General features: G+C 50.4%; 1 protein-coding gene across 3 annotated transcripts; it reads left to right on the forward strand.

The window, feature by feature from the left end:
• Positions 1 to 35726: 35726 nt before the first annotated feature.
• Positions 35727 to 108730, forward strand: BACE2 (beta-secretase 2). Of its 3 annotated transcripts, none has more exons than XM_059686498.1 (9): positions 35727 to 36432; positions 67067 to 67155; positions 73564 to 73780; positions 77224 to 77352; positions 78774 to 78908; positions 80256 to 80357; positions 85881 to 86030; positions 91539 to 91707; positions 100311 to 100458. In XM_059686498.1, exons 1-9 carry the CDS (start codon positions 36133 to 36135, stop codon positions 100421 to 100423), a joined length of 1404 nt encoding a protein of 467 aa, XP_059542481.1. In that variant the 5' UTR covers positions 35727 to 36132; the 3' UTR covers positions 100424 to 100458. The 3 variants fall into 3 exon arrangements, with proteins under 3 accessions (XP_059542481.1, XP_059542480.1, XP_059542479.1); XM_059686496.1 differs by lacking the exon at positions 100311 to 100458 and adding an exon at positions 107047 to 108730 and having other exon boundaries at positions 35733 to 36432; XM_059686497.1 differs by lacking the exons at positions 77224 to 77352; positions 100311 to 100458 and adding an exon at positions 107047 to 108730.
• Positions 108731 to 123468: the final 14738 nt, after the last annotated feature.

A 123468-nucleotide genomic window follows, 5' to 3' on the forward strand; every position in this document is an offset into this window, starting at 1 on the left:
ACCACAGTGAGAGACCACTTTACAAACATGGTGAGTGATATCCAGAGTTGGGAAATATTTGGAGATGTGGAAAGGTTGTGTCATACATTCCTTGTTCTGTAAGATGTGTGAATATTCAAGAACATACAATAAACACATTGGAGGGGAGACTATGAGAGAGGCAGGGAGAAAAGGGGGCTGGTATAAAGAGGAAGGTAAAGAAAGATGAGCCTCCCACATGGTAATGATGAGAGTGTGCTAGGATCTTAGGAGTGTTACGACCCCAACTCTGCCCTAAAGGAACAAAACAACAGCACACATGTGACCTTGTGGGAGTCACCTACGTAACTGACAGTCCTCAATGACATAAAATCTTCCTGAATGGTGAGTGCTAGAGGCCAGCTAGAGACATACCCAACCCCTAGGTGCTTCCAAGGAAGAGCTAGGATTTCAGTGGGACCATCCCGCTAGGCTCTGGTCAATGAATGTAGGAGCGATGCCACTTCCACCCAGCCCCTAAAGCATCCCACGTGGTCTCCCATGCTCTCATTCTCTCAGCCACGGTGCCAAATGTGGATGACTCTATGGTGGCAGAGCCCCCTGATGAAGGAAACCTGGATTCTTCAGCTAGCATTTGGAAGTGAACCACCCAAGAAAGCCATCTGACCACATCAGACTCATATCAACAAGAAAGAAATAAACCCATGTTGAGCCACTGGGATGAGGGAGTGATTTGTTTTTAAAATTAGCCTATCCAGACTAGAATAGGATTCTATCAAATCTAATTTGAACCTCTTTATTGAAAATGAATAGACCCAGGATAGATAGACACATAAAAAATACATAGATACATAGATGGGTATAGATGTCTAGCATCAGGTAAGTTTGGAATCATGAGCGACTCAGGTTTTGAGATGATGGAGTTAAGGAGACATTACCTTTATGATGGTTTGGTTCTCAGAAGTAGTTAGAAGTGTTCCATTTCTTCTCACAGCAATGCTCCAGCCTGCCAGGGTCCTCATGAATGGAGCCCACGTCTCTGTGGTGAAAGGCGACACAAGGCAGTAGGGAGAGCAGTCTTCCCCAATAATTCCTCCCACAGTACCGGAAACTTCTCCAGAATCATCTTCATGCACAGGTCTGGAAGATGTTGCTGATGGTCAATGGGGCCTTCAGCTGGAGATGTTGGCCAAAGCACCTACGTGTGACTTCTCCGTGTGGCTTGGGCATCCTCAGGGCATAGCAGCCTCAGCCTTCTTACAAGCTGGCCCGGGTCTCCAAAGGTGAGTGTCTAAGAGAACCAGGTGGCAGCAGCGCTGCCTTTGATGGCCTAGTTTGGGAGGCATGTGGCATCATTTCTGCATATGTTCAAGAGAGGAAATATCAACACCCCCATTCTTGGTGGGAAGAATGCCAAAGTCACATCAAATGCGAATCTACAAAATGAGAGATTTTCATGGCTTTTAAATATATATATATTAGAGGCCTGGTGCACGAAATTCATGCAAGGGGCTCGGTTCCTGTCTGCCATGGTGACTGACTCTGCTTGGCCCCCACCACTGCAGCTTCATTTGGAAGGTCACCCAGGAGGATGTCCGGTCTAATTAACATATTACGCTTTTGTTATTATAGATAACCTTCCAAACAAGCTTAGTGAGGAAGTATTACATTGAACTTTATGAACCTGCCACTTTGTAGTCAAATGATAAAATATTAGAAATTTAATATAATTCAACATATTATTTATTTTATACATTTTATGCCTCTCCACCCCTAGCCCATACTTTGTATATGTATACGGTGACTCTCAATTTTTGTTTTATAGACTAAGTAAATGGAAAAAATATGTAATATAAAAAAGAAAAAATATGTCCTATGCCCTTCAACTTCATGTTAGTCAAAATATTAGTCTCCTGTGTTTGCTATAACACATTACCAAAACATGGTGGCTTTAAAGAACAGAAATGCATTTTCTCACTATTCTGGAAACCAGAAGTCTAGACTCAGCATCACTGGGCTGAAATCAAGGTGTTAGCATGGCTGTGGCCCTTCTGGAGTCTTTGAGGAGAATCGATTTCTTGCCTCTTCTAGCTTCGGGTGACTGCCAGCATTCCTTGGCTTGTGGCCACATCACTCTAATCTCTCCCTCCACGGTCACATGGCCTTCTCCTATTCTTACTCAAATCTCCCTTTGCTTCTCTTTTATAAGAACACTTGTCACTGTACTTAGAGCCCAGATAACCCAGAATGCTCTCCCCATGTCAAGATCCTTAACTTAATGACATCCACAAATTCTGTCATGTAAGGTAATAGGAAGGGGTTCCAGAGAGTAGGAGGTGGACATCTTGAGGGGCTATTATTCAACCCACCAGAGTCAGAAATAGAGATTTCCAAGGGCACCGGTGAGAACATTTTTGGTAGCAGTAGATAGCGTCTGACAAGCTAGAATAGAAGCCATGGCTTGGTAAGAAGCTGGAAGCCAAGCTTAGATAAAGAATTGCCTGTGAACTCTTATGTCTCCTGCACATCCCAGTATCATCTGTTTTCCTGGCTAGTGTCTCCAACACCTACACCACGAGCTCTAGAACCCTGAAGAGAATGTAGTTATGATCTGGCTTTTGTGACAGTTTTGTGGATACTTGTTTTGTTACTAAATTTTCCCAACATGTTAGTTCTACATAAAGCCCAGGATTGCACGTGAAAGACAAGGATTATCTATCATTAACCTTTATTATTCGAGGGGCAATGTGATGGGTTATTGGACTGCCCAGTGCCAGGGACCTGTGGTAGAATGAGAAAAATGTCAGACAATATGGGTTTGAGTCTTCAGTTTGCAGATTAACATTCCCATTTCCCTTCTCTTTTTCAAATCGGTTGTGTACGTTTTGGCCATTTCACACTCTCCACACATCTATAATAGCTGCCATTTTTCAGCGCCCACCATATGCCCAGAACAACCATGTGAAGATGACTCAGAGATGCTTAGGAAACTTGAGGTCTATCAGAGCATTTCTGCCTAGTATTTTGTACAATTCCCCTGGCTTTTATCCTGGTGGGAGCATCATACCTCCAACAAGGTACCTTCAACATCTCCCCCAGGAAATATGGCTCATGTCTGGCTCTGAAACCTCTACACACACACACACACACACACACACACACACACACACTCAATGTCCATGAAGACTTGCATAAAAAGTGTCAGCAAGACCTGGCTACATGTGATGCTGCAGTCACTATAATGAGAAAAGAACTGGTATGTTTTCGAGGTGAAGCGATGCACTGTAAGGCTCTTTACCTTCTGGGTCCTGATCATACTTGTGAGACCACTGATCTTCTGAACGAGGCATGAAAACGTTTACAAGGCACAATGCGAAGGGCTAAGCAGGCACCATTTGAAAGGCAAGAGACCGTCTCTTTGAAACTGTGAACCGTTTGCCTGTGGGTTCCCCAGGAAAGCCCAGTGATGCTTGGAGGAGACCCGCCCCCCCCCCAAAGAGGGGGCTTCCCCAGCAGCTATGACAGGCTCCCCGCAAGTGGGAGTGGAGAGGAGAGAGGTTAATGGGAACATATGTTGGAAGATTAAACCGGAATCCCAGCCCTCCTGCTGCCCCTGCTGTAGCGACATGCCATCACACTCAGAGGCCACCAGATGCTCAGGCTGAGCCAGGAAGCTCCCCGTTGTCCACTGTCTCCGACGGGAGCGCTCTGACCGAAGGGCACAGCCGCACACACATTGACAAGATGGAACTCTTTAGACCTGTTCACGGTGAGTGAGAGAATGGAGGTGAGGCAGGACTTTAACCCCTTTCTTCCCAACAGAGGACCACAACATGTAGGCTGTGAGCACAAATTGTCATCGTAAAGCCCCCTGCAAACTCTCACTGCTCTTTCTTTTTTATTTTATTATTTGATATCTTTATTGATTTCAGAGAGGAAGGGAGAGGGAGAGAGAGATAGAAACATCAATGATGAGAGAGAATCATCGATTGACTGCCTCCTGCACACCTCCTACTGGGGCTTGAGCCTGCAACCCCGGCGTGTGCCCTTGGTCGGAATCGAACCTGGGACCCTTCAGTCTGCAGGCCAACACTCTATCTACTGAGCCACACCAGCCGGGGCTCTCCCTGCTCTTTTAACCTCAGAGGATTCCTGCCCCGGCTGCTACTTTGGGGGACATCTCTACCTCACAGGTTGTCTCCCCTTAAAGAGAAGACTATACGAGATGTGGTCAGTGGAAAGCAACTGTCTTATTTGTGTTCCCCTGATTTTTGGGACTCTTTCCAGGAGATGGCTGAACCTAGATTCCGGGGTGAGGGGATATCTCCCCAAAACTAAGAGCGATGACTGAGATAGATACATCTGTCCGTATTCCTCTTGAATCTCACATGTCATATAACCATGAATCTGGGTTAACAGAGGAATGATAAATAATGATAACAGAGACAGCTACTAAGAGACTAGTGGGTGGGGAGTATATGCGGCATAAGATGCTAGGCAGCCCCACCAGCATGGTGCAATGGTTGAGCCTCGACCTATGAACCAGGAGGTCACGGTTCGATTCCTGGTCGGGCTCATGCCTGGATTGTGGGCTCCATCCCCAGTGTGGGGTGTGCGGAAGGCAGCCAATCAATGATTCTCTCTCATCATTGATGTTTCTATCTCCCTCTCTCTTCCTCTTTGAAATCAATGAAAATATGTTTTTAAAAAACACTCAAATGTATTCCTGTTTACATAGTAACACTCTTCCCATCCGCTAAACCAGTCCCCAGGTCACTAACTAAATGATTCTCACTTCATTGAGGTGCCACGTTCCTTCCCGTCAGAGCTAGCGGATGCTCTCCTGATGCTCTCCACGGGCCAGCGCTTTGCTATGGAAATGTAACCTACATCCGGCAGAAACTCCCTGGAACAAACACAACGTCTAGCCTTGCAGCTCTTTGCAGACAAGCCAGGTAAATGCACGCGTGACCATTGACATTCGGACCAGGGACCCCGGGACCAGAAGATTCCCTCCGAGTTGGGCTTTGCTGCTGCCAACCAGCGAACACACAAACCAGCCTCGTCTGGCTTTGTTTCTCCCAGGAGCCCACGGGGGCTGTGGCAAATCCTCACTGTCCCTGCGTGTGTCCCTGCTGAAGGGCCGCGTTGCAAGGCGGGGACCCGGTCCAGGCAGCGCTGCTAATGAGCTGGAGGGAACGCCGCCCACGGAGGCGAGGCCCTGCCTCCCACAGGCAAAGCCCGGCCATGGTCCCGTTCGCCAGACTCACCAGCCTAGAGCGGAGAACACCCGCACCGTGAATGAGGCGTGGCCTCCTGCGGGGCTGGGCGGGGTGGGGGTGTGGGGGGAGGGGATGGATCGTTACCAGGGCTGCTGCGCCAGCAGAAAACAGTGTGGCTTCAAATATTCATTAGGGCCACTACCTGCTGGCCGCAAGCTCGCCTTGGCTGGTAAGATGGGACTCACTGCTTTGTAACAAGTCACTGTTTTCAAATGCAAGTTAAAAGCCATCAGGGGCAAAGCCATCGGAAATGCACTGGTTCTGTGCCTGCGGATGCAGTGCATGTGCTGTATAATAGATCATCTAATTCGCACGGTGAAGATGGCCCATGGCCCACCGATTCTTACCCGCGCTCCGGTCGCCTTGTTACAAAGTCACGTCCCTGGTCCCAACACGTCGGCAAGTGTAGCAGAAACACACCCCTTATTAGAGTCACATACTTCAGAACAGCGCAGAGGTGTGCAGCCACATTTATAATGCTGAGGCCAACCTAGGTCAGTGATGGCGAACCTTTTGGGCTCGGCGTGTCAGCATTTTGAAAAACCCTAATTTAACTCTGGTGCCATTTCACATATAGAAATGTTTTGATATTTGCAACTGTAGTAAAACAAAGACTTATATTTTTGAAATTTATTTTATATATTTAAATGCCATTTAACGAAGAAAAATCAACCCAAAAAATGAGTCCGTGTGTCACCTCTGACACGCGTGTCATAGGTTCACCATCACTGACCTAAAGGATGATCATTTTCAGGAAATAAGTAGAAACAGGATTACTGAACATCTCTTTCCTTTTCCCCCAGAAGAAAAGGATTTTCCAGAATAAAATATTTTTCCAGAATCGTTGACATAACATGTATTAGCTATCAATTCGGGCTTCTTGGCTAGACGAATGAATACATTGTGACTAAAATCTGCATATTATCATTTTAGCTGACTTCACTGACACCCGTCAATCAAAGAAGCCTGACTGTCCCAGAAGCAGCTCCCTCCTGGGCTCAGCCAGCAGTCAGTGCTGAATAGCACGTTAGCAGTCTTTCATCCCCGTGCCCACCCTGCCTCTCTGCTGACACACACATACATGCGCTGTAATTTATTATAAATATGACAATCTGGGTGGAGAGTGAACTCGTGGAAAAAAAATAACTTGCTTACTGTGCTTAGAAATAGAAGGAAGCAAACTGAGCTCACAGAGGACAGAAAGGAGAGGGGAGCAGAGACACCCTCTCCCTGGAGCACTCCCCGGTTCCCACATGAGCAGGTTAGCCAGGTAACGGGCCAGGCTCCCCCCAGCAGGTGCTCCTGTCTCCACCTGGGGCCCTGTGCCCCTGTGCCCCTGTGGGCTCCACACCCCAGGGCCTGGGTGTGCAGTGAACAGGACCCAGCAAGGTGCCCAGCACAGATCAATGTCCCCTCTCGGTCCTTTCCGTCTGCAGTGCGCCCTTCTGAGATGAGAGCAATCGCCCCACTTTACAGAAGAGAGAACACAGAGTGGGCAAATATAAGCAATCTGTCCAAGATCAGAGAGGGTTATTCCTACAACAAACTGAAGTGTGAGGCGTCTTCAAACACTGTCCTAAAAATACTTCAGTATGTCTTTAAATTCCCTAAAGTGAATGTCCACATTCCTCCGCCGCCTCCTGACCTCCAGCCTCCCACCGGCTCAGCCCAGCGCCATCTGAGGGTGAAAAGGTGGCCTGAGACAGTGTCTTCTCTGACCACCCACGCCCTTCCCCAGGGCTCACGCTGTGAGCCGTGGCTCGCACACACTTTGATGTAAAACAAGGTGACATTTCCCATGAGGGGCAGGAAGCTGCATCCAGCTACGACTTGAACCATTTCTTTAGGGCAGCTGAGCTGCTATGGGCCCTGACCCTCCCCAGAGCAGCAGCCCTCACAGGCACAGCCCTGCTGTGACCTTCCTGTGCCCTCCGGGGCCCTGCATGGGTGGCAGTGACCGCCACACACTCGGGCTTAGCGTCACTGCTCTAATAGGAATAACAACAAACAAACAAACAAACACCCAGTTGATTGAAGTAAAATTGACTTAGAAAAAGCTGCACATAGTTCATGCACACTCCTGGATGAGTCTGGAGGTTCTATATACACCCGCGATCCCATCATGAAAATCACTGCCATAAACACATCCATCACCTCCCAAAGTTTCCTCCTGCCCTCTTCATTTGTGCGTGTTCATTTGTGCGTGGTAGAAACACAACATAAGTTCTGCCCTCTTAGCAAAATTTTTAAGTATATAATACAGAATTAGTAACCTGGCGGACATTATGCTGAGTGAATTAAGCCAGACAGAAGGACAAATGCAGTATATGATCCTGCTTCTATGAGGAGTCTAAAGTAGTCAAACTGTCTGCCTGTTTGGGGATGATCTGGGTGTGGGCCGTGTGCAGTATCCCATTTAACCCTCACAACCCCCATTCATTCATTCATTCATTCATTCATTGGACAAATGCTTATTGAACACCTCTGATGAGCTGCTGTCTGAGAACGGAGCAGTGAACCAAACAGGGAGACAGATCCGAGCTGACGGGTTAGAGGGGGAGTCATTGTAAGGAGGCCTCGGTAAGGGGCATGTCCGTGTCACAGAGGTCAGCACGGAGCATGACGTGTGGGGCTGGGGACATTTCTGGGAGAGGGTGAAGTCAGTCCTGATGGAAGGATGACAAGAGTTGGCTGGGTCAGCAAAGGATGGGAGCGGAGGGAAGAGCAGGTTGCCCAGGCAGGGCAGAGAAGACACCGTCACGGCCCAACAACCAATCCACAAGTGGCAGAGCTACAGGAGGGCGAGGAAGCGGGCTACAGCTGCGGAGCGGGGTGGCCCGCTGAGGCAAGCGGCAGCGAGCTACTGGCACACGGATTCGTGCGCAGGGCCACTAGCATAACATAAAATGTATCACCTTAACGATTTTGAAGTACATAGCTCAGAGGTGTCCAGCACATGCAGTCTGTAGTGCAGCCACCCCCAGAACTGTCCATCCTCCCAAACTCTATACCCACTAAACAATGACTCCCCATCCTCCCCAACCTCCCCCAGCCCCTGGCACCTTCATTTGTTCTCCTTCCTGTCTCCGTGAACTTGACTCCTGCGGATTCCTCAGATCAGTGGAATCACACAGTGTTCGTCGTTTTTCCACTGGCTGACTTCAATCAGCATTGTGTCTTCAAGGTTCATCCCTGTGGTAGCGTGTTTCAGAATCTCCTTCCTTTTTTAAAAAAAAATGCTTTATTAATTTCAGAGAGGAAGGGAGAGGGAGAGGGAAAGAGAGAAAAAACATCCATGATGAGAGAGAATCATTGATTGGCTGCCTCCTGCACGCCTCACACCAGGGATCAAGCCTGAAACCCGGGCATATGCCCTGACAGGGAATCGAACCAAGACCTTCTGGTTCATAGATCCACTCAACCACTGAGCCACCCTGTGGGCTTCTCCCTTTTTAAGGCTGGATAATATTCCACTGTATGTGAACCATATACTGTTTATCATTCATTTGTTGCTCTGAGTGTGTGTGTGTGTGTGTGTGTGTGTGTGTGTGTGAACAAGCAAGTCCACTGGAACAGAAACTAAAGTGAGACCGCTGGATCACATACACACACAAGGGGAAAAAAGCTCATTTTGCTTTATTTGGCACCAGCCTGGAGCCTACACAGAGGAGTACACGCTCTGCCTGACCCACGGGTACCTCTTCCTGCTGCCTGTGGCTCAGGCCAAAGGTGCCCGGTAGAAAATTACCTCCCTGTCCTGGACGCACCTAGGACTCAGTCACACACACGCAGTCTGTCGGCCCCTAATCGCTGGCACAGACGCAGCAGCCCGTGTTCTGGTGACGGCTGGCTGAGAGGTGGTAATTGACCGGACGCCAGATTTGCTGGGAGAGATGAGGACGTTCTGATCACGGCGCACTCTTCTCAGGAGAAAAGCACTTAATGGAGACTTCCGTGGAAGGAGCACGCGGCACGGGTTACCGGGGAGATGGCTGCCACAGCAAGGCGGAGAGGAGTGAATGTCTGTCTTTGAGAGAAGGGCGGGGGGCGCCCCACAGAGCACCCTGTGTGAGCAGACCCGCCGTGGAGCCACTAATACATTTTACCCGGAAAAATCTGAGACTCCCCAAGGAAATACAGCCACGTGAGTTAAGAAGTGTTGCTTTTTAAACATGCACATCAAAATAAAATGCAGCCCTGGCTGGTTTGGCTCAGCGGATAGAGCGTGGGCGTGTGCTGCCGCGCGGCAATGAACACACCTGTAAACAATAATAAAAACACAGCCGCGTTCCACTGGAGCCAGGGCTGCCATCCCAGCGGACCTGCCGGCACGTCTTACTTCACAGACCCCGGAATGTTGGAACAGGCAAGACAACCTGTGACCGGACCTGCACAACCTTGTCTCCCACAGACCTGCTGCGAGGATAACGAGAAAGCAGGTATGGTGACTACTGGGCTGAAAGTTAAAACATTATTCAGAGTTAGCATCCCTGTGTTATGTTATCTGCACCAACAGCAGTGCCTTCCTTCTGTGATGTCATTTTCCTCCGTCCCTTTCCCACCAAAGCCCCTGGCCTTTAACAGTAGGTGGACTTCTGCCTGAATCAAAGGTTCCCAAATAGCTCTTCTCACTGACCTCAAATCAGTGCTTGTCTGCCTCTAACTGGGAAAGGCCTTTTTAAAGTGAACACACCTGCTCCGTGTCTTGCTCTGTGAGCATCCACAGAATTCCTCTCAGCCGGCCTCCTTTAAGGCAAGCGCAGTACTAAGCGTTCTCAGTAGAGGGCGCTGGAGGGACGCCAGAAGGAAAAGGCTCCCTGCTATTTCCAGCATAGAAGGGGTCCAGGTGTAGGTGCGAGGACATCGGGGAACTGGGGCCAGACGGTGGCCCAGAGCCCATCCTCTGAGGTCTTGCAGCCTCGGCCTGGCGATGAGCTCTCTGCAGCTTTCTCCTGCAACCTCGTGCTCAGGCTCGAAGGCTCCTGCGGCACCCACATCCGCTGCACCCCTGGGAGGGCTCTGTGGCCTGCCCAGCAGCTCCACACCGGCTTCGGCCTGGCCGTCCAGGGGGCGAACCTCACTTTCTCCATGAGATCTGAGCTCCCGAGTCTATCCTTCCTTGGTGTTCCCTTCTGTCACAGTTATTCTGCTGCCATTGCCAGGGTTCTTTACATTCAGCTTCCCTGTTTTGCTCTCTATGTGTCCTCTATCTCCTCAGACTTCTAACCACAAAGGTCCTACTCAGGGAATGTCATTAAGTTGTTCTTTGCCTGGAGGGGTCACTTATGTGGCCACTGGGGTCTGAGCAACTGACTGGGGTCTCACGCATCAGCTGGTGAGAGATAATGAGGAGCCAGGTTAACAAGTGTTAATCAGCTAAACTAATTCGTGTTTTTTTCTCTGTTTTGTGGGAAATACAAAGATCAGGCTGTCTGGCCCAGGAGACCACATTCTTCATCATTTACATGGAATTAAAATACGTACCCATAGAACAACAGTACACCTTTTACAAAGATAACCTTCAAGTTAAAAGACACACACACATTAAACACATTACTATAGTACTAGAGGCCCGATGCACGAAATTCGTGCAAGAGTAGGCCTTCCTTCCCCCCGGCTGCTGGCACCGGCTTCCCTCTGGTACCCAGGACCCAGGCTTCCCTCCGGCCACTGGCAGGCACCTGGGACCCAGGCTTCCCTTGCAGCCCCGGCTTTGTCCAGAAGGACGTCTAGAAGGACAATTGATCTAATTAGCATATTACACTTTATTGTTGTAGATAATTGCCTGTGGACTAGGTGTGACGAAGTAGGGGGATGAAAACCAAAAGAAGTGAACACATTAATTAATAAACAACAAAATAAGAGGGGGGTATGCAAAAATGTGTACATGGTTATGAAAATTAGTGGCAATGACCCATTGCTATGTGTGATGGTGTTGGTGCATGAGGTTCAAGATAACAGTGACAGTGATGGTGTTCAAGATGGTGGTGACAGCGATGGTGTTCAAGATGGTGTGACAGCGATGGTGTTCAAGATGGTGGTGACAGCAATGGTGCTCAGGATGGTGTTGACAGCGATGGTGTTCAGGATGGTGGTGACAGCGATGGTGTTCAAGATGGTGGTGACAGCAATGGTGCTCAGGATGGTGGTGACAGCGATGGTGCTCAGGATGGTGTTGACAGCGATGGTGTTCAGGATGGTGGTGACAGTGATGGTGTTCAAGATGATGATGACAGCGATGGTGTTCAAGATGGTGGTGACAGTGATGGTGTTCAGGATGGTGGTGACAGCGATGGTGTTCAGGATGGTGCTGACAGCGATGGTGTTCAGGATGGTGCTGACAGCGATGGTGTTCAGGATGATGGTGACAGTGATGGTGTTCAGGATGGTGGTGACAGCGATGGTGTTCAAGATGACGATGACAGCGATGGTGTTCAGGATGGTGGTGACAGCGATGGTGTTCAGGATGGTGGTGACAGCGATGGTGTTCAGGATGGTGGTGACAGCGATGGTGTTCAGGATGGTGGAGACAGCAATAGTGTTCAGGATGGTGGTGATAGTGATGGTGTTCAGGATGGTGGTGACAGCGATGGTGTTCAGGATGGTGGTGACAGCGATGGTGTTCAGGATGGTGGTGACAGCGATGGTGTTCAGGATGGTGGAGACAGCGATGGTGTTCAGGATGGTGGTGATAGCGATGGTGTTCAGGATGGTGGTGACAGCGATGGTGTTCAGGATGGTGGTGACAGCGATGGTGTTCAGGATGGTGGTGACAGCGATGGTGTTCAGGATGGTGGTGACAGCGATGGTGTTCAGGATGACGGTGACAGCGATGGTGTTCAGGATGGTGGTGACAGCGATGGTGTTCAGGATGGTGGTGACAGCGATGGTGTTCAAGATGACGATGACAGTGATGGTGTTCAGGATGGTGGTGATAGTGATGGTGTTCAAGATGACGATGACAGTGATGGTGTTCAGGATGGTGGTGACAGTGATGGTGTTCAAGGTGACGGTGACAGCAACAATGTTCTCTGCACAGAAGGATCAGAGGGAGCCACAACCAGTGCAGATGAGGCAGGAGGTATTCGAGCCTTGATGAAGTGATGCCCGGCGCCTCTCTGCTGTCATAAAAACAGCCCCTGGAATGTAGACGCCACGAAGGTTGAACTTTTGTTTAGCATCTAGAACACAGCCTGGCCTACAGTGATGATAGTTAAGATGCTTTGTGTTTACTGAATGAATGAACGAATGGACCAGGAACAACTGGTCCCTGGGAGTTCACAGCCAGTGGGGGTTGAGGGCCTGCGGTAAGGAGCATCTTCCAAGAGTGCAGAGGCAGCCGTCCAAAAGGATAAAGGAAAAATACACGAGTTACTTGTTTAAGGCAAGCCTCTTGCTGTTTTCAAATTTTGAATATAAATCTTTCCAGGAGCGCATGTACCACCAACCATGATTTTACATCAATTTGGGGATGAGCCCATCCGGTGTCCACATAAGCCCTTTCCCATTAGCTCTTCTGTCCCTTGGAGGAAAGCGAGACTGTCCAATATTTAATACCAAGTCAAAACCAGGAATCCATGTTAAATGCTAACATGAAATTAGCATACATCACGCAAAAACTATCATCTTAGAAATAGCTGCTTGCGCTTCACTCCAGCCAGAAATACAACCCAGTACCTGACCAGCATCCGGTCGCTAGAGCAAGCCCTAAATTAGTATGTGTGCCCATAAGATGCCCTTGATAAAATCTTCAGCGAGATGTTTAAAAGTCAAGCACACAGGAGCATTAAAATGGCCATCCACATCCAAGCACAGGACGGGCTTTAGGAAGTCAGTGCCGTCTCTAGCACTAAGTTGGTCTGTGTGGCTGAATCAATAGATACCCGTGCCCTGCTCTCTCCCGCCCGTATTTTCAGTCATGCCAGGAAAGATCAGCTTCCAGCATACCAGAAGCGCCCCCCCCCCCGTGTTTCCAAGTGGCAGTTTGAATCGCATGCATAATATTCCGTAATTGCCAAACATCTGGCCTGACACCCGTCTCTTGGGGATGGGAAGAAACACAACCACCTCAGCCCTGTCCCAGTCCCCAGCGTCAGCAAGCTGGTATTTATCACTTCCCGCTGAAACGCATGCGGTGAGCACAGATGTGGTTATATAATTACAGTCAAATGGCAACCACAGTGTGAGTCTTGAATTACTTGTCCTCCACTGGGTAGAGCTATTGATAATCACACTGAGACTGGGGAAGGGAGCAAGTGTGGACAAAGCCAGACTCATTTCTAGCTCAGGGACTGAGACTGAAATGAAGCATCGTGAGGGGGCAGGTGCCAATTATGGGCAGAACAGCCCCCACCACCCGCAGCCCAGAGGTGAGAGCTCGGAGCAATGACCCCATAAAGGGGCAAGCCTTGTCCTCGCCTGTTTGGCTCAGTGGATAAGAGGGTTGGCCTGCAGACTGAAGGGTCCTGGGTTTGATTCTGGTCAAGGGCACATGCCTGGATTGCCAGCTCGATCCCCACTTGGGGGCGTGCAGGAGGCAGTGGATCAATTATTCTCTCTCATCGTTGATGTTTCTATCTCTCTTCCCCTCTCCCTTCCTCTCTGAAATCAATGGAAATATATTTTAAAGGAAGGAAGGAAGGAAGGAAGGAAGGAAGGAAGGAAGGAAGGAAGGAAGGAAGGAAGGAAGGAAGGAAAGAAGACAGTGGCAAGCCTTCTGCATGGCTGGTAGCAATAAACCACCAGCCATTCTTGGCAGAAAGAGGGGAGGCTGAAAAGAGCCCTAGGGCCCGTTTTCCCCTGTTCACTGGCTGAGCTGAGTATTTAGCACCTTAGAGAGGAGTGGACACCAAAGGAGGGGTTGTGGAGGGAGTCCAGGCTTAGTGGTGTGAATAAAATGGTTCTTTCCATATTGACAGAGCTGGGTTTTACTTTCAAGAAGGGAAAATTGAGAAGTAACACTGGCAAGTAGCTTATTCCTGAAGAGAATTAATATACGGACTCAGGGATTAGGCAAGGACTCGCCTATTTGTTCAGTAGCCAATCAGGTACAGCGGTGGCAAAGCCCCCAAGATGCTCCTGTGGGCTGGGTCACGCTGCAGGGTGCATCAGGCCCTGAGCTCTAGGGTCAGAAAGACCTAGGTTTGAATCCCATCTCAGTGTAACCTTAATCAAGTCACTTGAAATAAATACAGTCTATCAGACAATCGTCTCCATTCCTACTCTATTGTCCACGACTCTAGGACTTCTGCATTAAAGGTTCCAGGCCTTCGGAGTCCAAGGAGCTGAGCTAAGATTTGAGAGGCAGATGTTAGCAGATGCAGGGCCATCTGACTCTCATATCCAGAGAATGAGCTCATCAGTACCCCTCCCCTTCGTCATGTGTCGTGAGAATGAGACAGCCCGGGCCCCATCCCCCAGTTTACACTCTGGGCCCTTTTCCTGCCTCTTTTCAGCTCTTCCTCTTTTGAAGAGTTCTCCTTTTGTTCCATATCTAACTTGTTGAAAATTGTAAAGTTGGTTAAGCATCACCGCATGCACTGAAAGGTTGCTGGTTCGACCCTTTCCCTTCCTCTCTCTCTAAATCAATAAAAACATATTTTAAAAATGTTTAAAGAATTGATAGCTAATTATCACCAACACATTAATATCGAGCACCTTCATTGTCCTTAAGGCATTTCTACTTAGTCTGTTGAACAAATATTTTTAAGGCACTCTATTAGTTGCCTGGGGACTGCTGTAACAAATTACCACAAACTGAGATTTAAACCAACACACGGTCATTCTCCAACAGTTCTGGAAGTCAGAAGTCTAAAGCCAAGGGGTTGGCAGGGCCGCATTCCTTCTGGAACCTGCAGGGGGGATCTGTTTCCTTGCTTTGTCCAGGACCTGGTGGCTGCCGCATTCCTTGGCTCACGACCTCTTATCCGTCTTCAAGGTTCACCACTCTACCCTCTGGTTCCATCCCCACATCACCTCTTCCTGCTGTGTGGCTCCTGCCGCCATCTCACACCCAAATAATCCCCACAACTCAACATCCCTAATTTCATCTCATCAGCCAGGTCCCTTGTGCCGTATCAGGCAGCCTAGTCGCAGGTTCCGAGGACTGAGATGTGGGCATCCTTGGGTGGGCCATTATTCACCTGCCACCGGCATCAGCCGGGAGGCTTGTCTCTGTAAGGGCTGGGGGTGCACAGATTTAAAACCCCCATCTCTGCCTCCTGAACTCTCGAAGAGGGTAAGTGGGACCAGGCTAGCCCTCCCACCATGAGTCACTATCAAACTGGACACAGTGAGTGAGACACCTGCTTGCCGATGCCAGACATCAGACATGCAGGGCTGAGGTGTCCGAGAGAGGAGGAATGAGGGGAGCCCTGCAATTCCCCCAGTTTTCTGCCTGACAGCCCTTTCCGATCGTGGCAGAGGGGAGGCGAGAGCAAGTGATCTTGCTAAACAGAGAAGACAGAGGTTGGAGTTTTGATGCTGAGACAATGAGAGTGTGTGACACAGAACTTGACAGACTCCGGAAATCTGCATGGGGTCCCCTGGCGTCTGGCTGAGTACTAAGCTGTGTGACTACAAGAAAACCCCACAAGGCCAGGCAAAGAATGGCTGTCAGGCTCTGGGACTTGCAGGGGGCCGGAGACCTAGGTGTTCCAACCTGCCCGAATGGGTTCGAGAATCTTGCGCCGAAGCCTGCTCTGGCCTTTCCACCGCGCTCCGTCCCAGCGGCATCAGCCGCGTTGTGATAACCAGCCCCTCACAGAGACGACGGTGACAGAAGACCCCCTTGCTGTTTGTCCTCCTGGGCAACAGCTTAGAATTGTAAGGGGGACTTCCAGGACCGGGCCTTCTGCCCCTCCCACGGCAGTGTGGTCACAAGGAGAAACCAGACACCAAAGCCCATGCTGCGGGGCTCACGTCCCCTCCCTGCCCCGCACCCATCGGAAGGTGGGCAGAAATACACCTTTCAGAGCTGCACTTTCCACAACCGTTTCTGTGACTATGATAAAAGCAGGTGACGCAGAAGGTGGTTGTGAGGCCTGGGATGGAATATGCACAGAACGTGGGGACAGACCGAGCTTCGGGGCACACAGGGGGCCTGTCCTGCACCCCAGCCTCCCAGCAGGCTCAGCCCCCTCCTGCCTCACTGTCTCTTCAATCAGCGCCAGCACCTTCGGAGCCACCGGAGTCTCTCCTCACCCTCCAGTCGGGGCTCCTCGCTGCTGCACTGACACCAGGCCCGACAAGCTCCTGGGCCTCGCAGACGACTCTTCTGTCCTCAGATCACTTCTCAGGGTTCCATGGCACCACTTAGCTCATCCGCCCTCCTTTCCTCATGTATAGCTCAGCCTCCCCTCTGAGCCCCAGGCCCACATGCCCACCCGTGCACAGGGCGTCGCTTTCGGATGTTGTGCTGGACATCTTTCACGTGTCACCGTGCGTCCTCTCAGCCGCCTTCTCCTGGCCATGGCTGCCAGCCAGCTGCCCACGGGAGGAGCTGAGGCACCAGCCGGGCCCTGCACACCCTCACCTCCTGCCCAGGACTTCTCTGCAGCTGGAAGGTGGGGAATCCAAGGGAGCCCGCTGGCTGGGCCCAGTGGGAGCAATAGGGGACATCAGGGGAGTGGGGGACAGGCCCTGGGGTGGCCCCTGAGAGTGGGGGGTGGGGGGTAATCACCCCTCCCCACTCCCCAGTGGGACTGAGCCCAGAGGCCCTCAGTGGGAACTTGAGACCACGCCCATAGAGTGGCTTTCCTCAACCCCCGCCCCCCCTACCCCGCTCTCCTCCCCTCCCCTCTCCCCCAGGCCTCACATCTCCCCAGGCCCTTAGATCACTTCTCCAAATCAATTATGTGTGTCTATGCACTTGTCACACTCTCTCTTTAGTAAAAACTTACTTCTGGAGTTATGGGCAGTGAAGAGTATAGGGAAGGATATGGGTGTTGGGGTGAGAAATTCCTCAACAAATACCAGTGTCTTCCCAGCCCCTCCATCTCCAAACTTCCAATGGGGGGGGGAGGGGGAGGGGGGGGAAGGGAAGAAATTCAAAATTGTCTCTGCTTCTGAAACTTCAGCACTGAAAAGGGACAGCAAGGCTTTTTCCTCTTTGCATGTTGAAGTCGGTTCAGGAAGAAGTCTGGGATCATTTCTGTCCATCTGGCGCCGGCCTCCACGCAGCGGGACAGAACGCGGCTCAGCCAGGCTCCCGCGGGCCGAGGAGGTGATGGGAACGCGCAGGAGACCTCCGCCGGCCCACGCGCTGAGCACTTTCCAAGCAGCCCTCTTGCCAACTGGGCTTTGGCTTTGCCCGTGCCAGCGACTCTTGCTCACAGCCTGGAAGAGGCGTTTTGGCAGGAAAGGGAATGGCGGGCGGGTGAGTCTGCCGTGATGTTGCCATCCTGGCCGGTGGGGGGGACCAGGCAGAAAACAAGCGCGGGAGGCAGGTAGCGTTCACCTTGCAGGGCGCTCCTCCCCCAGACGCCCACCTCTTGTCGCCCAGCATCCTGGACAGCTGCCTCTCCGCCCCACGCTGCCCACCGCCAGCTGCCGGCTTTATAGTCTCATTTCACAAACATGTGTTGGGCCTGGCACTGTCCTAAGTGCCTCGTGTATGTGAACGGTATGCCACCTGTAGGTTGATATTATTATTAGATCCATTTTACAGATGACAAGACTGAGGCTCAAGTTCAGAAACTTGCCCAAGGCCACACAGCGGGCAGCCAGCCAAGCCAGGCTTTCTGCTGCGGCCTCTGTTCCAGATCCGTCCGTGTGCTCCACCGCACGGAGCTCTTTCCACCTTGAGGTGGACTAGCCCGCATCTGGCCCCTCAGGGCCCATGGTGGTCAAGGACTGGTCAGATCGCCCTCTGCTAATGGGAAGGAGTCAGGAGACAATCTCCAGAAGGGTCTGTACCCAGAGCCTTCCAGAACCGACTCTTCCATTTGTCCTTGAAACTCGGAAGCAGGGCTCCCAGGGGGAGGTTTTTCTGGCTCCTTTACACCAACACACCTGTGTCAAGGGGCCACTGGGTTCCAGGTGCCCCCGCACGCGTCCTTCCAGAGCATCCAAGGCAGCCGTCTCTCCTTGCTGGTTCTCAGGGCTGCTGGGCTGATGATGGGGGCGCGGAGGGGAATGTCTATTTGGGGCGCGGGGGGTTTCTCAGAGCATCTGAGGCCCGAGGTCGGCAGCTGTCTCGGACAGAGCGTCGGGAAGGCACAGTCTCCCATGTCCTTGGGTTTCTTGCTATTGGTCACCAGTAACATTTGCTTCTGAGCCCGAGAAGCAAATATCCTCTCTCTCTCTCTCTCTCTCTCTCTCTCTCTCTCTCTCTCTCTCTCTCTCTCTCTCTCTCCTCAGCGGCTGGAGCAGGAGGGCACCATGGGCCCCTGCAGGGTGAGGGCAGGGCTCCCCCAGAGGCAGGCCTGCCTCCCTGGCACCCTCACCTGTCCTGACCCGCCAGGAGCCGCAGCCCCGCCTCCCTGCCATCACCTTCACCGGAACAGGAACGCACTGCAGGGACAGCCACTCGCCGCCCTAGTGTGAGCACTCTCGGGATCTCGGGTGTGATTGGCCGGAGGGCTTTGCCTGGTTTTTGACAAGTCAGCCCCCGTGGCCTGACTTAGAAGCAAGCCAGGCCTGTGTGAATAGCACAGCCTGGCAGGTTAGGTAAAGCTCTGAGATGGAGGCAAGTGCTCCCTGGCAGTCAGGGAAGCTGAGAGGTGTGGTGACTGCCTGGGGCCACCAGGGCAGTGGTGCACCCCGCCATCGTCCACCAGATCACAGTCCTAACTATGCTCCCTCCACGTCTGACAAACGTGACTTCAGAGCACAGGGCCAAAGGTCTTTCTGGGGTCAGCTAAACGGGCCACGGGCCATGCTGGTCCAAAGGGCTTTCAGCCGGCAGTGGGTATGGAAGTCAGGCCTGGAGCCTCCAGCCTCCGGGTCTCCTGGCCTCCCCCCCCCCCCCCCCCCCCCCGCACTGCTCATGAGCTCCAGGTGGACGGCTGGAGAAGCAGCCAAGCAGACGTTTCATTAAACATCCAGGTTCCCTCCTTCCCTTCAACCACCAGCACGATCTGGCATCTGACCCACCCGGTTTGCAGGAGCAAAGGTTTTCTGAATTGTCCCTTTGTTCACAATGAAACAGTGGACGTGTTGACATTTTTCAATGACTCACAGAATAAACTGTGAATTTTTCAGGTGTTCTTGGTCTTGGGCTAATGCGAGGGGAGAGGGGCTGAGGTTTCGTGGAGGAGCCCACGTGCCAGGCCCCCAGCCCGTGTTTACCATTTGCCCCGATTCACAGAGGAGGTCCAGAGAGGGTGAGAAACTGAACCCGAAGGCCCTCCGGCAGGAAGTGGTGGCACCAGGATGTTTGCCTTGCAAGGCTGCGCCCTTTGTGAAAACTAAGTCGGGCAACCGTGGTGTGAGTCAGCAAACCCCATCTCCAGGGCGGCCGATGAGGGGTGATTCTTCCTGCACAGAGGAGATCGTGGGATCGATCGTTTGCGGAAAATAAACAGGGAGGACATTCGAGGGGCTTTCAACCTCGTGAGCGCAGTTTGGAGATGGGAGACGCGAAGGCGGCTGGGGCCCAGCTGATGGGCGTTGTGGATCAGGAGGACTCCTGCTGGGCAGGGCACAGGGTGCGGCCAGCCCCTCCCACCCCACCCCTGGGGAGGTGACCTGAAAGTTTCAGCCTCAGTGAGAGGAGTACAGACAAGACGGTATGTCCAGTCACCAAACTGGTTGGTCTGGTTTTCCCTAAAATTTCCAGGTGAGCTCAGTGGCCTGGGAATGAAGCAGGCCTCCTTCCTCAGCAGGGACCAGGCCAAGGAGATGAGCCCCCGTCAGAGCTGGTCCTCGCAGGGCCCTCGCTGAAGTCTCCTCCGCCTCTTCCCCGTTTCCCCTCATTCCTTCCTGAGCAAGAGTCTTGGATCTACAGCGTCACTCCTGCCTTCACCTCACTTCCTACCTGAGCTACTCCTTCCGGGCTCCTGAGCGCAGGGCCCTGGCCCCAGGCCCCCACGTGGTTTCCGGGCTCACCGGGGCTCCGCGTCTGCTGAGCCTACCACGGCCAAGTCCACCCCGGGGCCCTGTGGTGGTGGGAGAGGGGCTCTGAGGCACTGGGGTGGACAAGACATCACGTGTGGTCACTGTCCGGTAAAAAGGGCCATATGATTGAGATCAGTTTGATACCAGTGCTTCAAATAAGATATGGGTGACTATGATTTTCTTAAATCACCAACTCACGTGGCTGCTCTCATTCATGCTTCCTGAAAGGTGTCCAGAAAGCCCCCTTTTCCCAGGCCCGGAGCCCAGTCCCCCAGACCACTTCTGCCACGTTAGGGGCAGCAGCTCCACCCCCAGCTCCACCCCAGGGACAGTGGAGCCACCGGAGACTGCGCCTATGTATTAGCTTCCGTGGCACAAACTGACGAAAAAGAGTGTGAAATGCTAGTGAGAGGCGTGTGCTATAGCGGATGGGGTCATAGGCCTTCGGAGGCGGGCAGTGGACAGAGCCTTCCAGAATGGTCGCGTGTGGAGACCAGAGAGGGACCGTGTGCAGGGCGCTTGCTTTTTGTCTTGTATCTACATCAGAAACCATAATTGTAGGAAAGCATTGAGATCCATACTAGACAAAGTCAGAAAATCTAAAATGGAATTCCAGCTCTGCTATCTGTGAGTGTTTGAGACTCCAAACACACCACTTGGTATTCAGAAGCCTCAGTTTCTCAACAAGTAAACTAGAGATAATAATTCTTGCTGCCCCTCTCTTGCAGCATTGCTGAGATGATCCAATTATATTGTGAATTAAATATGTTTTTTAAAGAATAGAAAGCACTTTAAAAATGCAAGGTATTTATTCTTGCCCTGCAGTGAGGGAAGATGAGAGTAATTAGTGTTTTTATATTCACATTCTCCTCCTAGACTTTGTGACAGTGAAGACGTGGTGTAGATTATATAAACACCTAAAAACTTTATTGTATATTGATCAACAACAACAAAAAATCTTTTTTAAAACATGTAAAAATGTTTATTAAAACCTAATAAATGCATCTTTAGAAAAGTAATCCATGGTCTTTCCATTTTCACATGGCTGTTGGGAGGAGCAAGAACCTCATGGAGCTGTGACCTCCCTGGAACTCTGAAAAGCCATTCGCGTCAGCTGTTGCTGTGGTCATTGGTGGTGCAAGCCCAGAGGCAGCAACATGCCCGTCTTGAGTGCCACAGACAGAGGGAGGTAACACACCGGAAGCTGTGGAGAGAGGCGTGGGTGGGACAGGGGGCTGGATGATAAGCATGAGGGGGAAGAAGGTGGAAAAGAAAGAAGGGGGACAGAGTGCCTAGAGGTTCCTTCGGTGGGAGAGGGAGCCTCCTGGCTCCTAATGGATACCCTTATCCTTTCTCAAAAGACTAGACTCTGGTCACACCTGAGCAGGGGACCTCCCTTGGGCAGAGGACAGAAACATCGGGAGCCCTGGGTCCAGAGAAGGTTGGGGACCAGAACTGGTCCTGAGACACCTGCCCTGCCTCAGGTGCACTGTCCGGGCGGTAGGTCAACATCCTGAAACCAGGGACTTGTCCACCTTCCTTCCTGATCTTTGAGACCACAGCTGCCCAAACTCGTCATCCTTCTCATGGTGGTTTTTGACATGGATGATCCAACTCGGCTGGCTGGAGTGTAACCTTGACCTCCTAGAGCGCCCACCAGGACAGCATGGTGTAGCAGGTGACACCTGAGGGGGCTGCTGGGACAGTGGACATGTACCCCAGGAGCTGATGGCTTTTGGGAGCATTCCTGGGGATGAGGGCGGCACGGGCTCCCCAGGGGACTGTCTACGGAAAGCTCCCTCCTTCTCACCAGTGGTCGTGCTGAACAGGGAGGCTAAAGCTTCTCACAGCAAAAGACCAATGGATCATGAATCTAATTAGAACGATGAAACTGGTACTTCCCTGTGGCTGGGAGCCGATGAGGCCTCCGGGAGCTGGATGTGGACAGACCAGCTGAGGGTCCTCATTCCCGTGGACCTGTAGGAATGGTGCCCAGAGGCTGTCAGGCCCCAGTGGGCTCCACCCTGAGCAGGGTCTGGAAGCCGGGCTCCTGCAGGCTCAGGTGGCGCAGGTGGCTCTGTGCACACCTGTCAGGGAGGAACTGGGTGAGTCACTGTTTGGGGAGGAAAGAAAACAAGCAGCTTAGTCAGACAAGTGGAATATGGTTTCTACTCAACTTTCTTCTCCGGGTTTCACACGCCTGGGCCACTTGCTTCTGGGAATTTACCCACGTGCCTGGAAATACCCCCTCTCTGCGGTTCCTTGAAAACAAAGACTGGAAACATAAGAAAATCCTTTCATTAACGCTCCCCCCTCCCCCAAATATTCTAGCCAGGAAAAGAGTTTGCTTCAAGGAGGAAGAATCCATCAGAAACTGAACTTACCCAAATGGACCTGATACCGCAGCCATAGCATAGTTTTCAACCGACCCCCTGCATGGCGATTCTGCCCGTGGAAGGAGGGGCCCTGGGGCAGGTGAGCATTTGCCACAAATGGGATTTCCCAAGATGCACCTGCTCAGAAACCGGCCCAGTGTCACGTGAGTGATTGCTAGCCCTGTCCACAGCTCCAAAGGTGGATTGCAGACAAGAGGGTCTGAATATCCAGGGGGCACTATATAAAGGATATGATTGTCTAACCACCAAGCTGTACTCCTGAAATCAATCCTATAAAATAAAGAGGTAATATGCAAATTGACCATCATGACCTCACACAAGATGGCCACCCCCATGTGGTCACAAGATGGCTGCCACAAGATGGCCGGCAGGGGAGAGCAGTTGTGGACGATCAGACCAGCAGGGGAGGGCAGTTAGGGGCAACCAGGCCAGCAGGGGAGGGAAGGTGGGGGCAATTGGGCCAGCAGGGTAGCAGTTAGGCACCGATCGGGCTGGTAGGGGAGTGGTTAAGGGGTGATCAGGCTGGCAAGCAGGCGAGCTGTTGGGAGCCAGCAGTCACGAATTGTGAAAGGCATGTCCGACTGCCAGTTTAGGCCTAATCCTGGCAGTCAGACATCCCCCAAGGGGTCCCAGATTGGAGAGGGTGCAGGCTGGGCTGAGGGACACCCTTCCCCCAGTGCACAAATTTCGTGCACCAGGCCTCTAGTCCAAAATAAAATTGAAAGAAAACAAAACGTCTTGCTGATTCCTTCAGCCCTGGAGACCAATCAGACCTGCTACAGAGACGGTGCCGTTGCTGGGTGACCACAGCCAGATTGGTGGCTCTTCGGAACCTGCATCAATTAAGTGATTGGGACGGGAGAGAATATTTGCAGGTAAAGTGTGGGCCAAAGTTCATAAACTCCTCTGATGAGTAGATTCATCTTGGGTGAACCATCACGATTCATTTTCTCTGCACACAAGGCATCTCGTGCGCATTCAGGGTAGGGCTACTATTGTAGAAAGGGGTGTTGGGAGAGACATATCAGTGAGGGTAGAGACTGAACCCCCTCTGCAGGGTAAATGGCACAACTTGTAGGTTACTATCCCCGCCCCCTGAGAATAGCAACCCTCCCCCCTCCCATGTTCCAAACCATGAGTCCAAGTGCCCAGAGAGGGTCCTAGCCCATTTCTGCTGACGCTTTGGGGAGAATTGCTTTATATTCATTCCAGAGACACAGGCCCCAGGTCCAGTACTGGCTGGGCAGGGCCAGGTGGGACCTGCACCAACTCACTGAGAGCAGATACCAAGTGGCTGATGACTTACAATCATCCTCAGATCATCTGCTCCTCTGTGTGTGTCTGTGTGTGTCTGTGGGGTGTGTTTTGTGTCTATAGTGGGATGTGTGTGTGGTGTGTGTGTGCTGTGGTGTGTGTGATGCACGTGTGTGTGGTGTATATGGTGTTGGTGGTGTGTGTATGTCATAGTGTTTGTGTGTTATGCACGTCATGTGTGTGCTGCTGTATGTGTGGTGTGTGTGTTATACACCTGTGTGTGGTGTGTGTCTGTGGCATGTGTCCGTGGTGTGCATATGTATGTTATTTATGCATGTGTGGTATGGTGTATGTTATGCACATGTGTGTAGTGTGTGTGGTGTGTGTCTGTGGTGTGTGTGTGCATGTGACATGGAGGAGGCAGGCGAGGCTGCGGACTGGGCTGATTGGGCACTGGGACTGGGTAGCGCTTCTCGAACAGCAGGCAGGACGGAGCTTGTCTGAGCTGCTATCAGAAAGGCCCCAGCTCCTTCCAGCAACCAGACCCGGACGCCCAGGCTGTGAGGCCAGGGCAGGACCCGGGAGGAGCAGCAGTAACTGGTCTGCTCACATTAACTCAAAGAATACGACTTTTGTCAAAGGCATTTTAGCACAAAAGTGCCTAAGTAGGGAGTCAGCATAGACTATGGGAAATAAATGGACTTAGAAGAATCCTGCCTCAGAAAAGTGTCCAGCAGCGCTGTGTCCTGGCTTTATAGGAGCGTGTCAAGGGGGACTTCCATACCTCCTACGTCTTACTGACAAAATGATGAAAACTCGTATCATTGATCTTTGCCAAGAAGTGCAATTCTTCGTGCCCACTCACCTGAGAACGGCTTAAAACCCTTTACCACTATTGCTCATGAAAGTTTGACTTACTAGCGTTTTCTTCTGCAGAAACAAACAAGATTTCCGTGTCCTCAGCTTGTCCCTCCAGCCTTCCCTCCACAGACTTCTCCTCACGGCCCGGCGTGTCCACACCGGTGGGGCCCAAACCCAACTGGGAAGCAGTGCAGCCTCCCCCGCCCCAGAGCAACGTCGCTGGGCGCTAGCGTGGCCGGAGGGCCGAGTAGACCTCAGAGCATGCGCAGTGGCAGGAACCACAGCAGCCAAGAGAACAGTTAAGGGCTTCCCGGCCTGTAGGACATGCTGGGCTCTGGGGAAGAAGAGGGGCCCTGGGAGCAATCTTGGGGCCCCTGCGATTCCTCCTTCCTTCACAAATATGCACAGAGCACCTAGCGTGAAGCTCTATTGAGGCATCTGGGATGTCAGTAGAGAAAACAGGTACAGCTGCTGCCCACCTGGGTTGTGTGGCCGTGGGAGGGAGCTGTGCAGGGAGACAGAAGAGTGACCAGCATGCGTGAGTCATTTGTCTGATTCATTTGTATGATTTGTTATGAAGTGATAAGCACTGTGGAGGGAAAGAAAGAGAATGAAGAAGGGAAGGAAGGAGGAAAGGAGGGAGAGAGGGAGGCAGGGAAGGAGGGAGGGAGTGAGTTTGGTTAGAAGATGAAACCGTAGAGGGGGGGTCAGGGAGCGCCTGGGCAGGGTGGGGAGCAAGGGGGCTGGTGTGATTGCCAATAGACAGGAGTAGCCTCTGAGCAAAGCTCGCAGGAAGTGAGGAGACCCGCTAGGAGGCCAGGGCAGGTGGGAGATGGCAGGTCGGACCAGGTGGTGGCAGAGGAATAAGAAATGGGTGGTCAGTTTCTGGTAAATTGGAAGGTAGAACCGTCTGATTCCTGATGCTTGGATGTGGGGTGTGAGGGCAATGAGCGTCCAGGTTCTCTTGAATTCGTGGAAGGATGAGTGGGGGAGGCCGGCAGGGAGAGGGGGAGCGGAGCAGGGACTGAAGCAGAAGTTCCCGTGGGTCCTGTTGAACTTGGGGTGTCTATCAGACACCCCCCTGGACTGTCCAGGAGGCAGAGGCTAGAGTGGTAGGGCTGGGAGTTGGGGAGGGGCTGAGCTGCAACTCTAAACTGACACGATATTTCAAGCCACGGTTCTGGGTGAGGCCCCACAGGGCACAGGAGGGGCCAGGACTGCACCTGGCACCTCCAACTTACGGGGTTGAGGAGGGGAGAACCAGAACGCCAGAGGACAGAGGAAATCCAGGAGAGGGAGCGGGGAAATCGGGGTGCGGTGGGGGGTGGAGGGAATGAAGGGGAATGGGCAGCCCTGGAGCAAATGCTGCCGAGGACGCAGGTCAGATGGACAGGCGAACTCACCAACTCCGGCCTGGGGCTCAGAGCCACCGACTCTTCATACCCTTGGTTGTCCTTCCTGGGCTGTGAAGGCTCATCCCCAGGGTTCACACTTGGTTTCCATCAAGGGACCCCATCAAGTTCAATGTCCAACGTGGTGACAACAGGGAGTCAAGGATATGAGCTTATTTGTTTAGCCTCGAGCTTCCAGTACAAAGCGGCCAGCCCAAGGTTATCACAGAGAGTTAGAAAAATAAAAGCACTGCGGCCGTCAGGTTCCCACGCAGCGCGAAAGGCAGGGTCACCACCAGTCGCCACTTGCACAGACAGCGCCAGCCTTCCAGCCGCTCCGGCGAGGGTGCTTCCACTCCTGGGGGGCGCGGCATTGCTGTTCTGAACCCTCACAGACCATGGATCCACTGGAGCACTTTCTTTCAAAACCAAATAAAAGAAAACAATCTAAGGGTATTGATCAAGGAAAAGCCTAAATAAACCCATTGCCCTCCAAATCACCCTGGGTCCAGCCCCTCCTCCCCCTACTGCGGGCAAGCTCCTCAACTTCGCTGGGTGTCTGGTGCCCTCGTGTAAACGGGGATGACCATGCCCACTGCCCGCCGTGCTCAAGGATTAAGTGAGATACAGTGTGTAAGAGCCTGGCATATGGCGGCTGATAAACAGTAACCCTGATAAGAGTTATCATTATAACTGTCAGGCTTTAAACATACTTCCCCAGAAGATAAATTTCTACCAGAGATCCTCCAACCCCCCCCCACCCCCCCACAAAGCCCCAAGTCCACTCCTGACATTACTGGGTCTGCCCTGCCCCCAACCCAAACCCCCGCTGTCCTCAGGGACCCCTAAGGGAGGACCACCCAGCGGAAAGCGGCTGGTACCGGGCCTGTGGGAGGGGCCCCTCAGGACTTGCTCTCCTCACGCTGGCAGGAAGGCCCTTTGCGGGTGCGTGGCTGGCTGAGGGGCCACGGCGTGAGGTGCTGGCGTGAGTCACATTCCACGCCTGCGGTCGGAACTAACCGTTGCCATCCGCTGTGTACACAGTCCGGCACCCGTGACCTTCCTTGTCAGGTTCTTTCTTGTTGGCTCTGGACTTGGCCCCCACCCACCTGAAGGGGAGACGCCCAAACCCAACAGAAAGAGCAAGCAAACTCCAGCCTCCAAACCCAACCCAACCCAACCGTGGTCAGCCAGGCTGCACCTGCACAGCTCGCCCCGGCACAGGGCACCCCGCCCGCCTCCCCCCACCCCGGTCCTCGGGGAAGTCTCTCACTTCACAGGACCCCGGGGGACACGGGTTTGTCACCAGGCAGGGAAGGTCAATATTTCAAACCCAACACGGAACATCGAAAGGGTTTCTGGTAAGTTTCTATAATGGCCTAACTGAAGTCCTCGGCTTTTTAAATTAAAAACAAAAACAAAAACAAAAACAAAAAAAACCTAAATATGGTTGAGCCTATATTTTCCTATCACCATCGATAATAATAATTATTAATTAATTAAAGTAATAGCTAGTAACTATTAAGCACTTAAAATGTGCCAGCTCTCCGTGAGGTGATTGGCATATGTTATGTGTTAATTTCACAATATCCAACGAAAGGCACTTTATCTCCCATTTCACAGACGAGGAGGCTGAGGCCATGTGAAGAGGCAGAACAGTAGGTGAATCCGGGGTCAGGATTCAGACTTTGTGATGGGATGGGGTGTCTCCCCTCCCTCTCCAAATTCCCCTCCCCCCAACCCCCCCCCCGCCCCAAATCCATCATGCTGACGCTGACCCTTTCCCTTCATTCCCACCCTCCCGCCTGAACTTGGTGAAATAACCTGGAAATTTGGTTCTCCATGGGCCTGTGGTCTTGTGTTTTGACATCATGCCTCCTGTTTCAAGAATCCTTTCTTAGCTCGGCCGGGATGGCTCAGCAGCTGAGCACTGACCCAGGAACCAAGGGATCACAGGTTCCATTACCTCCTGGTCAGGGCACATGCCTGAGTTGCAGGCATGATCCCCAGTGGGGGTTATGCAGGAGGCAGCTAATCAATGATCCTCTCTCATCGATGTTTCTATCTTTCTATCCCTCTCTCCAAAAATAAATAAAACGTATTTTTTAAAAATATTTTTTTTAAAAAACAATCTTTTCTCAAAATTGTATGAAGTCTCCCAGTCACATTACCAACAGCTGTTCAGATTCAATTCTGAGTTTTATTCGTATCATTGGTCTCTGTCTTATGAAGGCACCTTCCTCTCCTTGAATCCCTCATGATTCCCTTTTCCAATCAGCTGGAGTATTTCATGCGTCAGGTCTTCATGAGAAATGGCACGTTTCTGTACACCACGCTTTCCCCTCTCTGTTCCACAGGAAAGACGAGGTTTTAACGTGGCCCCACTGTTCTGCTGACTCTGTGTCTTCTTCTAGGGACACCCCCAGACGGACACACATTTAATTTTTTTTCCTCTTTATCCTTGGAATCCCTCAGTGCCTTTTAAAATCATTCCACCCAGCATTGGGGGAGCCTTTTTTAAAAATAGGTTTTTATTTATTTCAGAGAGGCAGGGAGATGGAGAGAGAGAGAAACATCAATGACAAGAGAGAGTCATTGATTGCCTGCCTTCTGCACACCCCACACTGGGGATCGAGCCCACAACCTGGGCATGTGCCCTGACTGAGAATCGAACCAGTGACCTCCTGGTTCATGGGTTGACGCTCAACCACTGAGCCATGCCAGCTGGGTGGGGAGCATTTTTGACTTTAGCTCAAGGAAAACATCCTGTGTCTTTGATCATTGCTTCACCGCCACCATGTCCGTTCTCCCTTCCTGGAACCTGTGACATGAAAACAAAAAGGACCTCTTGATTTTCCTTCTTCATAAATAGTCCCTGTGGTCCCCACCTGTTTGCCTTTTCGCTCGGGGGTGGCCACACTTCCTTGAACTGCTTTGGGCTTAATTCATTGCGCCAGAGCGCAGCTCTATCCCACCATCTATGGCCTCTACTGTTTTTCTTTTATTCTCCAAAATAATGTTTTATCTCCAAGACATCTTTTTTGAATCCCCATTGCTCATATTTTAACAGCAAAAGCTCTCATTTCCTTCCTTTAATAGCTCCTGAAATTTTCCTCAGGGAACGCATACTAGAACGTAGGGCCTCCACGTCTTGTGGCCCCGTGTCTGGGGACCTCTCATTGTCTGCATGGATGTGTAGGTCAAAGCTAAGACTGATGGATTTGGTAGCTAGTGTGGCTCTCTCTGCAAGCAGCCTAGGGGGAGTCTTCGGCAGAGAGTAGAGAATGGCTTTGGGGGTGGGGGTCAGCGGACATGCTTGCTCTGGGGATGGGGCAGAGGATGGGGGGCAGGAGGGCTGGCTAAGAAGCAGCTCACAGGGGCTGGCTGCACTTCTGAGCCAGGTGGGTGGCGATGGGCCCTTTAGTCTGCAGGCAAAGGCTGAGGGGTGACTGTGGAGAATTCCTGGGTTTTTGATGAGTTTCCCATATCTGTTCCAGGCTTGTCCACCCATACTCCCAGCCTCTCTGCTGGTGGGATTTGGGGATGTCCCTGAAGGTCAAGGGGAAGGCCAGAGAAGCAGAGGACAATTGGCAAAGGACAATTCTGTCCCCAAGTGGCCCCCCTCAAAGCAGGTGCTTCTGCAGGCACACCTCGAATCTGGCCTCTGCCAGGCTCGCAGCAGGGAAGGGAAGCACTGGAGACCTTCAGACGGTGACCAGAACGCATCCAGCACTTGGTGGAAGACGCCTGTGCAGCCAAAGGAATGGTCTGCGGCCAGTGACCCACTTCTGGTCTCGCCACTGCCCGCACTGCCATTAATATTAATTAATCATGACAATGGAAACGAGAACTGTGAACTCCAGAAGAATACGAGATACGGGAACAGGCGTCCACTTGCTCCTTAGGCTCCTCACCGGTGTCTCCCAGCCTCCTTGCCCGTATCTTCCCCAGGAACGCAACGGGGAAGACAGAACAGTGAGGTCACGGCGGGAAAAGAGGACGGTGGAACTGTTACCAGTGAGACGATGGGACCTCAGGTCTTGTCTTTTTGAAGGGAAGATTTCAATCAATAGACAACGTGCAGCAAAGCAAGCAAGAATTCCTTGGCCAAAGGAAAACCACACTCAGGACAGCGAACAAGGAAGGGCGTAGAAGCAGCAGCAGGAGAGCTTGGGCTGGGCTGCTTTGGCTCACTGGGAGGCCAGAGAAAAGGGGGCCTCAGACAGGCTCAGGGGGTTAGCTTGGGACGAGCTGCTGCTGTCCATTGCTCCCCTGGTTGCAAGCCTCATGGGGCCCCTTAGAGGGAAGAAAGGGGAAGGGAGTGGCACAGGCGTGCTCCCCTAAGGAAGAGTGGTCACTGGGTCCTGTGTCCTGAGTGTATTGCTCTCTCTCTTGCAGGCGAATCTTAGGGCAGGTCTCAGGGGAGGGTTTCAATAGAATATTCATCAGCTTCCCAGGTGTGCTCTTTCAGGGTCCTGTTCTCCACTGATTGGCCAGTGTCAGGGCAGGGGGTCCTTAGCCAATGCAGCTGGTTCTGAGGCAGCCATGGTGTCACTTGTCTGGTTTTACTACTTTTCTGGGCCTGGAGCTGACATGCAAGTGAGGCCTAGATGCTGTCTTTAGGGAGGAAAGGTCAGGGGAGGAAAGGCCACCCAGGGGCCAGGTCCTTGTTTCCCCCCTTAAGCACCCAGGGCTTTGTGCCCGCAGCCCATCGTACTTGCTCTGCTCATGTCTGTCTAACTGCCTATAACAGAACCAGGCCCTGGAATGGGGTACAGAGGAAGGACGACATGCAGATCAGCCCCCCAAACCCCAGATATACATCCCCAGTGGCCAGGTCTGTTACCTGAGCAATATGGACACGGGGATGCTGTCTGTAGGGTCTCCTGGCCCTTTGCGCATGGGGAATTCACATAAGCACGAACATTCCAAAGGCATGGAGGCAACATTGCGTATGTATGACATTTGGACAAAGGAGACATGGTGGGAGGGAGCAGGGTCTTAGGTTTCAGAAGTGAAACGGGGGATTTACAGGTCGTTGAGGAAGAGCAGAGCACACGTGGCAGGAAAATTCCTGTCGGGCAACCCAGATACAGTGGGACACAGGTGTGGGGTGGGCCGCAGGCTCTGCTTGTAGTCTTCCTGTCAAGTCCAGTGCTGAGGTGATTATGCTAAGGTTCCCATCCTGAAGCAGGTGTTTCTACCTGAACCTCTTGGGCAGGAAAGGGGGAGGGTCAAGATTCTTTCTGAGTCTTGTTTCTTTCACAAATATAAATAAATATAAATATAAATATAAATATAAATATAATCTTGTTTCATCTTTCACTTCTCTTATTTTTAAAACTGATTTGTTATTGATTTTTTAGAGAGAGAGAGAAACATCGAGAGAGAAAAACATCAGTGTTTCGAATCCACAACCTGGGTATGTGCAATGGGGAATGGAGCCCACTGCCTTTTGGTGTATGGGATGACACTCCAACCACTGAGCCACACCAGCCAGGGCTGAGTCTTTTGTTTCTTAATAACTGGCTTAACTATCAATATCCCCCAAAGCACAGCTTTTCTGGAGGGGGTGGGGCTATGGCAAACCTTTGGTTCCCATCATCTGCAAACTTCAGGCTCAGCTCTCATTTTGCAGTTTTCTCTTCACTGTTAACACAGTGTCTGAGACACAGGAATAGTCATATGTTGACAATGACTTAACACACAAGGCATAAATGTAGAAACCAAAGAAAGATAGTACAAAACAGCGTTTTTTCCAAGGGGGTTTTTTAGTTTAAACTATTTTGTTTAAAATATCTTCTTATTGATTTCAGAGAGATGAAGGGAGAGAAAGAGATAGAAACATCAATGAGAAAGAAACATCCATTGGCTATATGCCCCTATGCCTCTACTGGGGATAGAGCCCACAACCCCAGCATGTGTCCTGACCTGGCATCGAATTGATGACCTCCTGGTACATGAGACTATGCTCAACCAACTTGTTCAAACTATCTATATATATAAAAGCCAAGCAACTGGAATGACTGAAATGACCAGAACAACCAGTTGCTATGATGCACACTGCAGCCAGCCAACTGGCCCGATCTGGGGCAGGGCCGGCTGGCCAACCTCCTGTAGTCCCTCCCCCAGGCCAGCAGGCCCCAATTGCCCCATTAGGCTGGGCCCTGGGCAGGGACGGGGAACTGGGGGTGGGTGGCGACGGGCATGGCCCCTTTCCCAGGGGGGCCAAGGGCCAGCTCCCTCCTCGGGGCCTGTGACCAACATCCTGCAGCCCCTCCCCCAGCCAGCAAGCCCTGGTGGCGGTGCAGTGGTGAGGGAAGGAGGAGGTGAGGAGGCAGAGAACCTCACCGTGGCGGGGCACTGAGGGTGGCGTCCGAGTCCGGGATCCGTTCCTTCCTCACCCAGCCTGGCGACCGTCACCTCCTCTCCCGACCCCCCCGGGGCCTTTGGACCCGAGTTGGCCTGGCCCTGATTGGTCTGGTCCCAATCGGCCCTGATTGCCAGCCAGGCCTAAGGACCCCACCTGTGCACGAATTTCGTGCACCAGGCCTCTAGTTTTTATGATAATACTAAAATGTTACTTCCATCTTCCATGCTCATTCTCTCCTGCATGTTGGGTAGAATTTTCCAGAAGTTTCTTAACAGACTGAATGCAGGACATAGGAGAATCTAGCTGCCTTCTATTAACACCAGATAGAGGTTTTCAAAAACTGTAAAAAAACATCATTCTTCTCACCAGGTTTTAAAGTATAGTTTTAATTAAAATGTTACTTATGTTGCTGTGTGATGGGTTTATTAGTAAATGAGTTGTTACATATTGTTTAAATCTCTTCGTTTTTTTAAAAAATATATTTTATTGATTTTTCACAGAAAGGAAGGGAGAGGGATAGAGAGCTAGAAACATCGATGAGAGAAGAACACCGATCAGCTTCCTCCTTCATACCTCCTACCGGGGATGTGCCCGCAACCAAGGTACATGCCCTTGGCCGGAATCAAACCTGGGACCCTTCAGTCCGCAGGCCGATGCTCTATCCACTGAGCCAAATCTGTTAGTGCTAAATCTCTTCGTTTTATTTCCTAATTTGGTAACTTTTGATAGATGCCATCCCCATAAACAGCAGCTCTTTGGGGTCCTCAGTTCTTGAGGGCATAAAGGGGCCCTGAGAACCCGTTTGAGGAGGGCTGGTGCACCAGGGAGCCAAAGTCCTTGGTCACAGTAGCCAGAGCCAGTGAACACCAACAAACCGCGAGGACAGTCTCTCCAGCCAACCGCCACCGATTTCCGGAAGAAACCCCTGGTTAGTTCCATGGGCTGGAGGGGGGACCCTTTCTCACACCGGCTCTTTGCAAGGAGGGAGGCCCATCTCACTCCAGGCTCTGGTTTCCCTGAGTGGACCAAGGAAGTGGTGGCTGCCAGTGGAGGCGGGCACAAAGGCTGGAGAGGGGGAAGAAAAGGGGGGAGGAAGAAAGGGAGGGAGGAGGAGAGAGGAGGGGAAACCTGTAGGTGCAGTGAGGGAGAATAGGCCAGCTGAAGATGTGTGTGTGTGTGGTGGTGGTGGTGGGGGGTGCTATCAGGGAGTGAGGGGCTCACTTCTCCTCCCTCTCCCTGCATGGCTTCCCAATACTATTGGAGGTGGCTTCCTTCTTGGAGAAGCGCTTCCAGAATGACAGGAAGGAAAACCCATGTTACCGCACAAGAGGACGGCCACATGTGACCGCCATTAAAACACCTGGAAAGAAAATCATTGTTCCCCAAATCCCGCCAGCACCGGCGTTCTCAGTCCGGTTCCAGAACTCGGGGCCAGGCGTGGGGCTGTCACTCCGGCCGCACCATTTTCTGAGGAGACAGCTCTGCCATCCGTTAAGGCTGCAGACGCTAGATCTCTAATGCACCCGCTTATCTGCAAACCGGAACTGGCCCTCTTCAGATTAAAAGCTCACGCATACACTAGATGGAGCCAGGAGTTTCATGAAGGACAGGCCTTAATTAGACTTGATTTTTAAAAATTTCCCTTGTGGTTTTTAATTATTAGAGAGAGCAAATGTCTCTGATGTTGAACTTACCCATCACGTGGCCTCTGTGTCAATGTCCTTAAGGCATCCCACGTGCTTTTTATAAGGTTACCTTCCCCTGAGAGCTGTCCGCATGGCCTTTCAAACCCCCAAGACTGGACACTGAGGAGTATATCACTCTTAAATTACAGCTCCTCCACAACCTTGATTTTGAAATGCGAATATATGAATGTATTAGCTCGGGATAAGCATGCAGATTTATGGAGAATAGCCATTTCGCTTTTATCAGGGGACCCAACGGGGCCTCTCTTGGTGTGCCTGGGGATTTGTTAAAGTTGGGATGTAGTTTGGGGGAAATGTGATGTAGCGTTAAAGTCATCTAAAAATCAATACAGCTGAAGCTCTCCGACATAACGGTCCCTCGAAGAGCTACAGCTGATTCTAACATTGAGAAGCCAGGAATAAAAGTCAAATCTAGAGTAGAAGTCGCTGGGAATTGCAGTGAGGAGGGAAGCTGGGCGCCAGCCATCCCAGTGTGAGAGGATGGACTTGTTTCCTGTAAACACCTGACATAATTCAGCTGTTGGAGGTAGAAAGATTTTTCTACTCCTTGTTTCGGCAGAAATCGATGGACTTAGTTTGTGGAATTGTCCTCCCTGCGTTTAGTAGCTAAAATAAAATAATCCTCATTGCTTGAATTACTAAACACATCTCTGCGGTCCGGGGGTCTACAGACAAGCAAGTGTTAATTAGATAATCCGGCGCCGAGAGCGGCTGGGCGTGGGGTGCAGAGGGACTCCCAGGCCTGGTTTTGGATGGTGGGATGGTGTCAGCACCTTGCCAGGTGGACTCAGGGCGTCCTGCAGGCGGTGAGCAGGCGGCGCCCAGCAGCATCAAATCTGCATCGCTGAGGAGCATGGGCCGGAGAAGTCCAGGGTCAAAGCCAGTTTCGGAGATCCCCTCCCCCAGCGGGAGACGGTGGGCGTCTGGCTGCAGCGAGAGCCGGGGCCCCAGGATTTCCTTGGAGAAGTCTCCCAAGCTCTGCGTCCTCGCCTGCCTCCCCCCAGACCTTGATCCGACCACTTCAAAATCGCGGAGGCCGCAGTGGGGCGGAGGGAGGGGAATGGGCAGGAATGGGGGCCTGGTGTTGGGGTGGGCGCACGGGAGAAGCCCCGGGAAGCGGTCAGACTTCGGTGGGCTGGAGGGCGGCCCTAATGCACTTGAAGGGGGGGGGTGGGGGTGGGGGAGGCGGGGGCGCAGACTCGCTGACTCCGCAATGCTCAAGCCTCCTTTACGACTCCCTGCTCTCCTCTCGGATCCGAGCCACCCCTGCAGCCCCGCCTCTGCGGGGCCCGAGGACACCGGCGGGGCGCCCTCCGCGCGGGGCCGGGGGTTCAACTCAGGCCCTCGCTTCCCCTTTAAGGGTTTCCGAAACTTTCCCCCTGGTATCAGATGAGCCTCGTCACATCCGTTGGCCGCGGCCGCCGGGGCGCGTTCCGAGGAAGTTCAGGACACGAGTTTCCCCGGGGAGGAGGCGCGGCCCGAGGCCGGCGCGTGTGGACAGGGCCGGCCCGGGGACCCCAGCAGACGCCGCGCCGCGCTGCGACCTTGGCCGCGCCGGAGGGGCCCGGCCCTTGCGGGGCAGCCACCGCCCGCCAGAGGGGGCAGCGGCGACCAACTTGCACAACTTGGCGGCGCGGGCTGTGGCGGCTCGGCGCCTCCCTCTCCTCCCCAGCCTCCTCCCCCGGCCCTCCTCCCATCCGCCGCCGCCGCCGGCCCGGGGCGCGCCCAGCCCTTCCCCGCAGCTCCGCGCCGCGCCGAGTCGGGTCGCACGCGGAGTCGCGGGCGGGACAGGACGGGCCGGGTCGGGCGCGTCCCCCGGGCCCCGCCGCCGGCATGGGCGCGCTGGCCCGGGCGCTGCTGTGGCCGCTGCTGGCCCAGTGGCTGCTGCGCGCCGCCCCGGCGCTGGCCGCGGCGCCTTTCACGCTGCCCCTCCGCGTGGCCGCAGCCACTGGCCGCGGGGTTGCGCCTACCCCCGGGCCCGGGCCCCCCGCCGTGCCCCGCGCCGACGGCCTGGCTTTCGCCCTGGAGCCGGCCGGGGGCGCGGCCAACTTCTTGGCCATGGTGGACAACCTGCAGGGGGACTCTGGCCGCGGCTACTACCTGGAGGTGCTGATCGGGACCCCCCCGCAGAAGGTAGGTCGGTGGGTGCTCGCCAGCCCTGCAGTCCTCCGGCTGTCGCCGCGGGGTCTAGGGGGCTCGTGACCCCAAGGCAGGCTGGGGTGGGGTGGGGGCGCAGAGGGCTCCTCTGGGCCAGAGCGGGTCGCGCGCCCTCGGGAGCGGTGGCAGCCCCGCCTGGGCGCAGCCCAGGGGTGTGTGCACGTGTTTCAGAACTTGTTCATCCCCCGCTCGGCTTGGCTGGGCAGCGAGGGGAGACCTGTAACTTCCATCGCAGGGACATTCCTTCTGGCGGCGACGCCCCCTTCCTGCCCGGAGACCGTTCCGCGGGCCTTGGGCGCGAGGCTGTGATTCGGGGGGGAAGCGCTTTGTGTGACTATTGACACCCCACCCTTCCCGCGGGGCGCATTGCGAAGGAGGCAGGTGGCCGGCTCCGGCGGCGCCCTGAGCTTGGAGAGGGGTGCGTGCGTGCGCTGGGCGGGAGGCTGCGGGCCCGCGGGGCGAGCGGGCTGCGGGGCGAGCCGCGTTCCTCTCCCGGAGGCGGCTCCTTCAGCCGCCCGGCCCCTCTGCTCGGAACCAAGTGTCCGCACACGCGGGGGAAAAGTGTTAACGCAGTCAGGCTGCTGGGGAAGCAGAGCGGCTGAGCCAGGCTTTCGGGGACCCAGTGGTCTCCCGGTAACAAAGTATCATCAAACAGCTTTCTTTCTCCTTCTCAGAAGGATTTTCATTTATCAGCACTTTCTGTAGCAAGAAATAAACGTCCCCAGCCAGGCTCGGTCATCTCAAAAACAACACCCCAGGAATCGATTTGACCCTCCTCTTCCTTCCTCATCAAAGTGTGATTTGCAGTCAGATCTTTCTTATCAGTAGAATACATTGTCTGGAGATACTTTATATTTACTTCTAACATTGTCATTTGGGTTTTAATTCAGCTGTGATTCCTCCATAAATAGAACAGACTCATGACTTCGGTGTAATTCTAATTAAATTATTCAAGACTTTCTTAAGAGAAACGGCATGCCATGCTAATGCTTTTTAAAAAAGAAACTACTGAATAACTTCCATACTTGTTTAATTCGTCTTTTAAAAAACCTTCAAAAATGGATTCTGCTCAAAACTTTGATTCTAGTTTCCTTCATTTGCGCATTGTCTCTGCCATCTCCAGGGTGGCTGGAGGCTGGAGGCTGGAGGGAGTGCAGTTCAGGGAGTGGGAGGGAGTCAGCTGAGGAGGCTTAAGGGACCACAAGATGCTGGTGAGATCCACGTGAAAACATGTGCTGGGTGGTGAGAGCATTGTACGATATTGAGGATGGACCTCTGTGGCCTAAGGATAACCTTGGGGAACAGGCCCTAAATGCCTCTCCATTTGGTAAAGGCGTGGCTTGGTGAAGAATTCATGTTTATTTTCGAGTAGGTGGGCATTCTCTCTATTGAGGTCAAGCAGATTTCGGGGGCTGTGATAAATGGGTCCTGATGCCCATCTCCCTCCAGAGAAGAGGGGAAGGGAAAAAGCCTAAGGAAGAACTAAAATATATTTCTCACCCGGCTGGCGTGGCTCAGTGGTTGAGCATCGAATTGGTCACAGTTTGTTTCCCGGTCAGGGCACATGCCCAGGTTGTGGATTCGATCCCCAATGTGGGTTATGCAAGAGGCAGCCGATCAATGCTTCTCTCTCATCATTAATGTTTCTATCTCTCTCTCCCTCTCCCTTCCTCTATGAAATCAATAAAACATATATTAAAAAATAAAATAAAAATATTTCTCTTGGGCTCCCCAAAACAAAAAATATTCCATAAATAATAGCTTGTCTTTATTAATCAATAATCTTTGCTTTAAAACAAGGAAGCTTCAGTTACAGGAATGTATTGAGTACCTGAGGCTCATCATATCTTTACCTAGTCCAAGGAAGAAGTTTACTCAAGGTTATTTCTCAGAGAAATGTTAGCATGTTTCCAGGGAAGGCTGTTTTTAACAATCTACCTATAACTTTTACATTTGACAGGAAATGAAATATTCTGTGCCTCTTTCCTTGCCTGATTTAGTAATAAGCTGCTTTATAGCAGATCTATGTGTGTGATCTTTGCAAATGCCTCCTGTGAACTCTTCGGTGGTGGTGACAAGTGCATTAGGATTGGTTTTTCCCAGTCTCCCCTGCGGTGTCTGACCCTCAGCAGGTGTTCGCAGCAGGTTCGCCGCGCAGCCAGCCTGCACCGTGGGGTGACTTCTGAACCCAGAGTGAGCCTTCCTGCTCCCTTCGTGGCCAAGACTCATGATTTATATTCTCTGTGGATTCTCTGAAGCCTAAAACTTGCTTAGGTCGAGAGAAAAATGGAATTGTAAATTCAAGTGGTAAACAGCCAACAGTTTTGGGAGAATTAAGTAATAGTCATAGACGGTGTGAAGGGCTCCCCTCAGGCCAGCACAATGCCATGGGGTGTGTGTGTGTGTGTGATCCAGGGGAGCCTCACAACCATCTCATGGTTCTCATCCCTCATCCCTGTGGATGGGGTGGGAAGACTGGGACTTGGAGAAGCTGAATGACTTGCCCAGGGCAACAGGACAAGGAAGCAGAAGTTGAACCAGGAGCTGGAGTCCAGAACCCAAGTTCTGAACCACCAGGCAGAACCTGCTCCCTTTCCTTCCTGCCTCATGGCTTCTTTGCACTTTGACTTCAAAGATCCCTGGACCCTACACCCCAAGGGGTTAGGGATTTAATGTGCAACCAAACCTGGTCTCTCCCTCTCCCCCATCTCTCCTCTTCCTTCTGGGCATAATGAATGGTTGGATGCAGGTTTGCATGGGAGAGAAAGTGAGAGAAGATTCAACAGGAACCAGAGCTCCCCCCCCCCACCCCCCCACCCCCTTAGGAAAACCAGCTGTTGGCCATGGGCTGGTTCCCTGAATGCTTTAATCAAGAACTGCGGCTCCTTGTTCTGCCTGACACTCTTCAAGGCGTGACAGGGATCTGCCCAGGAGCCTGGGAGAGCAGGACCCCGTTGGCATGGAGATGAGAGCTGGGTGTTTGTGACCATTATGTGACTTCTGACGGTGGAGAACCCGAACTGGGCAGTGTGGTCTTATTAATAATAATAATGGTGTCCTAAAGTGATTATAATTGCAGCAATTTCCATGATAAAAAAAGGACTTTCATGCTAACACAGTAAATCTAACGGAAGATGCTAAAGGTCTGCATCTCTATACCTGGTAATGGCTTTGAAGAGGCTTCAGGGGTTTCTGTTGAAAGATTTCTGTCATCTCCGCTAATATGGGTAAAGCAGGCAGCAAAAGGATTTTCATAGTTAAACATCTGAATGTAAAAGAAGAAGCCCACATTATTCTGGGCACTCGCATTGTAATCATGGTGCATTGGCTTGATTATTACTTAGTACGCAATTTTTGGGAAGGATTTGAACTGAAAATACGAACCAAGCCTCTGCAACTTAGGAGTCAGCCATCCAGTGTCCCCAGATTGCATTAAGCTCCCTGCCAGCCAGGCTGAAAAACAGGAAGGCGGCGGCCAGCAAGAAGAGATGTGATAGAACAAACAGAGAAGGTAAACAATTAAGGGAAAAGGAAAAGATTAGTGGGGTTAAAAGAACAAGAAAGTCAGAGCTAGTGTCTCCGCGGCTTCCGTGCATGAAGGTGGCAGCTTCTGAGCTGGAGACAGAGTTCAACATGGGCGGCCCTGCTAGGAAGGACGGCAAAGGCCACCCAGGACATCGGCGCAATCACCTGGGAGGCGCGGTCTGAGAAGCCGTTCACCACCCTGGCATTGACCGCCAACCTTTAATTCAGGCATATAGCGTGCTGGGCACCACGCTAGGTGGTCTGCACAGGTCGCCTCATCTCATCCTCGCAACAGCCTTTGAAGTGTGTATAGTTATTTGACTTCATTGTCAGCCCAGGAGGCCAAGTGCTTTGTCCAAGGCCACCCTGGCGAGTGGCCGAGCTGGGAGAGCGATCGGGTCTGCCCGGTCCACAGTTTGAGCCCCGCACCACTGCTCTTGCTGTGCACGTGGACTTTTTAAATAACCACCTGGCCCAGCTGGCGTGGCTCAGTGGTTGAGCATCGACCTATGAACCAGGAGGTCACGGTTTGAGTCCCGGTCAGGGCACATGCCTGGATTGTGGGCTGGATCCCCAGTGTAGGGCGTGCAGGAGGCAGCCAGTCAATGATCCTCTCTCATCCTTGATGTTCCTGTCTCTCTCCCTCTCCCTTCCTCTCTGAAGTCAATACAAATATTTTTAAAAATAAATAACCAACCACCCTCATTCGCTGTGAGTGGTGTGGGTGTAGTGGGAAGCGTCCTGGACTTATTGTGGGGCCTGGACGCGGGTGGCATTGCACACAAGGTCACGGGCAGGTGATCAAGCCCCTCTCCCCCATGTTCTCCTTTTCTCATTAGTTAATGATCTTTGCGTTTTTCTTTTCCTGAGGCTGCTGCAATAAATGACCACAAACTAGGTGGCTTAATAGAAATGTGTTTTCTCACAGTTCTGGAGGCCAGAAGTTCAAAATCAGGGTGTGGGCAGGGCCCTGCTCCCTCCAGGGCCTCCAGGGGAGGGTCCTTCCTGCCTCTCCCAGCCCCTGTGGCTGCTGCAGGGCTTGGCTTTCCTTGGCTCTTCACTGCATTACTCCGATCTCCACCTCCATCCTCACATGACAGTCTCCCTGCCGTGTGTGTGTGTGTGTGTGTGTGTGTGTGTGTGTGTGTGTGTCTCACTGCGCTGGAGCCCACCCCGATCTGTTCTGCCCTCGTCTTAGCTTGATGACATCTGTAAAGACAGGTACCGGGGTTTAGAACTCCAACCTGTCTTTTTGAGGAGACACAGTTCAACGCACAAGTTTGTTCTGAGTTTATTGTTCCATGGATTTTTTTCTTTGTTTCTAACCCATCTTTTAATTGCCAATAACTCTGACTTGGAATTCACATATCGTTTTTATTGAAGGTAGTAGCATTGCCATCATAGGGAGCCTGTGACCGTCGGGGACATATGGAGCCTGTGACAAGATCCTGCCCTGGGGGACAGTCGGGTGGCAGAATGAGGGCGGATTTTAGATTTTGGTTGTTTTTTAAAAAAAAAAAATTTTTATTGATTTCAGAGAAGAAGGAAGAGGGAGATAGAAACATCAATGAGGAGAGAGAATCATTGATCAGCTGCCTCCTGCACACCCCACACTGAGGACTGAGCCCGAAACCAGGAATCAAACTGTGACCTCTTGGTTCATAGGTCGACGCTCAACCACTGAGCCACGCTGGAAAGGCAGGTTGTAGATTCTTTCCTGCATTTCTGTGTCCGTTTCCTCACTAGAGAGCAATTGCTTACCATGTTAAAGAATCTCCTCTCTATCGCACTGCTTCTGGAGTTGCTGGCGTTACGATGTAACGGGAAAAGCCCACTCGCCCAGGCCCCGGCATTTACATACCTGTGACAAACCGGTTCTCATGTTCCCAGCAGCACAGATGAAGAAAGGCTTGACAGCTCGGATTCCGCGTTCGGAAGACCGGGAGGCGTCTGTCACCCGGTTCCAATCAGATGCATTTGATGTGAAACACACACCTTTCTCCTCAAGTTCATCCTCCCACCTTCGCCGGCGCTGTCTTGACTTCTGTCCCGTTTCCTTCGCTGCAGGAAGCTGGGCTTCACCTCCTTCCCCTCGGCTTCCTGTTTCCTTCGGAACGATTGGCCGTCCTTCTAACTAAAAGCCAGAAGGAAAGTAGGGCCAGCTGTCGTGGTGATGCCCAGTTGCTCAGGACCTCAGGAGGGGACCTCCGGGGGGCGTTTCCTCCCCCGTGGCGCCTGGCAGCGTGCCCTGGGATTGACTTTCCATCTCAGAACTGGGTGGAGCAGGCCCAGCCCTTGGGCCCTGGATTCAGCGTCCCCCTGGGCTGAGGGTGCGGGAGGTGGCTGCTGACTCTGCCCCAGCCCCATGCAGAGCGCAGCGGGAGTCGGCGCCCAGTCCTGTGTGACAGTGAGCAAGGCACCGTCCCTTCCACCTAAGGGCTCCTTTTACTGCTAACAGTGGGCCTCTGCTCCAAAGCCATCTGCCTCAGCTTCCTCCCCACACTTCTGCTTGTCCAGCTGGACTTGACGTTGGCACTGGGGCTCATTGTACGCTAGTGACAGCAGATGCCACCTGGGAGCCCCAACACACCCGTGAGGCTGGTCCGCCGTGGCCCCTGTGCCTTCGCGCATCCATATTTATGGGGGCGGAGGGGAGGGGCGTGAGGGTGTGAGGCCCGCATTGCGGGCTGGTTTCCCCGGCTGTGGAGAATTTGTGTGTGATGCACAGTCGGCCTGCCTGTCACTCGGCTCCCCTTCGCCCTCTCCTGGCCCAGATGGGCTATTTGAGGCTTTGCCTATTGCTACTCAATAAAAAAGGGTCGCGTTTTGCTCTTGGAATTCTCCAAGCGGGGGAAATACTTTCAGTGCTAAAATGGCCACATTAAGGGCACAACACTAGCCGGTTCGGTTTTGAGTTAGCGCTTGCTCCGCAGCTCAGGTCCCGGGCGGATGTTTGCAGGTGTTTATTGTACGGCACGTCATATGCCTGTGGCTGGAGGTACTCGGCCTCGGGCGGCCACTGTAGGAGGAGGAGGGGGGCTGTCTGGAGAGTGAGGCCCAGTGCCCAGGGCCAGCTCCATCGTGCCAGGGAGCCGTGCAGGGTGGCGGAAGCCCGCTTCCGTTTCATACTAAACAGAGTGGGAGATTTATGCCTGCTGCTCCCACTGCACATCTCCAGCCCCTCCCAACTAGCCGATAAATGGCCTTATTAGCAGCAGACAGGGAAGCAATTCCACTTCCCACCTGTGCAAACCCCTGCCTGATGCTAGCCCATGGGCAGCCCCCGCAGAAGGTGGTGCCCTGGGGAGAAGAGGTGGAAGGCCGTGAATGGACACCTTTCCCTGAGAGCAGAGAGAGCGGGGTCATCTGGCCGGGCCCTTTGGCAAGGTGGGGACCGGTTGCTGGAACAGAAGCTGCTTGCTGAGAAGGTGGGCGAGGGTGCCAACAGCCTCGGAGGGGCACCCAGGGCCCTTCCCACCACACCAGCTGCTCCTGGGGCGAGTCGTAGGCTTTTCTCGATCGGACAAGCTACTGCGTGGTTGGTGTGGTCATCTGGGGATTGGGTGTTCCCGGTACCAATCCCGGGTCTGCTGCTTGCCAGGTGCTGGGTGTGGAGCCTCCATTTCCTCTCCTGTAAACCAAGCGAGTGGACCAGGGGAGCCGAGAAGCTGCAGGCTCGAACCCGCCACCGCCACAGTGCATGTTATTTGTGGGCGCTTTCCGTGGCCCTGATTTGCATCCGCTGTAATGCAGCTAAGCTAAGCCCCGGGTTCTGTTCAGGTGCAGAACCTGTTCAGTGCCGGGGAGAAGGGAGATGGATGGTGCTGGTTAGAAACTCAGATTCCTGTGACCCCATCCAGACTTCCTGGGGAGACCTGCTGCCCTGGGCCCTGAGAGCCTGCGTTTGATGGTGCTCCCCTTGAGCAGCCGCCGGCCCAGCCCTTGGACACTGAACGGCGCCAGGGGCTCCTCTGCTCCCGGTTTTCTGTGCGAAATGGGTGTGTTTTTCATCCTCCTGAACGCGGTTGTTGGGTTAACTATCTCCTCTGCCCGTTGGGAAATCTCTACCTCACGCAGCCTGTGTTCCCGAAGCTTCCTCAAGTTGGCAGGTGGAACCTGGAGTGAGTTGTGTTCTGGGGAAGCGCTCGGAAGCCGGGCCGTTCAGTCTCCGTGCTGATGGCAGCCTTTCAAATTTCTAGTCCCCCGAGCAATAATTTGTAATTCAATAAACATGAATTCCTAGGGAAACAAAAAGGAAAGAAAGACATGCAAATACTAGCGCCACTTCTTCAGTTATTAGATTCAGCAGACATCCCACTTTTGCACGGGTCTCAACGTTTCTGGGGCTTCCTCCTCTCCCTGTTCCCTGGCGGTGGGTTAGGGCCCCTCGTTGCAGATATGTCACTCTGTGTGGATTGGTGCCTTAGCAGAGCGCGTGGGGCTCTAAGAAGTGTTTGCTGGATGAGGGGCGGGACAAATGAGAAGTTGTTGCGAATGGTTCCAGTAACAGCTTTGTTGGGGCCTCCTCCCCTCAGTGGGGCAGTGGTGGTTTTTGCTAAAGCCAGCGGGAAATGTGGTGGGCTTGGGTTCTGGGCTTCCCAGCCCTCTCCGGGGGGCCTGGGGCTAGAGCTTTCCCCAGGGTTGGCCAATGGTCTAACTCAGTGGTTCTCAACCCAGGAAAGGGTGCCCTCCAGGGGCCTTGGCACTCTCCGAGACAGTTTTGGTTGTTATAATTGGGTGGTGCCATTGGCATCTAGTGGATAGAAGGGAGCAGCTGCCCAGAGCAGGAAGGGGAAGGTGCCTGTCGGAAGCATGCTGGGAAGGGCAGCTGACCCCTGTTGAGTCCCGCCCCCATCTTTACAGTCTGGTCTTGTCCCGGCATCATGTGCTTCTTGCCAGATACAGCCAGGCGCATCGGGAGTGTTAAAAATCATCTCTAACTGGAGTGATTGGGTATTAAAGAGAGGGAAGAATTTTTTATTATATATTTTTATTGATTTTAGAGAGGAAGGGAGAGAGAGATAGAAACATCAATGATGAGAATCATTGATGGGCTGCCTCCTGCACACCCCCTACTGGGGATGGAGCCCAAAACCCAGGCATGAGCCCTTGACTGGAACCAAGCCTGGGACCTTTCAGTCTGCAGGCCGATGCTCTGTCCACTGAGCCAAACCAGCCAGGGTGAGGAGGAAGAGTTTTGAACCAGACTCAAGGAATGAGCGTGCTTTCGTTCCTTCAGCGTATTTATGAAGCACCGTCTGAATGCCTGGTCCCGTTCTAAGCCCTGGGAGGCAACAGTCAAATAGACAAAGGTGCTCCTTGCTCCTGTGGGGCCCGTGTGCTTGTTGGGAAGGCAGACTGTAAGAAGGCAAACAGAATTTCAGACAAAGGCTATGAAGACAATACAAGCGCGTAATGCTGTGGACTTAAACCAACAAGACTGCTTTAGAGAGGGTCCCTGGAGAAGACCTCTCTGAGGAGGCATAGTTTGGGCTGTGAGAGCAGAAGAGAGGCTAACATTCGAGGAAAAAAAAAACAAATACCTTCTACCACCGAGTGCTTTTGAGAACATCATTGCAACCGAGGAACCGCAGACAGTTTTAAGGCTCTCCTTAGAACAGCGGTTCTCAACCTGTGGGTCGCGACCCCTTTGGCGGTCGAACGACCCTTTCACAGGGGTCGCCTAAGACCATCCTGCATCTCAGATCTTTACATGACGATTCATAACAGCAGCAACATGACAGTTATGAAGTAGCAACAAAGATAATTTTATGGTTGGGTCACAACCTGAGGAACTGTATTTAAAGGGCCAGAAGGTTGAGAACCACTGGCTTAGAACTTTCCCTAAGCGACCGAGGGTCCAGCTCCCGCAGCCTCTGTGCCAGTCTGGTTGGGCCTCTCGTGACCATGTGCACTTTGAACCCTTTTCTAGACGGGGAAGAGGTGATATGTAGGAACCGAGCAAGACAACATGGCTGGGTGGGAGGAGATTGTTTGAGGTTAAAAACAACCACAGAACCTCCTTGGATGGCTGAGCGCTCTGAACCTAGGACTTCTGAATGGCTAGTGCCCGCTGCCTACTAATCCTCCAAGTAGTCACCTGATCCCACAAGTTCAATGGAGCCATAACTGAGTTTACCGAAGCGTGGCTCCCGTATGTTCTGTGTGCATAAGGATTGATTACCGAACAGCTTGTGGGTGTTTTATATAACATCAATTCTTAAGTGTGTACAAATTTCAAAAAATATATAAAATATTTTTCATTGTCCTTCGATCAGTAAAGGCAAGTACATTTAGGATGTTAACCATGAGGGACACGGACTATCAACTTCTAGTTGCCCACCTTCCTGCTCACTGTGCCCAAACAGGAGAGGCTGCCTGCCAGGCGCTGGGCTGTTCACAGAAGGTGGGCTCCCTGTGTGCCCACGGACAGGCCTCGCCTCTCCTCCACGTCCAGCTGACACCTCCCTGGGGGCTGCTCCCCTCTGTCTCTCTGAACACATACGTCAGCGTGCTGGGTTTTGGACCCATGAGGCTGGCCAGAGAAAATCCCAGGATTTGTGTTCAGGCCTCAGGGAAGACAGGGACCTGCGACACCTTACCTCGGCCTCCTGCTCCCGCCCAGCTTCACCAGAGCTCCTCTAGGTGCCCGGTGCTTAGCAGGGCCTGTGCTGCAGGGGGCGCTCCTTCCCACTTCCTGTGATTCCTGGAGGCTGCACCACCTCAGACCCCACCTGTGAGTGACCGGAGATATAGAGCCCAGCCATCCTGGCTTCACTGGCCAGACAGCGTTTCCACCATCTCTCAGAGTCCTGACGCCATTTTCACATTATCTTCTACATCAATGCTGTTGATAAGCCCAGTGAAATTGGGATTTTTGATTCTTTGTATGCTAACTGTATATGAGATACTGAGATGTAGGAGATACTGTATATGTGCTGTTATTAAACCTGGTATTCCAAAATCTCATGAGAATATCTTAGGATGGCCTTCTATGTTTTAATTTTTTATTTTAAGAGTATTATTATTACTAGAAGCCCGATGCACAAAATTCGTGCAAGAGTAGGCCTTCCTTCCTCCAGCTGCCGGCATCAGCTTCCCTTTGGCACCCAGGACCCGGGCTTCCCTCTCAACCCTAGCTTCGTCTGGAAGGTCATCCGGAAGGATGTCTGGAAGGACGCCTGGTCTAATTAGCATATTCCGCTTTTATTATTATAGATTTTATTGTGACACTTGCTGAGTCTTTTCAGTTTAGAAGCTCATGACATTGAGTTCTGAGAAATTTTCTAGTAAAATGTCTGTTCTCTCTGTTCAGTCCTCCGATTGTCCATGTGTTGGGCCTTCTACTTTGGTTTCTCCTGTTCTGCCTTTCTTTGTCTTCTGCCATCTTAACTTTTCTTTTTAACAGCACTTTGTTCCCCTCAGGATGTTTTTTGTTGTTGCTCCCTATTATTTCAGAGTTGTGTATCTGCCGGGGTCCAGCCCCAGCGGGTCCAGGGGTTCCCCAAAGGTGTGGACGGAGTCGGCGAAGAAGGAATGACACGGAGACAGCGTTCAGTTGATCAGCAGCCTAGCCAGGATCTCCAGCCAAGTTCTGGTCTTGATCTCCAGAGAGGCTCTGCTTCAGATCTCCAGCCAGGTTCTGTCCAGGCTCTCCAGTCAGGTTCAGTGTCCAGGTTCCAGTCAGGTTCTCCTGCCAATCTCTGTAGTCAGGTTCAGTCCAGGATCCCTTGCCATGTTCTCCCGCTAGGCTCTGTCTCTAGGCTCCGAGGCCAGTCCCTGTCCAGGATCCTCCGGCATGCTCTCTCCAGCGAAGTTCTTCTGTCTCTAGAGAACGTTCTGTGTAGGTTCTGTGTCTCTCTTGGTCCTGTCTTCCAAGCCCTGTGTCCTTAGTTCTGTGTTCTGAGTTCTGAGTGTTTCTGTCTTGTTACAACTGTATTTATACCAGTTGATTCAATCCTATCAATCTCTATTACAAAGGTTAGGGCGTTTCTTATCTCCATTCCAGGGAGAAAAGATTATGTAGTTTAAGCATGATTGTTTGTAGTTAAAGGGATTAATTACCCGCCTGGCACTTAGTTGAGGGGTTTTATTCCCTCCCTAACTTCAGGGGAAAATCCCTACCTGGGGATTCAACCTTTCTCGGAGAGGTGACTTTGGTTAAAACACAGCGCCAAGAAGGTGAGCAAACATATTAAGAACCGTATGCCATATATGCCAGGTCCCTTGAAACAGCAAGGATGGACCGGCTCCCGGCATGTATCTTCTATTGTTCTGAGGAAATTATGATTTTTTTTGGCAGTTTTCTTTCTGCTTCCTGCCTTTTCTCTCTTGTCTCTGAGTTCCTTTCCTTGGGGTGTTTGTCATGGTCTCTGTCTCGCACTAGAGGCTTTCCTCAAATACCTGGCAAGCATTGACTGTCTGTACTTAAAAGAGAAGCATTTAAAGGGCTGATTGGAAGTTTGGGGCTGTACCCTGTAGGCAGAGTATACAGTTTATTTTCATTATTTATATTCAAGTCTAACTTTTGAAACATGGCAATGATGACGGTGCTGGTACCTGACCTGTGGCAGGTATTTTCAGTTGGGTGATGAAACCCAAGCACCATCCCAACACTCAGCCTTCTCTCTGGCCCGAAGCTTTCACTGTGGCCTCCTTGGTGACAAGGACACAGCTCTGGACATGGACCTAAATGGAGGGCCCCAGGGGGATTTCAAGGAAAGCTTATGTTTTCCTGATAAAAGTGGCAGATAAGGCTGAAATGATCATTTCTCCTGTGTTAACGTAAAAACCACTGAAACCTGTAAAGAATTTTTGTGAGTTTATTTGAGCCAAACTGAGGACATATGCCGGGAAGCAGAACCTCAAGGAATTGAGATAGTGCTCCGGAGAATGGCGGGATTACATTTGTATTTATACATTGCAATCAAAGAAGGGACGTAGGTGAGTAACATGAAATTCATTGGTGATAGATTAAGGAGGAGGGATAAGCAAAGCAGGGAAACCCCTGGGATTGGATAAAAAGTAAAATGATGGACACATACTTAGGTGGGTGCAGGATCAATTAACATGATGATGAAGGAATCTGTGGTATCTATCCTGGCGCCCAGCACATTTGGTTGTGCCCCAGGGGCTCCAGAAAAAGGGAAGTTACAAGTTACCCAGACATTTCAAGGGTATGTTATCAGAGATGCAAAAAGACAGATAGGCTCAGTTAAGGTAAAGGTTGACCTTGTCAGTGAAGATACCGGCCTAGGATGTATCTACCCACCATAACTGCTTTTAGTTAAAGTTTAATTTCAGACCATCCTTTGTGGTTACTTTAGGTCTCTGAGTTTGTAAGACTGCCATGCAGGCTTCCCCTGAGCTTGTCAGGTCAGCATGTGGCCCCTTTCGTCCACACCTGCCTCCTGCCTTTGATAAAAATGCAAGGCTTTCAATGGGGACAGCCAACTTCTGACCTTGAGTGAGAGGTCAGGGGAGACCAGGGTGGTCTGCCCTGATTTTACTTGAGATGTTGACCCAGTCCCAACAATCCCTAGAGACGTCTTGATTTGGAAAAAAACAAACCTCTGGTTGTTTGATCCACCCTAAATCTATAGTTTCCTGTTTACTTCCTTCTAAAAACATTCCAAATGATGAATCATCATAACCTGAGAAGAGGGGGGAAAAAGCTTAATAATTTAAAAAATTAGTTTAAGGCAATTTGCCATCTTTTTCCTCTCCTGGAAATCTCTGGAGAAAAGGACACGTCTAAAAGTCTTCTGTTATTGTCTTTGCTGCTGTTATGGACAAGGCCCTTATTTCCCGTGGGCAAGGTGTGGACCCTGTCACAGGGATCTAAACTTTGGTCACCACAAAAGGAGCCCCAGATGAGAGGACCACCGGAGGGGATTTTGTATGGGCTAGACCGGGCATCGGCAAACTAAGGCCCGTGGGTCAGATCTGCCTGTTTGTGTAAATGGAGTTCATTGGAACGTGGGCATACCGACTCTCTCCGCGTGGTCTGTGCAGCTTCCCCACCACAATGTCAGAACTGAGTAGCTGAGACGGACACCACATTGCGGGAGCCTCCCCCCTCCACTGCCTGACTCTCTACAGAAAACAACTGCTGTCCTCAGGGTTAGACTGTCAGGTGGTCCAGAGAGACGAAGGAGGGAGTGCAAGTGGCCATTGGCCAGCAGCAGTCTTGCCCACATCAGGAAGCTGCAGGTGGGGGGATTCCTGGTGGGTATGGGGAGGGGGAGATGGTGGCTCTGAGGAGCCCACTGCATACCCTACAAAAGCAAGGTTGAGCAAATAGATCAGCCATACCCAGAACCATCCGTGAAGTTAAGGACGATCCTCCCCAGGCTCCTCCTTCTGTCCTGAAGGAATCAGGTGTCGTCATGAGCAAGGTGGGGACATAGAAATGAGTCCCCACCACGCCTCCCCTTCCCTTCAGGAGTCTCTGAGTCCAAGACAAGCCCATGTTACTGGATGCCAGATAGCAGCGTTGATGTTGCCTAGGACTGGACTTGTCATACCTAAAAATAAATGTAGTACCACAAAGCTATTGAAAAAAATACAAGCTTTGCCTGCGATTTCATCCAAGGATGGAGAAGAACAATTTACAGAGCTTGTTTGAAGTTAGTTGTAGGACAAGGGAAAGTCCTATTAAAATGCTATCTCATCACACAAACCCTGCCGAGGGAAGTTTGGAAACGTCTAGCCACCTTCCATACACACTTATCCTTCGACTCAGAAATCTACTTCTAGGAGTTTCCACAAAAGTTAGGTTGGGAAAAACTATGAAAAGCAATTCACAAATTGATTCACTATGACGGTATTTCCACTGTAACAGCAAGTGATTGTAACAGCGTTCATCAAAAAAGGACTGATTGGCCCTAGACAGTTGGCTCAGTGGATAGACCATTGGCCTGTAGATTGAAGGGTCCCAGGTTTGATTCCAGTCGAGGGCATATGACTGGGTTGTGGGCTTGATCCCAAGTAGGAGGCATGCAGGAGGCAGCCGATTAATGATTCTCTCTCATCATTGATGTTTCTATTTCTCGCTCCCTCTCCTTTTCTCTCTGAAATCAATAAAAAGATTATATATATATATATATATATATATATATATATATATATATATATATATATTTTAGAAGCTTGGTGCACAAATTCGTGCACAGGTGGGGTCCCTCAGTCTGGCCGGCAATCGGGGCTGGTTGGGGCCTGCTGGCTGGAGGAGAGAGACTGCAGGAGGTTGGACAGCTGTGGGGAGGGACCACAGGAGGTTGGCTGTGGGAGTGCACTAACTACCAGGGGGCAGCTCCTGCATTGAGTGTCTGCCCCCTGGTGGCCAGTGCAAGTCATAGCAACTGGTCGACTGGTTGTTCAGTTAACTGGTTGTAATGGTCACTTAGACTTTTATATATATATATATATGTGTGTGTGTGTGTGTGTGTGTATATATATATATATATATATATATATATATATATATATATACTTTGAAAAAAAAGAAAAGGGACTGACTGGTGGAATGTAGGACATAGACCATGGAGCGTGACCGAGCTGGAATGAGTGAGGACCATCTTAGAGAGTCTCAGGGGAGGAGAGCAGGTGGAGAAGAGAGTGGGTTAATGTGTCTGCTCACCTAGGAGAGCGGACAGGCTTGCCAGGCGTCTCACTTGGGAGACTGTCCAGGACGAAGGTCTCCAGAGTGGGGGTGACTATGCGGTTCAGCGAGCACGGTCTCTCCCTCGCACGTTCCTTTGCCCCCAGCCTGTTGGACCATCCGCAGACTTCAGCACTATCTTGGTGTGGTGTGCTTTTTAAGGACAAGGTGCGTGTGTTTATTGCCTAGAAAGCCTCGGCCCAGAAGGGCTGACTTCACGAGGCCACAATGGGCTGGCAGAGGTATGCGACTGAGTAGACACTGAAAAAAATATAAACACAATGAAAATGGGTCCCTTTGGGTGATCTTTTAGCACCAAGTTAGAAACTGCTTTTCAAAGGAAAACCCAGCGGTGGAGAGAGTCTTATAAAGATACTAGAGGCCCGGTGCATGAATTCATGCACAGGTGGGGTCCCTCAGGGTGGCCTGTGGGGATCGGGCCCCAGCTCGTGCCCCAGGCTCGCAGCCCCAGCTTGTGCTCCCAGCCTCATAGCCCTGCAGCCCTGCCTGGCACCCTGCCTTGGCCTCACACTACCCACTCACCTGCTCCGCCATCCTGCCGCGGTCTTGCTCTCGTCAGGGCCCATTGGGGCTGGCAGCGCCTCCACTGCCGCCCGCTGCCAGCACCACATCGCTGATGCCTACCGTGTTCCACGCCACCCCCTGGTGTTCAGCATACGTCATGGCGAGCAGTCCAACTCCCCGTCGAGGAGACAGTTTGCATATTAGGCTTTTATTATATAGGATGTTTAAATGTTTCCATCATTATTGGATTGTCTACTACCAGAGATGATAGAAGTTTGCTGTCCGCAAAAACACTTTGAACATTCAGTCCAGACACTAAATGTATGACCTGTGTAAAAATCTTCCAAACAATTTCAGTTCTTTAAGAAAAAACAAACAGAGAGAAGTAGTACCTTCTGGTTAGTTCACTAGAGCTAGGGTCGATGAGGGTTTACCGTTCATGTCCCCATTTTACAAATGAGGAAACTGAGGCACAGATGGTTACATTGTGAGGCGACACAACTCCTGAGGGCAGAGCAGGATTGGAAAACGGGTGGGTGTTCCTCCACTGTGTGCTCTGAACCACCGCACTCAGCCACCTGCTAGCACATACGTTACAGATGTGCACGCACATAGGGTTGAGTAGTGAGAAATATTTTTCTTGATGGTATAGTTTACCCTCAAAATTTCAGAATCACTAGTCTGTGAGAATCTAGGAGCCTTTATAAGGACGGGTGGGCCTGGTTTGGTTCAAGAGAAACAGCTCATTGTTGAGCAGAGCCAGTGTCCTGGTACCCAGCCCGTTCTTGGGTAAACACAGGTGCTCAGCAAATAGCTGAACATGCTGAGCTGCAGAAGGTCAGGGAAACAGAGATCCAAGTCACCGTCCAGTCAGCCTTCATCCGATCTCCGAAGTGTCCGCAGGCCCGTGGGGTTGGATTGAAGCCGTGTGACCTGCAGGGGCTCAGGGCCTCATCCCTGGGTGTGCGGGCCCACCCTCTCTGTGAGCTGAATTATGTCTCCCCCTCCCCCGCTCCAATCATAAGTTGAGCTCCTAACCGCCAGCACCTTAATGTGACTGCATTTGGAGAGAGGGCCTTTAGAGTGTAATTACCTTAAAACGAGGCTGTCAGGGTGGGCCCTCATCCTATGTGACTGGTGCCCCTTAAGAACAGATGGCAGAGGGGAAGAGAGAGAGAGAGAGAGAGAGAGAGAGAGAGAGAGAGAGAGAGCACCAGGTGTGCGCATGCACAGAGTGATGGCCACGTGGAGAGGCAGCAGGGGGTCCCAGGAGAAAAGGACCCGCGGGCATCTCTACTTCAGCCCTCAGACTGTGCGAAAGGAATTTCTGTTCTTGACGCCGCCCAGGTCTGTGGTATTTTGTCATGTCGCCCTGAGCAAGCTAATACACCCTGCTGGCGTCCCAGCCCCTGACCGGGCAGGCCCTACAGCACATGCCCTTCCAACTCTGCCTCCGCCCCCACTTGGTTCCAGGGAGCGGGGGCCTAGGTCCCCCACCCCTCCGGTCCATGATCCCTGCGGGACCGTTTTATGTTGGCAGGAAGGAGGGGGCGGGCCCCCTGGGACAGAGCTGAGCCTATGCTATGACATCCCCCGGGCTTATTTTCTGGATCATAAAAACTATTTTCTTATTAAGTCTTTTGTTCTTCAATAAATGCGTGTTAATATAACAGAAGCGACTGAGCACCCGCTGCGCACCTGCTCTTCCCACACTGAAGGCAGACGGAGGAGAAGCGCGTGTACTGGAGTTAAGCTTGTTTTCCACAAGTCAAGGCACATCCACCTGGGGCGAAATCGTGACATTCGGGTGACCCAGAAAATGATGGCTTCTTTTACGGCTGCTTCTCCGGGGGCCCAGACCATCTAGCTGCCTGCCCTTCTGAGCTCTTGAAACAGAGAGGATTGAGATGTTTAGTGTGAAACCTGGCCCTTAAGCGCATGAGGCTTTTGGCTGTGACTCCTTGCCATCTGGGCACTTCACTGATCTCCGTCCCCGCTGGCCCCTCCAGGAGAGGACACTCAGACTGAGCAGCGTGCGCACGTCTCCACTTTGTCCGGAACCAGACGTGTGGCCGTGTGCACGGTGGGGGCGTGGTAACGCCCTGTAGTGAGGCTGGGAGACTCTTCCTATGAATCAGACTTCAGGAAATTGAGGGCTGAGTTTTTTTCCAAAGTCTGCACTCACACTCACTTCTGAGGGAAATTTGTGTTGGCCCTGGGAGAAATCATTTGAGTTAATGTCAATTTCTAAGAGTCATTAATACTTCCCAAACTAGCAAGCCCAGCATCGTTTAGAATCATTGTCAGTGGCCTCGCCAGTGTGGCTCAGTGGTTGAGCGTCAACCTATGACACAGGAGGTCATGGTTCGATTTCTGGTCAGGGCACATGCCTGGGTTGCGGGGTTGGTCTCCAGTAGGGGGTGTGCAGGAGGCAGCTGATCAATGATTCTCTTTCATCATTGATGTTTCTATCTCTCTCTCCCTCTCCCTTCCTCTCTGAAATCTATATATATACATATATATATATATGTATATATATATGTGTATATATATATATATATATATATATATATATATATATATATATATACATATATATATTAAAGAATTACTGTCAGTGACTAAAACTTGATTGTTTTAAGACTTCAGTTGGGTCTACCAGTTAGGCAGTGGTTCTCAACCTTCTGGCCCTTTAAATACAGTTCCTCATGTTGTGACCCATCCATAAAATTTTCGTTGCTACTTCATAACTGTAATGTTACTACTGTTATGAATCATAATGTAAACATCTGATGTGCAGGATGGTCTTAGGTGACCCCTGTGAAAGGGTCGTTCGACCGCCAAAGGGGTCGCGACCCACAGGTTGAGAACCGCTGAGTTAGAGGCTCTGATTGGTTGGGGCAGGTGTATTGGAGGGCTACAAAATCTTTCTGCAAACCCCATCTTTGCCCCATGTTGGCTTTTATATTGCTTTCAGTGTTTTAGGGACTCATGAAATCATATAATACAGTTTTTACTAAGAATTATTTTCACAGGTTTTTGTGCACAATGGGCAGTTGTGGCTGCAACCCATGTTTGCTGTGTGTCGTGCCTGGTTAATGTCTAGGTGACATGTATGAACAGTGATAATAAGGTGCATGATGGGAAGGGGTAGGAAGACTTTGCCAAGGTTAAGATGTAGCGTTTTTTTGTTGTTGTTGTGTTTTTTTTGCCTAATCTTAGTGTCTCTCATCACTAGAATGTTCTGAAAGATTTCCCTGTGACTGTTCTATATCTGAGTTAGGAAAACACTGTATTTCACTGGCATGGATGCAAAAGGAAGGTGCACCTGTGATTTCTCCTCTGGGTTAGCATTCTTTCCAATAGCTGGACACCATAAGAACAGTGGTTCTCAACCTTCCTAATGCCGTGACCCTTTAATACAGTTCCTCATGTTGTGGTGACCCCCAATTTCATTGTTACAAATTGAACATAATTAAAGCATAGTGACTAATCACAAAAACAATACGTAATTATAGATGTGTTTTCTGATGGTCTTAGGCGACCCCTGTGAAAGGGTCGTTCAACCCCCAAAGGGGTCTCGACCCACAGGTTGAGAACCGCTGCCATAAGAATGTGGAGATTTAAGGTCTTTTCTGAAAGGAACGTACTTGGAAGGGCTTTAAAGAGTCTCAGCAGCGAAAGATGTCTGTCATTGCTCTATGCCTTTTAAAATATTTGCTTTTTTCTCATGGGCTTAACAAGAAAGAAATACCAAAGCCTTTTGCAAACCACATAGAAATAGCCTGTTTCTTAAGTGGCTGCCCTGGAACTCGCACAGGGCGGCAACACGGAAGACAGTGGCCTTTCCGGGTTCCAAGTCCAAGCGTGTGGGCTGGCCAGACCAGCAGGCACAGAGCAGGAGATGGAGTAATGCTGTAGATTTTCAGAAGGTGCCCGCGGGGAGGCGGGCCACAGCCCCCACACCCAGCTGCACGCGAAGAACCCTGGGTTACCCTCGCTTCTGTCCGCATGCTCATGTACAGGCATCAATGGAGCGGGGAGGTGTTTGTGCCTTTGACACTTGGGACTGAAGTAATAGTTTCTGCTTTCAAAGCCCGTCGTGTTGGTCAGTGTCATATGTGTATTTTCATAGAATGAACTCTGAGAGGCTAACCTAGCAGGTCCCCTTGGTGGGTGAGTTTTAAATAGAGCACAGCCATTACGTAGCCGTCTGTATGCACAGCTCAGAGTGACAGAGTGTGTGATTGGCAGTCCATCTTCCTATTGGGAAACTTGCTTTTCTGGTTCTCGTTTTACAGTGTTAAAATTGGCGATAGTGCCTTGGTAAATATCATAAACACACAGTAGTGTTTTTTTTCTTTTAAGTGTGTTGAGTGGCGGGGGAAAGCGCTGGGAAATTAAACCTTTAAATTATGGATAAACCTCAAATGAACTACCTCTAGTTACCTGCACGTTAAGCCTCGCCAGTCCTTCAGTCAATTCAACAGACTGAAAACCTTATGCGGGAGGAGCTGGTCTTATATCTGATCATTAGGTGGTGGATTCTGTAAGGGACACCTTATCGTCTTCATCCCCGTGGCCCAGGGGTGTGGTAGCTGCTCACTAAATATTTATGGGGGGAGAGGGCGGGAATCCTCCCAGAAGACTTGAAACAGGATTTCGAAGAGACATTTGTCCACCTGTGTTCAAGCAGCTTTATTCACCACATCCAAAATGAGCGAGCAAGTGTCCATGGATGGATGGATGGGTTTTTAAATGTGGCCTCTACATTTAATGGATTATGATCCACCCTTCAAAAGGGAGGGCATTCTGACACCTGCCCCTGCAGGGACCAACCTTGAGGACATTAAGCTCAGCCAAGTAAGCCAGTCACTCATTAGGGACATAGAGAAGTCAAGTTCATCGAGTCAGAAAGCAGACTGGTGGGTGCCAGGCACTGGGGAGGGGGGAACGGGACTCGTGTAATGGGACAGGTTCAGTTTTACAAGAGAAAAGCGTTCCGTTGATGGATGGTGGCGGTGGCTGCACAACAATGTGAATACTAGACGTAGCGCCACTTAACTGTACACTCAGAACTGGTTCCGATGGTAAGTGGTATGTTTCGTGTCCTTTACCACAACAAAAAGAAATCTTAATTCCTGGAATGATAGTGAGGAGTAAGCAAATAGTGGGGAGTGGACCACTGTTTTAGTTGTCTCTTTGGGTTCTCCAACTTAATTCGTTCGAGAAGCAATTTGTTTGAAACCAACCACATCGTTTTTCCCATTAGAAATCATGTAAATTGAATTAATCCATTCCAGACCTCCGAGAGAGGAAAAAAAAAGCAAAACAAAAAACCCCCCACAAAAAATCCATGAAAATATTCACAGCACAATTTCCTGAGATGTTAACCACGCAAGGTTTAGCGGTAGCTGACCCACACCTGTGCATTCTCTCCTTTGTTTGTCACCCGAGAGACACTGACTGGTCATACAGGTATGGGCATGACGGGTTACCGAGCTGAGAAGCAAACTGTTGGAGCTGGGAGACATTCGAGAACTGAGGTTGACTGGAATAGCAACTTGAAAATTGTGCCTGCTGCTGCTGTGTGTGTTCGCGTTATCTTCCTTTTTCTTTTTTCAACATTTACTAAAAACTAACAATATCTGAACATTGAGAAATAAGATGAAGTTAATCCCGTGTTTTTAAATGAAAGTTCAGACCTAAAATCCTTTTCTGTTGCCATGACCAACTCAAGCTAAAGGGGCTGCAGAAACAGCCTGCGGTTAAGACACTGCACCTTGCATGGGAATCTGTTTCAGCTCCTGTGGGAAATGAGCAGAAAGAGCTGATTTTTAGCTAAAGTGACATTTTCTAAAAATCCGTGAAAAGGTGGGAAGGACTTGGGGGGTGTTTTTAGCTGTCTGTTTGGGGAAGAAAAGACTGGCTTGCCCTCTGTTAATAGAGTTTCCCTGCTTGTCCCCTTCCCCCTGTAAGCACCAGAAAATGGGGACGAACCTGTGTTTGTCCCTTTGGCTGGCGTTTTCGGAGGCGCGGGTTACCGTGAAAAAGGATCCTTATGTTCACTGGCGTCAGTGAGGCCCAGCCTTGTGATTCTCACTCGTGACTATTTAAATATCCGCCTTCATTCCTCCATCAACGGGGTGGCATCCTGCCAGCAGGTACATTGTATAACCTCGGAGGCTGAGGGAGATGCCCGCAGCCCAGGCAGGGGTGCTCAGGGGCCCGACATGCTCCATGGAGAGGGTGCCCCATGCTCATCTCTGCCTCCCAGCCCCGTCCCGAGTTCGCCTACAGGGAGGGAGGGATCTACCGCAGACAAGTAGACGGGAGCAGCCAGGCCCCTGTCCCGGAGCATCTTGCCAACAAACAAGCGCTTCCCGGCTTCCCGCTCTGACTTCCAGAGGCTTGGCCCATGTGAGGCTGTTCACGGCAGCTCCCCCTTAGCCCCTGCTTGGCTTCTCCGTCCGAGAGGCAGAGAACCAGGCACCACATGTTGGGATCCCTGAGGGTAACTCCCCCACCTGCAGCCACCACGGCAGACCGGACGCCTCCTTCAGGTGTGGCCCTGGCTGCTCCGTGAGCTCTGAGTGGTGCATCGGTGCCCCGTGCTGGCCATGGCTCTGCCGGTCTCTGGCCCGGGGGCCGCCCTGAATGCGTGTTCACACCCCTGGGACTTGTGTGTGGATGCCTTTTCTGAGTCTCAACAGCCTGAATGGACAGCTGGAGCCCTAGAATATTAAGTGAGGAAGCCAGGGATCAACTCTCACATGTCAGGATGAGACCTGGAGCTGGACACCTGGACAGCTTCATGGAGGTGGTGGGTTTAGGGGTGGTTTTCTCTTCCTTCTCCGGAATGCTGTGATGATGTCACTACGCTACTGTTAAAACACGTGCTCAGAGCCCAGGGCACTCTGGGATGGGAAGATGCGGACTCACCAGAATCCCGGGAGGGCATAGGACCCTGAGAAACACGGGCAAGAGAGTGCAAACTAACTGGACAGGATGCCTCAGTGCCGTCCGGGCTCTGTCCATTCATTCATTCACCCATTCATCCATTCATTCATCCATCCATTCATCCATTCATTCATTCATCCGTCCATCATTCATTCAGTAGCTTTCCCTGAGCACTCACTGTGTGCCCAGCTCTGTGCTCAGGGCCCACAACACGGAGCCACGGGGTGACTCATGGCGCAGCAAGGGAGAGGGGAGCGTGCGCAGCCGCAGGGAAATTCCAGAGGTAGAGGGACAGGACATGCAGATCCATGGAGGCGGACGCAGGGGAAAGGGGATGGAGGAGCTTAGGCAGCCAGGCGAGAGGGTGGCCGCTGACCAGGGCTGGGAGAAAAGGCAGGCAAGGTGGACAGAATGGGTGACTCTGGGACTAGAGCTTGAGTGGAGCTCTTCCTGTTCCAGTTGAGGGCGGGCACTGCCCACCACGGGTCATTTCCGCTGTTTCGGCACACGGTCACATCCATCTCCGCCTCACCTGCTGCAGGACCAGCCGCTGTGCCCCAGGAAGGACCGCTGGGCACACCCGCCAGGTGTGCGGCTGGTGCGCCCACTTCCCATCTGCGCCTGGACCCCAGTGAGGTCTGGTGGGTGGTGTGGTACAGGTCGGTCGGCACAGTGATGGGAGAAGTCAGCCCTGTAACGAGGAAAGACAGAGGCACCCCGCCCTCTCCGAGGAATGAAAGCTCCCCAGTGGCCAGGCCTTGTCCTGGGTGCATCACTCTTACGCCAGGTGCTCCCCTCAGAGCAGCACCCTTCCTGGCCCCACTTTACAGGCGAGGACACTGAGGCTCAGAGAGGGTGTGCCACGCCCCTGAGGTTCCACAGCCAGCAGAGGCGAAGCCCGGGCTCAGACCCAGGTGTGGCGGACCCTACGCTGGTCTTTTTCAAGCTATTCTGCTTCAGAGACACTGCAGGGTGCATCCTGGGCCACAGGTGGGAGATGGACTTAGAGCAGCACCCTGGGTAGGAATGGACCGTCTTCGCCAGCTATGGGTCCTTGATCACATCTCGCCACCTTACCCTTTCTACGCTTCCTACCAGCGAGGGGTGCTTTGGAAAGTTCCAGAACTCGGGGAGCACCCCTCCCTCCAGTCACCGCCCCACCACCCCGGGAACAGGTTTCGGCAACAGAGGCGGTGGCAGCTCCCGAGTCCAGAAGGATTCTGATCTGGGCGTGACTTTTAGGCCCTTCCAACGGGGACCCAGCACCAACCCTCCCACACCCCAGAGCCCGCTCTCAGCCTCACCCTCCACAGCCCGTCTTCACCTGCCACGCGCTCAGCGTTCCTTGGAAAGCTGGGACCTCGCCCGAAGCAGGCAGCTGGGCCTGGCCCTCCCCTCCCCTCCCCACCGTGCCCTTGGCAGCTGTGGTCTTCCAAGGAGCCAAGGCATCCGCATGACTCTTGACACATGTTTTTCTAGTCGGGCCCATCGCGCAAGAGCAGAAGCACAGGCATGTGTGTGCGCGCCATGTGCCGAGCCCGGATAAACCGCACCATCCAGCTCTTCCTCGCGAAGTTCTTCAACATCTGGCTGTGTTAAGCGGAGCCCTTTTGGAAATGGTTCCCCCCTTCTTTAGAGCAACAACCTTAATTTCAATTCAGATTGTGGAGAAATGGCGCGTGGCAATTATTTTTCCTGTCTTTAACAAGATGTGTTGAAGTGAATGAGATGCATTTCTACAGCCGAAGCGCTGAAAGGACCTGATTGATTAACGAGACCAGCGCCGACAATCCCGTGGAAAAACTGTGGGCAAACAGCCCGCGTGGCTGGGCCGGAAAGGCCGCTGCGTGGGGGCTCTGGCAGCAGACGCTGGCAGATGGGCTGCTCATGTAATTAGGAGCCGTTGTGTTAAATGAGCCATTATTTAAATTATCTGCTAATTTTCCTATTAACCTGCTGAAAAAGAGACAGTGATATCTGAGAAGTCTCGGGCTGCTTATCGCTCACTGGATCCATAACCAGTTCTTCCCCTGAAGGCAGCGTGTTACCTTATTGCGGCAATTAGCGCGTGGCTTTCGGCGTGGTGATTGCCCCAGCATCCCCAGGAGGGGAGGAGGGGAGAAGGGGCCGTGGGAGGCATGCAGCCCGCGTGCCTGGGGCTGGTTCCTCGCCCCAGGAGGGTCTTAGCCTCCCGACCACTCTGGTTTTGCTTTGTTCAGGGTCTGAGTTACAGGATATTTGGTGTTTGGGGTGCATAAGGCGAGGTGTGCATGGCTCGTCCTTTCCTCTCCTCTCTCTGCCCTTGAGACAGGCATGGAGGAAAGAGCTGAGGCAGAAAGGAGGAGCCGTGGGCACCTGGGCCTGTCCTGCTGGGGGACTTCTAGGGAGCTGCATGGGCACCCTCAAAGCTGTCCACCAGAGGAGCGAGGAGATGGAGGTCCCGGTCCATCAGCTGCTGTGTGTTTGGGGGTGAGAGCTGTTCCCCGGAATGTTCATTCCGTGACCCTCACTTCAGCTGGTGCTGGACGCTGGAGGGGCTTCCTCCTGCAGCCAGAGCAAGCTGCCAGGGCACGCGGTGGGCACCTTCAGCACCTCCCCTGTCTTCTCGTTGGCTCTCCTTTGAAAATTAAGAGCTTTCTGTATAGAGCAGCGGGGACCTTAGTTAAGGTAGTCCATCCTAGCCAGTTCTACAAAATCTAAGTAAAATGTTGGCACACATGGAGTGGGAATTCGGCCTGGTGAGCTCTCTCCGGCTTCTTCCAGCTTCTTGGCAGGTGTGGCCTCTTTGTCTGCCTCTCCCCCACCCCCACCCCCACTGGGAGCTCCCACCTCTTCGTCCTCATCTTAGGGATGGGGATTAGTGGGTCCCTCTTGCCTTCGCTCTGGGGATCATCAGAAAGAGACAAAGAGAAAGGACTTTGTCCTCAAGCAATGCAGGAGCTCACTGAGAGAAAACATAGGCAAATTGGAGGAAGTCAAAGGCTATAAATGTCACAAAAGGTGACAAAATGCACCAACACAAAATCTATATATAAAAGGCTAATATGCAGAGTGTCCCTTCGGGAGTTCGACCAGGAGACCGGGAGTTCGATTGCTTGCTATGATGTGCATGGACCACCAGGGGGTGGTGTGGAACATGGCGGGTGACTAGCAGCGGTGGCGGGGCGCTGAGGGAGCAAGGGAAGGGGAGACATGGAGGTGGGGGAACTTTGTGGTGGCTGCGCTCCAGTGGCTGCACCGGTGGCGAGGGAAGGAGGAGGTAGGGAGGCGGGGAACCTGATCGGCCTTGATCGCTGGCCAGGACTAAGGGCCCTACCTGTGCATGAATTTCGTGCACCAGGCCTCTAGTGAGGAAAATAAAGCCCTACCAAATACTTCATTTTAAAGACGAGTGAGCTTTGTCCAGGAGGAGCAAGGTGTGGTGATAGCATCCTGACTGTCCCCAACGATGTTCCTAAAGGACTCTTCCTCAGGGTCATTGGATTCCAGTCACTCCAGAGCCAGTCCTTGGCCAGAGTTCCTTGGGATGTCATGGAGTTTGCCTCGATGGCTGCCAGTGGCCAATCTCAGTCTTCCCCCCTCCTGCTGAAGCTGGGCTTATCATCAACACTAGCATTTATCACTCACTGGCTGAGAGCCTGCAGTTAGCTCACGTGACTGTGTTTACTCCTCACGAGCACCCGTGAGAGGGTTGACCACCCCCCTCCTCAGCGAGGGAGCGGACACAGGCAGGAGAAGAACCTGCCCGGGCGCCTGCTCTGAGTGGTGGAGTGGCCTTGACCCAGGTGGGCCCTGTGGCCCGTCACTTCCGCTGAGTGAAGAGCCACATGGGCGTGAAGGCAGCACTCTCAACATGGGAGGAAAAACCGATCACGTTCTAAACGTGTCCAGTTCCCACCACCTGTAACGTGGATATAATGGTGGCTCTTGATTCATGGTCGCAGACTCTTACTGTGCAGGTTTCGGTAGGACTGAGGATACTGTCGAAGAAGGAGGTCTTTGTGGGGGTGGGTAATAGAATTGCCACAGATCTTACCTCCCGTCTTGGGAATAGAGTGTTTAAGACCTTTTGCCCTCTCAATATTCTGTGTCTGATTGGTAGGTGTGCCGTGCCGATTTGTGCCGTAAATGTACGAGCACATTCCTTTTCCCCAGAATATGTATTTCTGCTACGTAGTCTCCACTCAGCGAAAGGCTGTCTTATCCCCTAGTTTCCTTCCTTCAGCTTTTTATTGAGCACCTACTAAGCCCTGGGCATTGTCCGAGGTGCTGGAGAGGAAATGGTGAGCCACACACGACCCCCCTTCTCGCGGAGGGGGGCGTCATCTGGAGAAGACAGCGGGGCTGCAGTGTGAAACGACACAGCAGGGTCTGGGATGGAGAATTCTTAGAAATGACGTGGAAGGTGTTTCCAAGAGCACAGTTCGATGAGGAAGACATCTGCCATAGCGGCTCACAAGGGGATTGTGGGGGAAACCGGGAAGGTGGGGTTTTCAGAGCTTCCAGGAGGGACTGGTTCGTAGTGGCCGGTGGTGCTGGAAGGCTGGAGGTGGGGGAGATGGGGTGAGTGTGCAGAGGTCAGTGTGACCTTGGCTGGCACTGGACAGCGAGGCAGAAGCCCCGTCCCAGCAGGCTGTGGAGAGAGAACTGAGACAGGAGAGGCCCACGGATGCTCGGCCAGGAAGAGGGGGAGAGGCAGGAGCTGGAGGCAGAGTGTTTGGGGTGTTGCTGTTTGTTTTTTAAGAAGTGGACCCACAGTTTGCCATCAGCTCCTGCCCTTAGTTCTGAGCATTTCTGGGTCCTGCCACTGGGGTCACAGGCAGGTTTTAGGGAAAGACCGGGGGCACCTCATTCCTCCCGGCCGGGTTCCCAACTGCAGGGGCCAGGACACGTCTCCCATCTCTGCTGCTTCCCCTTTTCAAGTTTCATCTCCAAGTCCTTTCCCCGGTCACTCAACACACTTACAATAAATACTGCATTTCTGCCTTCCTCCTTGTGGGACATGAATAATATCTTCCTCAGGCGCTTCTCAGGCATGGCTGTGCTTCGAAAGCACAAAACATTCCACGAATCTGAGGCTGCGTGTCTTTCAGTGTCCCTTACGGGGCTGACTGGTGTGTTCTGGGGTGAGATCGTCGTGTGTGTGGCAGCAATTGGTTTTGGGAATTCCCGGGATAAGGGAAGCAGCAGGAGACGTTGCTGGCCTGTGGAGTGGGGTGTGGTGTCCAGACGAAACCTGCACCCTGAGCCTCCGCGTTCCGACCCTTTACAGTGGATCGCGCACAATTATAGGGCAAATGGCATTCTTCTTTATTTTTTTCCTTTTCAGTTGACATTACTTGCCCTGGCCCTGGGGAGAAATCAACCAGCATCATTGGGCAGGAGAAGGGGTTGGCCGGTTTACTGCTCAGCAACATTACTAGAAGCAACCATACCCCTACCCTCCACCTCCCCGCATGTTTACTGCTCCCTGGATGTCCATCCCTCGCCTGATGGGGTGGCTGCCTCAATTATCGGGGTGATCTGTCTCCTTGAATCGCACTGTAGGAACGGCCGAGGCGGTGACCAACGTTGCCGAGCCGTGGCTCTGAATTTTCTTGAAAGCCGGCTTCTGCTGAGCTGGCCGGGAAGGCTGGACAGAAGGCCCGGGCACCTGGAGTCGTCTGTGAAGTCACACAGCCTGTGTTTGGGGAGCTTTCTCCACTTTTGTGGCCCTGCCTCTGTGGCAGGATCGTGAGGACGGGGGGGTGTCAAGGACGTGGTTCTGATATGATGCAGAGGCTGTGGGTGGAATTCCACACCCAGGAAAGAAGGGCAGTGCCTGCCAAGACAGTCCCTGGCAGTCACTGGGGCCATTGTGCCAAGGACAATAGCCTTGTGTCCACTGTGGCCACGCCCGTGCGCAGGCGCTGGGGGCGGGGATGTGGAATGCCAGCCTGGGAACCAGACTCCTGCCGGGCTGTCGGCTGTGTGGTTGCCAGTGAGACTCAGGGGACTGATGTAGAAATGGCTCGCTTTCCTCACCGACAACCAGCTCGGAGAGGAGGGATGTTGGTTCCGGAATCTATATGTTGTTATCTGGGACTTTTCATGACTGAGAAAGAGAAATCCTCACTGCACTCCCTTCTCTGAAAGGCCTGAAATTCCCCGATTGGCCTCATGAAGGGATTCTGGGGTTTTATTCCCCCTCCTCCTCCACGTCTCTGCTGCTTCCACCCAGGCAACTTGAAGAGCTCACCTGGCCTCCAGGAAACATTTAAACCCTGGAGACAGTGATGCAGACTCAGGGCCCTGGGAGCTACATATATAGGGTGCCCCCCCCCAATGGGTACACACACATTGAATCATTATAAAGGCAGCGTTTATGAAAATACATTTCATTCTCAGAATTGAGCGGTCAGCTGTTAAAGTGAGTATACATTTTGGGGGACACTCTGCATTCGCTCATGTTGCCTGGACCAGGCGTCCGCTGTTAGGACAGTGGCCCCGGTGCTGGGCAAGTTTCATTCTGATGGCGGATCAGGTCGGGCCCTTGCTGTTTCTCACGGATCACGTGTGCTATTGTGATGCGTAAGCGGAAACATATACTTGGTCTTCATCTCAGTTCCTGGCAGAGCTCCTGAAACCCTCGCAAGTTCCTAAGTGACTAGAGCAGTGATGGCGAACCTATGACACGCGTGTCAGAGGTGACATGCGAACTCATTTTTTTGGTTGATTTTTCTTTGTTAAATGGCATTTAAATATATAAAATAAATATCAAAAATATAAGTCTTTGTTTTACTATGGTTGCAAATATCAAAAAATGTCTATATGTGATACAGCACCAGAGTTAAGTTAGGGTTTTTCAAAAGGCTGACACGCCAAGCTCAAAGGTTCGCCATCACTGGACTAGAGTGATAAAGGTGCCTTTTGTTATTCCTCACAAGCCCCTTCCAGCCACACCCAGGTACCTTCCGGAGCTGGCCTTTGGAGAGCCCCCGAGGATGGGGAGCTACCTGGGATAGAGGACTGGAACTTTCAGCCTCACCCCTCCTGGGGGGGTGGGGGGGATGGCGCGGGGCGCGGGTTAGAAGCTGAATCAGTCACCAGTGGCCAAAGATTTCGTCAATTATGCCCAGTGGGAGGCCTCCATAAAAACTCTAAATGACATAGGAAGTGATCGGAATTGCAGAACAGGAGGGGTTGACTGGGAAGGGGCGTAAAGGGACCTTTTGGAAAGAGTAGAAATGTCTATCTTGGTTTGAGTGGACACCATGTCTAAACGCATCAGTGGAAAATCTAAGATCATGCATTTGTATTACAGCGGGGCCTTGACTTAGGAGTGTCTCGACTAACGAGTTTTTTGAGATACCAGCTGTCTCTTGGCCGATTTTTTGCATTGAGTTGATAGAGTAATTTGAGTTAATGAGCTCCTTAACGAGCTCGGTCTCGGAACGAATTAAACTCGTAAGTCAAGGCCCCACTGTATATGTAAATTATACCTCATTAAAACAAAAATGAGACCTGTGACCAGAGTTCCCAGGTGCTATGCAGCGGGAATGAGGGAGGCCCCGTTGGATCAGGAATTCCAAGTGAGATGGGAAAGGTGGGAGTTGGTGAGCCCAGTCAGGTGACAGACCTGGACAACAGCTGGGGTGAGAAGGGCCTGCCTTGTTCGTGCCAATGGCTTAGGAAGGAAATCCCCGCTATTTCGTGGAATTTGTTCTCTGTAAGGCTTGCTGTGGGTCGGAGGCAAAACCGTTTCCCCTCCCTGCTGCAAGTTTCTTCATGGGCTGTGTTCACATGTCAGTGTTATAACAGCTTTTTAAAAATTTTCCAATCGATACATGTGTTCCAAGCAATAAATGATTCGTAGTTAATTTTTAGAAGAATCATTCAAGAGTATGGTCCTATTCAAGTAACCTGATGGTCTCTCTCTTTTCCCTTTAAAAATAAAAGCTGCAGATTCTTGTTGACACCGGGAGCAGCAACTTCGCCGTGGCCGGCGCCCCGCATCCTTACATAGACTCCTACTTTGACACCCAGAGGTGAGTGGTGGGCCTGGCCAGGCTTGGGGGCACCACACCAATACTTCAAAGTACCCTGGAGTAGAACAGCCCAAAGTCTGTTTCCTCTTAAGGAAGATGTATGTGTGTATATAGTTGTGTGTATGTGTATACGTTTGTGAGTGTGTGTAGTGTATGTGTATGTGTATAGTATATGTGTGCATGCATCTGTGTTCATTCCAGGGGAATCCATAGGAAATTCTAATCGTCTCTGTACATGCTCACGAGATTCGCTCTAGAAAAGTGCAAGTCGGCACTCGGTGGAGGCCGGGAGGAGGTTCTCGCTGCCTTCCCCAGTTTCTCAGAGGCTTCTGCTCTGAGCGCAGCGCCTGCGCTGTGCTGCCTGCTTGCTTGGCCCTCTGATCTCCCTCGGTTTTAACAAGGCTCGGTTGGGTTTGTCGGCCTCCGATTCAAGTCCCCCAGACATTGGGTATTCAGGCTTCATGCTTCCTGAAGCATTTCCCCAGTAATTGGGGATTGGGCTTGGGGCCCTTTGACAAGGTCGCTTTGATTTATGAGATGAGACGTCAGGCTACCGTGAGTCATTTGTGTGGCGCGTTCCCATCAGACGCCCCTGCCCAGGGCGGCGAGTGTCGCGCGAACTACTCTGCAGCAAAAGGGAGACGGTGTGCTTTTCAAAATGTGCTTCTTTTTCAGCCAATAAAACAGCCTCCAGCCAGTTGGCTTGATGAGAGATTCAATATACTCATCCTTCCTGACCCACTAATCTATTCAGGAAATTAAGTATAATTCTATTAGCATTTCCCTGCCTCCCACACTCCACCTGGGGTGGAGCCCACAGATCAGTGAGGCATGGGAGCAATTTCTTTCCTCGACAGGGGCCTGTCAGTGGAGTTAGAATATGCGAGAAGTACCTGGTGACCTGAAGGAGGCTGAGCTGGACAACCCGAGACCAAATGCCTCTTCGGTGCATGTGACAATGACAGACATTTTGCCTGATTTTTCCCCCCCAAATATGTTTTTATTGATTTTAGAGAGAGGAGAAGGGAGGGGGGTCATCAATGATGAGAGAGAATCCTCAATCAGCTGCCTCCTGCACACCCCCTACTGGGGATAGAGCCCGCAACCTATGCATGTGCCCTGACTGGGAATTGAACTGGTGACCTCTGGATTCATGGGTGGACGCTCAACCCCTGAGCCACACCGGCCAGGCTTGCCTGACTTTTTAGATAAGGTATTGAGCCTGCCCCGTTGTTTGAGTGGCCAGGGGGCACTGGCCCTATTGGAGCCCACTCGCATTGTTGAGAATGCTGATGATCCACCAGGTCAGACAGGCTAACTGAGAGCCCTCGGGCCATCTGCAACCCACTGTTCCGGTCACTTCCAGGACCGTGGAAGAGTCAGGGGGGATCTGGTCCCTGGCCAACCACCCTGGAGGTAACTCTGAAATGTGCAGAGATACCCCAGGAAGGAGTTGGCGGAGTCCTGTGGGACCCTCCGGGGTGGCATGACTCAGGAGAGCCCTTCTCCTTCTCTTTCATGTTTTCTGAAACCACCCAGGTTTCTTTTGCAATAACGACATGTGCTGGGCTCTCTTCTCCGTCCCATTGATTTCACTTTTCAATCCCAAGTTCCCTGAACACCCTTATCAGAGGAGAGGTATCCTGAATTTGGTGCAAAGCGATTTTATTGTGGTGCGTGGACTTTTTCCTGGCTCCCCGCGTCCTTGATGGATTGCTGTTTCTGGGCACGCAGAGGGATGCTATCAAGAAGAAGCCGATCTGGGCTCCCTCTCGATTTGGTTAATTAATGTGCAGAGCAGTTGAGAGCCAAGGCTTTTCAACGCCAAGAGGTAGGACGTTAGAACGTGAGGAGGGAGGAACGCACTTGTTTTTTAATTTAGTGCTGGAAACTGAGTGCTGATGACCGGCAGAGCTGCTTACGGTTCGTCTCTGGGCCCTGGGTTGGTTTGCGGATCCCAGGGGATATGGTTTAGGAGCGCTTTCTCCCTTTGTCTGGAGCCGTGCTTTCCGCCAGGGCCGCCATTAGCCACGTGTGGCTCGTTAATTAATGTTAAGTAAATGTTCCGTGTTTGGCCACACCACAATCACTTTTGAAGGGCTCCATAGCCACCATGGCTGCCGTATGGGATGGCATCCAGAGACTGTTTCTCACAGCAAGGTCTCGTGGGCAGTGCTGGTCTGAAACACAACCCTACCTTTTTAAAATATATATGTATTTTTGATTTCAGAGAGGAAGGGAGAGGGAGAGAGAGAAACATCAGTGGTGAAGGAGAATCCTTGATTGGCTGCCCCCTGCACACCTTCCACTGGGGGTCGAGCCTGCAACCCGGGCATGTGCCCTTGACCGGAATAGAACCTGGGACCCTTCAATCCGCAGGTCAGTGCTCTATCCACTGAGCCACACCAGCCAGGGCCAACTGTACCGTCTATAAACCTGCAAGGCTTCTCCACTTTCCTGGCCGCCTTAACCAAGCCTTCCCCACACACTTCCCCCTCCAGTGGGGGTGGCTAGACCTCAGAATGAGACAGTTTTGGATATTCAGTAAGAGTAGCTGTACAGAAGATTTTCTAGGGGGAAAAAATCCTACATTCTCTAATAATTCATACATTGAGTAAAGGTAACAAGTGATTAGATCATTATAACAGCAGCTATTTTTGTTGTATACCTGCTGTGTTCCAGGGTTTTGTTCCAAGTGTTTTACATATTCACTCTTTAATCCTCAAAATTAACCCCACGAGGGATGGTGCTATATTCTCCCCATTTTGAGTTGAGGAAACTGAGGCATGGCGAGGTTAAATGGTGTGACCCAGGGTCACACAGCTGATAAGTGGCTGCCCTGGTATTTGAACCTGAGCCGTGTAGCTGCAACTGCCTCTCATCTCTCTGCAAATGACAACAAAACATCCAGATTGTCCCCCGCCAAGAGGGGACTGGCAGCCTGGCTGGAAAACTACAGAAGACATATTCAGTAGATGTTCAGGCTCTCAGCACGAACATGAGCAGATTCTATTGTTCTCTGTAGCCTGGACGCAGTGAAAGTAAAACCATTTCTCAAAAGAAAGTGATGGTACTTTTCCACTGTTTGGGGGAGATAGCTGATCTCCAAGATCAGGAGCTGGCAAACTAGGGCCCACAGGCTACATGGAACCTCCTGTCTGCTTTGTAAATAAAGTTTTATTGGAACACAGCCAGACAGGCACATTTGCTTATGTATTGTCAGATGCTGCTTGCTCATTATCCTCACAGAGCTGAGTAGCTGAAACAGAGGTCATGTGACCCACAAAAACTTAACTATGTATTTTCTGGCCCCTTACAGAAAGGGGGTGCCGACTCTGTGCTAGATCACATTCTCCGAGCATTTCAAAATAATTAGCATCTTCTGTTAGCAGTCGTGTGTTTTTAACTTGAGGGATGACCCCAAGTTGTCAGAAGGGACTGAATAATTCACTGTTTTTGTTACTATTCAGCGTAAGCGAATGCAGCCCCAGCTGTCTGCCAAGCACGCCTGAGTTTCTGTTGGCACTAACGCTTGGCATTTCACCAGTCCTCAGGCGCCCACCGTTCCCTGACAGGACTCTGCACATCCCCTAAGTCATTTCTGGAGAGGCCCAGGGCTCCCCACTCTCGAGTGTCCTCTGTACCTGCCCTTGTCAGGACTGTGCACGTCAAGCAGCTCTCACTTTAAGGATGTGAGCTAACGTAGTAAATATTAAAGTTATGCGTTCTTCATAGTCTACATTCCATTACAAAGTTAGAATGAATTAAGTCTTTCCAAAATCTGTCTGCCTTGACATTCTTAAAATAACTTTTCCCCCTAATTATAAAAGTTATATATATATATATATATATATATATATATATATATATATATATATACATATATATATCCCCTGATGATAAAAGTTATAAATAATTTTCCCCTAATTATAAAAGTTACATATATGAAAGTTAGAGTCTTGGCCAGTGTGGCTCAGTGAGTTGGAACTTTATGCCATATACTGAAAGGTTGCAGGTTTGATGCCTAGTCAGGGCACATATCTAGGCTGCCGGTTTGATCCCTGGTGGAGGCACGTATGGGAGGCAGCTTATCAATATTTCTCTCTCCCCCCCTTTCCCTCTCCCTCTCCCTCCCTCCCTTCCACTCTCTCTAAAATCAATAAGCATACCGTCGGGTGAAGATATTTGTTAAAGTTATATATTCCCCTAATTATAAAAGTTATGTGTTCTCTCGCCCGGCTGGGGTGGTCACTGGTTGTGTCAACCCATGAACCAGGAGGCCACCCGAGACTGATTCCCAGTCGAGGGCACATGCCCAGGTTTCGGGCTCGATCCCCAGTAGGGGGCGTGCAGGCGGCAGCTGATTAATGATTCTTTCTCATCATTGATGTTTCTGTCTCTTTTTCCCTCTCCCTTCTTCTCTCTGAAGTCAATAAAAAACATATTTTAAAAAGTTACTTATGTTCTCCTAAATATGAAAGTTACGTGTATGAAGGGCCTAACCGCAAGAGCAAGCATTTCCCCCACAAAACCCCACCATGCTTCTTGAAGAAGATTCTGCCACATATATACATTTCTTTACCTTAATTTTTTTTGTCATTGGAAATTTCTCAGTAAATACTGTTTTTGAGTGCTGTGTAATATTCCATCGTATGGATGTATGATAATTTACTAAACAGCTCCTCTGTGGACATGTGGGTGGTTTCCAGTTGTTACTGTTCTCGGTAAAATATAGTGACTGTCTTTGTGCATAAACCTCTGTCTGCTCTCTGGGTGTCTCCTTACGGTCAGAGTCTCAGGAGTGCAGTTTACTGAATCAAAGGCCATTGTTTTAAAACCTCTCTGATGTACCAAAAAAAAGGAGGTCTTGTCATCTCTGACTACCTTTGCTTCCCGACTCCAAAGAGGACTGCACTAATTCATGGAATTCTAACACAAAGGCGTGTTAACATTAATGTTTAGAGACTTAATATTAGGACAGAGGGGGAGTGAAAACTGGAGGCCACCAAGAACATTCTAGATCAAGCATGTCAAACTCACGAACCCCAGGCCGCATGTGGCCCACAACGAATATTTTTGCGGCCCAGTCAATCTAACGGTATGTAAGAAACGTTTTAATACAAATTTTGTAACCTAATTTTTACAATATCCTGTTACACATAATTATTAATAATGAACTATAACATTCGCTAATGACTGATTACTATCATCGTGTTGCATTCATTTCCCTCACATGCCTGACGCGCAGGCGCACCATTTCTCTCCACTAATACTAGCAGCAAATATTTTAGCAGTCGATGGCCACGGCATTAGTCTTGGACTGACTTGTTTGGTGTGCGCAACAGGAAATATTTCACCTTCGGAGAACAAGAAAAATAGGTTTATTTGCATTACGCTGATTAATTTGTGCAGTTATTCAGTGTCTGGTAAGTTAATGTTCAAGAAAAAATATTATTTTTTATTAAAATGTTCTATTATTTTATGTTAACGATGACTCATTTATTTCAGTCCTTTGTATTCACTGTGTCTCTATCGAAATAAACCCACGTTGCTATGAAAATTGAAGCTGTTGTTTTTTTGCGGCCCACATAGACTTAAACCATGTTTACTTGGCCCATGTGAGCCTTGGGTTTGACATGCTTGCTGTAGCTCTATCCCCTGGATAGCTCTCACCCCGGGAGTGTTATGTGTTCACCTGCCTGTTGTCTGTCTGGGTCATTTGTCCTGTCCATGGTCTTATCTCGTTCTGTCACTGTGTTTGAGTAACTCCTGCGCTTAGGGCTGTATGCATATGGGGTGGGAGATGGTGCAATGATTTGTATCAAGCATGCCATTGCTTCACCCCCCACATTCTGCTGTGAGTCTAATCAACTTGGGGACGTTGGGGGGAGCCCTGAAGGAACTGGGACATCAGGGGGTAGTGTGGTGCCTGAGGGGGAGGGAGGCCTGTGGCATTGGTGGGAATGGCTTCGTCTTTACTCACTTCACTGGTTGTGTGAATCTGAGCCCTCGGCCGCTGCTGGCACAAGCTGGTGGCGCTGCTCGCCCCTCCCTGTGTCACCAAGCCCGGTGCAGGGCCCCCACCCAGCCAGACGGCCAGGCAGGGGCCCACACTCAGTTGTGCCTTCACAGGCTGACCCGGCAACGTGAAGCAGCTGGCCTGTGGGCCTTTACGGGGGTGCGAGAGGGGTATGCCTAGGGGCCACATGTTAACCCAGTATTTCCTGCTACAGCTGTCGCCCACACAGTAGTAGCGATCCGTGTCGGGGAGATGTGGCTGTGTCCAGTGCGCAGTGGTGGGAACTGCTTGCAGCCGACTGGGTTTAGGACAGCTGTCAGCCACCACGGCCGGCCAGCGGGACACGGACTCCAGGCAGAACACGACCCTGCCTTCTCTCCTCCCTCCAGGTCCAGCACTTACCGTCCCAAGGGCTTTGATGTCACCGTGAAGTACACGCAAGGCAGCTGGACGGGCTCCGTGGGGGAGGACGTGGTCACCATCACAAAGGGCTTTAACACTTCCTTCCTCGTCAACATCGCCACCATCTTCGAGTCGGAGAATTTCTTCCTGCCTGGCATTCAGTGGAATGGGATCCTGGGGCTCGCTTACGCGGCCCTGGCCAAGGTGAGCATCATCGGGGCCGCAGGAACCCAGTGATGGGAGGAGGTTCTGCAAACCCCTCATCAGAGGGGCCGGTGAACGGGTCCAGGCCGTCGGAGATGGTCAGACAGGATCACAGGCTGAACCCACCACTGGTCACACGGTTCATGAAATTTCTAGGCATTTTTAAAATTAAAGGGACATGGCACAATTTTTGAATCTTCCTGCAAGATAACCTGGTACCATTACTTATTGTTCGTCTTGTTTTTATCTATTTTGCTCTATAGTTTGAAAATATTGAGAACCTGAATGGCTTTGCGGTTTTGTTTAGGAGTTTTTATTAGCGTAGGGTTCAGAGAAAACACATTTATTACATTCAGACGCTCCTATGAAGATGGAACCTACAGGGGACACGGGGACCTTGGCAGGGGGTGACCCGGCAGGCTGAGAGGGACACCTGCGCCGGAGCGGGGACACCTGGGGAGCAAGCCTGCCTTGGGACCACCGGCCACGGGAAGTAGTCACAGGCCGAGGAAAAGGCGGACCCTTGCTCTCAGCAGTATCAGCACCTTCGCAAGCAGGAAGGGCAGGGCTGCACGCTCTCCAGTGTTTGCCGTGGAGGAAGCGCCGCTGGCGGGCGGGAGAGGGAGGCGGGCTGGCCGAGGCCGGGGACTTTCCACAGGGAAGGGCTGCCAGGGGCAGGCGGCTTAGACACTGAGCACCTCTGGGCAGGTCTGCAGACACCTGAGCAAAGCAGAAGGAGGGCACCCCTCCTGCCTGTGCCCGGGCACCACACCTCCTCGCTCAGGGTCAGGCTTTGAGCAGAGCTAAGTGGGAAACCACAGGAGGCCGGGCAGGAGCAGCAGGCCGGTGAGCACAGAGCCCCAGGGTCCCTGAGGGTCCCAGAGGGAAGGCCTGCTCTCTCGCCTCATAAGGACATTTGTTCCAGCTCAAGTTTCTAGCAAATGGTGCAGGGGCGGGGGAGGGTTGGGAAGTAGGGGGGACAGTGAGCGGGCAGGGGGGGGATGGTCCCCAGTCCTGTGGTTTCTCAAGGAGAAAGACTTGCCTGAGACAGGCGGCTGAGAACATCAAAGATGTCAGTTCTCATGAGCTCTCTCAGCTGACTGTGTAAGGTCAAGTTACCCCACTTTCGAGGTGTGTATACTGAGGATCAGAGGTTCCGCCTGGCCCAGGTGAGTCAGAGCCCCAGCTGCCATGTCTCACTGTCTGTGGGACCCAGACCGGTTCCGGAACCCCCTCTTTTCTCGGTACCATAGGCCGAGCTTGGTATGAGATTTGCGTGACTTTCATTTCTTAATATATTTTCACCAACCATGTGACCCCGGGCAAATCATTTCATCTTCATGTGACTTTGAAAGTGAAAGATGTGGGTCTGACTGTTTTCATGCTGATTATTTGGAAGACGGTAGAGGCGAGCTAAATGATCCGGAATAAGTAACATGTGAAACTTCCATGGGAATAAACTACGTGGGGGTTTCCAGACTTTCCACGTGACCTTTTATCTTTTCATCTGTGAAATTCCAAGACGAGCAACAATTGGCCCCACACTCGTGGAGCTGGGGAGACAGAGAGAGAATGTGTAGGGAGCAGGGACAGGCAGGACGGTTGGGTGGTGGCCGCAAGCGTTTCTGAAGTGGGTTGACGAACGGTGGGTGGTGGCCATGGTGTGTGGCGGTCCCTGGTGGACCCCAGATGCTTCCCACCGAGGAACCACCCGCAGGGGCCCCCTCCTGCAGATGTCAGGTCCAAGCACACCCCTGAATCAGGTTCTCTTGGTCATGGGAACAGTGTGCTTTGAAACCTCTACAGGGGTGCTGGGCACAGTTCTACTGAAGGTGACCTGACGGAATCATAACAGATCCCTGACTGTGCCAGGCTCTGTGCCCAGCCTTTATGAGATAACACCCATCTAAGCTGAGAACCGCTCTAGGAGCCCATTATCATCCCATTTCACAGATAGGGAAACAAAGGGGCAAGTCCCAGGGTTAAGATGGATGACAGAAGAACACCCCCTGGGTCAGCACCGGCCCAACCCGTGTCCACACCCCCTGGGTCAGCACCGGCCCAACCCGTGTCCACACCCCCTGGGTCAGCACCACCCCAACCCGTGTCCACACCCCCTGGGTCAGCACCGGCCCAACACATGTCCACACCCCCTGGGTCAGCACCGGCCCAACACGTGTCCACACCCCCTGGGTCAGCACCGGCCCAACACGTGTCCACACCCCCTGGGTCAGCACCGGCCCAACACGTGTCCACACCCCCTGGGTCAGCACCGGCCCAACCCGTGTCCACACCCCCTGGGTCAGCACCGGCCCAACACGTGTCCACACCCCCTGGGTCAGCACCGGCCCAACCTGTGTCCAGAGACGCCTTTGTCTCACTGACCCAAACACAAAGTCCTACAACAAAGACATAGAGACATCGTCCTAGACTCCCCAGATTCCACCGGAGCTGAGTGGGAGACTGTGCAAATGAGCTCAACAAATGGGAAGATGTATATTTGCTAGGGCGGCTCTCTCCTTCCTCCCTCCAGAATTATAGATCATAAGTTTTATTATCTTGTCAATAATAAATGACCGTGCCTTCTGTGAACCACACGTAGTTGGACTGTGCCTATAGCATCCATGCTACTACAATTAAGTTTCCACCAAAAACTAACCCTCACAGTGACTAACTCTCCTATCTCCCAGCTGTCAAAGCCCAAATCTAAATGCAAGCCTATGACCTTCCTTTGTGACCACCAGCACCCGTGGCCCACCCCCACCTCAGAGCTGTCTGTAGACCATCCCTCTCTCTTCTGAGTCCTGGAGCAGTGGGGGCGTCCTCGGCACGGATGGCTCCGTGTAAGGAAGGCGTCGAGTGAAATTCGGCGGTGGGGAATCAATGATCCAGCTTTTCAACTTGAGGAGCAGAGCAATGCTCCTTTTCTGCTAAATCCCCGCTCACCAGAGTTCAGCAGACAGCTGGCCGAGCCACGCCCTGTCCCTGGTCTGGGATCTGAGACAAACTGTCCCCTGGGTCCGGCATCTCTAACTTGCATGATAGACGGACAACTGTGGCTGAAAGAGGTGCAGACAACCTCTGGCCCGGGAGACCCTGCTCTCTCCTTCCTCCGAAATGTCTGCAGTTAGAGTCCACCCGCTACCGTGGAAACCCACTTCCCCAGCTTCTCACACCGCCTCGCCGGTCAGTCGTGAGGATAAATGGGACAGCCTCCCCATAGCTTCCGGGAGCACTCTCACTCCTACATCCAACAGGAAAAATGCCACGTGGTAGGAAGTCCTGTTGGAGGGTTGTGAGTTATTGTTGAAGGTACTTAATCCTGAGCTTGTTCATTGTTTAGCCACGAGAAACGTGAAATATAAATACGCAGGGTGTTGACCCTGGGTCACTCCTCGTCTGGCCTGTGAGTCTGAAGCCTTGTTCCTGTCCTCCCTCCGCAGCCATCGAGTTCTCTGGAGACGTTCTTCGATTCCCTCGTGACGCAAGCCGGGATCCCCAACGTTTTCTCCATGCAGATGTGTGGGGCGGGATTGCCCGTGGATGGATCTGGTACCAACGGAGGTAGTCTTGTGGGTATCTTTCCGTCTGAAAGAGGCGAAAGAAACTCACAAACCACTGGGGCTCTTTTTTATTTTATTTTATTAAAGACCCTGATAGAAATACTAGACATGTAGACAAACATAGGTCTTAGAAGGGTTTGATAATCCTTATTATAGAACCTTTTTTAAAATGAATAAAATTAGCTATTATTTTCACCTTTCCTAATCGTCCTGCCATCCAAAAGATGATTCTCATGGCTCCCCCAAATTCCATTAAAGCTTTTTTAAAGTTGTCCTTTGAAAGGTAACTGGTTTTGATGGGTGAGGGAGGGGCAGGTGAGAAATAGCAGGGGGTGTGCAGGTGGGCCTCAATCTGGGGAGGGGACACAAAGGCAGTGCCTGTGATTTCATACGTTTAGGGAGACAAGAACACCTGTATGTCCCCCCCCACACACACACCCCAATACACACACACACACACACACACACACACAGAGCTAAAGTGTTAGTGAAACAGAATCATTCAAGGCCATCAGCCCTGAGTGTCCCTTGATAGAACCTGCACCCTGATGTCTCAAGCAGGAGGTGACAGGTGAATGCACAGGAGGGTGCCTTTTTCAGGGTGGGTGCTGCCTACGCCTTTGCTCTCCAGCTGTGAGAAGCAGGCTCGGCCACTTGCATTTGCTATCAGTGCAGTTGCTCTTTCCTTTTAAAATACATTTGTATTGGTTTCAGAGAGGAAGGGAGAGGCAGAGCGAGAGATAGAAGCATCAGCAATGAGTGAGAATCATTGATTGGCTGCCTCCTGCACGTCCCCTCCCGGGAATGGATCCCGCAACCCGGGTACCTGCCCTTGACCAGAATCAAACCGGGACCCTTCAGTCCGCAGTCCGATGCTCTCTCCACTGAGCCAAACCGGCTAGGGCAGTGCAGCTGCTTTTGATACCTGGTTACCCCCTCTTCAGGGGAGAGGGGGGCCTAGGATTTGTGGAGCAAGGTTATGTAGTTCTGCAAAATGAAGTTTTAATTAAGGAAGCTCCCTTGTGTTCTGCTTCCGAGCACTGGGGCGGGGGGGGGGGGGGGGGGGGGCGTCCTCTGTCCCGAGGGCTAAGCCACGGCCAGGCTGGGTGGTTAACCACGTTACTGCATTTCTTTGGGGCACAGTCTGCGTACGGTGAAGCCGGAGTTACGTGTGCTTCCTGTCGGGGCGGGAAACCCCAGCGCACCTTGGTTAGACCGGGGCAGAGTGTTGTCTGACCTGTGGCTACCACCTCCTTAACGGTCCCTGTTCACTTTTCAAGCATCTACTAGTACATTTGTTTTGTGACATCAGACTCGAGTGAAAGTGCGATTCCAGTGAGGGACTGACTTACAAGGGCACGCTGCTTTGTGTCACGTGCTGTATGCCTGGGTGTTTTCTCTCTCATCCCTGTTACTATTTTCCTTCCCAGGTCCTGGGAGGAATTGAGCCAAGTTTGTACAAAGGAGACATCTGGTATACCCCGATTAAGGAGGAGTGGTATTATCAGATCGAAATTCTGAAGTTGGAAATCGGAGGCCAGAGCCTTAATCTGGACTGCAGAGAGGTACGTACCCTGAGAGCTCTTTGTGCCTACCTGTCTGTGTGTGCCCGAGGCACCTAAATATGGCAGCTGGGACCTGCATATGAAAAACCAGAAGGTACATTACACCACAAGATAAATCAAAGACTCATGACGTTAAAAGTTACAGGGCCTTCAGTTGTATGACAAGTTTAAATCGACCCCTCTCTAAAATAAATAAAAATGTTTTTTCACCATCACTTGGCTTAATAGGAAAAAAATTAGCACAACATGGTGAGTGAGGAGAAGTACCTGGAGCTACACCTTCGCCGTTCCTACGGGCCTGGTGGTCCCTGACTCTGCTGAAGAGGCTGCATTATACAGGTCTCATCAGTGCCAGGGACAGAGGGGGACAAAAGTAAGCTGAACGAAAGCAAAAATGAACCATCAGCTTCATCTTTCCTTCAGAGTTAACCATCCCCCACCCCCTATATAATTCTCACTCATAGGAAAGTTATGCCCTAAGGATGTGAATGACTTGCTATGCTAAAAGGAGGCCGGTGTGCAGGGCTGCAAGACCAGAGCCGTTACGAACCTGCTCACACCGCTCACAGCATGGTGGCGTATCTGTGGCACATGATGGCATCATGATTATGATGACTTGAAGGAGCTTTCGTCTGCTACCATATTCTCAGAATGGCTTATGAAAACCACCAGCATTTCATTATATCCCTTTCTCGTGCCTCCAGCCTCAGCATCCCGCCCTTTCATACGCCCCGTCACAGTCCCCCACCAAGGCCCATGCACACAGACGCCTCTGAGAAACCCGCGGGGACGGGATAGACGGTGGTCCGTTCCACCGAGACTGCGCGTCCACTGCTCTGTGTTTAGGGACAGAGGGCACTTACTCGCCATGAAGGAATCCCGTGGTAGAATCCAAGGGCCTGAAATAAAATAAAAACTGTGCGGGTGTGTGAGGCTCTGACTGAATGTGGCTCTGGTTCTCTCTCCATGGGCAGCATAAGGGAGGGTTGGCTTGTGTGAGTTGTGCAAATGGCATTTCATGAGCCATCGCACCCTCTGAGGACAAGGGGGTCTTCCCTGGTTGCGTGGGAGGCTCCCGGGCAAGGGCATTTGGGCACCTCTACATAAGGGACAGGCTCTGCACTGGGAGGGCTGTGGATTTTGGTCACGTCACTTCCCTTTTCTGGCCTCAGTTTCTTCATCTGTGAAGTGAGAACAGGGCTAAAAGTTAGTTCTGAGAATATAAAATTCATGGTAACCACCAAGGAGGGGCCGTGGCTGCCCGCACTTGTAGGTAACGGATGCCGAGTGACGGGGGACTGGTGCCGTGTCACTCACGCGCCTTCTCTCCCCTCCTTCCCCTTTCAGTATAATGCGGACAAGGCCATCGTGGACAGCGGCACCACGCTGCTGCGCCTGCCCCACAAGGTGTTCGATGCTGTGGTCGAAGGCGTGGCCCGCGCGTCTCTGGTGAGTCTCAGGGCGCGGGTGAACCTCGGAGAACACCAGGTCATGACCCCGTGCTGGGCAGTGTTACCCTCTATTCCAGTGCTGGCGAACCTTTTGAGCTCGGCGTGTCAGCCTTTTAAAAACCCCTAACTTAACTCTGGTGCCGTGTCACATATAGACATTTTCTGATCTTTGCAACCATAGTAAAACAAGACTTATATTTTTTGATATTTATTTTATATATTTAAATGCCATGTAACAAAGAAAAATCAACCAAAAAAATGAGTGCGTGTCACCTCTGACACACGTGTCATAGGTTCGCCATCACTGCTCTAATGGTCTCCCTCTGAGGGTTTAAGGGTTGTGTGTGTTTCTTAACTATTACTTATTAAGTTCACAATCTTATTATTTGATGTTAACTGGCAAATAATTATTTCATTTTAACCTGGGAGAACTGGGATCTGAAGGTGCAGCGCCTTTTTTTGTATTTCAAATGATGGTGCAGTTGGTGCAATACAGTTTTTTAATCTAAGAAAAAAATTGACAATATGCTACGTTAAAATAGTAAACCAGGAATATGTTTGTAGCCTTTAAAACTAAATAAATAAACCAAAAATCATGCTCCTTTCAGGCCTCATTAAAGCCATGTTGGGATTTTAATTCTGTTGTAAAAGAGTGTGATTTATAGGTGACAAGGACTAGTAGGCCAATATAATAATTACCGTATGGTCACGTTCAGTAACACAACTGAAATCGTGGTCAAAGACAAGTACCTTTTGGGGACCTGGCTGATGGTATTCCCAGGGTGACCCCAATTTTCCAGGTTGGGGCATCGGAGTGGACCAGCTGGCATGGATTGGGAAGGACACAGCTTTGGGGTGAGATGGAATTGAATTTAGTCTGGTTTCTGGCTGGATGAGCAGGGTGCCTGGGGGAGGGTCTCGGGCCCTCTGAGAGGCCCACGTTGTCAGCGGGGTTGTGCTGAGGTCTGGGATCCAGTGCCTGGCACCCAGGTGCTCGGGAAAGAGGAGCTGCTAGCCAGTGTCCACACTGCGGTGCTGCTACTGTGTGAATGCAAGATACACATTTCTCCCAGCTGCTTGGGTGTCTTTATCATAAACATCTGTCCATGCAGGGCCACCCTGGCAAAGTCACCAGAAATGAGTGTTTCCCATAGAGTCGTTATCCTATTACTAACTCGGCTGGTTATCTCACCGCTCCTCGGGGATGGCCAAATTCAAAGGATGATTGATAGGAGAAGGCACAGCAGTTGCTTTATTACAGGTGATGGCAGGAACCTGGGAAGGGAGAGAGGGCTTGTCCTGAATAGAAACTTCAAAAGCCTGAAACTGCCATGGGGCCCTGGCCGGTGTGGCTCAGTGGTAGAGCATTGACCTGTGCACTGAAGGGTATTCCCGGTCAAGGGCACATACCTGGGTTGCAAGTTCATTCCCTGGCCCCAGTTGGGGCGCATGCGGGAGGCAACCAATCGATGTCTCTTTCTGACATTGATGTTTCTCTCTCTCTCCCCTCCCTCCCTTCCACTCTCCCTAATAATCAATGGGAAAAATTTCCTCAGGTAAGGATTAATGATAGATAGGTAGATAGATAGGATTAATGGTAGATAGGATTAATGGTAGATAGGATTAATGATAGATAGGTAGATAGATAGATAGATAGATAGATAGATAGATAGACAGACAGACAGACAGACATAAAACTGCCCTGGGAAGAGCAGCAGGCAAACAAAAAGAATGCAGAGGGGGAATAAAAAAGCAAGAACATGGCAGCCCTTTGGAACTGAAAGGTCTTCAAGGCGGCAGCCCAGAGCCGTCTGATAGCCGCTGAATCAGACGAGAAACGGCGGTGAAGTTTTAGAGCCTGATGTTCAGAATGCTGGCGGGAGATCAGACCAGGCTCGATGCTCGAATTACGGAGCCATCTGCCCATTTCCCCCAACAGTGAAAATGTCCGCAGCAGCGTCCGCACGAGCCTGGTCAGGTGTAATGCTCTGAGCTGCGAACTGTGAGCGCTTTCCCTGGGCCAAGGAAGTGCCCGGAGCCTGGGCGTGTGCCTGACGCCAGCGGAGCCTCTGTGGGCCAGGCCATGAGAGCGCGGGGCTGTGGCTGGCAGGTGTTGGTGCCCCGAGGTCATCGGATCACGCGTTCGGGAGTGCCTGGCTTTGTAGGAAAACCACGAGGTGGAGGAAGGCAGTTAGGATGTTGTTTGCCTTGTCGTCCCGGATCCTGTGAACCGGAGCCTGTGAACCGCAGCCTGTGTCAGGAGGAGCAACCTGGGAAGGCGGTTTGTCTGGGGCAGGGTGTGCGCTGCTCTGCGGCCTTTGTGTGCGCACCAAAGGCGCGTTTGTTCTCTCTGGGCCGGGCCCCGGGCGCCGCTCCCGGCCTGGTCTTCTTTCGGGTCAGGGAAAGGCTGGCCTCGGAGAGCGAACACAGGACGGACGTTGGGCTCTGGCTCCTGCGTGGACTGTCGCCTTGGATTTTAGAAATGCATGGTGGGTGGGTGCCGGGAGCCAGTCCATGCTTGCTGTTTCAAGGGACCTGGCATATATGGCATACGGTTCTTAATATGTTTGCTCACCTTCTTGGCGCTGTGTTTTAACCAAGGTCACTTCTCCGAGAAAGGTTGAATCCCCAGGTAGGGATTTTCCCCTGAAGTTAGGGAGGGAATAAAACCCCTCAACTAAGTGCCAGGCGGGTAATTAATCACTTTAACTACGAACAATCATGCTTAAGCTACATAATCTTTACTCCCTGGAATGGAGATAAGAAACGCCCTAACCTTTGTAATAGAGATTGATAGGATTGAATCAACTGGTATAAATACAGTTGTAACAAGACAGAAAAAGACAGAACTCAGGAGACAGAGCTTAGAAGAGAATTCAGAAGACAGAACCTACACGGAGCCTGGAGACAGAAGAACTTCACTGGAGAGAACATGGCAAAAGATCCTGGACTGAACCTGACTATAGAACATGGCAAGAGAACCTGACTAGAACCTGGTGACCGAACCTGGCTGGAGATCTCAGACAGAACCTGGCTAGAGAACCTAGCGAGGGAACATGGCTACAGAACCTGGCTGGAGATCCTAAGCAGAACCTCTCTGGAGATCCAGACCAGAACTTGGCTGGAGATCCTGGCTAGGCTACTGATCAACTGAACGCTGTCTCCGTGTCATTCCTTCTTCGCCGACTCCGTCTACACCTTTGGGAACCCCTGGACCTGCTGGGGTTGGACCCCGGCAGGTGGGTGTGTATTCTGAAATGAGCCCGGTGGGGATTGGTGTGTGGCCGAGCCTGGGCTCCGCGCCTGCCCAGCTCCTGGCACCGTGCGTCTCAGGCCGCGTGCCTCTGCACTTCTAAAACGCACAAGCAGAGGACCCAGCTTCCGGATGACCTCTGGCATTAGAGCTCTGCGACCTGAGGCCTGAACCCCCCACGTGGCTTAGCCCCCGAGGCTTTCCAGACTCCTTTGGAGGCAGGTGGTCCCGGAGCTAGTTCTGAGCTGTGCCCCTCAGGCCAGTTACTTGGCCTCTCTGAGCCGCATTTGCCAGCTGTGGCTGGACCTGCTCTTAGTGCTGACGTTAGAGCTGTGGGCCGGGGGGCAGCCGAGCCACCCTTTCCAGCAAAATGACTGCCCCGCCTCATCGTCTGGCAAGAGGTTCGTCCCTAGGATGCCCATTTCCAATCGACTTCCCTTTTCTCAAAGGAGAAACTGCATTAAAGCCCGCATTAGAGGTCTTGCAGGTCACTCCTGGGCGGTCCAGGAGGCAGCCTTGATGGATGGAGAGACACAGGATATTTTCTTGCTCTGTTCCCGGCGGGAGGGAGGGCTGGCGCCTGTGTGTGCAGTTGTGTAGCACGGGACACACCCTGGTTCATGCTGTCCCGCCACGGTGTCCTCTGTACCTGCCCCACGTGTTCTCCACGGCAGCGTGCTTACTGCCTCGGCTTCCATCACACCCTCCTCCCGGCACCTCTTCCCAGCCCTGGGCCCTCCTTTTTGGGGTCTCTCTCCCTGCCCATTTCTCTGGGTGGGTCCTAGGCCCCGCTCCTCCCTATACTGTCCTCAGTGGTCTGTCCACGGCCACATCACCGCGTCCCACCCTCCTGTCCGGGACTCTGGAATTCAGCGTCTCATCCTGGCTCGGCCCCCGGAGTCTGGACTCCGTCAACAAGTGACCTGCAAGTCCCACTCGAATGCCACAATGACACCGGTGTGCCACGGAGCCCAGGCCTCTGAGAAACGATTTCTGATAAATGCACAGTGGTGCCCTGGTTCTGTCCTTGCCTGTCTCATGCGCCTTCCTGTCCTCTGCACCAGCCTCCGTGGCTGTCATCCGTGTCCCCAGTGCTCTCGTCTGCCCTCCCCACCACCACCACCACCATACCTCACCAATGCCCTTTCGCCCTTTCGTCCCTCAACTCAGCCCAGGTGTTCCTACCTCAGGGACAAACACCCACCTTCCTCCCCATCAATACTCTCCTGGCTCTGTCCCCACCGCATACGCCCCCAGCTAACGCCGGAGCAGGGCTCTGTGCCGGAAGGGGCACGCGTGGTAGCCGAAGAGCCTCCCACACAGTCCTCCCTCGGGGAGCCGGCAGGCCCAGGGCAGGCCTGCTCTGGTGCCTTCGCTGGTCCTGACGAGATGGCGTGGTTGGAACTTGTAATTCACTTCAAGATTCAGCAACTAGTAGACACGCTTGGGCGACTGTCCTTCCAGTCCCCTGACGAGAGGCACAGGTGGACGTTCTGTGTCCCCGCCCATTCATGTTTCCCACAATCTTTCCTGAATCTCTCTGATGGGCTAGGTGTTAGGACCGGAAGTGGATGCAGACAGCAGGCCTCTGTCCTTAGAGGGCTCAGATCCTAGTGCAGGAAATAGAAGTGAACCAAACACAGTAAATGTCAAAGTAACTGCTACGGGGGAGACCCAGTGGAGGACCAGCATTATGTGGGGGAGTCGGGGAGGGCTTCCTGGAGGAGGCACCATCTGAGCTGAGATCTGGAGAGGAGAAGGATGTTCCAGAAGAGGGGAGAGCTCAGAGGGGGCTCTGCACCTGGGGGAAGCTCGCTGGGCACGGGGAATTCAAAGGAGAGGTGATGCCTGAAAGGTCCTGAGGTCCACATTTAGGATCTGGCCTCTCTTTTAAAGGGTCATTGCCAACTACTGTGTTACCTTGGGCAGGCCGCTTCACCTCTCTGTGCTTTGGTGTCCTCGTCTGTGAAGTAGAGGGGGTGATGTTACCGCACTGATGGCGGTGTTTGAGGATTGATGTAATTATGACTGCAAAGCGCTTATAAAGGTGCCTGATGCTGGCGAGTGCTCCACAAGCCTCAGTGTTTTAATAATTGTTATTTGTCAGCACCGTTACCCCCCAGAGGACTGATGGCTCCGCTGCGCTGTCCAAATTAAGCCCTGTTTATCCCCGTGGGCATCTGGCGAGGTGACAAGAAAAGCCGGGAGCTGTTTCCTGTTGACGTGCCAGACTAGTCATTAGTTCTCACGTTACCGTGTTTTGTCTAGATTCCAGAATTCTCGGATGGTTTCTGGACTGGGTCCCAGCTGGCATGCTGGGCGAATTCCGAAACACCTTGGTCTTACTTCCCGAAAATCTCCATCTACCTGAGAGAGGAGAACTCCAGCAGATCCTTCCGCATCACGATCCTGCCTCAGGTATGAGCTTGGATTTGGGCTTTTCTCTCTTCAACGTGTAACATGCAAAAGTAAAGCCCTTCATGCATAATATCTAATCATCGATACCTAACACAGGCATGGATATACAGTGGTGCCGAGTGACAAACAGCCACGAATAGCAGCAGCTTTCTCAGTGAGCGTTAATTCCTGCTCAGGAGCCTGGGTGGGTCTGCTGATCTCCTGGGCTTGCTCACCTGTGTCTGGTCAGCTGGTGTTGGCTGGGTCTAGGTTGGCTTTAGTCTAGGATGGTCTTGGTCTAGGTTGGCCTTAGTCTAGGATGGTCTTGGTCTAGGTTGGCCTTGGTATAGGATGGTCTTGATCTATGTTAGCCTTAGTCTAGGACAGTGATGGCGAACCTATGACTCGCGTGTCAGAGTTGACACACGAACTCATTTTTTTGGTTGATTTTTCTTTGTTAAATGGCATTTAAATATATAAAATAAATATCAAAAATATAAATCTTTGTTTTACTATGGTTGCAAATATCAAAAAATTTCTATATGTGACACAGCACCAGAGTTAAGTTAGGGTTTTTCAAAATGCTGACATGCCGAGCTCAAAAGGTTCGCCATCACTGGTCTAGGATGGTCTTGGTCTAGGTTGGCCTTGGTCTAGGATGGTCTTGGTCTAGGTTGGCCTTGGTCTAGGATGGTCTTGGTCTAGGTTGGCCTTGGTCTAGGATGGTCTTGGTCTAGGTTGGCCTTGGTCTAGGATGGTCTTGGTCTAGGTTGGCCTTGGTCTAGGATGGTCTTAGTCTAGGTTGGCCTTGGTCCAGGTTGGTCTTGGTGTAGGATGGTCTTGGTCCCGGGTGGAGAAGTAGACACCACCTCCCAATGGGAGGAGCTGCAAAGTCACATCACAAGGGGTGGCTACAAGGAAAGGTGAAGAATTGAGGACATTTTTGCCACATCTACAACAATACCAGTAGATGGGTTTTTCCTACTTATTTATAAATAAATAAAACTGGATTCTCAGAGATTTAGACATCATTTCCCCCATATGCAATAAATCATTGATTCCTTCTTCATCCCAGGCATCTAATTAAATAGACCAACTTCTCTCTTCCTTAGTCATGTTCTTGCCTCTTCCCACAGCTCTCACTATGTCACTCACACCCCCTTCCATCACCTCAGGAGCCTCCAGCGTGCCCTCCAGGCATCCATGTCACCACTGTTTCCCTTTACAACTATTCCAGGTCACTATTCCTGAACCGCAGCTTTCAGTGCCACTGTTTACATGCTGATGGTCTCTTTCCCGGTGTGGCCTTCCAGGACCTCCTGGCTGGGCCCTTCCTTGCTTTCCTGCCTATTTCCTGCTGCGCCCTTGACCCTCCACTGATTGGTGACTGTGCCTGCTCCGACTCCTAACCTTCGCTTTCACCACTCCCCACCCCTCGCCACTCCCCACCCCTCGCCTGAAATGCCCTCTGGTCCCCACTCCATCTGTGTATCTAAATTCTTCCCGTCCTCGAAGACCGGACTCAAACAACCCATCTTTTGTCGAACCTCTGCTGAACAGAATAACCCATTTGTGAGCTTGCCCTTCAAACCCATAATGCGAGTTTTCCAGGCTACTCATCGGGCATGGGGCCAGGTCTTTAGGGTGTATATTATGCCGTTGCCTTTTTTTCTTTGACTTCTGTTTCCTGAAAAAACACACACACTTCTGTTTCTTTCTCAATTATTTCCTTGAAGATGAGAACCATGAGTTTTGAAGACCACCCTCCTTTCCCCAACACTGCCATGCAGTGGAGGGTAGGGCCCTGTAACTGTTAAATGGCTAAGCCCTTGTGTCTTTGCCATATAATCTGGTGAATTTGAGATAAAGGAGTGTGGCTGGGAGGTAGGAAAGGAGGAATAATTTCAGAAGAAAGAAGTAAGTGATAATACTGCCTTGTCTCCATTTTCAACTTTACATAGTGGGAGGGGGTGGCATTCCAGAAATGGGCACTTGTTGGGGAAAAGACTGAAATACAGCCCGGCAGAGGGCACGGCCCTGAACGTACTCGCCCTGTCTGCGTCTGCCTCTTTAACTATGAAGGAGAAATAGTAGTACTTTCGGTGGCATTTTCCATTTTCAGAAGACGGCCATGTCCTTGGATGAACGGCACTGCAAAGAGTGATGTGTTTGGACTGTGTTTTCAGCATCTTTAAAATAATGTACTCTTTCTGATTATATTTTGGCCTGCCGACCGCCAAATGTGGACATTATTTCATCAGTGTGGTTTGTAACTAGAGTTAAAGCCTCGCTTGAGGACACAGGTGGACGTGTTCTGGCAAATAAACGTCACGTGGGTGGTTTGCAGAGGCAGGGACTCACAAGAAGCAGGAGGAAAAAAGCAGGCAATCGTTATGTCCAGGACAGGTAATATCCGGCACGGGGTGAGTGTGGGGACCTAGGGAGGCAGGTTGGGGAGGTGGCATCCATGTGGGTATCTCTGAGTAAGAATCCAGGCTTATTCTCACTTAGGAGACGGTAGATTTTTGGGGGGTTGACTTTGACATGTTCACATTTCCGATTTTTAAAAACCGACATTCCCCATTGTTCTTCTGAGTTTTTATTCAACATCACCATGTTTGCTTTCCGGTGCCTGCTGGGAAGGATGTGGATGGGCGGTTGGAACCATCCCCGGCTGAGAACCACACACACTCCATATGCTGGCCACACCCCTCAAGGTCGCACTGGGGTCATCTGACACCTCAGCTCTGCCTGCCCAGCCCCTTTCCTAACATTCAGGGCAGTCACAGGGCTTCTTGTCGCCACAGTATTAGATTGGGGTCCCTACCTGGTACCTTTCAGGCACCAGCAGTCAGAGCTAGGCGAGCAGTCAGAGCAGGAGCGTCCGATTTGTCACCAACACCATTTTCCAAACACACACGAGCTGAATTCTATTTGGCCTGTTCAAAAATCAATTTCCAGCTCTCAGACAAATTCTGATTTTTTTTTTTTTCACATAACCCTGTACGTGTAAATAGTTTCAGTCTTGGTGCTACTGGTTCGCCCGTTTGTACTCAGTTTAAGGCAGACAGTTTCTTCTGAGATCCAGAAATACCGCAGCTTTCCCAACATGTGACAGATCTGCAGTCTGGAATTTTTATTGGGAGTCGACTGGGACCCACAGAAAGGCCAGAGGAAAAGATACAAATTCTGTTCGCATCAGTATCATCAGTTGCATCATACTTTCATTATGGAATTAGTTCATTCAAAAGTAGGGGTGTGTGTGTGTGTGTGTGTGTGTGTGTGTGTGTGTGTGTTTCTGTAACAGCTAAGCCAACCCCCCCCCCTTTTCTTAATTTAACACTGATCAAAGCTTAGCCCCACTCATTCATTGACACGCATGTATTGAGGTCTTCCTATATGCCTGGCATATACTGGGTGCCTAGGTGGCGGGCACACAGGGAGGAATAGAATGATGCCTGGCCTGGAAGAAGGGTTTGCAGACAGACAAACCAATCAGTGCAGGGTTCTACCTGCCGGAACAGCTGCCTGGACACAGCAGCTGCTTGATGCCCAGCAGTCGGTGACTCCAGGCACTGCCACCACGTGTCCTCGCTCCCCTCTCTGCCTTGCAGCTCCTCTCCCTCCCATCTGCCCTGCCCGTGAAGTACAGTGACGTTCACCGTCCTCAGGGACAGTTTGATCACTTATGTTTTCACCAGCACAACTTCTGGCTTCCTTTTCTGTTCAGATTTTAAATACTGTTCTTGTGCCCACCAATCCAAAAGACCCACGCTCGCCCAGTCTGCCTCCTCCTCCGCCTCCATCAATCATCATATGGAAGTCCCTCCCACTGGTCTCCTTTCAATCTTTGCTCATCCCTCCCAAACCCCTCCCTCTCACATCCCACAAGGCCTGAGACTGCCTACCTATGAGTAGTGCCTTGTTCCTCCCAAGTTTTTCTTAGTGCTTTCATCCTTTAGGGCAAAGTCCTCCTCACTTACTTTGTGCTTTATTGCTTTCCTCCCTCCCCCAAATATTTGTCATGTCATACCAAGCCATTCTCTCTTCTTAACTGCCTACATTTTAATACTTTTCCATTAAAAAATAGAGGAATTGTTACTAATATGATATTGATTGGCTCACTGATTGTTTTAAGATTTAACTCATGTCCCCAGTAACTCTTGCCTCCTGGGGGCCTCAGGACATGGGCCTCACACCTGTCAGAACTTCTTATCCGTGGATGCCATGTCTCCTCTCTGATTGTGATGGTTTTCCCCTCTCGCACTGAGGGAATCATCCTACCTGTGCCTGCTGACTCTTTCTTAGAAGACACCATCGCTTTGGAAAGGTGGTATCCTGGAGCCAGTTAGGAACCTTTGCAGTACATGATCAGGACAGAAGGGGCCAACGATGACCTGGACCAGGGTGGTGGTGATGGAGATGGGCGAAGTGATCAGATTCAGGTTCTGTCTCAAAGGAAGGCTGCAGGCGCTGTGTGCGGTTTCGATGGGAGGTCAGAGATACTGACCTGAGCTCTGGGACCTGAGTGAAGGCTGCGTCGTGGATTTACTGAGACAGAGAGCCTTGAGATGAGCAGATCAGGGCAATAGCCAAAGTTCAGTGTCATTTTCTTAATGGTACATTTGAGATGCCAACTGAGCGATGAGTGGGTGGGCAGGTGGACAGAAGCGTGTGGCAGTGGCAGCAGAGATCTGGGCTGGACATAAAGATTTGGGAGTCTCGGCGTAAACACGGGATGTACTGAGGGCCATGGGGCTGCATGAGCCACCTGGGAGGAGAGAGAGAGAGGAAGCCAGAGCTCCGCAGTTCTCAGATACTGACAGGCGAGGAAGGTGAAGCAAATCCAGTACAAGTGCTTGCGAGGGGGTAGCCAGTGAGTTAGGAGGAGGGCGAGGACTCTCTCTTAGAGATGAAGAGAGTTTTGGCGAGGAGAGAACTAGCAGGTCAACATTATCAATAGAAGGGACCTGTTGGAACACTTCTGACTCAATATTTACTTACCTGTCTCCCCCTTAGATGGGAAGCTTGGCTGAGACAGGAACCATGTGTTATTCGTCCTTATAGTGCTGGTACCAAGGGCAGTGTCTAGGCTCAAAAAATAACTGGTTGGCAGATGGTTGAATAGATGGAAGGACAGATGGATAGATGAATAGGTGGATGGATGGATGGATGGATGGATGGATGGATGGATGGATGGATGGATGGATGGATAGATGGATGGATGGATGGATGGATGGGCAAACAGATGGATGGATGGCTAGATGGATGGATGACTTGGTGAATGGATGACTAAATACATAGGTGGATGGAAGTCTGCTTATGGTTGTCCCTGTATACAGTTACATGTGGTGTACATGTTCCTGTCACTAATGTTTATCACCACCATGCTTACGATTTCAACTCCTAGATCTGTAGCGCCCCATAGCATCTTGGAGAGTTCTGAGCCCCCTGTGACCATGACAGTTGTGTGATGTTGACTGATTTGTGCTTTTTCTTGCTTGTTTCCTCTTTCCTCTTAAACAACAGCTTTACATTCAGCCCATGATGAGGGCTGGCCTGAATTATGAGTGCTACCGATTCGGCATTTCACCTTCCACGAACGCGCTGGTGATTGGTGCTACCGTGATGGAGGGCTTCTACGTGATCTTCGACAGAGCTCGGAAGAGGGTGGGCTTCGCCGCAAGCACCTGTGCAGGTGAGCGATGCTGGCGTCGGACAGGGAGCCCTGCCTCCAGAGCTTTTGTCAGTTCACTCACTTGGGAGCACTTCTCGACAAGTCAGTTGTGTTGAATTCACCCACTCATGCCTGTAATCGTGATCAAAGTCTTGTTGGTAAAATGTACTGGGGTTTGCTGAGAGGAAAAAGCGAGTTCACCCACGTAAGACTCTCAGTGCCGTTCTTGGCACGTGGAAAAGGCTAGTAAGTGTTGGCCTTCCTGTTCCCTCTCATATTAAACTTGCATGGGCACCTCATCCCAGGAATAAAAATACTCCAAGAGGCCTGGGGGTGGAACGTCAGTGTTTGACAGTGAAAGGACTGAAACAGAAAATTCACAGATAAACTATGTATATTGTTTCCTCAGAGAAATCCTATAAAATAAGAAATCAATGCTTGTCACAGCTATTTCTCAAAAACCTAAAATAATGAGACCAGGGAGCCCGTTTTTCTGACAGAAGTCCTTTGTGAGACGGCAGGACGGTGACAGAGCAGCACTGTTCTGCGAAGCCTGGCTTGAGGCTTAGCCAGATCTACGGAGAAGCCACCAGAGCACAGTCAAGTTGATAGGATGGTGACACTCCTTAAACTTGAAAATGTCTTCAGAGTGACAGTAGGCTTGAGATGGAGTGTCCCCACCGCACACGGGTACTCACAACTAACAGTCGAGCTGGTAAGGAAAAGGCAAGTCATAGATGGAGAGCGGGAGACAGTGGAGGAAGCGCGTGCCCAGGAAGTGTGTGTCAGGCCACCGTGTCTCCAGTCGGGTGTCAGAGGACTGAAAAGGTCTGGGGCATCGGTCAGGGTCAGGCACAGAATGAATGAAGTGCTCAGGGATAGAACAACTAAGCAAATGTGAGACAGGAAAAAGAACTAATGACAGGGGGTGGAACAGAAGAAAAGTGGGGTGATAGTGAAATACACGATCACCATGTAGTAGAGGAAAGGGAACAGGAATTTGATGAAAGAAAGCCTTAAACTTGAGACATAGTTGTAGGACAGGCAGGAACGCTGACCAACCAGACCTTCACTCTGATCTACAATTAACCAGAGTTTGCCTGGCTGGTGTGGCTCAGTGGTTGAATATCGACCTGTGAACCAAGAGGTCACAGTTCAATTCCCAATCAGGGCACATGCCCGGGTTGTGAGCTTGATCCCCAGTAGGGGGTGTGCAGGAGCCAGCTGATTAATGATTCTCTCTCATCATTGATGTTTCTAGAAATTTTCATAAAAAATATTTTTAAAACAACAAAAATTAAAAATAAAATTAACTAGAGTTTGGGGGGGAGTCATGGAGAGGAGGGTGAGTGGGAACTCCAGTCACAGCTGATTTGTTCAGGAGGGAGAGATTCCAGCTATTATTTCTCGTTGCCGAAGTCGTGGTCTCAAAATGGGAGTCCTGGGAGATACAGTTGGCAAGTGATGCGTCATATTCTTGTCCCAACGCACTGCCATCCCCAAAAGTAAAGGAATGTGGAGAACAGGAGAGAAATGTGAGAAGGGAAAATTACCTCTGGAATCCTTAGGCCAGTTCCCATTCTACATAAATAAAATCCCCCGTCCATGAGGGCATGGGCGGTGCTGTGATGTACCTTCTGAAATGTCAGCGCGGAGTTCTTCGACGTGTACTTGTGACCAGACTCGGGGGCTGGAGACCTGTCATTTCTGAATCTTGGTCATGAGCAAAGGTGACCCTTTCAGACAGGTGCTAACTCTTCCAGCCCGTTTGCTGTCCGCTAAGGGGGTCCTCTCTCCCTGCGTTCCCTGGGGCCGCACAACCTGAAACACCGTGTCTCCCAACTGTGGGCGTTTTACTTCTTTAAAACCAGGGAATCTAAGAACCAACGCAGTTTGCCCACAATTCCTGTTCCCTGGTTAAACGCCACCGAAGTAGATCGAGGCTGCTATGGCAACAGCCGCTACATCGTCCACTTTAGTGGCTGCTGCGGAGACCGCCATCCCGCCATCCTGTCTGCTGCTGCGGGCGCGCTCTGGGCACAGCTAACACGAAGCCTCTCTAGGCAGAGACGTTTTCCTGCGAGCCGTCCTGAATTCCTGGTCAGGTGTTTGTATTGAAGTTTGGTTCTGCTGTTTGTTGAAAATATAGCTAAGGTGTGGGCACTTAGCCCTTCGATTTTAGCTGCGGTGGGAATGCACACTGAGTCTCCTCTTCGGTGCAAATCGCTTAGCCATTAAAGTAATGGCTCCCCTCAGGGCTGCGGTTAGGAGCCAGGCATGGTCTGTGGCACCGTAATAAACGGAATGAAGTGCTGCCTTTTGTTCTATTTCAAGTGTTTGTTTATAACATTTTTTCAATCTTACTTTTTATTTATTTACTTTAATATGTTTTCATTGATTTGAGAGCAAAAGGAAGGGAGAAAGAGAAACATCGATGAGAGAAACATTCATGTGTTGTCTCCCATACATGCCCCAAGTGGGGATTGAGCCCACAACCTGGGCATGTGCCCTGACCGGGAATCGGACCGGTGACCTTTCGGTGCACAGGACGACAACCAACTGAGCTATACCGGCCAGGGCTAAAACGTGTTTTTTGTGTTTTTATTTAAATATATTTTATTGATTCTTTACAGAGAGGAAGAGAGAGGGATAGAGAGTTAGAAACATCGATGAGAGAGAAACATCGATCAGCTGCCTCCTGCATACTCCCCACTGGGTATGTGCCTGCAACCAAGGTACATGCCCTTGACTGGAATCAAACCTGGGACCCCTGAGTCCACAGGCCGATGCTCTATCCACTGAGCCAAACCGGTTAGGGCTAAAACATGTTTTAAGTAACAAAGAAAATGCTTGAAATCACAGAAAATCGTGTACTTACTGAACACCCAGATAGAACAAATGCTATCATTTTGTCATCCTCAAAAATTTGTTATAGAAATAATAATAAAAATAAGTATAGCCAAAGCCCCACCTCACTGCACTCCCCAGAGTCACCCTTTATCCTGAAGCTGGTGTATATTCTCATAATTTCAGTGCATCGCTACAGTACCCTGGACTGTTATCTATTGCTATGCAACAACTTGCCCCCCAGTGTAGCCGCACTTAACGAGCCTGTGCGGAGGGAGGGTGGGGAATGGAGGGGTGAGGGACTGAGCGGGGCCGTTCTGGGCCAGGGTCTCCCCTAAGTCTGCAGCACCTGAAGGCTGGGGGGTCCCCTTCCAAGCTCTGTCATGTGGTTGCCAGGGCCCCTCCATTCCTTGCCATGCGGACCTTGCCACAGGCCTATCTGAATGTCCCCACGATGGGTTCCTGGTCACCCCAGAACAAGTGATCGCAGAGAGAGCGTGTGCAACAGAGCACCCAAGACAGAAGCCGCAGTCATTCTGTAAACTCATCTTGGAAGTGACACGGTGTCACTCCTGCCCGATTCCTTTGGTAGATGGGGGAGGGGCGTGCACAAGAGTCAGTACCGGGAAGCGGAGCCACTGAAGGCCATCCTAGAAGCTGGCCATCATATACCTATGAGCAGTGTTTACAACACAACACAAGTTGGTCGTTGGGGTTTCTTGGTATTTCTTAATTTACACGATGGCTGCTGTAGGGTGGATGTCCTTTGTCAACTTGCGTTACTGTTCATTACTTTTCCTAGGTTCCCCATGTTCCAATGAGTCCTAGGTCGTTCATTCTGACCGCTGTGTAGTATTCCATTGCGTGAGTATACCCAGATCTCTTACCCAGTGCCGCCTTCATTTACATCCGGTGGTTTCTAACGTCTGCGAGTATAAACAATACTTTGGTGACCCTCCTGTGCACGCAGATGAGATCTGGAAGTGGAATTGCTAAGTGATTTGGTGTGCCGGGCGTCAGCATTACTGGCGACTGTCAAATTGGTCTTCGAAGTAGCTGGACCACCAGAATTATACCAGAATCTCCATTCCGTCAAAGTATTATCGTAGTTGTTTTGCCAATCTGTGTGGAATAGTGTCACATTTTAATTGATTACATCTGAGATGACGTACCTTTTGATCTGCTTATGGGATGTTTGAGCTTTCTCTCAGATGGTGAATTTTTCTATTCACAGCTTTTGCATGGATTTCTACTTTTTTTATTGACATATGAGTTCTTTCTATATTTGAGATTAATTTTTCTGGCCTGTGTGCATGGTGAATTTCTTCTGATCTCTCTGGCCTTTTTTTTTTTGCTTGTTTTTGGTGTCTTTTATTTGCATTTTTTCTTAAATTTTGTGAAATAAAATTTACTAATCTTTCTTATGGTTTTACTCTGCTCTTATTTAAGAAATTCTTCCTTAATCTAAGAAAATAGAGTTGTTTTTAAAGATACTGTATACTTTCTAAATTTTTTCTTCTAACATGTGAAATAGGAATCTAATTCTTATAAGGATATTCAATTTTCTCAGCATCATTTACTGAATATACAGTTTCCCCTCTGATTCCTCTCAATATTTTATTATGAAAAATTTTAGTGTATGTATTGGCCATTCTTTCTTCAGCCGTGTTCACTCTGTTTAACCTATTCAGTGAGTTTTTAATTGCATCGACTCTAGTTTTCATTCTAGAAATACTATTTTGCACTTTTTCAACCCTACTAGCTCAGTTTTTGTAGTGTTCTATAATTTGTTGTGGCTTCTATTTCCTTTATCTCCGTTATCATTTTTAATTTTATTTGAAAAGTTGGCTAGGTAATATTCAAAAGCTACAATGAATCATGCAGTGCCCCACTCAGGGACAATCATAGAGTGCAGAAAGGCCTCCCTCATGATTATTTTTTCAGCCTTCTGATCTTCTAGTATGTGAATGTTCCCTAATCTCTTTGACCAGTCATTATTTGTAGACATTTAGGTTGTTTCCAATCTTTTGTTGTTAGAAACAATGGATACCATTTATATATGTCTGCTCACACACGGGAGTGTACCTCTCAGTGAGAGGATTAGAGTAGAGTTGCTGGGTGGAAGGGGATTCATCTGTAACCGTGATGAATGTTGTCCCGTGGCTGCGGTAGAGAGATGCTTCTTTATATCTGGCTATGCCAGTTCTCTCGGCCTATTTCTCCAGGCAGCCTCGCCGACGTGGTATCGTCACATGCTGGGGAATTGTGCCCATCTGATAGGTGTAGAACATGATCTCAGTGTGACTGTAATGTGTTTTACTTTATGTGGGTGAGGTTGAGTTTATTTTTGTATTTCTAAGGGCATTTGTTTTTCCTTTTCTTATCCACTCATATCTTTTTCCCATTTTTTTTTTCCTGTTAGGTTTTTAGTGTATTTTTGTTGGTGGTGGTTTTTTGTATTTATCTGTAGGAGCTCCCTCTGTAGTTAAGAAATTAATCATTTGTCTGGAGAAAAAAAAACTTTAATTCATATCTCAATGGTAAGTTATTTTTGAACGTATAATGAATTTTAATAGAAAATATTTGCTTTTATGTATTTAAATATATCAGTCGTTTGCTTTAAGGCTCTTAGGTTTCATGTCATATGTTAAATGGTCTTGCTCACTAAAATTTTTTTGTGATTTATTCAAGGACTTTCATGTTTAATTTACTTTGGCATAGAATGTACTAAGTATGTGAACTATTTTATCCCAAGATGACTACCCCATTGTGCCTATAACATTGAATAATCCATCTTTTCTTTATTAATTTGAAATCCCACTATGATTTCACATTAAATTCCAGTAAATACTTAGGATACATATTTATTTATGTATTTTTCAACTCGGTTCCATTGATGTGTCTTATAGTATTAGTTTCTTTTTATTATTTTCTTTTCAAAACTTCCTTCCTAGTCTCTCTTAATTTTCTTTCCTTCATGAACTTTTGAATCAGCTTGTTTAGTTAAAAATTTTTTTATTGGTATGTTAGTGAGTTTTCAATCACTTTAAACACAGCTACTGCATAATCTCAAGCAGCCGGTTATATTTTTCTGTCATCGATGAGTGGTTAATCTCCTCCTTTTTGTGTCTGCTGACTTGGTGGATTTTTTCTCACTTGGTCTGCAATTTTTTGCTGTGAATTTATTTAGTGGGCGTCCCCACCCCGCCCTCACCGTAGTGCACCTTGGGTTGTAAAGTGTCGCTAAAAAGCAATTTTGGCCCTGGCTGGTGTGCTCAGTGGGTTGGGCATCACTCCGTGAGCCAGGAGATTATCAGTTCGGTTCTCAGTCAGGGCACACGCCTGGGTTGCAACTCCATCCCCTTTGGGGAGCATGCAAAAGGCAGTCGATTGGTGGTGTTTCTCTCTCGGCAATATTTCGCTCTTCCTCTCTCTCTCTAAAATCAATAAAACACATTTTTTTATGAAAAAAGCACTTTTGCATTTGCTTCTGCTGAGTGTCCTCAGATCGTGAAAACTTCAGGATTTCTGCACCAAGCCCTGGAATCTTGAGGTTGTGTTTGGAGGCTCCATTTGTCATGGAGATTCTTTCTTGTCCTCCCCCCCCCCACCCAACCACCCCCCCCACACACACACACACACACTCCTCATAACTGTCCTCGGACAGTTAGCCTTCTATGTTGGTAGTTTTCCAGCTCCTTCCACCAGTGGACCAGGATATCACTGGCATCTCGGCTCTAGGGTTCATCTCCGTGATGCTGGGGTCAAGTCTTCTGCCCCCCACCTGCACACACACTCACCCCTGGGCTTTGCAATCCCCCACCACACACACATCCCTGGGCTTTGTAATGCCCTCTCCACACACACACCCCTGGGCTTTGTAATCCCCCTACACACACACACACACACACACACACACACACACCCCTGGGCTTTGTAATCCCCCTACACACACACACACACACACACACACACACACTCACCCCTGGGCTTTGCAATCTCCCCACCACACACACATCCCTGGGCTTTGTAATGCCCTCTCCACACACACACCCCTGGGCTTTGTAATCCCCCTACACACACACACACACACACACACACACACACCCCTGGGCTTTGTAATCCCCCTACACACACACACACACACACACACACACACACACACCCCTGGGCTTTGTAATCCCCCGCCACACACACACACACACACACACACACACACACACCTGGGCTTTGTAATCCCCCTACACACACACACACACACACACACACCCCTGGGCTTTGTAATCCCCCTACACACACACACACACACACACACACACACACACACACACCTGGGCTTTGTAATCCCCCTACACACACACACACACACACACACACCCCTGGGCTTTGTAATCCCCCTACACACACACACACACACACACACACACACACACACCCCTGGGCTTTGTAATCCCCCTCCACACACACACACACACACACACACACACACACCTGGGCTTTGTAATCCCCCTACACACACACACACACACACACACACACACACACACACCCCTGGGCTTTGTAATCCCCTACACACACACACACACACACACACACACACACACCTGGGCTTTGTAATCCCCCTCCACACACACACACACACACACACACACCCCTGGGCTTTGTAATCCCCCTCCACACACACACACACACACACACACACACACACCCCTGGGCTTTGTAATCCCCCTCCACACACACACACACACACACACACACACACACCCCTGGGCTTTGTAATCCCCCTACACACACACAGACACACACACACACACACACACCTGGGCTTTGTAATCCCCCTCCACACACACACACACACACACACACACCTGGGCTTTGTAATCCCCCTCCACACACACACACACACACACACACCCCTGGGCTTTGTAATCCCCCTCCACACACACACACACACACACACACACACACACACACACACCCCTGGGCTTTGTAATCCCCCTCCACACACACACACACACACACACACACACACACACACACCTGGGCTTTGTAATCCCCCTCCACACACACACACACACACACACACACACACACACACACACACACCTGGGCTTTGTAATCCCTAGGGCCTATTTCTGAGCTCAGCTACATATTTAAACAATGGGAATTAGATTTTATCCTCACATCTGTGTGTTAGCGTTGGAGGAAGTGCCACCTTTGTGCCAACCAGCACACGATGGAGCCAGAACCCTTTGGGAGCTGCCGTTCTCTCGCAGTGTCTTGGTTCTCTACTCGTTTGTGTCTGACAGACAGCACTGAGCTCCAAGGACTGGGCTTCCGGTGAGGTTGGGGCAGGGGGGGACGGAGGCCAATGAGTGAGAGCTCACCGCCTGGTGAGCTTGATAAATGCCCGTGGCCCACGTCCTCACCTCCTGTCTCAGCCAGGGTCCACCAGGACGGCGGTGGGTGGGAGGGTGGTGGATTTTGGGGAAAAGATCCCCAGATGCTTCTGTTATGCTGCCCTGCCTCTTCTCAACTGCCCCCTGGCCACACCCTTGCAGAGAGGCACTCTTCCAGCCTCCGATCAGAGCCAGGTAGACGAGGTGGCAGTCACGGTGCGGCACGCAGCTGGCCAGCCTGGATCCTCAGCAGATAGTCTCACACGCCTGGCACAGATCCTGGAGACGGGCTTTCAACGGCCCGTGTCTCCTGGGCCAAGTGTCCTCCAGCCAGGAAAACACTAGCGTTCACACTGACAACTCTCCCTGTGTCCACAGCTTCTGAAATGCCACCCAGCTCTTTTTATAGCTGGAGACGTTCGGCACCAGCGCCGTGTGGATTTCAGCTTGTACAACTGGAGGCACCGTGGATTTGGCAGTCATCACTGTGAATTTTCTTTGCTGCAGGTTGAAAGTGGATCATCTGGTACATGTTCATGTGTAAAAATAGGAACATTCGCTGTTAAGAACAGAGTTGCAGAGCTGTGCTCTGCCTTCTACTTAGAATTCAATCAAAAGATGTCAAAGCCAGCTGGTGTGGCTCAGTGGTTGTTCATCGACCTATGAACCAGGAGGTCACAGTTCGATTCCCAGTCGAGGCACATGCCCAGGGTGTGGGCTCAGCCCCCAGTAGGGGGCGTGCAGGAGGCAGCCGATCAATGATTCTCTCATCATTGATATGTTTATCTCTCTATCTCTCCCTTCCTCTCTGAAATCAATAAAAAAAATATATTAAAAAAAAAAAAAGATGTCAAAGCCACAGGGCCCCAAGGGCAGAGACTGGGCAGCCCTGCTTCCTCCCTTCACGGGAGGGACCACGGCGCCCAGCAACAGTGGCTTTCACGTGCCTGCGGAGCAAATGGCCCTGCAGGTCCAGAGCCCGCCTCAGAAACCATCTCAGGACCGAGTCTTTGGAAACGGTTCACTTGCTTTTGCACGCTACGGTGAAAAAGATCTGGCCATTCTAGTTTTTGTTTATTTATTGTTTTCTTTTATTTCATTTTTTCCATCACCAGTTATGCAGTCACCACCCTGCTCTCTGTTAGTGTAGACGTCCTCGGACATGTATTTTCATTCTTCCTGGGTAAATCCATGGAGGGGAATGGCTAGGTCCTATGACAGGTATGTTTCACTTCCCAAAAAACTGCCAAACTTTTCCAGAGTTACCTTCCACTTCCTCCACATTCCACCAACATTTGAGATGGTCGGTCTTTTGTTGTTGTTGTTAATCCTCACCCAGGGCTATTTTTTCCATTGAGTTTTAGAGAGAATGGCGGGGGAGGAGAGAGAAACTTCCATGTGAGAGAGACACATCGACTGGTTGCCTCCTGCACGTGCCCCAACTGGGGCCAGGGATGGACCCTGCAACCGTGGTACCTGTTCTTGACTAGGAATCGTACCTGAGACCCTCTGGTGTGTAGGCCAACCTCTAACCACTAAGCCATGCTGAACAGGGCTCAGTCTCTTCTATAAAATTAATTTTAAAAAATTGTAAATCCTCACCCAAGAAGGACAATGCTCCAACCAACTGAGCCACACCGGCCAGGGCTGGTCAGCCTTTTCCATTTTAATAGCTCCTGGGTGGTATCTCATTGTGGTTTTAATTTGCATTTCCTTAATAACCTCGAGCTTCTTTTCACGTGTGTATATGCCGTTCACACATCTTGGCTGAAGTGTCTTTTCAGATTTTCTTGCCCATTTTTATATTGAATTCTTTACCTTCTCATTATTGAGTTTTCAGAGTTCTGTATGTTCAGAATTCGAATCCTTTATAAGAAATGTAACTTGCAAGTATTTTTCTCCCAGTCTTTTCCGTCTCTGAATATCATCTTTCAAAGAGAAGGTCTTAATTTGGATAAAGTAAAACTTATTCTTCTTTTCCTTTACGGTTGGTACTTTTTGGTGCTGTAACTAAAGACACTTTTTGCCTAACTCTGGGACTTCTCCTCCTGTGTTTCCTTATAGAATTCTTACAGTTTCAGAGCTGGGTTATTTCGTTTCCAGGTGATTATGGATTTTCCAGGTATCTTTCTGTTATTGACTTCTAATTTAATTCCAACTGTGGTCAGAGGACATAGTATAAACCCAGCCTTTTTAAGTTTATTGAAACTTGTTTGATAGATTGTAATAGGGCCCATCTTGTTAAATATTTCATCTGCTCTTGAAAACAATGTCTATTCAGCTGTGTGGGTGGCGTATTCTATCAATTGTCAATTAGGTCAAGCTGATTGGTAGTGCTGGTAAGGTAGGCTGTGTGTCCTTACTTATTTCTGTCCACTTGCTCTATCTATTATTGAGAAAGGGATGTTGAAATCTCTTAATTATTTTTGAGGATTTGTTCATTTCTCCTTGCAGTTTCATCATTCTTTTTCCATGTATTTTGAAACTCTTATTAGGTACATAAACATTTAGTGTTATGTTTTATTTATGATTGAACATTTTATCATTATGAAGTTACTATCCTCATCCCCGGCAATACTCTTGGCTCTGAGCCTACTCTGTTTAGTATTAATATAGCCACTCTGGGTTTCTTTGGATTAGCATTAGCATGAGACATCTTTTTCCATCCTTTATCTTTTAATATATCTGAGTATTTACATTTAAAACGGGTTACTGGTAGGCAGCATATAGTCATGAAACTAAATATTGCTTTTTATCTCATTTGACAACCTCTGCTTTCTCGTTGGGGTGTTTAGACCACAGATTGGCAGACAACAGCGTGCCAGCCAAATCTGGCGTGCAGACTGTTTTTGAAACAAGAATAGTTTCTACATTTTTAAAGGGCTTATGTAAAAAGGATCAAAAAGAGTATATGATACAAATCGTATGTGGCCCAGAAAGCTTACCATGTTTTCTATGTGGTCCTTACAGAGAAAGGGTGCCAGCCCCCCGTGTAGGCTGTGTTTAATGTGTTGATCGGTATGGTTGTGTTTAAGTCTACCATGTTGTTACTTGTTTTCTCTGTCTCGTCTGTTCTTTTTCCACCTGTTTTCCTCTTATCCTGCCTTCTTTTGCATTATTTCTATTTCTTTTTTATCTCCACGGCTAGTTAATTAGCTATCGCTCTTTGTTGTGTTACTTTAGTGGTTGCCTTAGGGTTTATAGTGTACACCTTATCACAGTCTGCCACTTCATACAGCAGAAGAACCCACAACCGTATACCTCCGCTTCTCCCCACTGCCCCCCCTGTGGTCACTGTCCTACAGTTCACTTGTGTTAAACCACCCAGTACATTGTCATTGTTCTTGCTTTAAATCAGTTATCTTCTTACCTATTTACAGTTCAGCATGCAGGTGTTCGAATGGCCTCCGAGTGACCATTTCTTTGTGTAGATCTAGGTTTCCACCTGGTATCGTTGATCTTCTGCTTGAAGATCTTCCTTTAGTGTATTTTATAGGGCAGGTCAGCTGTGATTTTTTTTTCTTTTTTTCAGCTTTATTGTGGTATAAGTGAAAAATAAAAGACATATATATTTGAGGTGCACAACTCAGTGTTTTAGTATACACATGCATTGTGAAATGATCACCACAATCAGACTAATAAACACATTCACCCCCCTCACACAGTTACCATTTTCTTTCTTTTTTGGGGGGTGGTGTTGGTAAGAATATTGAAGATATACCCTCTTATCAAATTTCAGGTATACAATATAATATTGTTAACTACAATCACCGTGTTGTATATTACATCGCTAGGACTTGTTCATCTCACATACCTGAAACTATATACCCTTTGGCCCACATCTCCCCATTTCCCCCTCCCTCCAGCCCCTGGCAACCACCAGTCTACTCTTGGCTGCTTAGTTCGACTATTTTAGATTCCACATATAAGTGAGATCTCCCAGCATTTGCCTCTCTGCGTCTGGCTTATTTCACTTAGCATAGTATCATCTAGGTCCATTCATGTTGTCACAAATGACAAGGTTTCCTTTTTTTTTTTTTTTTTTTTTAGACTGGATAATATTCCAGTGTATATGTGTGTGTGCATCTTCTTGTGATGAATTCTTTCAGCTTATGTGTGTCTGAAAATGTCTTTTATCTTTATTTTTTTGAGAGATATTTTTGCCTGGTATAAAATTTAGGTTGGCAATGTTTCCCCCACCACCATCACCCACCCCATGCCTTATAGCTTGCATTATTTCTGACATGAAATCTTCTTTAATCCCTTTTGTCTCTTTGTACAAAATATTTCTTTTTTTCTCTCTCTGCTATTAAGATTTTCTCTTTACCACTGGTTTTCAGGGATTCACTGGTGTAGTCTACTTCATGTTTCTTGTGCTTGGGGTTCTTTGAACCTCTTGGATCTGTGGTTTATAGTCTCCATCAAATTTAGAAAAATTATATTAGATCTTGGAGTATTTTTTTCTCCTCACCCCCTTCTTTCATTTGGGTAGTCTAATTGCATGGATATTCAGCCCCTCTAAGTAGTCCCACATGCTACCGAGCTTCTGTAAATGTTTTGCTCCTCTGTATTTCATTTTGGATAGCTCCTGTTATGTTTTCAAGTTCACCAGTCTTGTTTTCTGCGGTGTATCATCTGCTGTTAATACTGCACAGTGTGTTTTTATCTCGCACATTGCAGTTTTTATCTCTAGAAGTTTGATTTAGGTCTTTTCTAAAAATAGCTAGTGTCAGCATTGAGTTGAATCCTTGGACGGTGCAAGAATTGCTTCCTGGTGTTGGAACCACTCCCTCCGCACATTGAAATTGGGCTTAGGAGCCCAAAAGAGTGCTCAATACTTTTGTATCTTGACAAATATTCCTGAGATTTGTTCTTGATCAGTTACGTTACTTAAAAAGCGTTGATCCTGCCCTGTCTTGCCTTTGAGCATCATGCGATGATATGAGAGCTGTGTTTAATCTATGGTTAATTTTTCCTGTGACAGACAAAAGACTCTTAGTGCTCTCAGGGATACCCTGTGAGTTGGGTTTGTTCTTTCTCTTGCTTCCTGGGAAAGAGAGTGAACAGGAAACAGTTGGCAATAGGCACTCTTCTCAGCCCTATGTGAGCCCCAAGCACTGTGTCTTCTAATCCTCTCCAGTGGTTCTTGCCCTGGACGTCACTCTTTTTTTGGTCAGCACCCAGATGAAGGCCCCTGAGAAGTGTGGCATTTCCTTCTGCACAGCTGCCCTCTGTCCTTGACTCTCCCTGCAAACTCTACCAGTTTCGACTACCTGTCTCCCCAGCGCGGGGAGCTCTGCTGGCTTCTGCCCATGTCTCTGTTTCCTGCTCCACAACCCGGAAACTCCCGAGTCAGTAAGCTGAGCGACTGTCCTCACTTCATCTGTCTCCCGCCTCTCAGGACTTAACCGTCACTCCTCGCCCAGCTTCCAAGATCTCCAGTGTTTTCTTTCCATACACTTTGTCCAATTTCTGAGTTATTTCAGGTGGGAGGGTAAATCTGGTCCCTCCTACTCTGTTTTGTCTGGAAATAGAAGTGATTTCAGGTCATTTTAAGTTCTTTATGCCTTCCTGGATTAGGGTCTTTGCACTATGCATGTTCCACTCTCATAATTGCAGGTGTTAAAGCATCACTATTTATAAAGCCAATAAATGTTTTAAAAGACAGATGACCTACTGTGAAAAGACATTTGCAACTGCCTCCCCGGTGGGAGCCTCGTCTAAGTGTCGGCCAGCAGAAGCCACGGAATTGGTTTTACCCGGCTTTCTCTTTGTTCACCACTCGTCATGAACCCGATGGTGCACTCATTTACCACTCTCGATTCTGGGTCCTCCGTACGCTGTACATGTGACTGACGTAGTACCAGTGTGGGGTGGAGAAGGAGCACCTGGGCCAGTCTGACCCCGGTGGCCATGGACTCCATGAAGAGTGTGGGTCAGGCTGAAGCAAGGACACTGCCCATTGTAGAGGTTTTGTGGTTGTTGAATATACTCTTTTAAGTACTTCTGTCTTCAAGTATAGTTGACACAATATTATATGAGCTTTAGGTATACACCACAGTGATTTGACGTCTACATACCTCAGCACATTACGTCTAGCGAGCCTCTGTCACCATGCAAACATCACAGTATTCACTCACTATATCCCCCTTCACCTTTTTCACCCATCCCTCTGCCCTCATCCCCTCTGGCAAGCACCACTTTAATCTCTGTTTTTTTGGTCTGTTTGGAGGCTTTTTGGTTTGATTTTTGTTTTGTTTCATTTTGTGGGTTTTTTTAGATTCCACAGATGAGTGAAACCATACAGTATTTGTCTTTCTCTGTCTGACTTATGTCACTTAGCGTAATACCCTTTGGGTCCACCCCTGTTGTCATGAATGGCAAGGTTACGTTTTTCTTTGTTTGTTTGTTCCTTATGGCTGAGTAGTATTTCATTGTACATATGTACCATGTTTTTGTCAATTCATTTATGAATGACACCCAGGTGTCTTCCATGTCTTGGCTGTCATCAATAATGCCGTATGAACACAGGGGTGCATATGTCTTTTTGAATTAGTGTTTGTCTTTGGAGAACTACTCAGAAGTGGAATTTCTGGGTTGTATGGTGCAGCCATTATGAAAAAGCAGTGTAGCGATTCCTCTAAAAACTAAAAGTAAAACTATCACATTGTAGAATGAGGGTCCTCCAGAGCATGGACCCAGGTGACCCCACTGGGGAGGTCCCCAGGATGCAGGCGGGTTCAGCTGAGCTTTCGGCTGTGGGTACTGCTGTTCTCTTCCTTTCTCACAACCAACCAACCCAGCTGGGCCTGCCAGGCACGGACCGATGCTCTCACCTGCCCTCCGTGGTATGCCTGGTGCTTCCCTGGTGCCCTTCTACCAGGCGGTTTCCACACCTGAACCTTGAAACCTGCTGTCGTTCCAGTCCCGGGGGATGGACCCCCGAAGGCACGCTGCCACCGAGACTCCCCCAGGGCTCGCCCAGGTGCCTGAGCCATTGCGCCTGGTGCCACGTGGCTGTGGCTCGATAAAGCACGGGGTTATCTCTTTTGTCGTATGTTAGTGATGGACTGCTCATCTCACAGCTGTGCGTTTCCCCCTTCTGTCTCCTCAGAAATTGCAGGTACCCCGGTGTCTGAAATTTCTGGGCCTTTCTCAACAGACGACATAGCCAGCAACTGTGTCCCCACCCTGCCTTTGAACGAGCCCATCTTGTGGATCGTCTCCTATACTCTCATGAGTGTGTGTGGAATCATCCTTCTCACCTTAATCATCCTGCTACTGCTCCCGGTCCGGTGTCGGCACGGCCCCCGGGACCCCGAAGTTGTCAACGATGAGTCCTCCCTGGTCCGGCATCGCTGGAAATGAAGAGCAAAGCCTGAACTCCAGCAACCTTGAACTCAGCTCCTAAGAGAATTAAATCCTAAGTGCAGCAGGCAGGGGGCGCCCGGCCAGGGTGCTCCCCATGTCCATTACTCTTAAATCTCTCTTCTGCTCCCAGATGCCTTCCAGATTCACTGTATTTTGATTCTTGATTTCTTAGCGTCCTTCTTCCGAGAAAAATGATAATAAAACCACCTCAATCTAAACCAAAACAGAGTGCATCGGGCTTCAGACCATGTGACTGGCATACCACACCGTCTTGTTGTGCCTCGAAACCAAAAGCAAGCCGTGGCTGGTGCGCTGCGCTCCGCTCCCATCTCTGGAGAAGGGAGGGCATATAGTCCATCTCTCCTCTCGGCTCCCGGGAAGCTTGGCACCCATTGCACTTAAGGGTGTTCTGCACCAGGCGTCCACCAGGGTCCGAGGGGTCCAAGGCTCACAACACGATGGCAGGAGAAGCAGCCTGCGGCCTGATGATAGAACCGGCCTTCCTTCTGAGTCGGAGACAGCAGCAGGCCGCTTTTCTGGGCCTTTCTGGGCCCTGAGGGGAGATCGGCACCCAGTGGTCCTCACCAGCCCCTCTGAAGATGCCAGGCCTTCGCCCATTAGTGCTTCCATAGTGTTGCTGGCGTGAAGGTCAAAGACAGACGCTACCTCCACCATGACTCCGCCCGGGGTCCGACCCCAGGTGGGGGTGCAGGAGGCTGGTTCCAGCGTCGCCCTGTCCTGATAGAACCTTCCTGCCAGCAGGCCAGCGGCTGGCTCCGAACCGCACGTGCGTCGGGAGCTTCCGCCACCACGCCGGGCACTAGCTCATACGCTCATCTTACAGTCAGTAAACAGCGTTTCAGTGAGAGAAACACAGTCCATGTCACGGGCTCAGTGGTTCCTTTTCCCAGACCTTCTACGAAGGTAGGTTGACAGTTACCCTTTTGAGAGTAGGAAACGGCTAAATGCCTGCACTTCTGACCGGCTCGCAGGGGAAGGAAGACGCAAGACATGCCAAGGACTCGAGGGACCTTCTGGCTATTCCTGTGCTGGGAAACCACGTGTTGCCGTTGGCAGAACCCCTTGGACTCCAGCACGCCCGCCTGCATCCGCTTAAACCAACCGGCGGAGCGGGTGGCCCACATGCTCGCCCCTTGGGCGCGTTCTGTCCTTGTGCCCGCTGGGTGTGCGGGGGTGTCTTTATTCGGGGAAATCCCCTCTTGCTATCATTTGAGGCCTTTGCCAAAGAAAAGCCAAAAACCTGTAACTCGAAATAATCAGCCTTATATGATCTGATGTAACTGGGAGAAGGGCTCGAGGCCAGCGTCCCTTCTCTCCTGTCTGTGTGCCAAGTTCAATGTTCACTCTGCATTGCTACTGCGGTGAGTTGGATGTATAATAAAATCCCACTGGAAGGGCTAACTGTGGAGGATCTCCTCTGGCTGGAGTGTTTTTTGTGTTCAAAATAGGCTGCCTGTGGGTGGTCAGCCACCGGCTCTGCTCACTGGATCCCAGGGTCACCTCCCTATTTAGAAATATATGCCAGTGCCGAAGAGATGGGAGGTCGCTGACTGCCTGTCACGGTGGCCTCGCAGACCAGCTCTCACAGGTACTTGTGCGGAGAAACATGACTTTTCTGTGTTATTCTCGCTGCAGTTCAAGCACGGCAGGAATGAGCCTCTTAGGAGGGGATGGTGGGAGAAAACTCATCTGATCGTTATCAGATGCTCATCATCACGTCTGGTCTCAGCTAGTTAATACAGGTAAGATACATTTCAGAGTTAGAACTCTCTGGAAGCCTAATCCTCTTCTTGCCTTATTGGCCTTCTCCCGGGCAGCTGTTTTGTGGGCCACTTTGCCTAGAAGGGAAGGCAGCGCCCCTCCATGGCACCTTCCCCTTGCTTCGAAAAGCCTGAACCGCTGAAGTAAGGAGAGAGTTGCCGATGTGACCCGGTTAGTTTTGCTTCCTGTGTCTTCGGGCAGGTGTCCTCCGTGCCATTTCCCTCGTTAGGTGTCTGAGCTCAGAATATTTCTATTGCAGCCCATTAGCAGACACCCTTCCCGGCGTTCGTGCTAAGAGCAAATTAGATTTCAAGCTGGGGTGTGTGAATGAAGTGTGCTGTAATTCTCTGTATTTCGTCTCACGTTTCTCTACCTTTTCATCTCTGGTGTCATTGGATGTGACATTTTAATGGGAATACTTAAATTACAAAAGCCTAATTTAGCACCGAGAATGAAATAGACAATTGGACGCGGGGCATTTTCTTGGCATAGCTTGCCGCCAAAAATTGGACCCTGAGTCAAAACCCGGTGAGTGGCTCCCACCTCCTCCCGTTACGTAGATTGAGACTTGGCTCGGGACACCTTCAAGGAGCTTGTTTTGAGCAGGAAAGGAAGTAGCAGCCGTTTGAGGGTGTCATTCTTAGCTGGTGACACACTGAGAAATGCTGGGAGATGGTTCTTGCCTGAAAACTGCAGCTTAGCATGAGGCTGTTGTCAAACCCTTGCCAGCTCTCTGATGGGCAATGGCTGCTTCTACGGGAACAATGCTCTGTAATCCCGATGAAGTATTTGGAAGCCTGAAACGAAATCCTGTCTTCAGTGGCTAAAACTGTTTATGAAATAGGACAGGCCCATTCTTTCCTCGGGAATTGGAAAGCACGACAAGTGATAGCTCGGGGTCTCCTGGCATGTCCCGTGCACTATTTTGTATTCCTTCTGAACCTGAAACAAGTGCGCAGCGTGAAAGATCCCTGCGTGTGACAGCACGGGTTTTCTGACCGCAGTCCGCCCCCTAACATCGGGAAGGATTTTACCTGATGCATCGTGAAATGCGGAGGTTTCGGCTGGAGATCAATGTGGGGTTAACTAACTGTGGTTCCAAATTATGAAAGTAGCTCCCAGCGATGCGTCACTCACTCCGTGGAGCTCTGGGTCCTGGATTTTACAAAGCAGTTGTGATTGCGTTATCTCATCTAAGGTGAGGAAGGAGTGTTGCATTATTTAATAGGTTCCCTGGGAGGGTGGGAATTTGTTAATTTCCCCTGTCCGGGCCCCCACGTGGCGGAGCTGCCAAACCTGGTTCTCTTCTCAGCTCTGGCCTTGTGCCACGTGATGTCGCTGGGAATAAATCACCTCCCCGCAGCCTGCTTCATCAACAACAATAATCTAGTTTCACAGACTTGATCCTCATTCAGGGAAACCAGATAATTGCCTGGGATCGCAGTGTGCTTGTGCAAACTTATCACAATTGATGACAGAACTGCCACGAAGAGAATTTTTATTTTTTTAGGGGAAAAAAACCTAACCACCATAAAATATAAAATTACAGTTTTGCCAAGAAAGATACTAGATGTTTAGTGCCAAGCAAACTGCACGCGGCAGAACTTACTGTGCGCGTTTCTGTTGGGTCGTGAGAATGTCACATTCAAACTCATGGCTGTTTACCAATTACACAGCAAAGGGGAAAAGACATGCTGAGAGTGGGGAAGGGAAATTTAAAAATAATCAACAGTGTGGAACAAAACAAGCAGAACTGGCTCTTTTAAAAAAGTAGCTTCAATTCCAGGAACCCACGGGTGTCTTTTACCCTTAAAGTTGCTGAATTGATTGGAGGTGCAAATTGTTTTCTACAGCCGCCAACCCCAAACATCAGGAATATTCCAGCTGGGGTCACATGCCCAGTGTCGGCATGGGCAGTGAGAAAGTGGACCCTTGCACTGCACATGGCCTGGGCCAGGTGATGAGCATCCCCAGGTGACTCTAGGGAGCGCAGACATGCTTCTGGCCTTGGGCAAGGCCCTGGGTCAGCGTGATTGCCATCATGGGCGGGTAGAGACAGCCTGCCGTGGTCGTCAGCCACGTCCGTGGAGTGTGGAAGGGAGAGCAGAGCCAGGCCTGCTAGTGACATCAGAATGCCAAACCTCTAGTTCCGTCAGCTACTGGAACTAAATACAGGGTGGGGCAAAAGTAGGTTTACAGTTGTTCGTATGGGAAAATAATACAACAATACTATATAATAAAAGGCTAATATGCAAATTGACCAAACAGCAGAACAACTGGTCGCTGTGATGTGCACTGACCACCAGAGGGCAGATGCTCAACACAGGAGCTGCCCCCTGGTGGTCAGTGTACTCCCACAGCGGGAGTGCCACTCAGCCAGAAGCCCTAAGCTGGGCTCATGGCTGGCAAGCACAGCGGCGATGGCGGGAGCCTCTCCTGCCTCCGTGGCAGCGCTAAGGTTGTCTGGCTGATGGACATCCCCTGAGGGCTCCTGGACTGTGAGAGGGCACAGGCTGGGCTAAGGGACCGCCCCCATCCCAGCACATGAATTTTGTGCACCGGGCCTCTAGTTAGTAAATAATAATACAAGACTAAACTGTGCTTTGCGGACTCACAACTATAAACCTACTTTTGCCCAGCCCTGTATGGGTGAGGACACCAGCTGCAACCAGTCAATACAGTGTTTTCTTCTCTACCCCCAAACTTTCTCTGTGCTTCTTATAATCAGATATTATTATATGCAGATGGCCAGTGTTTCTAAACTACATTGTACTGTGTGATTCACAGCACGCTTGCTCTTAACGAGTGTGGGTCAGCTCGGGCTGGGCCAAGAGGCACAGAAAGGTCCCTGATAAACTCAGACCCAGCCCAGGAGAGAGTGACTCTGGACGCCTGGTCTCTGATGTCCCAGGGCGGTCTGGCCCCTCGATACCTGCTGGATGGAGTTTGCGGTGCCTACGAAGCAGTGATGATGAGTGGGTGGCTCTCTTTGCAGGTGGAAAATTATTTGTATAAGACCAACTGGGCGAAGTCTGAATTTGTAGGTTCCACATGGGTACCCCACCCAGGTCAATCTGAGGAGGGTACTTGGCCACTGTAGACGTGTGATTGTGTAGTTACAAATGACAGGTTTGTGAAATAGATTCCGAGTCTGTTGAGCCCAGCTGTCATCTTACTGGTATCACGGAAAGGGGCCTTGCACCCTCCAGGACCTTGAAACCTAGCCTCCTTACCATTCGTGTTTTCCCACAGAATGTTCTTCATTTCGGTTGGAATGTTTGTATTTTGACTCGTGATGGAGGCACGGATCAGGGTATTTGAGAAGGCAGGGGTCTCCCCAGGCACAGGGCATGTTTCTCTGTCGGCTGGATGTGCACCTGGTGGCTAAGATCGCTAAGAGAACCAAGGTTTCAGCTCCCTTCACTGTATCTGCCAGAGTGAAATTTTTAGTTTTTAAGTTAACGCCTCTGAGTGAAAGTTAAGAAAACATTAAATGTTTCTCTTTTTGTGATAAAGAAAAAGGGATCCAAGTCAGTGAAGGATCTCTATAATGAAAATCACCCAAAATAAACTCCCTCAACTCCCATTTCTTATATAATTTTGTGTTCTTTGTTGCTAGTGTTATCAACTTGGCATTTTTCCCCTCACTCTCCTCATTGCAGACGTATGTTCTCCTCAGTGGGGATCGGGAATTCTCAGTGTAGCCATTAGTACCTGTGAGAAGAGAGAGAAGAAATCAGATTTGTCATGTAATGAAAGCTGGATTCTTGTCATCTAAAATGGCGTATGTCCTACTATTTCTGCTAGTTGCACAGATGAATATACTGAAAGTAGAAAGCCCCTGTGCTCTGCCACTTACAGCAGACACTCGTGTTCTCCTTAGGAAGGCTGCAAACCTGTGTTCTAACGCAGCCGCCAGGGGTCGCACTTTGCAGAATGTATTGTACATCTCTCAGACTAACAGCCTTTCATACACAATTCTTAAGTGTAACTTGTATTTTTTTAAAATGCTTAAGTATCTCCCTTTTGGAATTTCCCCTCTGCCTTTAGTACACGGCACTGATTTAAAGTCGCGGTAGGATCAAGAGCTGGGGAAGGAGGTGTTCGCTCCATCTCGGCGGACGCTCTGGAGACACTGTCCAAATTGTGCTCTTCAAAGCGTGTTTTCTAAAGTGATCGTGTTTTTGTACTTGTATGTCCCACCAGTTTAAGGGTAAACCACTGAAAAGGCGATAAAAGACTTTGATTTGTTTGAATAAATAATACTTCCAACACGTTGGGCTTGGAATTTTTTTTTTTTTAATATCTAGTTCAAGTCGTGGCTCTGAAGGGACAGTGGGTGATGCGTCATGGTCCCTGCACCTCCACGACTGGATGTAGGTTCCTGGAAAGGAGCAGAGATGAAATTGAATGGAGGGAGGGTCCAGGCTTGATTGTTAAGGTGTAGAGCAGCGGTTCTCAACCTGTGGGTCGCAACCCCTTTGGGGGTCGAACAACCCTTTCACAGGGGTCGCCTAAGACCATCGGAAAACACATATATAATTACGTATTGTTTTGTGATGAATCACTATGCTTTCATTATGTTCAATTTGTAACCATGAAAATACATCCTGCATATCAGATATTTGCATTACGGCCAAACCGGTTTGGCTCAGTGGATAGAGCGTCGGCCTGCGGACTCAAGGGTCCCAGGTTCGATTCCGGTCAAGGGCATGTACCTGGGTTGCGGGCACATCCCCACTGGGGGGCGTGCAGGAGGCAGCTGATCCATCTCTCTCATCAATGTTTCTAACTCTCTATCTCTCTCCCTTCTTCTCTGTGGAAAATCAATAAAATATATTTAAAAAAAAAGATATTTGCATTATGATTCATAACAGTAGCAACATTACAGTTATGAAGTAGCCACGAAAATAATTTTATGGTTGGGTCACCACAACATGAGGAACTGAATTAAAGGGTCACGGCATTAGGAAGGTTGAGAACCACTGGTGTAGAATATACTGAAAATGGGAGGAAAATAAAGTAGCCGGAGTGTGAGAACCATCCTGGGAGTGCAGAGAAAGCGCCTGTGGAAAAGACACCGAGTAAGCATGTTTAGTGCCGTAAGATGGGACGGGGCAGTCAGCCCGGTGCTGAGACTGAATGTGGCCGCTCGGGGGCACCTGTGCTTCCCGCCTCCCCCATCTCCCCCCCCACACACACACACACCCCTCTGCAGGGACATGGTGTTCTCCAAATTCTAGACAAGAAACCGCTCCTAGTCGCATGCCCAGCAAAACAGCCAAGACAAGTGTTTGCTGTGAGAGTGCACCCCGCTCCCGGCCCCTCCCAAAGCACATCTGGTCTGCACCCACTCTCACCCAGGTGCTGCCCCCCCCTTCCGGGGCGGAAGGGTCCCCCTGAGTGGGTCTGGAGGGGTCTGCACCAAGTCGGGCGAGTCAGAAACACTTGATTAATGGAGAGGGACACTGTCCACAAGCTGTGATATAACCAATCCTTGAGAAACAGGTTTCTTTCAATGATTGGACATTTCATTTGACAATACCCAGACAAGAAGAAAAAAAAAACATTTCAAACCATTAGGAGGTGAAGCAGTAGTTACTGGAGAAACAGAATAGGAAATCTGCTTTCTAATAATGAAGGAGATCATTTGATGTGAGTTTTCACTTTCTTTTCTTTTTTGCCATCTTTTAAGTTGCGGGTGGCATTGCAGGTGTGATTTTGTGTGTTTATCACTAGGTGGTGCTGTTGTGAAACTTTGTGGCGGGAAGTTTGTGCTATTGTTTTTTCCCCCATTCTGTGTGGCTTTTAAAGGCAGCTTTTACCAAGTGTGTGCATGTCATTATACTACACCCCGGCAGCTCGTTAAAGCTGTCCAGCCCTCCATTCTTTTAAATACAAATCTGCAAAACATGCTGGCTCGATGTCTAGTAAGTCTTGGAGGTAATCCACAGGACACATTTCCAGCCCTGGCCTGTCACCCGGCTGTCCCCCAGGGAAGGAAACTGTCACGGAGGTGCCATGAAGTCTCCAGGCTCTCCCCGTGGGTGGCAAAGTCCAGACCCATAAACCAGCTTATCTGATCTCAACCATTATGCCACTGTCTTTTTTTAAAAAATATATTTTATTGATTTTTTACAGAGAGGAAGGGAGAGGGATAGAGAGTTAGAAACATCAATGAGAGAGAAACATCGATCAGCTGCCTCCTGTACACTCCCCACTGGATATGTGCCCACAACCAAGGTACATGCCCTTGGCCAGAATTGAACCCGGGACCCCTGAATCCGCAGGCCGATGCTCTATCCACTGAGCCAAACCGGTTAGGTCACCACTGTCTTTATAAGGTTTCACATTGGAAATTGAAAGGAAAATTACTTTTTAAAATTGAGAATGGTGCATGCTGCAGTCAAAATGCTACAGGGGGAAATAATGGAGAAAATATATGTAACAAATATAGAAGGATGGGAGCTAACATTTATTAAACAGCAAATTTTAGCTATGCATATTAGGTATATGACGACATTTCTACCCAGAACAGCCCTATCAGGTACACATTGCTACTAAAACTATTTCTTTACCCCTTGGTGTTCAGCATTATATTTTTGCCATTTCCCCAATTGCCTCTGGAATGGATAGAGTTTTCTTCCAGGAGTCGCCTCAAAAAGGACTTCTAACAGGTTCTGAGTCCTTGTTTGTTAAAACTATGCGAAGCCACGCCCTAGCCAGTTTGGCTCAGTGGATAATGCTGGAAGCCAATTCCAGCATGACAGCAGGGCTGCATCTGGGAATAGCTGATGGCATTTCCCCAAACCTGAAAAGGGATGATTGCTTGCTGCCAGACAGCTCAGGGCATCTTAATCTACATGTTATTGCCTCCTACTGGCCAAACACCTGAACAGCCATAGGCTAATTCTCCCCTATTCTGACAATGGACTCTGTAGGAAACCCTGACGCTTTGAAGTGTATATTTCTGCCTCGCCTCAGGACAAATTAAAAAGCATGGGATCCTGAGACAGGAGATCTTAGTTTCCTTTAAACTAGGCTCCTCTGACCCCCAAATGCCTTTCAAAATTATATTTCATCTCTGGACTCCTATTTCATCTACGCACAGCCTTCTCCAGATTCCTGAACCCTTCTTGATGCTGGGACAGGAACCCTGGCAGATAAAGTGTCAGCGGCCTGCAGACCAAAGGGTCCTGGGTTCGATTCCAGTCAAGGGCACGTACCCTGGTTGCAGGTTCCTCCCTGGCCCCGGCCCTGGTAAGAGGGACATGCAGGAGGCAACCAATTGATGTGGTTCTCTCACATCGATGTGTCTCTCTGTCTTTCTCTCTCTCTTTCACTCTCTCGAAAAATCAGTGGGAAAATATCCTTGAGTGAGGATTAACAAAAGAAAAAAAAACACCTGCATCCTTTATATATAAAGGAAGCTTTGGCTGGATATAAAAGCCTTGTTCTGGGTTTCCTTTCTTCCATGTTTGTCCTGGAAGTTGTATGGCATCCCTACCTTCTGATTTAAACATTGCTTTGGGGGAAACTGAGGTCAGCTCTACGTGGCTCCTCTTATTTTAAGTGACTTGACTTTTTTTTTCTAGCTGCCCAGAATATACTTTTCTTATCTTTAAAGCCTAGGAGAGAGGGCTCATGATAACCATTTGGGATCAAGTTTCCTGGCGCAGGAAAGTTCAATATGTCTTCTCTTCTATTGCTAGAGCCCTTCCCACTTCTTATGTGGACTTGAATTTTACATATGTTAGATCTGCTTTGCTTATCTTCTATGTCTGTCATTTTATAGTATTTCAAGAATATTTCTTTATTTTCATACATCTTTCCACTTGCCTCATTTCTATCTACTGTATTCCTTTCTATGTTTTCACAAGTATCTATGCTCTCTAGGGCTTCTTCTCATGACTTTGTCTTTTTTTTTTTTTTTCTGTCTCTCTGGAGTTTGGTCAACTTGAATTTCATCTCCTGTTACTTTGGTATCTTCCCCAATTTTTGTGTTTCCTCATCATGGGCCTCTGTTGAAAAGTGGATCCAATATGCTTTCGTTTTTTATTTTTAATTTATCTTTATTGTTGAAAGTATTACAGATGTCCCCCTTGTTCCCCTATTGACACCTCTCTGCATTCGCAGCCCCTCCCCAGGCCTTCACCCCACTATTGTCTGTGCCCATGGGCTATGACTGTATGCATGTAAATTCTCTGGTTGATCTCGTCCCTCCCCCTTCCCTCTGTTACATGCTTCAATGTCTCTAGGTCCATTTTGTCTATCAGTTTATTTTGTTCATTAGGTTCCACATATAAGTGAGATCATGTGGTACTTGTCTTTCTCTGCCTGGCTTATTTTGCTTAGCAAAATACTCACCAGGTCCCTCCATCTGCCTCAAAGGGTAAGAGATCCTTCTTCTTTTTTTTTTTTTAAATATATTTTATTGATTTTTCTCAGAGAGGAAGGGAGAGAGACAGAGAGTCAGAAACATCGATGAGAGAGAAACACCGATCAGCTGCCTCCTGCACATCTCCCACTGGGGACATGCCCACAACCCAGGCACATGCCCCCGACCGGAATCAAACCTGGGAACCCTCAGTCCGCAGGCCAACGCTCCATCCACTGAACCAAACCGGCCTCGGCGAGATCCTTCTTTTTTACAGGCGCATAATATTCCATTGTGTAAATGTACCACAACTTTTTAATCCATTTTCTACTGATGGGCACTTGGGCTGTTTCAGATGTTAGCTGTTGTAAGTTGCGCTATATGAACAAAGGGGTGCATGTGTCCTTTCTGACTGGTGTTTCTGGCTTCTTAGGAAATATGCCTAGAAGTGGGATCACTGGGTCCAATGGCAGTTCCATCTTATGTGTGTGTTTTAAATTTCTGATTAAATGCATGTTTTTCTCTTGCTCTCTGAAGACCTTTCTCTGATGCCTTCATTCAACGGTAAGTTTTGCTGCTCTTTCCCACATTTTTTAAAGAGCATTTACTCGTCAGTTCTGCTTGAGATCCTTTTCCCAATCTCTCGCGCTCACTGTGGAATTGTGGGGCAGCTGTCTGCAGGCGGTTCCGATGGAGCAAGGAAGTGGGCCCCACCTGACCTCCCAGGTTCGCAGCAGTCATATTTCCCGTTCTCTACTGCCGAGCGAGAGGACTGTGTTCTGGGCATGGGGAACATGTGTGTGCATCTTTCCCAGCCCTCTCTCCTGCGCCCCTGCGAGGTGCCCGGGCCCTGCTCACCCTCCTTCCCTGCCCCTTGCTGGAGAGAGGGAGCCAGGCTGACTGCAGGAGGAGCCCCTGCTCAGGAAACAGAATGTTTTCTGGTGTCTCCTGAGATTGGCTGGGGGACCCGAGGCCCCTTGCGGGTCTTTGGCTCTGCCCGCTTCTCTCCGCCTCTTCTGGCAGTTTCTGCGTCGTCGGGGCAGCCTGCACCGCACCTCTCCCTCCTGCTTTCACTAAAAGCGCAGGCTTCCGGCTTGTGATTCATTTGTTTTGTTTCGTTTTCCTTGTTTCTCTTCTGTGATTTCCAAGAGAAGGAGGAGGAAGTTGCTGAGCTCATACTGGAAGTTTGGTCTCCGATTTTTATCGTATGTATTTCAACATCAGTTTCAGGGTTTGTTGTTTTGGGGTTTTTTTACTACAGAAATGTCTCAGTTAGGTTATTTGAATATTTTAAAACTTTTATTGAAACATAAAGGTTTATTAAACATGTTCATTGCCATGCTGTTCAATGTGGAAGGAAAGTGATCTAACTGTTCCACAGGAAAGAAGCACCCACGGGGTAGAGTCCTCAGCAGCCGTGGAAAATATGTCTTAATAATTTAAAGATCAGGGAATGACTGTATTATATTATATCAAGAGGAAAATGACAAACTCTCTATGCAGTGAGAGCAACAATTTTAAATGCACACCCACATAGACACACCTACACACATACCCATACCCGTACTCACCTATACACATACACCTACCCACATATACACATGCCCACACACATGCCTACATACACACACCTCTATACATACACACACACCTCTATAAATACACATACCACACACATGCACACGCCAACACATACATACACGCACACATACACATGCACTCTCACACATGCACACACATACACATGCACACACACATACAAACACACATATACATGCCCACACATACACACACGCACACATACACATGCACTCTCGTGCATGCACACACATACACATGCACACACACATACAAACACACATACACATGCCCACACAAACATACACAGGCCCACACGTACAGAAAGAGAGACTGAAGCCAGGGAGCAATGCACCAAGAAGCCGAAGCCGCTCTCTCCGACAGAATTACAGGTGATTTTAAATATTCTTTTAAAAATGCTGTATTTCCTAAGTACAGGGTGGGGCAAAAGTTAGTTTACAGTTGTCAGTACACAAAGCACAGGGTTTATTCTTGTATGATCATTCATTAATTATTGCATTATTTTCCATTCCGACTGCAAACCGACCTTGGCCCCACCCCGTAGATTATATTTTTACAATCAGAAAATCCGGTAAAAAGTGTATTTTAAAACGCCGCCCATGATTTTCTTTCTGTTCCTCAGACCTCCTCCTGTTAGGTTCTCATTCTGTGTCATGATGGGTGGCACCGCACCCACCCGCAGCCGGGCAGGAACCCTGAGTCACTCTCCACTCCCCTCCACTCCTCACACTGACCTGCTCCTTAATCCTTTCCGTTCTACTTCCTGAAGGGCTCAGAGCTCCCCCCACCCCCCATAGGATAGTTCTAAAGGTGTGTCCTCTGGACTCTCAGTTGGTTTTCTTGCCCTTTGCCTCTCCTACCTGGAACCCCCCTTCTCCGTGAGTGGTGCCCCCCCCCCCCCCAAGCCGTATCCTTCCCTTGGCTCACTGCAGAGAAAATCCCAATGCAGGCCAGGCCCTCAGGGCCAGCCAGTGTGACCCCAACCCACCTCTCCCGGGACGCGCCTGCCACCCAGTCTCTCAGGAGCCTGCGTTCCAGCGTCCCTGGAGGCAGGACCCGCCAGCGGATTGTGCAATAACTGGCACACAACAACGTCCAGAGGCCAGACTCATGCTGGTGGTGCCGGCTGCTTCGGGCTGGCTGAGTCCGCCCTGCTCCCTGGATGTGGCCCGAGTGTGGGAGGCGTGGAGGCAGCAGATTCCTCCAGCACCAGTTCCCACCAGCCAGTTCTGAGCCCTGCTGCAGGGAGGACGGCTTGTCCGAGCTCTGAGCTCCGAGGTGCGGGAGAGCCGAGCCCCATCCCCCGCAACCACGCCGGCGGCCAGTTAGCGTTTTGATCCCTGGAACAGTGATAAGGTGAGGAAACGCTCAGATGTTCTCTCTGCACTTTCACTGCTTCCTTGGACCTTCCTGGCCACTCCCTTACATGGCCGGAGCAGACAGCAGACGGCATCCCTGGGTCATAGGGAACAGAGGGTCTGCGAGCTCAGTGAGCTTGGGTGCTTGTCCTGCGATGATGTCCAAGTTCACACTCCGCACAGCAGGGGGCGAGACGGGTCACCTGGCCGGTGGGAATATGGTTTGTGAAGTGCTTGCTCATTTTGGAGGCACCTGCTTGCTGGTAGGATTTCCTTTTCCTGTGCATCATGCATCTTATGGGCTGGGCGTCATTTCCTTTCCCCCTTTTCACTTGGGGTTTAAAGTTTGCTCTGCCTTAAGAGCATTAATGTTTGTTTTGTTTTAATATTTCTATTGATTTTTGAGAGTGAGAGTGAGAGAGAGAGAGAGAGAGAGAGAGAGAGAGAGAGAGACATCGATGTGAGAGTGAAACATGCATCTGCTGCCTCCTGCACGTCCCTACTGGGGATTGAGCCCGGAAACCCCAGCACATGCCTGTCCGGGAATCTAACCAGCAACCTTTTGGCGCCTGGGACAACACCCAAGCCACGGAGCCACGCTGGCCAGGGCAAGAGCATTCGTGTTTTAATTGGTGAGCTGAACTCTGCATCTGTGAGGAGGGAACATTCAAGTACAAATCCCCACGCATGACCCAGAAGGCCAGACACTGAAAGGAAAGCCGGTTCTCTGCTGTGAATCTCTGAGTCAATATCCTGTTTATTGATTGCATTTCAATTGCTTGAAACGTAGAGGTCTCTGCAGGCGAGGGAAAGAGAAAACGCTGACTGGGTGTCCGGAAACCTACATTCCAGTCTTGCTGACTTCACGCAGGAGAAAGGGAGCTGGACCTAGAGCAATGGTTTGCGCTCTCTCTCTCTCTCTCTCTCTCTCTCTCTCTCTTTCTTTCTCTCCCTCTCTCTCTCTTCCCTTGGTTTGGCTTCTTCTGCTTTAACACACAAATTAATCACCGCCGGATCTTGTTCAAATGTGCATTCTGATTCTGTAGGTCTGGGGCAGGGCCTTTCCGACAAGCCCCCAGTGATGCTGCTGGTCCATGGCCCCCAGTAAGTGGCAAGGTCTAGGTTACACCCTCTCGCCCACCCCACCTTCACTAAACGCCCTACCTGGTTACTACCTCTCAGCCTTCAGGCCCCAGCCCAGCCTCCCCTCTCCATGGCAGCCCTCCAGGTCCTCCTGAGATGGATGAGACCTAAGCATCCCCCTGATGATGATGATTAGCTCAGCCCTAGTCCCAGCCTGACGGTAGGAAGCAGGCAGTGGGTGTGGTCACCACAGCTCCAGCAGAATCCCGCACCGCCTGGCTCGGGGACGATGATCCTGCAGTCATCCTCCGGCATCCACAGGGCCTCAGTCCCAGGACCTGCCTCAGACACTGAAGTCCAGGGACGTCCCGTATATAAAGTGGATTAGTATCTGCTAGAAGCACATCCTCCCTGTGCTGTAACTCTCCTCTGGGTAACTTAAAAACCTACTGCAATGCGAATGCTGCGTTAAAAGCTGGTCCACTGTAGTGTTTAGGGATCAGCTTCTGGGAACGGTTGTGGGATTTTTTGATGGACAGTTGGTTGAATTGGCAGATGTGGTGCCCCTCATACAGAGGGCAGGCGGTAACTCTTTCCTGGATCAGCAAATGGATGGCTGCTTGTCTCTATTTGTCTAAGCTTTTTACAGTCTCATTAAGACGTTTTCACACTCCAGGCAGTAAAATGCTAGACGTGTGTGTTGAGATCCGCTTCTGTGCTGTGCATCTGGTAAGAGCACGTTGGTTTCATTCATGGAGAGCTGCTGTCCCCTCCCCAGGAATCACCAGGCCTCCCTGCCCCTGACAGGCTCCTCTCCCACCCCCCATCCATGTGCCTAGCGCGAGCAGCGCCTTGAACATACCTAACCCTCCAGGAGGAAGAAGGCCATGGGCCTGGGTTGTGCATAGAGTGGCCTGGTGGTTTCTTCATGATTCCTGATGGTCAGCCTCGCTTCCATGATCAATAACGCCTCTGTTTCTCACGCCCTTTAAAATGAACTCAACATGCCTGGCCAGTGTGGCTCAGTAGTGGAGCTTTGACCTATGAACCAGGAGGTCACAGTTTGATTCCCAGTCAAGGCACCTGCCAGGGTTGCAGGCTCGATCCCCAGCATGAGGTGTACAGGAGGCAGCCAATCAATGAATCTCATCATTGATGTTTCTATCTCTCTCTCCCTCTCCCTTCCTCTCTGAAATCAATAAAATACAATATTTGTAAAGGGACCTGGAGGGCTCTGCCTCTTGAGAGCACACCCTTCAAATAAAACACCCTGGAGCTTATCTGTTTGCTCATTCATTTATCCAGTCATTGGACAAACATTTAGAGAGTGCTGACTGTGAGCCAGGTCCTGCCCAGGCCCTGCGATTCCGCTGTGAACTAGTCAGAGACCCTGTCCTCATGGAGCCTAGTCTATCGAGACAGGGCTATGTCAGGGCCAGCCTGACAGGGTTGAGCCGGGCTGAGGCAGGGAGGTGGGAATTGAGAAAAGAAAGAAAGACAGGAAAGCGGGGTCGGGAGGACCCCAGTTCTCTTGATGAACTGAAGCGAGTTTATTAGCTATACAATCCTATTTATACACAACACACTGATAGGAGGTCTGTCAAGAGGAATGTATTCTTTGTTCCTCTTAATCTCTAAGGGAGAGACACAGCAGAAGGACAAGTTCTCAGTACAGCATATCTCAGTAAATAGTTATAGACTTCTTGGCAAGTTATGAAAGGCTGTTCTCATTCTACAAATGTTACTCCCATTCTACTGATAATCGCCATCCGAACAAGTCTGGGAAAACTGTGTGGGTAAGGGTCCCAGCCTTGCTAGCCCCTTCAGGTGCAAGGACCTTGCCAGCTTACATCTGGCCCCCAACAGATCCCCCTTCTTTGTTTTTTAGGCGAAGTTCATGTTTCAGTGTCCGACAGTTTTTTATGTGTACATGTAAGCAGTAATATTTCAGTTCTGGATGGTGGAC

The sequence above is a fragment of the Myotis daubentonii genome, chromosome 3 (assembly GCF_963259705.1).
Source record: "Myotis daubentonii chromosome 3, mMyoDau2.1, whole genome shotgun sequence".
NCBI lineage: Eukaryota > Metazoa > Chordata > Mammalia > Chiroptera > Vespertilionidae > Myotis > Myotis daubentonii.

Excerpts from the sequence above, each read along its gene's own strand:
- BACE2 (XM_059686496.1), top strand. The coding sequence starts at position 36,133 with ATGGGCGCGCTGGCCCGGGCGCTGCTGTGGCCGCTGCTGGCCCAGTGG. Across the intron at positions 67,156-73,563 it reads TCCTACTTTGACACCCAGAG|GTCCAGCACTTACCGTCCCA; the intron begins GTGAGTGGTGGG and ends TCCTCCCTCCAG. Across the intron at positions 78,909-80,255 it reads TTAATCTGGACTGCAGAGAG|TATAATGCGGACAAGGCCAT; the intron begins GTACGTACCCTG and ends TTCCCCTTTCAG.